At 42.0% G+C, this 140,782-nt stretch overlaps 13 protein-coding genes across 28 annotated transcripts in view; 7 read left to right on the top strand and 6 right to left on the bottom strand.

Annotated features, from left to right (window-relative positions):
* Positions 1–563, top strand: part of LOC125291647 (fish-egg lectin-like) — a 1,459-nt gene extending 896 nt beyond the window's left edge. Inside the window, exons 4-5 of the mRNA XM_048238468.1 lie at positions 1–128; positions 243–563. Coding sequence (XP_048094425.1) covers positions 1–128; positions 243–384 — 270 coding nt within the window. The 3' untranslated portion in view covers positions 385–563. The remainder of the gene's footprint in view (positions 129–242) is intronic.
* Positions 564–7,553: 6,990 nt separating this feature from the next.
* Positions 7,554–19,992, top strand: LOC125291646 (fish-egg lectin-like). Its single transcript, XM_048238467.1, has 9 exons — positions 7,554–7,584; positions 7,838–8,228; positions 15,049–15,119; positions 15,661–15,729; positions 16,038–16,268; positions 16,610–16,842; positions 17,005–17,132; positions 17,247–17,384; positions 19,923–19,992. The coding sequence occupies exons 1-9, from the start codon at positions 7,554–7,556 to the stop codon at positions 19,990–19,992; spliced, it is 1,362 nt and encodes a 453-aa protein (XP_048094424.1).
* Positions 19,993–24,608: 4,616 nt separating this feature from the next.
* Positions 24,609–31,222, top strand: lamp1b (lysosomal associated membrane protein 1b). Its single transcript, XM_048239299.1, has 7 exons — positions 24,609–24,769; positions 24,859–24,999; positions 26,809–27,011; positions 28,036–28,158; positions 28,453–28,519; positions 29,181–29,348; positions 29,577–31,222. Exons 2-7 carry the CDS (start codon positions 24,939–24,941, stop codon positions 29,714–29,716), a joined length of 762 nt encoding a protein of 253 aa, XP_048095256.1. The 5' UTR covers positions 24,609–24,769; positions 24,859–24,938; the 3' UTR covers positions 29,717–31,222.
* Positions 31,223–31,315: 93 nt separating this feature from the next.
* Positions 31,316–37,585, bottom strand: LOC125292127 (growth hormone-regulated TBC protein 1-A-like). 2 transcript variants are annotated; one of them, XM_048239297.1, is made up of 9 exons: positions 36,809–37,585; positions 36,636–36,711; positions 35,966–36,117; positions 35,648–35,806; positions 35,138–35,262; positions 33,343–33,439; positions 33,085–33,257; positions 32,131–32,316; positions 31,316–31,841 (listed from the first exon to the last, which is right to left on the bottom strand). In XM_048239297.1, exons 1-9 carry the CDS (start codon positions 36,885–36,887, stop codon positions 31,737–31,739), a joined length of 1,152 nt encoding a protein of 383 aa, XP_048095254.1. In that variant the 5' UTR covers positions 36,888–37,585; the 3' UTR covers positions 31,316–31,736. The 2 variants fall into 2 exon arrangements, with proteins under 2 accessions (XP_048095254.1, XP_048095255.1); XM_048239298.1 differs by lacking the exon at positions 36,636–36,711 and having other exon boundaries at positions 36,809–37,582.
* Positions 37,586–40,783: 3,198 nt separating this feature from the next.
* Positions 40,784–46,093, bottom strand: dcun1d2a (DCN1, defective in cullin neddylation 1, domain containing 2a). Of its 3 annotated transcripts, none has more exons than XM_048238744.1 (7): positions 45,885–46,093; positions 43,607–43,823; positions 43,192–43,360; positions 42,845–42,975; positions 42,657–42,739; positions 42,264–42,360; positions 40,784–41,828 (listed from the first exon to the last, which is right to left on the bottom strand). In XM_048238744.1, the coding sequence occupies exons 2-7, from the start codon at positions 43,779–43,781 to the stop codon at positions 41,749–41,751; spliced, it is 735 nt and encodes a 244-aa protein (XP_048094701.1). In that variant the 5' UTR covers positions 43,782–43,823; positions 45,885–46,093; the 3' UTR covers positions 40,784–41,748. The 3 variants fall into 3 exon arrangements, with proteins under 3 accessions (XP_048094701.1, XP_048094699.1, XP_048094698.1); XM_048238742.1 differs by having other exon boundaries at positions 45,890–46,093; XM_048238741.1 differs by lacking the exon at positions 45,885–46,093 and adding an exon at positions 45,035–45,177.
* Positions 44,909–56,451, top strand: tfdp1a (transcription factor Dp-1, a). 8 transcript variants are annotated; one of them, XM_048238737.1, is made up of 12 exons: positions 44,909–44,927; positions 49,984–50,062; positions 50,189–50,255; positions 50,443–50,546; positions 50,917–51,038; positions 51,510–51,675; positions 52,092–52,238; positions 52,466–52,534; positions 52,713–52,864; positions 53,628–53,794; positions 54,898–54,976; positions 55,121–56,451. In XM_048238737.1, the coding sequence occupies exons 2-12, from the start codon at positions 50,051–50,053 to the stop codon at positions 55,257–55,259; spliced, it is 1,224 nt and encodes a 407-aa protein (XP_048094694.1). In that variant the 5' UTR covers positions 44,909–44,927; positions 49,984–50,050; the 3' UTR covers positions 55,260–56,451. The 8 variants fall into 8 exon arrangements, with proteins under 8 accessions (XP_048094694.1, XP_048094692.1, XP_048094690.1 ...); XM_048238735.1 differs by lacking the exon at positions 44,909–44,927 and adding an exon at positions 45,501–45,611; XM_048238733.1 differs by lacking the exon at positions 44,909–44,927 and adding an exon at positions 47,289–47,480.
* Positions 56,452–57,344: 893 nt separating this feature from the next.
* Positions 57,345–62,588, bottom strand: mettl21cb (methyltransferase 21C, AARS1 lysine b). The gene is made up of 6 exons (XM_048238740.1): positions 62,115–62,588; positions 61,001–61,181; positions 59,801–59,946; positions 59,596–59,713; positions 58,966–59,237; positions 57,345–58,834 (listed from the first exon to the last, which is right to left on the bottom strand). The coding sequence occupies exons 2-6, from the start codon at positions 61,140–61,142 to the stop codon at positions 58,715–58,717; spliced, it is 798 nt and encodes a 265-aa protein (XP_048094697.1). The 5' UTR covers positions 61,143–61,181; positions 62,115–62,588; the 3' UTR covers positions 57,345–58,714.
* A 4,181-nt stretch (positions 62,589–66,769) lies between these two features.
* On the bottom strand, positions 66,770–69,937 carry si:ch211-160b11.4 (fibrous sheath CABYR-binding protein). The gene is made up of 6 exons (XM_048239304.1): positions 69,854–69,937; positions 68,216–69,559; positions 67,810–67,901; positions 67,531–67,668; positions 67,315–67,420; positions 66,770–67,123 (listed from the first exon to the last, which is right to left on the bottom strand). The coding sequence occupies exons 2-6, from the start codon at positions 69,522–69,524 to the stop codon at positions 67,056–67,058; spliced, it is 1,713 nt and encodes a 570-aa protein (XP_048095261.1). The 5' UTR covers positions 69,525–69,559; positions 69,854–69,937; the 3' UTR covers positions 66,770–67,055.
* A 2,149-nt stretch (positions 69,938–72,086) lies between these two features.
* jam2b (junctional adhesion molecule 2b) lies at positions 72,087–77,959 on the top strand. 2 transcript variants are annotated; one of them, XM_048239311.1, is made up of 10 exons: positions 72,087–72,389; positions 74,394–74,459; positions 74,560–74,670; positions 74,814–74,963; positions 75,315–75,502; positions 75,731–75,839; positions 76,064–76,186; positions 76,739–76,757; positions 77,289–77,322; positions 77,440–77,959. In XM_048239311.1, exons 1-10 carry the CDS (start codon positions 72,338–72,340, stop codon positions 77,476–77,478), a joined length of 891 nt encoding a protein of 296 aa, XP_048095268.1. In that variant the 5' UTR covers positions 72,087–72,337; the 3' UTR covers positions 77,479–77,959. The 2 variants fall into 2 exon arrangements, with proteins under 2 accessions (XP_048095268.1, XP_048095267.1); XM_048239310.1 differs by lacking the exons at positions 76,739–76,757; positions 77,289–77,322; positions 77,440–77,959 and having other exon boundaries at positions 76,064–76,451.
* Positions 77,960–80,071: 2,112 nt separating this feature from the next.
* Positions 80,072–87,248, top strand: gabpa (GA binding protein transcription factor subunit alpha). 5 transcript variants are annotated; one of them, XM_048239306.1, is made up of 10 exons: positions 80,072–80,167; positions 81,441–81,543; positions 81,815–81,959; positions 82,076–82,160; positions 82,289–82,516; positions 84,579–84,773; positions 85,037–85,093; positions 85,262–85,390; positions 85,564–85,756; positions 86,375–87,248. In XM_048239306.1, the coding sequence occupies exons 2-10, from the start codon at positions 81,467–81,469 to the stop codon at positions 86,583–86,585; spliced, it is 1,320 nt and encodes a 439-aa protein (XP_048095263.1). In that variant the 5' UTR covers positions 80,072–80,167; positions 81,441–81,466; the 3' UTR covers positions 86,586–87,248. The 5 variants fall into 5 exon arrangements, with proteins under 5 accessions (XP_048095263.1, XP_048095266.1, XP_048095262.1 ...); XM_048239309.1 differs by lacking the exon at positions 80,072–80,167 and adding an exon at positions 80,422–80,604; XM_048239305.1 differs by lacking the exon at positions 80,072–80,167 and adding an exon at positions 80,422–80,613.
* Positions 87,249–90,196: 2,948 nt separating this feature from the next.
* On the bottom strand, positions 90,197–115,640 carry appb (amyloid beta (A4) precursor protein b). The gene is given in 19 exon segments (XM_048238701.1): positions 90,197–90,458; positions 90,604–90,750; positions 90,983–91,074; positions 91,260–91,313; positions 91,831–92,037; positions 92,383–92,482; positions 92,789–92,917; positions 101,451–101,609; positions 102,158–102,232; positions 103,606–103,722; positions 103,724–103,740; positions 105,994–106,164; positions 107,328–107,632; positions 107,833–107,868; positions 107,870–108,027; positions 109,583–109,695; positions 110,104–110,233; positions 111,012–111,179; positions 115,405–115,640. Coding segments are annotated over 19 exon segments (2,340 nt in total). The 5' UTR covers positions 115,465–115,640; the 3' UTR covers positions 90,197–90,356.
* A 4,179-nt stretch (positions 115,641–119,819) lies between these two features.
* Positions 119,820–127,880, top strand: si:dkey-192g7.3 (cell surface glycoprotein CD200 receptor 1-B). Its single transcript, XM_048238703.1, has 5 exons — positions 119,820–120,078; positions 121,454–121,771; positions 122,521–122,778; positions 126,079–126,188; positions 127,140–127,880. Exons 1-5 carry the CDS (start codon positions 120,018–120,020, stop codon positions 127,275–127,277), a joined length of 885 nt encoding a protein of 294 aa, XP_048094660.1. The 5' UTR covers positions 119,820–120,017; the 3' UTR covers positions 127,278–127,880.
* Positions 127,881–131,572: 3,692 nt separating this feature from the next.
* Positions 131,573–133,564, bottom strand: rfc3 (replication factor C (activator 1) 3). Its single transcript, XM_048239464.1, has 2 exons — positions 133,345–133,564; positions 131,573–132,985 (listed from the first exon to the last, which is right to left on the bottom strand). Exons 1-2 carry the CDS (start codon positions 133,429–133,431, stop codon positions 132,002–132,004), a joined length of 1,071 nt encoding a protein of 356 aa, XP_048095421.1. The 5' UTR covers positions 133,432–133,564; the 3' UTR covers positions 131,573–132,001.
* Positions 133,565–140,782: the final 7,218 nt, after the last annotated feature.

The following is a 140,782-nucleotide window of genomic DNA, read 5'->3' as shown; positions in this document are numbered from 1 at the left end:
AGGGTGGATCCAAGAACCTGTAAGGGCAGTAATGTCCTGAGTAAGGTGGCTGGAACTTTGTCTATGGTGGAGGTGGCTACAGATGGCTCTGTATATGGGGTGAACAGCAAAGGTCAAATCCTTCGCAGGTAATATCACTCTTAGCTCTCGGTTAAATAAACAATGCTACCACTATTGTAATGGTTGAAAACCAAGCCAAGTACCAGAGCAGCAGACAGCTCAAGATCTTCTCTGTGTTGTAGAAATGGCATTTCCATCCAGAGGCCTAAGGGAACCAGCTGGATCAAGATTGATGTGTGCCTACCAGCTAGACATGTCAGCTACGACTTGGGCAGACTGTGGGTGGTCACCAAGACTGGGATTGCTCTGGAGTGTCTCATATAGTCACTCGATGTGTCCACAGCAGTTCACTATAAATGCAGTCTCTATCTTTTCCAAGAGTTTCAGTGCAGTCTGCAAATGTTTGAGATGATTTCTTTGAAATGACAGAAAACAGAAATGTACGTCTTCTTTGTGTAAAATCCTTAACTTCTTGTTACTTTTTTCTTTGCACAAAATTCTCAATAAAGACTGCTCATTATATTACTGTAGGTGTGTCTCTACCTGCCACATTTTTGTTCCATCCATTCACTTAATCAGCTGATTCTAATTAGCACAACTCTTAAGCCAGGTAGATCTCCTAATTAGTAAAATCACCTACAAGCCCACAAGTGGAATCAATACATGGCATGACTTTTACATCTCTGACAATGGTTATATATAATATAATCATGCAAATGGTTACAGTATGGAGTTCCTAAGTGTTAGTCAATTATTATGGAGTTCCTACGTATTAGTCAATTATTATGACCGCCGTGCAGCGAAGCGGCAGTCATATAGGTTTAGTCAGATTTGTTTTAAAAAAAAATGGAACCATCGTTTTTCGTTTTGATCTGTAGCCCCCCCGCTGGACTGCACCCCCCGAAAGGAGGGTAGGGCAGACACAGTTTTCTGTGAATATGTCGAGAGCTGTAAGGTTTAGGAGGACCATTTTTTTTTGTATGTTGATCTCAAGGGGCCATGTCAACCCATTCCATAACCACTCATTTCATGTATAGCGCCACCTAGTTAAACACAAAAAAGTAAAAATCGCTGGTATCTGTGACCTAACATAGTCAAAACTGCACGAAATTGGAAGTGTAGGATCATTATGACACCCTCTGAATGCACGCCAAGTTTCGTGGAATTCCATTCATGGGGGCCACACAATAAATTAATTTATGTTACTATACACCAACTGGCCTGTAGGTGGCCGGAGACAGTTTTCTGTGAATATCTCGAGAACCGTAGGGCCTAGGAGGTCCACCTTTTTTTTGTATGTTGGTCTTAAGGGGGCATGTCAACCCATCCCATTACCACTTATTTCATGTATGGCGCCACCTAGTTAAAAATTAAAAAGCAAAAAATTAGGTGTTTTCATCACAATATCTCTGACTGACATGGTCAAAACTGCACGAAATTGAAAGTGTAGGATCATTATGACACCCTCCGAATGCATGCCAAGTTTTGTGAACTTTCGTTCATGGGGGCCTTACAATAAAATAATTTATGTGTACATTTAGTGACCGTGACACCAACAAGGATTCCCCGACACTGAAAGACCGGGGTACACGAAACTTGGTGGGCATGTAACCCCACATGGATAGTATGGAACCATCGTTTTTCGTTTTGATCTGTAGCCCCCCCGCTGTACTGGACCCCCCGAAAGGAGGGTAGGGCAGACACAGTTTTCTGTGAATATCTTGAGAACCGTAGGGCCTAGGATGACCAATTTTTTCCAGTGATGTTTGCCTCCAGGGGTCATGTTAACCCATTCCATGTGCACACATGTGCATAAACAGATACACACGCACACACATACATTCACAGTAATCATACGTATGACACATACTCACACAGTAGACATATGTACGCATGCATGCACATGCACAAACACACATACGCAGGCAAACACACAAGCACGCACACACACACACACACACATAAACATAAACGTGTACACGCACACATGCACACAATTCAAGAATTTCTCAGAATTATGAACAGGCAAGATGGGGGTGGGGTTGTATAAAATGAATTTTACATGTGAAATCTATGAACTAATCATGTTTTGGTACTTGTTGTCTAGCAGATACCAGTGAGAATTGAGTATGGATAATGCAATTTAGGGCCTGTCCACACGGAGACGCTTTTTAGGTTAAACGCAGAGGTTTTGCTTCGTCTTGGCCGAGCGTCCAAACGAATCCTGTAAACGCACTGCCCAAAACCGCACTTTTCTGAAACCTGGTCCGAGAGTGGAGAAATCTGAAACCGTAGCCCGTCCCGTTTGAGTTCGTTTAGACAGCGAAACCGCACATCCTGCTTGCATTTCAATGATATAGGATGGCCCGCCAGGCTAGGACTATCCTACAACCAAAGAAAGTAAAGGTGATTAGTAGGCCTACCTGCCAAATAAAGGACGGGACTGCACCCTTCACAAACCGTAAAATAAAGTTTATTAGTTTTACAGTTGACTACAGTTGACAGTTCACCATCAGTCCACACAAACAATTCTGGTTTCCTTGCACTAGCCATTTCGCCGTAGCCTATTCTGTCTGTTTTTAAAGTGCAAGTTTTGGTGAATTTCTGTAAAGACACAGTGCCACCTATAGGCCTGGGGTATGAAGTAACGTGTTGGGTCATGTTGAGATGGATCCGTTTGGACGCAAATATTCTTGATACGGTTCCAGGGAAGACGGAGGAAAAAAAGATCGGTTTGGTACGTGTGGACTAGGCCTGATGTTCTGATGGCAGGCCAGACAGTTTGGCGCCAGGTGAGGTGTGAAACACCAACTATCATAGAATGGTTCTGGGGGTAAGCCATTGAAAACCATCCCAGCCAAAGGTGTGAGGTTAATTCAATTATCATATACATAGGACAAAAGGTTATCTGGGAAGCCAGATTAATTTGCATTGAGACCAGCATATAATGACTTGAGTTGGTAACTTTTAGTTAGGGGCCGTGCACACGACGCCGGTTTTTGTGAAACCGGTGAGGTTTTGTTAACGGTTACGCCTTGCATGTACACGACGCCGGCAGTTTAGGAGACTGAAACCGATAGCTTTTGAAACCGGCTTCCGAAGTGGGAACTTTTGAAACCGCCGGCTAACTTTTCGCCCGTGTAGGCGCCTGTAGGTCGCGAAGCCGGCAACTTTATGATGACATAGCCCCACCTCTCAACTCAGCCACGGCACTCGACCTGACATGTTCCTTGTCAAAACAAACCAAACCATTTATTTATCATATTAAAATGTTTTTCTTTCCCCTGTCATGATTTATGTGCACAATGTAGCCTATCAGCCTTTAGTGGCTAAGTTAGAAGCACACGTTAGCTTAACTTAGTTAAACATTAGCTTACTGCATGTTAGTGTTTTCTCCAGTGGTGCTCAGACCTAATGCAATGCGTAGGTAGGCTAAGCATTTGAAATTTCACATAGCAGTCACATACCTTGAAAATGAACTTTATTAGTTTAACAGTTAAATTGAAAACCGAATTGTCTGTAGTCTCCTTATTTCATGCGACTGCTTAACCAGAGCACTTATTAGACATTCTCTGGCTTAACAAACTGTTTTAACAATGTTTTCTTCTACGCGATTCACCCGAAATTATCGTGAAGCTTCTGCACAGCGGCGCCATCGACTGGTCTGGCATATGCACTACAGCACATTTAGCCGGTTACACCTCTGTGTGTACACGCGAGGTTTTTTCTTGCCGGAGTCGTTAAAGGTGTGAAAGCGGTAAGAGAAAATCCACCCGGCGGTGTCGTGTAAACGGCCTCTTAGTTCAGGCACACAGGACGAAGTAGTTGACCCAGACAGGACAAAGGAGAGAGAACTCCAGAGAATATGCCGAGGGCAGGCATAGGTTGAACCTTTGTGAACCTTGAAGAGAAAACCTTTCCTATTTTTTCTTACAACTTGAAAGGAAAGTTCAAAGTTCAAGTGAATGCAATTGGCACTGTCAATCATAGAAAGCTAGCTACCTAGGTATTATGCCCAGAAATGTAATTAAAAATATTTGGTATTGTTGATAAACCATAATATCGAACAAGGTCAGACGCTCTGACAACAAAGAGAGCAGACCAGACCAGTTAAAAGGCCCGTGTTCGGCAGTGATATAGGTAGCAGGAAGCTCCGTATAGGTGGGGCAGGGCTCTCAGGTGATGTGAAATTGAATAAACCAATCACATGAAACCAGCGTTAAATTCAGGGCAGCCGTGGCTTACTGGTTAGGGCTTCAGACTTGTAGCCGGAGGGTTGCCGGTTCAAACCCAAACCAGTAGGAACGGCTGAAGTGCCCTTGAGCAAGGCACCTAACCCCTTACTGCTCACCGAGCTGCCGCTGTAGCAGGCAGCTCACTGCGTCGGGATTAGTGTGCTTCACCTCACTGTGTGTTCACTGTGTCTATGTAGGCTAGAAAAGCCCCACATATATAACTATATATATTTTAAATAACTGATTAAATTGCTTGTCACTCCCCAGCCCATCCCACCACACATACACACACACACACAGTCACTCACTCACTCACCAACCATCCAGTAGGCTGTAACATATTTTACAACACACACGTTATGAGTCCATGTTTAGCAGTTGGGTTCTGTATCAATCTAGCCTAGAAATCTAGATGCGCCCCTAAATTACATTTGCTGCCAGGGCTAGTCTAGCAACTCCTCGTTGGCTTGTGAGCTCCAGAAATCGAAACTCAATCAGGCCAATGAAATCGTGTATAGAGTCGTTAGGTGGGCTTAACATAATGATTGATGGCAGAGTTGCAACGGTTTGGCTTGAATTCCCTGCTACTTGAAAACAAATAAGATGGATGTTGCTGTTGGCGAACAGTGTGACACGAGTTAAGCTTTTATTAAGTTGGCAAACGTTTGAACTAGCCAACTAGCTCCGCTGGTGGGAAATGCATGGGACTCATAGCGCTGCTGCTGTCCTATTGCGTGCAGAGGGAATCTGAAAGACAACTGATTATCCCGCCCCTCGGACTGAGCACTGCGAAGGGTGAGTGCCCAGACCCTACATTTTAATGTGGGTCTGGCTCGTCAGGCTAGTATCAATCAAGCGGTGGTATCAGTTTATTTTGCAACATGTTGGTCAAAATGCATTTTACTGTTTTTCTGTTGAATAGTCCCAACCCCAACCCACAAGATTTCTTGCCATTCATTGCTTAACTCGTTGTGGAAGCAGTTGTCACATGTAATCTGTCCAGCAGCATTCTGCCCTTCCCATTACTTTTTTTCAAAATAGACTGTTCCAGAAAAAACTTCAGTAGACGATGCACCTCACCGTGTTGATTTGCTGAAAATAAAACATACTGTATATTAAAACATATGTACAGATACGGAAAGTATTCACAGCACTTCATTTTTACCCAACACTCCACAAAAAAGCAGGTGTTTGGAGTGTTTTGTAAACGTATAAAAAATAAAAGACTGAAATATTCTATTTACATAAGTATTCAAACCCTTTGTTATGACACTTGCAATTGAGCTCTGGTGCATCCTACTTATATCAATGGTCCTTGAGATGCTTGATTGGAGTCCATCTGTACCTAAATTAATTCACTTGTCATTATTAGGAGAGGCTCATTTCTCTTTCTCTTTATATAGTTTATATATGTCAGAGTTAAAACCAAGCCACAAGTTCAAGATAATTGTCTGTACACCTGTGAGACAGGGTTGTGTGAAGACACAGATCTGGGCAAGGATACAGGCAGGGGCGGATCATGGCTTGTGCCAGGTGCACGTGCACAGGGGCCCTGAGCCAATGGGGGCCCTCGGATTTAAAAAAAAAAAAAAAAAAAAAAAAATGCCATGACTTGATGATGGCTAGATAATGCCCGGTGCTTCTCTCTGTTAATTTGCAGCACAACTGAATGGTGTTATGGAAATGCGGACCGTAAGAAAACTAAATGTTTTCTTGATCAATAAATAGGCTATTTCTTAATTCATAAAATATAGAGGCATAACATTAGGTGGAAGTGGTATAGGCTATGAGTGCTCATTCAATGTGTATGCGTGTTTGCGAAAGTGAAACTGACAAACTGAACCACTCGTGGGTAGGTGAATGAAGTGGATTCCTGTAGTGTTCATAAAAACAGCATAGCGTTTGGATAGCCTAATAAATCACAACATGTTGTAGGCCTAACAGTAGCTTATATCGTAGCAAATAGCCTATGGCGATGCCGATGACAGATTTGGCTTACATTTATTTCACTCATCTCGCTGGAGTGAGCGCATAATGTGGGCTGTTGCGCAAAGAAACTAATTAGGGAGATGATCTGCATCTCCATTTACCAAACGCTATAGTTTTGCTAACATCTCTACTGTTAAAGGGACACCAGGCAAGCCTGATGCTTTTTTCTCTGAAAACTCCCCTGGCTTTCGGTCTGAAGATCTTTTCTTTTCTTTGGTCTTCCGTCCAAGGGTTTTTGCTGCTTCTTCGCCGGGCTCTGCCATTATACACACGCGTTTGCAACAATCTCTAGCGTTTCGTTAGCCTGCCTCTGTGCTGTAAACTGATTCTGCTTCGGTTGGCGGGTAGGATACACCGAACTTGCAAGTGGGATATTCTTCCTACAGGCAGTAGGGGCGGGCGAGAGAGCCTTCATTCGCCCCGTAATGAGTCATTTAACCATATACGACTTACGAAGATGATTAATTAACACGAAAACGTTGCCTGGTGTCCCTTTAACGTGAAATATGTCTCCATGCAAGGTAGTGTCACGCAGCAGTGAAGTGAAAACCTTATCATATAGGTAGCCAATGTTCACGTCACCTGAGTCAGACAGAAAACGGGCCCTGCTTGCTCTGTTAAAGTTTATATGCCCCCTCCAAACTGCGCTAAAAGGGTGTATTTAACAGCCAGAATTTCGAAATTGTCCCGGGGGAGACACCCCCGAACCCCCCGTAATATGATCAGCACCACCTCTCACAAAATACGATCAACGTCCCTGCTACCGGTCCGTCAGAAATATGACTGTTGTCCGGTCCGTTTAATGAAAAAGGTTGGGAACCCCTGCTGTAGACTGTTTTTGTTTGGACAGCAAAGGGAGATTAAACCCAGGGCTCGAATTATCTTTTTGTCTTTAAGGGGGTCTCTCTATCTCATAAAAAGTTGGCACACCCCGCGCATAGCCTAACAAGGCGATACAATGAAATAGCCTAGGCGCAAGTGGCTTTTAGCGGTACAGTATCGCCGCGGTAGGCCTAGGCTTTACCTTGACACACGCACACAACAGACATAGATTTTTCATAGAAATTGATTACTTTGAATTAATTTCAACATATTATTGATTATAATAGTCAATGTCTGCATAGGTCAGCAAGGACTGGGAACATCTCACTTCACACAGTGGAGGAAGGCAAGCGTCCAGCAGAGGCGGGAGATGGTACAAGCGGAAGTTCGTCACCAGGAGGAAGAGACACGGAAGGCTAAGGCTGTGGAACTGGCAACCCAAGGAACATGGACCAGATGGGACCTCCCAAACAGGAGGGTCACATGGACTGAGCTCTGGAGGCTGGAACCTTTCCGTGTTAGCTTCCTCCTGAGGTCTGTGTATGACACTCCCATCACCAGCCGAACCCCTAGCCAGGTGGGGCTTGAGGGAGGACCCGCTCTGCAAGTTGTGTGGGAAAGAGGGGGACACTGGCCCACATTTTAGCAGGGTGCCAAATCGCTCTGGCTCAGGGGAGATATAGGTGGCGGCATGACCAAGTGCTCAGTGATGGCTGACATTTTTTGAGCAGGCCAGGAGAAGACCACAGCCGACCAAGCCACAAGTACCATCAATGCAATTAGGTCAGGGCAGGAGAAAAGCCATCCTCTGTTAAAGAGCCAGGACCAACATCCTCCAGGGGGCACGGGGTGGGAGATGTCAGTCGACCTGGGGAAGAAGCTCACTTTCCCACCCATCGTCCAGACCACCTTGAGGCCTGACGTTGTCATCTGGTCAGAGCAAGCTAAGAAAATCATCCTGGTGGAACTGACTGTGCCTTGGGAGGAAGGCTGTGAGGAGGCCCATGAGAGGAAGAGCCTAAAACACCAGGACCTCATCATGGACTGCAAAGACAAAGGCTGGCAAGCATGGCTGTTTCCAGTGGAGGTCGGGTGCAGAGGGTTCCCAGCACAGTCAATATGGTCTGTGCTCACTCACAGTCATTGTAGGCTGCATTATGGGCCATCATTTATGGCTTTGTCAATCAACATAGAATAGGTAAAGCGCAAGTTCAACAGCAAACAGGACTTTTCAGCACGTATCAAACCACGTAGGCTAGCCCAATGAACGCCTATGCAAATAGACAAAACACTCACATCAAAGCAGGATGACTTCTTCAGATTTGCGAGTGCTGTCAAATCGATACGGTTTGTTCATATAGTCTAGTGGTGTGGTGGTGAAGTGTCATGCTGCGTTCAAGAGCGTAGTGTAGGTCTACGTCCCGTAGTAGCCTATATTTTAATTTAACGTCTTTATGGTAAGAGATCGCACAGGGATGGATAATGAGCGGTTGTTTAAGATTAAATTACAATGCCAGACACCTTCAGATATGAGAGACCCCCTGAGGTTTTTGACTTTGTTGCTTTCATGGGAGCCAGTCCTCACTCTATGGGAGCTCGGCTCCCTCTGGCTCCCACGTAATTCGAGCCCTGATTAAAGCCTAACAGCTGCTGGAATTCATTTCTGTGTGGGCCTGAGTTATAATATGATAATAATGTACTACATTTTATATAATATAATATGATAATAATGTACTACATTTTCATTGTGTGAAATTGTGCACCAGCCTGCACAGCGACAGCAAAAGAGAGACAGCGCCGTCCACGTGCATCTTGTAGCGTCCTTGATCAGGGGAGGGGGCCTTTTGATATTGTGCACAGGGGGCAATATCTGTTTAATACGTCCCTGGATATAAGAACATTTCTGCAGCATTGAAAGTGTCCAAGATCACGGTAGCCTCCATCATTCTCAAATGGAAAATGGAATGGAGTTTGGAACAACCAACAGTCTTCCTACATCTGGCCTACATCTTCCTAATCTGGGACGAAGGACCTTGGTCAGACAGGAAACCAAGGACCCAATGGTCACTATGAATGAGATCCAGAGTTCCTTTGAGAAGATGAGAGAATTGTAAAACATCAGTGCAGCACTCCACCAATCAGGCCTTTATGGTAGAATGGACAGATGGAAGCCATTTCGTGCCCACCTGAAAAACTCTCTGAGAAGACCATGAGAAGTAAAATCATCTGGTCTGATGAAACAAAGACTGAACTACTTGGCCACAATTCACAATGGCATGTGTGGAAGAAACCAGGCGCTGAGCTGCACTGATGTTTGTCCTTTTTTACAATGAAGAAACAATCACAACATATTATTCTTAGTAATCTGGGGAACTTGGCGCACCAGGTCAAACCAAAAGTAACAAGCCTCGGTGTCATCTTAGATGCAGAGTTAAGTTTTAAGCCCCATATCAGTAAAGTTACTCAGACAGCCTATTTCCACTTGAGAAACATTGCCAAAGTGCGGCCCTTTTTAACTCAACAAGATGCAGAAAAACGAATTCACGCCTTTATCACTAGCAGGTTAGACTACTGCAGTCCCGGCGGCATGGGGGGGCTTTGGGGGGTCAGGCCCGTCCTGGAAGTCATCTGTGCCCGCCCTGAACGAGCTTGGCTGCTCCAACCAACCCCAATCCCATAGATTGATTTTGAACACTTATTAAATGTAGGCCTAGCCTATACGTTTGTCAATCTAGCAAGTAGCAAATAAAACTGGTAAAATCTGTATTATTCCGTAGCTAATCAATCAGGAACATTAGGTAAGCCCATCACCTAAATGCAGAGGTGGAAAGTAACGAAATACATTTACTCACGTTACTGTATTGAGTAGTTTTTCTGTGTATTTTGTATTTTTTAAGTAGTTTATAAAATCGGTATTATAATTTTACTTGATTACATTTTGAGTGAAGTATTGTACTTCGCTACATCAAAAATCCCATCCGTTACTTGAGTAAAAAAAAATTAAGACTAACGAAAATAGAAAGGGAGAGAAAAAAATCGTGCCCTAATTAAACCACTAGCCTGATTATGATCAGCATGTAGCCTACAAAAGGACATGAATCAAGCTGGCGCCATGCAGTCTTGTGATGGAGCTGGATGACGAGATGCATTATTACATGTGCCTAACCTATGAAAGTGTATTTTCCGCTATTTCAATGGGTTGTCTCAGTTCGTTTTAGCACTGGTGATTGCGGAGATATTCAAGCAAACACCATGGGATTTCGTGTTTTGACGTTTGTGCTCACCTTTCTTTGGAAAGAAGTTTATTAGCAGTTGTTTCCCCTCATTTGGATGTCTCTCTTTTTCCTGTTTTGGCCTTTGTGTTTGGTAACCTGACTTGGCTTTCTTGGAGAAAGACATTGCACCAGCAGCACAACAATTAGCGGTCCACTAGCGATGCTCAACTAAATAAACAAAAGATAGACTAACTTATGAATTGTGCAGGCGGACTAAGCCTTTTAGCTCTTTAGCAAGGGAGAGTGAGAGTGACCTTAGACCGTTTTCACTATGTTTTGTACAAAATCCAGTCAGTCAAACTTTAAATTCCGTCTGACATTCATTTTGACATTTAATTTGGAAGTTAAAATATTCAGGTAAAATATATGGTGGAAATAAGTATTGAATGCTTTTTTTTTTTCTCAGTAATTAGCCTAAACTTCCAGTGAGTCTATTCAAAATTTTCACCACACATTATATTAACACACATATAAAAAATCCAAACATAAGAGTTATGTGTAATAAAGTTGAATGACACAGGAAAAAGTATTAAACGTGCATACTGAAATTTCTTCAATACTTTGTGGAAAAGCCTTTGTTTGTAATGACACCTTCAAGACATTTCCTGTATGACAAAACTTATTAGTTGCACTATCAGGTGTGATTTTGGCCCATTGTTCTAAACAGATTCCAGGGGTCCCTCTTGTGAAAACTGATCGTTACTTCCAGACTATTGAATTTAATTGAATTGGCTGCATGCCTTCAAGTCTTTCTGGAGCTTTCTCCGAGTGGTCCTTGGCTCTTGGAATTGGCTATCCTTCTGACTCCCTGTCAGAAATATTGCGAGGAGATCCTGTGCATGGCCGGTTGATGATGCTGTGATGTTCCTTCCACTTGCAGATGGCTCCCATGCTGCTTACTGGAAGATTCTGAAGTTTTTAAATGCATCTGTAACCAGTTTCATTGATATGTTTTGCAACAATAAGGTTGCAAAGGACTTGGGAGAGCTTTTTGCTTTTATCCATCATTAAATGTTTCTTGTGTGACACCTTGGTAATGAAAAATCTTTTTATAGCCCATCAATATGTAGGCTACTAACCAAGCTTATTGGTTATTATTATATTAATTTGCACAGATAGAAAGGATAACTACTCTCTAACTACTAGATTCCAGCTCGTTCCTTCCCTTTCCTTGCCATAGTGCTTTTTTTTAGCGTGTTCAATACTTTTCCCCTGTGTTATTCCACTTCATTACAGATGACTCTACTTATGGAGTTGTTTGGATTTTTTATGTGTGGATTACCTTAGTTATTACTAATGCCTGGTGAAAATGTTGTGCCCCCCCTTTCCACTTTTCAAGGGTCCTCTCCTCCATTGGGGCCCTATACTTCCCACTTCCCCCCCCAGTTTGACGCCCTTTAATCTGCTGAACCTTCTGCTCGTTTCAAATATATAAAAACTTTCTGCAACTCAACATTGGCCTGCCTGCCTCAGCTGCCTGTGAGGGGCTTTTCAGTTGTGCATGATTACTGTTCACTGCAAAGCGACCAAGGATGAGTGCAACTAACTTTGAAAATCAACTACTGCTCAAACTTAAAGGAGAACTCCTGTGATTTTTCACATAGATCTCCATTTCTCATCGTCACCGAGTACTGTCGGTATGAACAAAACTGAAACAATCAGTTTTACCTAGCTCGAGTTGCTGCAGCTACAGCGCTACACACTGGGAGCATGAACATGGCTGCCTAGCTGCTAGCTGCTGCAACTCGAGCTAGGACCAAAGTCCTTTTAGACAAGTACCTCCACTCGGAGGCCATATTGCAATGCTTTTTGGGCACTTATAGGGCATCTATTTCGGCAGAAATGCGTGTGTGTAAGGCTTCACGACACCAATCTTGCTCCAGCGGCGAGATCACAACAGATGACTGGCACGATGTATTCACAACATACCACATGTTTGCCGCGGAAGGGTTGTGATATGTGTAGACAACTGCCATATTGGCGTTACAAACTACTGTAACCCCATGCATTACTATGGAGGATTTTTTGAGTGCTGTATATCCTCATTATAAAGTGTCTGGTAAAACTGGTTGTTCTGGTACCCCAAAAAAAAGTAACTAAGTAACTTTTACTTAAAAGTACATTTTAAATTAACTACTTTTTACTTTAACTTGAGTACATTTTCAGATCGGTATTTTAACATGTACTTGAGTAATATTTCATCAAAGTATTGGTACTTTTACTTGAGTACAATATTTTCGTACTTTTTCCACCTCTGCCTAAATGGAGAGGAGGTTACGTGGCGCAGTCTACTTCACTTCTGCACTAACCCCTGTCATCCGATGACAAATATAGCTTATCGGCTCGCAGGTAAGCTACATCTCATATCGTAGTTAGTAGAAGTATGCCTAGTAGTTTCTGGTTTTGTTTGATAGCGTTAACCTTTAGAGTTTTTTTCTTCTGACCTAGTCGGAGAACCGGGAGCTTACCACTCCAGGGCCGAAGTTATCCGTAACTTCGGGGCTAACTCCCTAACACTCTATCTGAAAGTGGTTAGCAAATGAACGAGGATTTTGGTTTTATCTGCGGATTTATTTTCGCTTTCTCTCTCTCCATCCCTGCGCACAGGGCTCTCTTAAAGGAGCTGCACCATTTTACAACAATTGCATCTACATTTTCATATTGGAATGTTTTGTCAAGTGTAAGCTTAAACTACCGTGATCAATTTAAGTTCCAGTGCCCCCCCTGGAAAGGTGTAATGCCCGTCCGTGAATTTGTGTCTGCCGCCGGGTCTGGACAACTGCAATGCACTTTTCACTGGTCTTCCCAAAAAACATCTAAAGAAATTGGCACTCATACAGAACTCTGCGGCTAGACTTTTAACTAAGACTAAGAAGAGAGAACACATCACCCCTGTGTTGGCTGAACTGCACTGGCTCCTTATTTCCTATAGAATTGATTTTAAGGTTATGTTTAATGTTTAATGTGTTAAATATTTTTTAAAAAGATCTGAAAACATACCTGTACAGGAAAGCTTTTAGTTAACTCATCTTATCCTGTAGACTACTTTTTCAGATTATTCTACATCTGCTACTATTGGAGGGCGCAGCCAGCCAGAAGCAGATGGGCTCCCCCTATTAAGTCAGGTTCTGCTCAAGGTTTCTTCCTGGAATATGGGAGTTTTTCCTTGCCACAGTTGCCATATGGCGTGCTTGTGGGGGGTAAGAGGGTTAAGGCTGCCAGTCTTATGACGTCATTTTCTATATTTTTGATATGTTGCTGAGTAGATCATAAACAGCCCCAGCAATGAAGAAAAGTGATTGATAATGACTGACTGACTATTATTGTGTTACATGCTTCAAATGTAAAGCACTTTGAGCTGCATTCTGTGTATGAAAGGTGCTATACAAATAAAGCTTATTATTATTATTATTATTATTATTATTATTATTTTTATTATTATTATAATCTAGATTTCTTTTACAATAGTATGTTCCACAAGATTCGTTACTGTTCATCAACTAGAATACAGACTGATTGCTGCATAACTGCAAGAAATTTTATATTTTTTTCTTAAAATGGAGAAACCTTTCTCTTTCTCCCCTCGCACCTGACAGGATATGATGCTGTAGAGCAGCGGTTCCCAAACTATTTCCCCGTGTACCACCACCTACATGACTCACCTGACTCAGCGCGCATACCCCCACCATCTGACACACAAAAAAGTAACACATTCTGTTGACGCATTCCAGGCATCACGTTTAATAAGCCCATGATAACAAATAACAAAATCAAAATGTGCAACTGGTCTATGAGCTCTCACACTAAAAGAGTGGAGAACAACATTATGAAACACAAAGAACAAAGAGAACAGGCTTCAGATTTAAAAAAAAATAATTTTTAGAACCTTTCCGACATTGCCTTTTATATCTTGCGTACCCCCTAGTGGAAGCTCGCGTACCACCAATGGTACATGTACCACAGTTTGGGAATCCCTGCTGTAGAGTATACGCTGAGCAGCTCACCTTGTGCCCATATCAGCAAACAAACTCCTGAGACATGAAGATTACACTCAGCCATGGGCGGATTATGAACTTTCGGGCCCCTGGGCCCAGATGTATTAAGGGCCCCCCACTAATTGTCGTATATGTGGGAGGGGGGGTTTGGGGGTCCTCCCCCAGAAAATGTTTAATTTGTTTGATGTGATTTCCTGTATTCTGGTGCATTTTGTGGATGGGCAATACTAAATTCAATCAGATTCATAGCCTACATCCTGATTTGTTGATATTGAGGCAATGATTCCATGCAAAGGCTTGGGCTTCAGGGCCCCCTGGCCCGGTAGCCCCGTACAGTTATCCATCCCTGCACTCAGCGCTTCTCAGCTTATATACTCTACAGCATGACACCCTGCAGGTGAGAGAGGAGAAAGAGGAAGGTTTCTTCATTTTAAGAAAAAGAATCTACACTTGCGGTTGATGCAGCAATCAGTTTGTATTTCAGTTGATGAACAGTAACGAATTGTGATTGTGAAAGAAATCGAGAATATTTCTCCATTGTAGAAAAAGCATGTTTCCTGTGGTTCATATAACAATCAGTCTTTATTCCAGTAAAGACCAGTAAGCCCTAACAAACACGTGGAACAGGTGTACATGGAACCTGTAGCCCCTGCGCTTATTTTATGTATACAGCTGTAGAAAAAATGAAGAGAACACTGCACATTGTTCTGATGCCATCCTACCGTTACTGAGTGACATTCAAAGTGAGTTGAATGTCATATTCAAATTTGCAGTGTTCTCTTAATTTTGAATATGACCATCACCTCATTCAAATGTCACTCAGCAACCGTAGGATGACATCAGAAAAATGTGCATTGGTCTCTTGATTTTTTTTCCAGAGCTGTATATATATACTTACTGTATATTATATATGTTTTAATAAATGCTTTATTTTCAGCAAATCAACACAGTGAAGTGCATCTTCAACTGAACTTTATGTGTCAGTCTAATTATAGGGGAAGTCATACTCACTGATTGCTACATTAACTCCAAGAAACATTCCTGTTTTCATTCAATGGGGAAACAGCCTCCTGTTCTTCTTACAATAGTGTGTTCCACATGAGTCGTTACTGTTCATCAAATGAAACACAGAGTGATTGCTGCATCACCCGCAATAAATGTATATTTTTTTTCTTAAAATGGAGAAACCTTCCTCTTTCTCCCCTCTGACCTGACAGGGTGCCATGCTGTAGAGTATATAAGCTGAGAAGCTCCACTTCTGCCCATGTCAATCAAACTCCTGAGACATGAAGATTAAACTCAGCTCTGCACTGTTGGCTCTGCTGTCCATCAGTCTGGCGGCTAGCCAGTCAGGTAAGGTGTTCTGCAAAAAATGTGTAAAATGTGTAAGAATATGAAATGTACTGAATAGAGACATTTCTACATTATTGTTATCTTATGAAGTACAATTTTAAGTGTACAAGGGTACAAGTGCAACTTGCTTCTAGCATAACAATGTAACTATTAATTTAACCTATTTTATGTATTTTAGTCTTTTTTAGCTCATCTGTGGGCACCTCAGATTTGTTCCAAACAATGTCTCATTGTATCTGTGTACAATGACAATAAAGTATCTATCTATCTATGAAGTGATTACTGGCTGATTGCTTTTTTGCTCCTAGTACACAACTGCAAGGAGGTCACTTTGAGGAATGTGCAGCAGATTGATGCAGGAGCAGGTCAGGTGATAGCTGTGGACCGCAACCGACGAGTCTTCCACCTGCACGGCTCCAACTGGATCACCCAAAATAGCTATATGCAGCATGCTAGCGTAGGACCAGCAGGGATTTGGGGAGTTGATCGCCAAGGCTTCATCAACAAGGTTGTGGCAGGAAAATGGACAAGGACAGGAGGTAAGAAGACAGTGCAGAGAACTAGGGCTTCGGACTTGAAACCGGAGGTTTCCCGGTTCGAACCCCGACCAGTAGGCGCGGCTGAAGTGCCCTTGAGCAAGGCACCTATCCCCTCACTGCTCCCCGAGCGCCGCTGTTGTTGCAGGCAGCTCACTGCGCCGGGATTAGTGTGTGTTCACTGTGTGCTGAGTGTGTTTCACTAATTCACGGATTGGGATAAATGCAGAGACCAAATTTCCCTCACGGGATCAAAAGAGTATTAATACCTATACTTATACTCATTACCAGCGACCAAGAATACGATTTCCTAACTTTCCCACAATTGTTTTTCCTGTCACTAGTACGCCGGATGCGGCAAGTGGACGCAGGAGGGGACCAGTTTGTGGCTGCGGCTGGAACACCGGTTCCTGGACTTGCAAGCGCCGTCTGTGTGAACCGTCCCTCTGCTGTGGCCTTCAAATCTCCAGGAACTGTTTTGCCCAAATTTCGGATTGGGGCAAACATGTCATACTACAGCTGTGGCCCCAGTCGTTGCTGGGTAATCAACAACAAAGATGAAGTCTTTGTCACTAATGTAAGAGAAGGCTTACAGAGTTGCATGCCAAGAAATACAAGTAATCTGTATTTTTAACTGTTAACTTAATTTACAATGCATAATGTAAAGTTTGAGTCTTTGAATACTTATGCATGGATATGTATGTGTGTGTGCTGTATGTATTTGTATGTATGTATGCAGCCCGTGGATCCAAGAACCTGTAAAGGCACTAATGTCCTGTATAAGGTGGGTGGGTCTTTGTCTATGGTGGAGGTGGCTTCAGATGGCTCTGTATATGGAGTGAACAGCCAAGGTCAAATCTTACGCAGGTAATATCACTCCCAACTCTTTGATAAATCCTTAGTGTTACCAGCATTGTAATGAAGGAAAACCAAGCCAAGTAGCAGAGCAGCAGACAGCTCAAGATCTTCTCTGTGTTGTAGACATGGCATTTCCATCCAGAGGCCTAAGGGAACCAGCTGGACCAGGATTGACGTGTGCCTACCAGCTAGACATGTCAGCTATGACCTGGGCAGACTGTGGGTGGTCACCAAGACTGGGGTTGCTCTGGAGTGTCTCATGTAGATACCCAACATGCCCCCCCCCCCATAAATAAATAAATAAAAACTAATAATAATTTACAGATCATTGCTGTATGTTTTTAATTTGTATTACTTTCTGAAGAAATGCTGTTTGACTTTTAAATGATGCATTGTCACTTTAAGAACTTTGAGTCTTTACATTCTCATAATGCCCTTTAGCCAGCTCTTGTTTACAAGCCTCATTTGTTTGAGCCACATTGATAGCACTATAGCAATATTAGCAATAATATGCACACTATTAAATTGTTATAAGCAGCCTTCATTGCTTTGGAAATGGAAGTAGGCTATGTATGGACATATTGCTTCACATTTCTGTTTGCAATTAAAAGTGAATTATGAGCCTGGTAGCCATCTAGCTATCTGAATGGAATGTGTTTCAGTCGGCTCGGCATATCATGAGCTTCATGTAAATGCTTGGAAAACTTGGTGAAGACTCACCATTCTACAAAGGCAAAGTAGTCGACTAGTCTTTATATTTTTCTCCATGTTCCAAATCACATTGATTGCAGCCTATGTTAAAGAGCCCTCTCACCAATCTGCGTTTAAAAATAGTCAGTATAGGAACCAGATAACCTTGCAAGTCGCAACCTCCTGTTGGCATCTGCCAGCTGGCATCTGCCACTCTCTTTGTACAAAAATTGCCCGATTGGCCACTCAAAAATCCAATATGGCCGCCAAAAATGTCCCCAACTAAATGGTATTTCTCATAGAAATGCATGTACTGGCTCACTTTCACCAATAGTAACAGACAGAGGAGGATCCAAGGATTTCAACAGTAGGCCTACCTAATTTCTCCGCAAAAATAAATCACGCTTGTTAATTTGTCTCCATCCCCTACTCTTGCAACTTTTGTGTATGTAAATGAGTGTGTGCATATGTGTGTTTGCTTTTGTGTATATGTGAGCTTCTCTGTGTGTGTTTTTGCTTGTGAGTGTGGGGGTAATGGTGTGTGTGTGTATATGTGCGTGCGTGTGTCTGTTTGCCTGCATGTGTGTGTGTTTTAAGTGTCTGTGTGTGTGTGTGTGTGTATGTTTATGTGTATGTGTGTGTGGATGGGCCTGTGTGCGTACGTGTGTGTGTCTTTATGTGTGTTTGCGTGTGGGGTGTGTTAATGTGAATGTGTGTGTGTGTTTGTGTGTGCATGTGGGTGTGTTTATGTGTGTCTGTATGTTTGTGTGTGTGTTTGTTTGTACCTATGTGTGTGTGTTTTTGTATGCGTGCGTGCATGCCTGTGAGTGTGTGCGTGCCTGTGTGTGTGTTTATATGTGTGTGTGTGCATGCATGCGTGTGCATGGATGTGTGTCTGTGTGTGTGTGTGTCTGTGCTTGTGTGTGTGTGTGCCAGTGTGTTTTTGTGTTTATGTGTGTATGTGTGTGCCCACACACACACATACACAAGCACGCTCTCGCGCACACACATACACACACAAACACGCACACACATAAATACCCCATTACCCCAATACACACACACTCACAATTGATCATACACACACACACACACTCACACACACACACACACACACACACACACAAGAAGCATCCATATACACAAAAGCAAACCCACAAATGCACACACTCATTTTACATCCATAAAAGTTGAAAGAGTAGGGGATGACAAATTGACAAGAGTAATTTATTTTTGTGGAGAGAATGTGCAGGACTGAGCAGCAGTCATATTTTCTTTTCATCTAGTTTCTTACACTATTGAAATTAAAAGGAAAACAATAATGGACTGGGAGACTTCCCATCACTTGAAATCAAAGCTCTAAGTTCAAGTAAGCACAGTGGGCACTACTGCCTATTAATGCAATTTTATTTTTTAGACACCCTCCATGGCTGTCTGCTGCTTGTCTAATGTTTCTTTGCCAAGCCTAAGAAAATGGTTTTGGGTGTAGTACCAAATTACAAAGGTGCCCCATGATAGGTTAATATCCACACACCTTTGTGTTGTCCTGACAATTACATGAACCAGGAAATATTTTTTTTTTACAGTGAAGAAACATCATCCTTTTCTTCAACAATAGCATAGCAAAAAAATAAACTTGGAAATAAATACATGAAATACTGGAACAGACACTAGAAAGTCCAGTTGAGGATGAAACTCACCTGCTTAGCTACAGATGTGCCCAAATGTGTCTCTGAATCCAATAAAGGGCACACCCAGCATAATCATAAATGTGCTATTTATTACACAGCTAATTAATACGGAAAATGTTGACAGGGAGACCATTGTTTATAATCAATGTTCAAAGGTAATATAAGGGCAGGGTGACATTGGGGTCCACATGAGTCGTTATTGTTCATCAAATGAAACACAGAGTGATTGCTACATCAACTACAAGAAATGTACTTCTTTCTTACAGTGGAGAAACATCCTCTTTCCCCCCTCTCACCTGACAGGGTGTGATGTAGTAAATCTATGTTAATGTTGCATTTTACAACGGCATCGAACGTGATTCGAACGTAAGGGCAGTAAGGGCAGTAATGTCTTGCGCAAGGTGGCCTGATCTTTGTCTATGGTGGAGGTGGCTACAGATGGCTCTGTATATGGAGTGAACAGCAAAGGTCAAATCTTCCGCAGGTAATATCACTCTTAGCTCTCTGTTAAATAAACAATGCTACCACTATTGTAACGGTTGAAAACCAAGCCAAGTACCATAGCAGCAGACAGCTCAAGATCTCCTCTGTGTTGTAGAAATGGCGTTTCCATCCAGAGGCCTAAGGGAATCAAGATTGACGTGCCTATAGACATGTCAGCTACGACTTGGGCAGACTGTGGGTGGTCACCAAGACTAGGATTGCTCTGGAGTGTCTCATGTAGTCACGTGACATGTGTCCACATCAGTTCATGAATGGAGTCTCTATCTTCCCAGGAGCTTCGGTGCAGTCAGCAAATGTTTATGAGAGGATTACTTTGGAATGACAAAAAACATAAATTAATGTCTTCTGTGTGTAAAATCGTTTCCTTGTTCCTTTTTTTCCCTTTGCGCTTTTCAGAATAGAAATGATCCCAATGAAAAAGTTACTTCTATGCAGATCTTATTGTTTTTCCTCAACTATGTGTTCCTTGATTTAATACACTCTTCCTCAACTTGCACTTACAAACAAATACAATAAGCATGCTGTTCATTCTGAAGCCTGACTACAAAAATGTGTACACACGTTCATCACATTCAAACGACTTCTCTCTGGTTAGCTCAAAAGCTCTTCAGTTAGGCTTATTGCACACAGTGCTTTACTTATATCTTCTAGAATTACTTATTTGCTTCATATTCCCAGTAGTGGTGTCAAAAAAATTGATGGAATGACCCAACAGTGCACTAAACCAAAGGTTACGGGTGTGTGGTCAACAACAGTCAAAGGCTAGGTAGCATTATCTTGTGAAGACATTCCACATATAACTGTAAACATTTGGCATCTTCTTGCCAATTGTGCCATGTCATCTAATTGCACTAGCGTTTAAGTGCCCCTCTGACATGTATAAGACGTACATTTGGCCTGTTTAATGGCCAGAACTAATATTAGACTAAAACATATATCCAAATTAAATTAATTAAATCCAGTCAAAAGTGCAGTATGATAGCATCAACTGTGAATAATGCAAGGCTATAGTCATTATGTCAACTTTCTTTTTTTTTGGGGGGGAGGTGTATTTCCCACCATCCACAAATAGTTTTAAAAATCATAAACAAGTCATTAGTTAAGTCAGTTAATTAAGGCATGCCAAACTTTTGATGGACATAGGCATGGACGGATTATAAACCCCCTCTTTAAAGTAATCCCTTAAATTATGACTTCTGGTGAGTTTTGAGGAAAGAGAAGAGTAGTGTGGGGAAGAAGCAACTTCACACAGGGGCTTCAGGACCCCCTGAGCCCTTGGGCCCAGTAGGCCCATTCGGTAATCCACCCCTGGACATATGCCTGTGGACACGCCCATCATGTCTACTACGGCCCTGAAATAATTAGATGGGTCAATATATGAAAAAAAAAACCACCTAACCTCAAAAAAATGGATACAAAAGGTTTTTCAATTGATTATGATACCTTTAGATGTACTTAATAACATAAAAATCTAGTAAAATCTGACCCCAGTAAAGGGGTCATTTTCAAGATGGCCACCAGAAGCTAATTTGGGATATCTGAAGCATTAATCAGCCTAGGAAAGTGTTATTCGTGTTTAATCAGATTTAGAGGTCACTGATTCATGTATGTCACAATAAAGTATCAGTTCATAATTTTCAAGATGGCGTCCAAGATGGTCACCAGAAGCTAATTTTGGCTATATCTGACGCATTTTTCAGCCTAGGAAAGTTTTTTTTGTGTTTAATCAGATTTAAAGGTCACTGATTCATATATGTCACAATAAAGTATCAGTTCATAATTTTCAAGATGGTGTCCAAGATGGCCACCAGAGGCTAATTTTGGCTATATCTGAAGCATTATTCAGCCTAGGAAAGTGTTTTTCATGTTTTATCAGATTAAGAGGTCACTGATGACTCTTCATCTCCACCTTTTTTAGTGTTCTTATAGTAGGACCTGAGGATGCATGATGTTTTCTCTCTCAGTGTCACCATGCCTTCAAAACCTTTCCCTTCTGTGAAACATATGTCATTCCCATACCGCTCCCTCAGTTTATCTTTCAGATACTGATTACTGAATGGAATGGAATCAACCTCAATCGAATACTCTTTCATGTTAGATCCAAGTACAGAGACAGTCAACTGTTCTTAATTGTGTGCATTTCTGCAAGACACTCCGCTGTTCGTGTAGAAGATATGGATTACCTTGCACTGCTGCCTGTGAAATGTGTCAAAATGACAATGTGACAATCCACACAAGTTCCTTTCAGAGGAGTCAGAGGATGATGAATGATGATATAATAATTATTTCTGATCTACTTATGCATATAGTTTAAGATTCAGTTTAATTAGCTCCCCCCTAATGATAGACGCCAACAATTATTGATCTACACAAATATACAATGCATGCCTAGACAGTACATGGGTCATGGTTCATTAAAGTCATAAAACAGCCACTTACTCGCAAACTCTACTCTACATATTGTAAAAGCATATACCCTGTACATGAAATATAACATTAATCAACAAAATAACATTTCCATCTTCCTCCACACCAAGCATAATACATACTCTATTCTGTATAGGCAAATATAGTGTAAAGCCGATACATTTTGGCATGTACAGTCCAGGAAAAACAAATTAAACACTCTAAAATATATATTTTCTGAAAGCATATAATCTGTAGATAAGATATAACACCATTTAAAACATGTCCCATCTTCCTCCATGAATGCACAATACATTGCCCTCTATTCTGTATAGGCGAATCTAGTGTAAAGGGGATATATGTTGGCATGTACAGTCCAGGAAAAACAAATGAAACACTCTAAAATATATATTTTCTGAAAGCATATAATCTGTAGATAAAATATAGCACAATTTAAAACATGTCCCATCTTCCTCCGTGAATGCACAATACAAAGCCCTCTATAATGTATAGGCGAATCTAGTGTAAAGGGGATATATGTTGGCATGTACAGTCCAGGAAAAAGAAATTAAACACACTAAAATATATATTTTCTGAAAGCATATAATCTGTAGATAAGATATCGCACCATTTAAAACATGTCCCATCTTCCTCCATGAATGCACAATACAATGCCCTCTATTCTGTATAGGCGAATCTAGTGTAAAGGGGATATATGTTGGCATGTTAAGTCCAGGGAAAACAAATTAAACACCCTAAAATATATATTTTCTGAAGGCATATAATCTGTAGATAAGATATAACACCATTTAAAACATGTCCCTAGCCTGGCGAGCCAGACCCACATTAAAATGTAGGGTCTGGGCACTCACCGTTCGCAGTGCTCAGTCCGAGGGGCGGGATAATCAGTTGTCTTTCAAATTCCCTCTGCACTAATAGGGCCTAAATAGGATATTTGTTTTCAAGTAGCAGGGAATTCAAGCCAAACCGTTGCAACTCTGCCATCAAACATTATGTTAAGCCCACCAAACGACTCTATACACAATTTCAATGCCTGATTAAGTTTCGATTTCTGGAGCTCACAAGCCAACGGAGAGTTGCTAGACTAGCCCTGGCAGCAAATGTAATTTGCTGCCGCTAGGGGCGCGTCTAGATTTCTAGGCTAACATGTCCCATCTTCCTCCATGAATGCACAATACATTGCCCTCATATAGGCGAATCTAGTGTAAAGCGGATACATGTTGGCCTCTTTTGTCCAGGGAAAACAGATTAAACATCCTAAACTATATATTTTCTGAAAGCATTTAACCTGAAGATGAGATATAACACCAGTTAAGACATGTCCCATCTTCCTCCATGCCATGAACAATACATTGCCCTCTATTCTGTATTGGTGAATCTAGTGTAAAGCAGATGCATTTTGGCATGTACAGTCCAGGGAAAACAAATCAAACACCCTAAACTACATATTTTCTGAAAGCATATAACCTGCAGATGAGATATAACACCAGTTAAGACATGTCCCGTCTTCCTCCATGCCATGAACAATGCATTGCCCTCTATTCTGTATAGGCGAATCTAGTGTAAAGGGGATACATTTGAGCCTATATTGTCCAGGCAAAACAGATTAAACACCCTAAACCATATATTTTCTAAAAGCATATAACCTCTAGATGAGATATAACACCAGTTAAGACATGTCTTATCTTCCTCCATGCCATGGAAATGGTTAATAATCCTGTATTGCATTTGTTCTGTATTAAAACGCATTGATTTTAATTAATGGCTGAAAAAGGTAGAGCATTGAAACATTTTTAATTTTAACATTTAAAATCCTATTCTTGTTTAATTTGACCATCATTTGATGTCGATTTCACCCCTGTAGGCTGAATAGTAATTGATATAGCCATTCTAACCTGTTGACAGCCATTTTGGCGGCCATTTTGAAAATGACCCCTTTCCCAAGGTCAGATTTTACTAGATTTTTAGTTATGTTATTTATCATGTCCAACCATACCAGAATCCATAAAAAAAAACGTTGAACCCTATATTGACCCGCCTAAATGTACAATTGCTGTGTTACACAAAACGTTTTATAGGCCTGGCTGTAGTAATTATGACAACCACTAGGGGCTGCATCTCTTGAGCACTCCTACTGTGTTTTCTCTTACTCATTCTCACGTGACAGGGTGGTCCTAAAGTGCCGCTCACATGACCATTTTATTTCTTCCGAGCGCAGCTGAGCTGAGGGGGCATCATCTCTGGAATGACAGGAAAGCAGCAATAAAAAGCGTCGTGACCTGATACGTGTTGAAGCATATTTTAGCACAAGAGGAGTGAAGGACGTAAATCAGGGTGAGCTTTGCTGCAGTTGTCTGAATTCGACGAGATGTTGTGCGCACTGTTTCTGACCGAGTGCGTTGTTTGTTTGTTTGTCTACCTAGCTCTCCTCCTGCTGCCGTCCTGTTGTTGGCGTTCTTCTGGCTGAGTGCGCTGAGATTCACTTTGGCAACTGACTGGAAACATGATACCTCACATTGGCAAACAACCTCTCCCCGCCGGCCTAACATTCATCGTTGTGTTAGGTAAGAGAGTCGGCTACGAAACACCGGGAGAGTTGGAAAGTTCGCTAACGTTAGCTAGCTAGTCATTTGTTGTATTTTTTGCAGTGTTTTTGTTGTGTGACTTCATCTAGCAGCTGCTAGCCTTCAGTGCCCCATAATCTTGTTATTTAACTGGCCCTCGCCGACTTTAGTTCATGACCCCTGTCGTATTTTCTGGGGTTGTTTTTCTGGTTTGGTAACATTGATATGGGCGCATGTCAGTGCTCTAGACCGTATTGTCTCTCTCACGTGATTCTCCCTATGTGGGGCTTTGAGGCAAACCGCTGGCCTGGCACAGGCAAGTGTCACCGCCTGTTTTCATTAGGTTACATCTTACTTAGCAAAATAACTTGGTGGCCGCCGTGTACGTGTAAGTCGTGGTGTGTAATTGGGTTTTAGGACCTCCGTTCCACACATGGGTGTAATAACTGTGGAAGTGGATGACTTAGGCTATTTATTGTTCCACTAGTTAGCCAATTAAACGGGGGCGGACCGTCAGGGCCTTCAAAGCCTTCTCTGAAGGCCTAACTATTTTCAAACGAATGAAAAATAAGTGTCTTTAATAACATTGTACTTTAGCATGTATTATTTGCTTCTGCTTCTCCTTCCTCGATCGTTCTTGACTACTGATATCCCACCGCTGTCCGATATGTGATTTGATTGGCAGATTGTGTGAACAAATAGTGAGGGGGTGCGATACATTTTTATCCAATCGCACGTCTTCTCTTGTTAAGTCCCGCATCAGGCCTTCACAAGGAATCACTGCGTTTTCGGTAACTAAGCAACCATTAGAAATCATATGTTTGGATTCGGCTTGATTTGATGGCTACATCTGACTGATTAGCCAATCAAATCGACCTGTTAATGGCGAGGTAGGCAGGTCTGACTGCAGTTGGGCCAAAGGTTGGGCCTGCAATCAGAGCTGAAATGTTCGAATAGAATACCCGGAACCGTTCATCACGAATTTTGACGCTGTCTGTTTTACGTGATGAACTTCGTGAGCAACTTCAGTCAGTCAGACAGACAGACATTCACTGGAAAAGTACATGTCCAACTGACATGACTATGGTTATAGTTATGAACAGTAAATTGACCGTTTATGTTTAAAAAAATATATATTGATACGCCTTCATTTAGCAAAATAATATAGGCTAATGTAACGTTACAGTGTCAGCTGGACTAGTTCTACATGTTAAGATGCACATAACGTCAGCTAGCTCTGCACGTAGCTGGTAACCTATGCAGGAATTGGTAAGTTTTGTTTCATGTTTATTTGATAACATAGACTTGTAGTACAGTAGTACTATAGATGCTTGTTATCTGGCCCTTTTCTATATATATATATATATATATATATATAAAAAAAAAAAACTGTTTTTGTGCTTCTTGCAGACTGCAGTGTCTGCTTGGTTACTCTACTGTATGCTAGCTTGAAGTTGTGTTGGAGTTGGTGGCTTTGGTGAAGATGTCTGGATCGGCATCTATGAGAAAACTGTAATTTGTCTTTGGTTCCCTGCCCTGCTAGATTAGTCTGACTTTTTTTATCTCTCTGAATTTTGTGAAAATTATTGGTGAAATCAGACCAGGCTATCAGACATTCTAAAATAGCCAACAAGCAGTAGCAGCATTAGGGCAATACACATAGATATATGGCAATACATCTGGTGAGTTATGTTTAATAGCATGGTGGTGTGCTGTGACATTTAAAAAAAAAAAAAAAAAAAAAATCTGTTGATACATTTTCTCATAGTGTAGGCTTACGGAGTAATACCAGCAATTATATTTCCACAGCGGCAACGTTGCATCAGAGCTTCACTCAAGAGGTAGCAGCCACCACTGCTGCCCCCCAGTCCAGCACTGCTCTGGCCACCCCTGCAGCTCCTGGCAACCCAGAGAGGGGCAACTACAATGTCACCAACTCCACTGGGACGGTTTGTCTTATGGCTCGCATGGGACTGCAGCTCAACGTCACTTTCCTCAACAACGAGAATAAGGTACGCACGCCCTTGAGCAGCAGCAGTCACGCTGACCTTCCCCTGTCTGCAGGCTGTTCAACCCATGCTTATACTCCCGTCTGTAAGAAAGGGCCAGTGTGCTGCTTTTCGACACACATGCCCTCTGGAGATGACATCTGATTATTTACAGCAAACAGTTAGATCCTCCATTTCCCTAGTTTGTCTAGTATTAGGAAAGTTGTGTAAATCTTAAGTCTCAAGATGAAAATGTTTTGATCCCTTGTGAAGGTTCTCCTTGTGTATGACTAGTCCTTTTTAGTTTTGTGCTCTTTCCTCTTGATCTCTCAGCCTCTTGAATAGGATGGGTAACATTGCTAATAGTTGGCATGTATTCCAGGACTAAATTATCATTGAAGTAGAATATTTTCTTTGAAACATCAAAGTCCAAAGCAAATCTCTCTCAATGGGAAAGAAAACCTGGCTGAAATCATAGCTACGTGCAAACTTGTCATCTTGGTAGTGCAGAAAAACAACATGTATGGATTTCTCAAGTATCTCCCACACTCACTGAAGAAATCAATAAACGAGAGCCTGCAGAGATGCCTATCAGGTTCAACACACATTGAGTATAGAGAAGAGAGATCCCATTAAGAAAATTGCTTTAGTACTTTAACCCAACAAATACACTGCAGTCACTCAACCTGTGAAAGGATTTCTTAATGGATTTCTTGGTATAGCAAAGCACAACTTGATCTACCATATCCCCCCTGTCTGTTTGTCCTCACAAATGCCCCATCCTTGTGTTGTGCTGATGTGTGGTTACCTCACACATTTAATTAGCACCTAAGCCCACTAACAGCAAGTATGCTTGTGTGCACACGGGCTGGTGTTCAGATTGTAGTTGCCCTATCGGTCAACAGACAGACCATAGTTCTGCAGCTCTTTGTTTGTCATTCCAAATTCTTGCTATTTTAGACTTTGGTTTAGTGATCTGATCTGTTTTGATGAATTTGATGTGTGAGTAGGCATGATCATTGCTGAACCTGTTCTTTAAACGGTCCAGACTGTCCAGGAGTTGATGAATCTGCATCCCAACCAGACCAAGCACACTGGCTCCTGTGAATCAGACACAGCCACCCTCATCCTCATGGAGGACGGGACCAACCTCACCTTCTCCTTTGCACTGGTGAGTTCAGGGGCATGAGAATGCCCTTGTGATGACCGAGTGAGGAGAAAATATTGAAGAAACAATGCCACCATTAGCATGGATAATGGAGCTCCATCTAAAATGTTGATTTTTAGTGCACTCTTAAATCCTTTGTTACAAAGCAGGCATTGAAAGGCCTTATGTAATTGTTGGTTGCATCTCCACATTCTGAGTAGAGGAAACTTGGACCACTAGGTGGTGCCATAGTCACTAATGCTGATTTTCCAATGTTCTGCGTATGACCTGTATTTTAACTGCTATTTGCGCTTCCAGAACACTACATCGAAGAAATATCACCTGAACAGCTTGGCCCTATCAGCAATCTGGCCCGATATGGCTGGTGAGATTTTTGCTTGTACAAAAACCTGTGTGTGTCTGTGTCCAAAGTAGAAACTATGAATTATAGAACGAAAGTAACTATGATGGATTGTCTTTCGAAGCTTCCATAGGAATTTTACAAAAGTAGTGTGTGATTTTTGGTTGTTACTCCTTAGGCTGAGGAACTAAATCTGTAACATTTGCTTGCAGAGTTGTGCTTAAACAGAGACTTCTTAGTTGTGTGGACTTTTTACATTACCAGATTGTGCTGGTAGCTTTTGTTGTATCCAAGCTGGGCTTATCAGATGTTTATCAAGAACAGAAATGACATGCCTTTGGTCTAAGGCATTACAAATAGGCTGTAGGTCACGAGTTTAGTGCTTAGCTTAGGCTGATGTTTTGCACAGAAACACCATGTTACATATGTGTATACTGTTATAATATAAAGTTACGTTCCTGATCCCTGTGTTGTATTTACATTATTTTCCTTAATTGTTTTGGATCATGTAGAAACGTTGTTGAACGTGAATATATCATTGATTTTGTAGTTATGATGATGTTTGTTGGTTAATTTATTACAAACTAACAAAAAACCTGGATGTTGCTGATTTTGAGAGGAAGGTTTTCAGACCTTTTGGCTAAACATTGTTGTAATTTTATTTTGTCCCATATCCCATCATTAGATTCATTCCATGCCTCCAACACCAGTCTGGACTATCTGAGAGGCACTCTGGGCCGGTCCTATATGTGTCGGGAGGAGCAGATCTTGAACGTGGATGAGAAATTCTCCCTCAACACCTACCAGCTGCAGGTACAACCTTTCGGTGTGAGAGCAGACCAGTTTGGTGAAGGTGAGTCTTGATAATAAAGGACAACACACATCTGTATTTGTTCACCAATATTCAGGAAAGGCAAAGCCTTGGATTTGTGATTTACAGTGTGTGATCCACAGCCATGATATTAATTTGATGACTATAAAATGGGTTCATTTTACCAACCTATCTGCATGTTCTGAGTCCAAGAGTTTCTGTGTTGAGACCAGATGTGTTAACTGTCCCCCACCTTCCTTCCCCCCCCAGCTGAAGAGTGTGAGCTGGACGAGGACGACATGCTGATCCCCATCATCGTGGGCGCCGCGCTCTCTGGCCTGGTGCTCATCGTGCTCATGGCCTACCTGATTGGCCGCAAGAGGAGTCATGCAGGCTACCAGACCATCTGAGCACCGCCCTCGTCTCCTCGTCTCAAAAAAAGCCAGGGAGCACAGCCAACCACCACCACCCGATCCTCGCCCCACAACCTCACCTACACCTCCATCCTCCACCCTCACCCGCTAGCCTTAGCTTCTTACTCCATGTATCCACAAAACCCCAGCTTCCTTTATGCCCATGGTACAGGCCCCCAGCTGCTTTTCTGAAACCCTGCCCCAAACCCATATTGCCCTGCCTTGAACCCGTGCCAAGGTTGGCCTTGCTCTTCCAGGACTTCCTGATCCCGATCTCTTGTATAAAAAAAAAAAAAACACAAACAAACAGGAATATAATATGACATGTAACATGCTATTAAGACATGCTCTGAGCAGACTCAAAAGCTCAGGCTGTGTGCGCGTGTGCGCGTGCGTGTGTGTGTGTGTGTGTGTGTGTGTGGCCAACTTAACTCATGCGCCTTTGTTCAGTTTGGGTCTTAGTCTGAAGAGTTTTATAGAAGAAATGCTTTAGGGATTGTTTTAACTTTTTTTGCTGCTGTTGCTTGTCGTCTTTTTTGGTGTCTTGTTTCCAGGGTTTTCCCTCATATATAGACAATAAGGATGTGTTCCAAGTACCATAGAAGAAAAAGGAAACCATTTTGACTGACATGACTTTCGTATCTCTGACGTCTGCTCCGTGCAGGTCCCTAGTGCACGTAGTCGCTCCCCCACCCCCTTCCTCTTGTACATACTCGCATAATCCTTACACTAAAACTAAACCGGCCTCCGAATGAGGCCCTTTACTGCTACAATTGGCTTTGCACTGGCACTCAAGACTTAGACACCCAGAAAGCAGTTAAATGGACATTTGTCCATCTCCTTGTCCACAGATCCAACGGTTACAGATTGGTATTCAAATGTCATTAAGCTAAAAAAAAAAAAAAAAAAAAAAATCAAGGCCTTGCCTTTCAGGGCAGGTCTGCCGTTTACTTTGACAGCATCTAGTTGTGGTTACTTAATTAATTAACATATTTTGACTGGAGGGAAATTCCACAGGAAGCCTTCAGTGCTCATTATGGGCACCATGTGCAGTGCTTGGAATCTGCAGAGGACGCAGGTGATGGAGAGATGGTGATACGGTATTTAAGTGGTGTTGTGCATTAGAATCACCAAAAGGGAGTTGACGTTACTTCACTGTGCAGGGTATTATCCAGTGTTTGTGAGACTGTTACATACTAGTTAGGTGGAAGGGTGGGCTGACCGGAGTTGTGCGAGTGTGAGATTGTTACCCTGTACAGGATGTTTCACTGCACTGCTAAGCCAGGACTCATCAGGTCAGTGTCGCTGGTTGGATTCTCACTTTTTCCATGCGCAAGCTCGTTAGCCTCAAGAGTGGGGTATAGGTACGGGAGATGCAGTTGATCTTTCACTGAGGGTATGGATGACTGCCAGCCATTACTAGTAATTTAATTGTTTTAATAGTGAATGTTTGGATCACTTTTGAAATGCTGTGATATTTCAATAAAAAGGGACAAACGAGAAGTAGTGTGACTTGTTTAATCTATGCTCCATTACTAGTGAATGCTATCTACTGTGCAAACCTGAAGAGGTGAAATGAAGGACAATACCACCGTATGGTCAAAAGTGTTTTTCATTTCTGGCAGTCATACTCACTACATTCGTATATACATACATACAGCAAGTCAAAACAGTACAAAAGCACTTAACCTTCATATAGAACATTGGTAGAAATGAGACATTACAGCATAAATGGTCTTCACAACACAATCATCTTTTTTCTGTAAGCTGTTTAACAGTTTGGAAATAAAACTGATTAAACAAATTGGGGACGCCTGAGTTAATTTCATTCTTTCACAAAAATTACTTTAATGCGGAATGACATCTTTTCTATTGCATTAGAATTTATATGCCATTTCCAGACCAGTACACAGACACCAGAAGGCAGTGCAGAGAATGGTCATTGGGAGGCCCTGTCTCTGGGTCATTACCAGGACACGTGAGGAATGTGTGTGCAGGCGTAGAGGAGGACCTGATCTCACGGCCGCAGGGCGGCCTCCTCAGCCACTATGCGATCTCGGCATGTCTGACGGAGTTTCCTTATAGTCGCCATGGACAAACTTCCCGGCTCCAAAAAGATTTTCTGAAAGATCATTGAGTATGTAGGTTATTCAGACTTAAAATAACAACTTTTTACTTGATCGTTCACACATTGGCATTTCAGATATTAAAATATTTTCCAGAGTTAATTCAAGGAAAAGCCTAAGGGAATGCAAAGTATGCATGCATGTTTTTCTAAGCAAACAAATTATGGGACGGAGTTCACGTTTGCATGTTTCTGTGCTTAGAAGAGAATGGAATCTGAGCTTTGCTTACCTAGTAAAATGTGTCTAGTAGTACACTTACATGCTAAGCATCAGCTAAACTCTCACCTGCGTGAAAGAGTGGCAGTCCTCTACGAACTCCCCATGGGTGATCTGTTTGAAGCGCTCACAGACATCTGGAAGGTTCTGTGCCTGCAGCAGGAGTGTCTGGTGGTGTCGGATCAGCGTGAGGGCCACGCGGAATAGGATCTTAGAACCCTCGTAGAACAAACAGTCCCAGATCCTCAACACTGTCTGCCGGGGAGGATGATCAAAGGCAGGAAGATCAATATAGAATCTGATTAAAATCCTTCACAAATACACTCTGTCCATGGGGAAGATCACACGTATGTTAACATCTAGGGTAAAAAATAAATGGTTTTGACATAAAAATTAAGAAAAAAAATGTATATCTAAAGGGGTTTTAGGAGACGTTATATATTATACAAAATATGCTGTTCTGTAACTCCATTACCATAAAATGCTGTTTTTCCCCCCTCCCCCAATGGCAAGCCCAAAAGTGAAAATAATTTCCAAAAGAAAGCGCCATGGTAAGACACTTGATTTAGTATATTTCGTTTGAAATTTTTCATGCAAGTACTGATATGGAAGTCACAGAATTCTTTCTCTATCTTCGGCTAAGATGTTCTGAACAGCCCCAAATTTGATGTGTATGGTCATGTTAAAAGCCTCTGGGGGCATGGCAAGTTTCGTGAAATTCTGTCCATGGGGGGCCATGAAATAAATGAATTTGTATGTGTACATGTAGTGACTGTACACCCATCAGCTTGTAGATGGTGGTGTTGAGTGAAGGGTTGCCAGTAGGTGATGGTGACTGTGTGACACACACACACACACACACAGCCATTTTGTGCTACTATTTAAGTACATGTAGGCACATACAAGCTATCATATTGTTCTTAAATTTTGGTTAATTAATTGCCGAGTGCCACCAAAAAAAGCTAGTGGGAGTGTAACTTCATTACCGCATGATCTTCCCCCCATAATGAACAGCCTTCCTACCTCCACTGGTAGGATGTCGATGAAGAGGCAGATAAACCAGCGGGACACCACCAGGGTCCACATGACGTTGTGCTGCTGCATCAGGTGCCACACAGCCGGCACCTTCACCTTCACCAGCTCACCCAGCACCTCCTGGTCCGTCTTCAGACCCAACATGGCCACCGTGTAGTAGTCTGTCAAACACAGGGGACAACGTTCATCCTTACTGGTCAGGTCCACACAGGGGAATGAGGTAAAAAGGAGGGGAAAGCCACAGACCTGGTAATATCCTGCCCAGTAAGGCGTCCATCAGCCAAAAGGACTTCTCCTCATCTTTTGTAATGATGATCAGATAGCCTGCAATAAAATTCATGCCCTGAAATCCAAAGGAATAGCATGGTTGTGAACACAACTCCAGAGGATAGGGGAGGGTAAGTCCTTTGCTCTAAAAACACTAACTTTGTTCTCAGGAAAAATCAGTGATTCAGCTCGTATCTGTAGAACAAATACCATTCCCCTATGTGTGCTCTGTATCATATGGACAGCACAGCCAGGAGATAAGATAAGTGTTTACAGGGTGGGTGTAGCCAGGCTCAGGGAAGACAGTGACATGAATTAGGTGACCAAGAGATCCTCTACTACTGGGGTACACACCAAAACCACCAGGTGGTGTTTTTTCCTACAATCAAATTCAGGACGACTAAGAAATTAAATTTCTCTGCAGTGTTCATTCCCATTTCCATTCCATTCGGTGGGATTTAAAATGTTCAATTTGATCACATTAAGCTATTCAGAAAGACACATATGTACAAGTTCAGGAGTTCATATTCAAAACATTCTGAGGTTTTCATATTCAAAACAGTTAACACAATGTCCTGACCAGCAGCTGACAAGCCACATCCAAATGTTTAATCAAATTATTAGCAAAATGCTCCAGCCAAATACTGAATATAGTCACTAAAGGCATTTCCTATATGAAACTTTACAACCTGATCAAAGAAATAAATCAATCAGTAAAGGGCAATGAAACTACAAGGTAGAGTTATTTCTTTGGTAAGTCTTAATCAAAACAAATCAATCAATAAAGGGCAATGAAACTACAAGGTAGAGTTATTTCATTTGTAAGTCTTTATCAGAATAAATAAATCAGTAAAGGGCAATGAAACTACAAGGTAGAGTTATTTCATTTGTAAGTCTTTATCATTCTGCTACAGTATACTTAACATTTAACAGTTTCTATTATGTGCTGGAACACAGCTGGAAACAAGTCAGAGTAATTCTACCATGTAAAATTACCATGGGCGGTGTTCATGTCTTGTGTTGTGGTTTTAGAGAGAAAGCAGCTTAACCCCCCCACTCCACCTATCTCACACACACATCTTGCCCCTTTAAAAGCCCTTAGACATTTCCTCGTTTTTCCTAGTCGTCTTCTCATGTAATGACCTCTTTAGAAACTAAGCAAAGACAAAATAGGACGTACACCTCTAGCCATAGTCTTGGCTTCCTTGTTGCAACAAAATAAATATTTTAACATATAATTCTGTAGTACTCAGTTTCAATAGCTAAACATACACATAACAAAAAACAACAACAATAAAAACAATAATGATAATAATAATAATAATAATAATAATAATAATAATAATATCTGCCTAAGCAACGTTATTTGGACTATACATGTTGACAGACCAAATACGTTTTCCGGTTTGAAAACAATCAAAATGGGGGAAAACGGTTACATGTTCTCAAATGTTCTTTTTTAGAAACATAAAATGATACATAATTTCCCCTCAAATATCAGAATTTTGGTGTGCCAGCGTGTGCGCACATACATACACACACAGAAGCACAAAGGTCACATGGATTCGAAACCGGGCAGACATCCATAAAAAGTGCCCTGTCTTTTGAAAGGCTTCTGCAGCCTGTTTAATGAGCCTATTACTGAAAAGGAGGAGGCCACAACTATGCATAGCTTCAGAAAACATGGAACAAACATTCCCTTGTCCTCTAGCAAAACACTACAAAGTACAGATAGCAGGCCCCAGTGAGGTTATAAGTATGATAGTAGTAGTACCTGGCAGTATCCCACGTCTTTGTTGTGGTGTCCATAAGCTAGGAGCACATTGTACAGGGACGTCTGTAGGCCAGAATCAGAGGAACTTCTGAAAAGGACATTGTCCGGGAAGGTCCTGTGCATATCTATTAAAGGGCATGACCACAGTTCAATACAAGCACATAAACAGACTGGCCTTTTATTTTTATGTTCCCCTTTCTCTTTGCCTTCCTTCCTCAACCCTCAAATTTGTTTCAACTAACACATACACGCACACGCACTTTCTTTCCAGCCCCATCTCACACAAACATTAGACTTAGTTCAACTTGACGATTTAAAACAATATAAGGGCCGGATTCCCATACATGGATTAATCTTAAATTCTGAATAAATGAGAACTTCAATGGTTCGCCATTGAGAGAAAAAACAACTTTCAGTCTAATTCATGTATGGGAAACTGGCCCTAAATAAGGTGCTAGTGGAGATTATGAGGCCTTGCTGCATGTCTAGCCCATCCCCTATGAAGCCCACCTAAGCGAATGGTCTCCTCCAGCTTAGCATCGTGCTTCTGCTCCAGGAGAGAGTGGTAGTACCCTGGGTGCTTCTCCAACTGCTCCTGAGCACCACTAGCTGCCATCCAGATCTGAGCGCGGTGCTCCTTAGGTACTCCTTTCCGCACATAGCGCTTCACTGTGTGTGACAGACACCAGATACACTCATGATGATGTGTGTGTGTGTGTGTGAATAAGAAATAGGACAAAGAGACAGAGAGAACAAAAAGGAGGTGGGGTACAGGGACTTTCAGAACTAATGTAAAAGGTACATTGTTTGGATGTCCATCTCTCTGACCTTTTAAATTCTTCTCCACTTTCACATTTCCCTGCAAAAGTTTGGACCACTTCACAGATCTTCTTTGAAGCACAGCCAGATACTCAGACATCATCTCTTCGTGGGACTCATAGTTGAAGCTCTCAGGCCTCTCAAACCCATAGGGATCAACCCTGTGTAGACATGTTGCATGGCACATCATGAAAATAACCTAATTCTGTTTATTTAAATGATCCCCTAAATCCATAATGCCACAAAGGCCTACACTTAGACACATTTGGGTTAATTCCTTTATATTGTAAAACATATCCTATACAGAATATAGCAAACACAAATAGGATGTGTTTCTGTAATTTACTGTAAATTATTAAACGTGATATGAACGTATAACTTCAACATAGGCCTACGCCTATACAAGGAAGTTTTAATGAACACAGATGGGCGATATAGCCTCGTCCAAACGTCTGTTGTCCTTAACCCTAAATAAAATGTCTTAGTCGCAGACCACTCACAACAAGCAACTTGTCCAAAGCTTGCGTGCATGTCACAGCACACTCGGATTGGTTTCATTTACATACATTAGTACATATGGGAAGGTAAGATCATTTAGTAAAAAAATTAGTTCTAAGTTGGACGATCAAACGAGCAAAAAACGGTTAATAATGTCGTGGTAATGTCACAAACAGATCACCTGACAAACAGGTGATTTCTCGGTGGGGATTTTGTAGGACGTCGAATGGTCTTCGCTGTTTGAAATACAGGCAGACCTGCAGATTTCATAGTCCGAGCGATTATGTAGTGTCAAAAGTAGCCAGCCTGTAACCGATAAACTAAGAAAACTTATGTGATCATCCATTAGCTTACCTTTGTGATGTGTCTTTGCTGCTGCTGCTGCTGCTGTTGGAGTTGCTGTTGAGAAAATCGTCCGAAACATGATATCCATTCAGACTGTCCATTTGGGACTAGTTAAAGAAAATGTCTATGTCCTCATTCAAAAAAACATCGGAATCGATCGACAGGTCAGTTTTTCCGCCCGTATAGTAGTCTTCAAATAAGTACGATCAGTGCCTGTGTCTCTGTAAATGCTTGAAAGTTCATTACGATCAGCTACAGGGTGTCAAATGTCCCGTATCCAATGTCTGTTCCGATGGACAACCCACATCACAGGTGCGTAATAATAGTCTTGCGAGGCCAATAATACCGGAGGGACGGCTAAGGTAAACCAAAGAAGCTTTTCCCAATCAGCCTATTATCTGCCTTGCCTTGATCAAACAGACGACACAAAATGCTCTTTAAAACTAAAAAAAAAAACACTTGAGTGTATATAAAAGTAAAGTAAAACAACAAGAAAGACGAGAAATCCGACTGATCCACTTGACTAGCAATCCGCCACGACTTTGTGCCCAACATGCATGCTTGATTAAACACTGGTTGGAAGGCTCAAGGAGTCACGTTGCCCTTTTAACGTGCACTCACCCTCCCTCCCTGAATGCTAATCCCCAAACAGAGCTAAGGGGAAATCATTAATTCCCGTTTGGAGCACGAATGGGTTGTCAGGTATTCATATTTATATTCAAATAGAGTGCAGTGCATGTTTTCTGTAGAATTACATTAAATTTAGGCCTATGCCCTGTTGGTGTCCAGTTTACAACACACCTGACTTCTAACAGTAGGCTGAATTAGGCCTTGTAGATAGATAGATAGATAGATAGACACTTTTTTGATCCCAAGGGGAAATGCAAGGTCACAGTAGCATACAGACATACACACACACATTCACTAACAGCAGAAAAAGTAATTAAAAGTATATATATATATATATATATAAAAAACAACTAAGCAATACGGACTGTAGAAGATAAAGAATATACTAAATATACTATACAAATTATACTAAATAAAACTTAATCTAAATCAATTCTAAAAAACAGTATCCACATAGTGGGTGATTAATCAATGAGGTGCGCTTGCAATGACTGAAGCAGGGACTGAGCCTGTGGTCCTCTGTGCATAAGGTAAGGTAAGGTGCTCTTTGTGAATGAGTGTCATGATGATGGTGCAAATGAGTAAGTCAAACAGTGCAACAGTGCAAGAATAAAGTCTATATATCTATGTATAAATAACTATATTAAGAAAGTATAAGTGTGGTCACATTTCGTCTGTGGCATGGAGGGAGGGGTTGTGCATATGTGCTAATAAAGCACGCAAACAGCGAGGCAGAAGACAATGGTAAAGTGGCTAGTGGATAGACAGTTCAAGACATGGAAGTGGTGAAGAGGCAGACAGACTATGCGGTCTAGTCTATTTCTCCTCTTCCCTTAAGTGATGAGAAGTCTATTTCTCCTCTTCCCTTAAGTGATGCCTAATGAAGACATGTTTTTAATTCAAGAAGTTGTGTTAAACTTTTCTTATCTTCACAAAGTATGGCATGTATTGTAGGCTATAGCCTACATAAAACAATGCAAAATGTATTTTTGAAATTATTTTGCAATAAAGTCACGTGATATACAAATTACCATTTTTTAAAATACATTTGGACAAATGTGGACTCAAAGTATTTTTCCTCAGTGGTTTGTTTTGTACATAATGTGCAGTGTGCCTTAATTCTCTCTCATGTTGTCAAAACAGTAGCCCACTGAACTAGGGCTTTGTCTGATCTTGCTGTTATTTGTTGACATAACAAACTCTGCATTGCCATTAGCTAATAACAGTTATCTGACGCCGATTCTGGCTTTTACCTAGGTGTGCCTTATTTGACATGCATTTGGACTCAAAAGGATTTAAGCCTCAGGAATTGATCTGCTTCTTCTTGTGTCAAGTTAAGGGAAGGAGGTTTAGACTAGGCTATTGTGTATCCAACTGCACATCACAAAAATATGCAAGCTGAAATGTAACCCAGGCAAGAAGAGCCCATTAATCTATTATTATTTTATTGCTTAATTATTCAGCTCTTGTTCCATAAAAAAAACATTACCTCCATAAATGTTTGACAGCAGTGTACAACAGATAGAATTATGTTAACTGTTATAAGAGAATTGTAAGACTTATGTTGTATAGCCGAGCAAGGGGTGGGGTGAAGCGGCCCTGTGTTGGTGATTACAAACCAGACATAATGCATACAAATATGAGTCTGTATGGACTGAGTTCAGACACATTCTGCGGTAGATCCTTTAGACTGATTCCAGAATTTAGATGGAGAACTAAACCCGTTTTTGACACAGTAGGCCTGTAGACTACACCCAACATGATCAATACTGCCACTAAAGCATGATGTAATGACGACACTGAAAACCCACAGGTAGCAGTCCATCCCCCTACAGGCAGAACACAAAACATTCAGTCACTCACCACACAAGGCAACAGTTGTCTGACGGTAGTGCCCCCTAGAGGAGTCATACAATAAATACCAGCACACAAAATTTGTCATTTGCAGTTGTAGATTGGTCTCAAATAGTCATGATTATCTGACCATACACCTTAACAATTAAATATTTTAATAGATTGTGTGTTATTTAATTGGCCATTCAAAATACATAGTGAATATTTACACACATTCGCTGCGGCACTTACATGAATTAGAAAGGAAATCATAAAATACAGAGAAAAAAACAATACGTATTAATATTTTGATTCAGAAAATCCGATCACTTTCCATTTACTACCCAAAATAGTTACAGACCAATGAGTGACTTATGACAGTCAATATTCTGACCTATGCTGACTTAAACAGAGTGCATGAGACAAATAATATTTAGACTACTGTCCTCAGGCATTATGTTATGCACACATTAAATAGACAAAAGTATAGGGATTCCTGCCACTACGCTCACAGGACCTTCAATGACATGCCATTCTAAATTCATAGGTATTAATGTGGAGTATTAATGTGCAGCTTAGCCTCTACTCATTTAGGAAGTGTCTTTTAGAGTGTCTGTGGATTGATTTTTTGCCCTTTCATTCAGAGTATTTGTGAGGTCAGGCACTAATATTGACCAAAAAGTCCTGACCCACAGTCTCTCTCCTAGTTCATCCCAAAGATGCTTGATGGCATAGAGAAACCTGTTTCCTGTGGGCCAGTTCTTCCACACCAAACTCACCCAACAATGTCTTTATGGACTGCTTTGAGTACTGGGGTACGCCCATGCTGGAACTGAAAAGGGCTTCCCCAAACTGTTCCCAAAAAGTTGGACGCAATTGTCGCAGATGTCTTGCTATACTGAAACATTAAAATTTACCTTCACTATAGCCCTAGGCCAACCCTTGAAAAACAACCATTATGACATTATCTCTTCACCAGCATGACTGGACACAGGGCACAAAGCAAGGTCCAGCAAGACATTTTCAAGTGATTTTGGTAACGTGTCTGGCTTGCAGAGAACAGGGCTCTTTACATCATTGAACTAAATGAACTAGAACAGACATTGTGAGCCAGGACTTCTTGTCCAACATCAGTACTTGACCTAACAAATTCTCTTCTGAATGAATAGGCAAAAATCATGTGGAAATCCTTCCCAAAAGAGTGGAAGCTGTCACCGCTGCAAAGGGGGATCTTATTAGAATAAGATGTCAATGGGAAGTTCCTGTGGGTTTAATAGCAGGCTTCCCAATACTTTTATTTATATAGTGTGTAAACAATGTTTATCTGGCACTTTGACATCACAGCAAACGTAATACATTTGGGCAACAATTATGGTATACGTCTGGGTGTACAATACCATGGTGAATGTGTTGTATGATTATGATCTACTGTGTCTAGGTACACCAACACAAAATTTGACACACCATGGGTATAGAGTTATTCTAAAATGAAATATTTGTCAGCTTGAGAAAGAAAGGCAGTTTTTACTTAAAGAGCTATAATTTATTTGTTTACATAAATCTGACAAAAAACAAAGTGAACAAAGTTGATGAGAAACACATAACTGCACATAGTCACACCAACTTCTACAACCCAAAAAAAGAAAACAAAAGAACAGATGATATGGTCACACGGTTGACCTGAAATAAAACGATATTGAGGCATCAGATAACGAGTTGACACACTGTACGCAAAACACCTTTTGTTTGCTCTCCCTAGCTTTGTTTTTATATAGTTTTAATATGATTTATTTATATAATTCTCTCTGTACATACTGCTACAGTAGATACAGTATATTACAACTGTAACAATAGTGTTTGTGCTGGTGAGTTGAGCCAAGCTGCATGCTGCTCAGAACCCAGGACTCTGGCTCAGAAAGTGGATCTGTTTAGTGCGACCATCCCAAGCCCTGCAGGAAATACTTGAATAAAAACCAAAATAAAAGTCTTTAGCCCACAACACAGCAGAGTGCTCTGAGATTTTGCTCACTCTCGCTTGCTTTCTCTCACCCACAACTCTTAAGGGTGGTCATGGTGAAGGAATAGAGGGCATCCTCTCCCAAGGTGTTACACAGCTAGCGGTCAAGGGAGGGCGCAGAGGGGTCCAGATTATATATAATGGTCCCCATGGCGTCTTCAAGAGCCTGAGGTTAGAATTAGCTTGCCTGTGCCAACAGCTGGCAATGTGCACATGGCGACTCCAAAAGCAAATCTTGTATTGTTTCCTTGGTGCCTCCCCCTTCTTTCCATGTCTTCATCAGCAGCACTTCCTTGACAGGTGGTCTTCGTACTGTGTGTTTCTTGCTTTTACTGGATTCTCTTGCTGACTTCAAGTGTTTCTCTGCTTTTCTTTTTTCTATGTTTTTATATGTTTGTACAAGTCTTTAAAAAAACTACAAAGTCAATGCAAAACAAGACCCCACTCCTCTGGAAGAGCAGGGTTATGATTATACAGTCTTGCGCTTGGTTCCTGTTACGATTGGCCGGGCAAATTCCACAAAGTCGTCTATCAGGACAGGCCAAGCCCCTGGGGAAAGCCAGAGAGAAAGTCTCTGATTACACACCTTTGATCACCAAAGTAGAGCAGGATTCACCTTTGCTCTAACCCAATTACAACTTTAACCAACCTTTTTAAACCAAAACAAAACATATTTTAGGGGCACTAAATCTCCACTCCACTAAATAAAATGTTTACTGATAGTACCAAAAGAGGAGGACTGCTATCGTTCTGAGCTTTTAAATCCCATTTCTATCTACCTTATTTCTATGTTCTGTGCCCTGATTGGCCTAGTCCTGTTTGCTCTTGTTTTCACTTATTTTACAATTTCTAAAGGCATTCATGTGTTGAATAATAATTACTATTGCATTACACATAACATAACATACTACTGGGCCTAAAGAAAGCATATAGTGTGCTTGTTTACTAGACGGAAGAGAGTCTAGTTTAATGATCGTTACGTACCCTCCTCATCATAGTTTGACATGTCATCAGCAATCATGTTGCCAAAATCCAGAAGCAGATTCCATGTATCTTTTGGGATGGATCGTTTGTGGTGCTCCTATTCAAGAAAAGGCACAGGGGTTGACAATTTACATAACAGCATTGATCAGCTTCGACATGATTATAATTACGATGCCATACATGAAACATAGAACTGAAGAACTAGCATTGCTTCATCATAAACTAAACACATCTCCAGAATGACAAGTTTAGTCCAGTTTATTATGGCTTCCCAGATCGGATTTGGTCTTTACATGCCATGAAGGACCAAGTCAGGGTATTTTACTCAAACTGAGCATGAAGAGCAAAGCCACTACCCTCAACATGTCAATCATATACTTCGAGGTCACTCACCAATAAAAACCTATTCCAGAGATCCAAAAACTTGAACCGGCCTGTCAGTACCAGATTCCAGTAGGCCACAGCCATCTCTAAATCTGAAAGTGGACAACAGGAATACATGCGAGATCCCAAAATGTTTCTTGACAACATATTTTCTAATGGTCCCCTTAATCTTTTAAGGGAATGCATATCTGACTAACCTAAACCCTTTTGTCCAGGGTTCTTGGCAAAATTGAAGGTAAATTGATAGAAGTCCTTGAATTTTCCGCTGTCTTTGAGCTCCTGCTCTAATCTGGGCAACAGAGACTTCAGCTTCTCTGGACTATCACACCTAGAAGACAGATCAGACAGAGGTAGAAAACAAACCAGTGGAACCAATGACCTTCCACTTATTCATCTCAGTGACTGAACAAGGACCGATTCCAACTATTCACTTTCAAGGTCAATATGCGGGTTCCCGTGTTGTTACAAAGCAATATCGAACATGGCCAAAGTTACAAAAATGGATGCTTCCTGACGCGTGTATCAGAATGATATCATAGCCCACCCTAGCTCCGTCATGCCATCAAGGAACTCCTTCTTCGAAAATTCGCACTGCGTGGCAGCGCGGAATTTCCATGCCACAACCAGGACGCTTATACTGGCTGGGTCTAAGTTGAGGTCATCGCAGAACTGCTGTATACCATCGATCCCAATCTTGTTTTCATCCTGGGGATCTAAGGGCAAAAAACAGGGCAACACAAGAATGACATTGAGCATACAGTCTGCACACTATAGCCATACAATTCTACACAACACACTTTCAAAATGATTTGTTCATTCTCACAGGCAAGTTAACAGGTATAGTTCTGATGTCCATAAATATATCTGTATCCTATACCTACTTCTAAAAGAAACACATCTCACACAACACACGCCGCCAACTCTGTCACAACTTGTTGTAAGTCACAACTCTGACTTACCTTTGTAGCGATTGTAGAGCTGTTCAAGCTTCTTCCTGTCCACTGAGGTTTTCATGGATTCTTTATAGTAGAGGTCTGGGTTCTGGAAGTAGTTGTCTGTTGCCACTTCTAGTTTCCAGTCATTCTGCGTCAGGCAGTACACAGCTGTCTTCTCCCCAGCCTGAGTAAAGGACATAAACTGGCGAACCTTGTCCTTCTGTGACGACTTCAGCTTGTGCTGTACGGACACAAAGGAGAACCCCTCAGACACAGGCTCAGACGGACAGCCCGAGACCGTCAGCAAAACATACAGACACACACAGACACAGACAAGCAAGCAGAGAGACAAAAATACACTCATCCAGAGACACACAGTGACAAACAGATACCGAGAGGTCTGCCCTATTTACTGCCCCTGCCAAAAACAAATAATAAAAAAACAAATGCCTACAGAAACACCAAGGTGATAAGTTGAGGCAAATATGTGAGAAATTAAACCAAATGTTGAAGTTTGCTTTGCTTATGGCAAAGGACACGTGCTGAACTATGGATGGCCACTTGCAAAAAAAGATCCTCTTGGAATGTAACTCAAGTAGGAGGACCTCTGAGCAATCTCAGGGCAGCCCATACAAACAAACTGAGCGTGTTGGCGAGTTATTTCCAACCGAGCCGAGTAAGCACATTTGTTCATATAACATCAGACCCACACGCTGGCCTTGGAGGAATCATGGAGTATACTGACTAGCTACACGTTAACTTCATCTATACATAACTTATTTTTTTTTAAAAAACCTACCTACCCATGACGATTAACTTATCTAACATTGTGGGTGTGCCATGACAGTTAAGTCTCTTATTACGTGTACATTTTCCTAAAACGAGCGCACGACAGTAACTCTGTCAACATTTCCCCTGTTCGTAGGAGAGACCATAATATTTTCAGCACCAAGCTAAAGCTCTAGAATACAATCGTTGCTTTCAGCGATCCACAATTTCGGCAGCATTTTCTTAAAGATTAGTCATTGGTCAGTATCCTAGCATACATAGGAAAATGTGCAGTGTGCAGAAAGACGGTCAAATGAACCACTTCCAGTGTTGTTCTTTTTATCCCCTGAGCTCCGCCACTGCAGTGAGTCGCGACCCAGTTCTCGCGTCAGCGCGGCTAGCTCTCGCCTCTGCCCAACCAAAGTTACAGTTCGCCAAAAAGGGAAAGGAACGCGCGGCGGAGTGACTGCGGACCGAGCTCTCAAAATATCAACAACTGACCTTCCCTCTCTTCGTTGATCAATTTCGGTACAGAAAATGAAGTGACAATGCGACACAGGCTAAGGACACCGCATAGGTACGAAGCGAGTGGACACCCCGCGCATAACGACATGAACTCCGATGTTGTGCATCTTTGTAGAGATTTAATCTACCGTTTGGGTTTATGATTTTCATAATACCTACCATTTTTATCACCCGCTGTTAGACCAATTTGATACTCAGTAGTTCCGTGTACGCCTGCGCGTCAGCATCAAGGGACTGCGCTAGAGAAGCATTGAGTTTGCGCATTGAAGTCACATGATGCAGGGAATTGTAGTTTAAAAACAGTTTTTGACACTGGACAGTTAGGCTACAATCTTTTGCAGCGGCGTTATGTTTTGGACAGTATGACCAACTATTAAATATTTATATATATATGACTTGCATTTAATTATTCAATACATGTTTCAGTGTGCTAATTTGTTTGTTGCTTTTACAAGCAAGTTACGTGACAAACAACCAACCGGCAAGTTACCTTTAAAAACTAACTTGCAAAATGTGAAAAAGAAGTATAACTTTGGGCAATACAGTGGATGAGAACACAGTCGACCCTTCAGCAAACCCTTCAGGGTTTGTTCTTCCAGTTGAACCAAACACTCCAAGAGCAGAGCTTGCCAAACTTTGCTACCCATACGTTTCCAAAGAATTCAGTCCAACTTGAAAAGCACAGCTTCGAAAAAGGAAAGCTGGTTGCCTTCACTTCGTGCTTCTAAGTTATATAGTAAGTGTTTTTAAACTATTTCAAACGAAGAGCAACGTCAACAAAGCTGTTATCAACGATGAATGTACACAATTTAAGCATTACTGACACCACTTATCTAGAGGAATAAAGTTAGCCGTTGAATTCTGCTAGCAGCTAACGTTACTTTGCTATTTTCAACCACTGATTGGATTACACGGTATTTGAAGCTTAATAATACACGGGTCTATGACAACCCTGAGAGTGTTATCAGTTCGTTATGACATGACATGCAACTGTGGATCAAACGCCTACCTGACCTTTTCTCGTGGGTTTTGTGGTTTGATTCACCTCACCAACAGGCTCCAAAAGTTGTTACGCTAGCGGCGGCTGTGCCACCGGACTAGGTTTCGACAGCTCAGCTGCCTCCAAGCAGGGAGGGGCAGCATCACATGAGCCTTGCCGTTTTGTGAAACAATTATAAAAAGAAAAACATGGCAGCTTTTGATCACAGAACTGTGCAGGTCGTATGTACGTGGGACAACAAACTACGAAGAATTGAAACACAAAACTGCACGCTCACTTATATTTTGCAATAATTAATTATCAAATATGTGACCTAACTGACCTTGACCGAAAGGCCAAGTAACGTCATAGTTATAACGTTAAAATAGGCCCGATTCAGATAGCCAAAAACAAGTAGACAGCCAGATAGTGACCCTTTTAAATCTATGGGTATGACGAAATGTAGCCTGACAACAAATCATAAACGTTTGATTTTAACTTTAGCTAATTGAGGTAGGCCTGCTATGTCAAAATGTTAGCGTTGTGCAATTACGTTGAAAGAGTAAGGTAAACGACACTTTCCTGAAGGCTGAAGCAAATTGGTAACTTTAAACCGCACCTCTTCAGACTAGCCAGAACAGAAGTCACAAATCTGCAGCAGCTGCCGTTGATACAGTGGGCCATAGTAGGACCAGCTGCCTGCTTCACTTCACGCGAGCTGTAGTCGCTCAAAATGTGTTATAGCTTTTCTGTATACGACCTAATGGCAGCAAATTATGATATTACCCCATCAGTTAGTAAAACAAGGGGGTAGCAAGCACTACCAACACACTGTATTCACTGATAATCTTTATCTATTTTTTTGATGGTATGACTCATGTCTCTTTGCAGTAGATAAAATAAGCCTAGTCCTTGCATAGTCTATGCTAATCCAATGCTAATATTCCTTCTCTACCAAGGCTTGTGAGACCTGACTCAAGTCTACTGCAGAATGTTGCTGTCATCTATTTATGAAGATATGCTGGATGGAAGGCTAATGACTGATAGCGCCATTATCAGTCAGCTATTCCTGTAGCATTTGTGTTGAAAATATGGGCTATTCTTAAAAGAAACTGTAAAGGCTTGAACATTGTTCTTCCACACACCTACCAACTTGAATCAATTAAGGCAAACTGAGGTCGTGCATAAGTGTGGAAGAATGGCTTTTGACAATTATACGTGTAATTTGTAGGCTTAGATAATAGTACCATTCTGTTTTTAATTTTGTAGTTTGCAATGATAAGACGGAAGAACATCCCGCATGGTTTTGGCCAGTGACGTTAGGGTTACCGCCAACCAACCAGATAATCGCGGAGGCGTGGTTTTGTTGGACTGCACAGCCAACGTCATGTTTTGTATGTCCAATCACAATCACTTGTTCGTAGACACCGCCAAGCTCAGTTTCAGAGAAGGACGAAGACGGAGTAAACGGTGATTGTGCGCTTGCAGCGAGCAAACGTAAATCTAAGGGGAGCAATTTGGACGTAAACGTTCAACATTTTGAGAAGATATTTGTTTTGCTCAACGACTTTGGGAGAATTCTCATAACTTGATCTGTCAGAGGCAACATGCGTCAGGTCTGATAAAGTGAGGTATCCTGACATTATTGTCCAATTCCTTACTTTGGCTATGCTTTGTTATCATAGCAGATGGTAACGTTAACTTATCTGCCTTGCTAGCAGGCATCATATGTATCGAGTAACTTCTCCAGGCAACGCTAATTCTTAAAAAATATATAGCATTGCTATCAACGTTATGGTAGCCTTACTAAATAGACAACATGTCTAGCTCTCCAGATAGCAAACATAACGTTAACGTTTCAAACAGATAGCTGACTTAACTGGTAGGACCTAGGCTTGCCAAATAGTACGTTAGCCAAAGCCAGGCCTAACGGACGCTTAACGTTACTTTACTTTTTATGGTTAATGTTTAATTGTTCAAACATATTCAGAATAGTATTATTAACGCTAACCTTAACGGTAACGAATCTGAGCTTTCCAGTGGCAACATCATCTGATGTTATGTAGGTCATGTTGCTAATCACACATTGGTGTTAATAATGTTTATGTGTTGTATTTATGATATAGTTTTGTCTTTCAGTAACGTGGTAGTCTATGTAGTGTTTCATGTATGCTTTCATGATATCTAGCTTTCTTTAGCTACATATATGTAAAAACATTCACTCACTAATACATTAGCCATCATGTTAGCACGCTAATGTCAGTATTGTTCGGGTTGACAGGCCGGGTTTTCGCGACATATGAATGGAAATTACAATTGACTTAGCTTCTAGCTGAGTTAGCCTTACATCGACTAGCCATACTAGCTTTGTAAAATGGCTGACTTGTCAGTTGCATTCAACCAAAAGATGTACTATCATTGTGCAGTATTGTGTCAATTGAAAGTATTTCTTTCCTTGAAGACAATACAGTCAACAAGCACTTGGGGAATATGTAGTTCTGATCAATTTTGTGAACCTCAGGCTACCAACTTGTGAGGCACGCGCACATTCCAAAAGCACAGAATTCGATTGTTGTCCCATTTGCACGACTGACTTCAGAGAGGCACATTAAGTTAGTTGAGAAGTATAATTTCCATGGCATATTTGAAAAATTGCCCAGACCAACTGTAGTCGGCAAACCAAAGAGCAATAATAGTTAAAGCAAACCATTTCAGCTCTACGACGTGTAACGTTGCACTACCGTTAATCTAGCTAGCTAGCTAGGTTTTTCCTAAAGCATCCATTTTGTCGAAGTGGTTCAGTTGGATGGGAATGAGTGAAATAATAACGGAAGAACACAAATAATTGTTTATTTTACAGCGAATATGACTGGTGCATTCACTTATCTTGGATGTATCGTAAACAAATTTATTCTTCTGTAGAGTTTTAGTTTCCTGTTTGGTGATGGGGCTTTAGACCTCCTCTTCCTCTCGTGTCCCTGATGCCAACAAAAACAGGGCTCGAAGGAGGCAGTATATTAGTGTTCAATCGTAAGTGCAATGGAAAATCTCCGTAATTTGTCGTTATTTTGCCTTTGTATGGCCGTGCGTGTATTATGCATTCAGAAAGATCAATGAAGTCGAATTAAGATAAATGAAATTCAGCACAGTGAAATTGCATACAAATGCGCGTTGTAGTGCAAAACGTGTTTCAAAGCAGCACCTTGCTAAGTTAGCTAGCGTGGTTTGCCATATGAATGTAAATAATATTACAAGTAGAGGCGTCAGATATATCTTACGAAGTAACTTTTTGGTCCTGAATGCGCTTCCCAGCCCATTCCTTGTTATTTGTTGAAAGTTTTAGTTTGTCGAGCAATTGCTAGGCAGTGTACACGAAGCGGCCCGGTTGATTTTGCGAAAAGTTGTTATAAGGGGGCAAAGTAGTTGGCTGTTTCTTAATTAAATGAATTTATATGTATTTATTCATTCGTACACACTCACAGTTAAATATGTGGGTTATATATATACTTCATCTTTGTTCTTCAAACATTCTGGAAACGTTCACGAAAGGCAAGTTAGCTCGCTAGCTAAACTAGTCATAGCTTGATTCAGCACTAGCTTTGTGCAGATAACGTTAGATGCTGTAAGCTAGCCGGTGAGGCCTGGGGTACTGAACAAAATTAGGCTTTGCGCAGCGTCGAGATATAAGCTTTTTGAAGTGAGAGATTTCTTTTCGATTCTGGTGAAACGTGGCCATATTATAGATTTCGGAAGTAACTACTTATTTGGGGGGAAATCGTGAAAGTCACAGATCAACCTGCGGCCTACCCATGAGCTGCCCCCACCACGCGCAAACTGTCACGGGGGTTCAGGTAGCCAGTCAGATTATAATGAAGAAGGTTATAGATTGAGTGGCGTGGCTTGCCGTGGCGGTGTACTTGCACTCCAGCGAGTACAGTTCTCCACTTTTATGCACTTGCAACAGTTAATAAGGGAGTATACAATAACTTGCCACCAGGTTTTGAAGAATATCCTTCAAGTAAATCAGAATTCGAAGTTATGTCCCCTATCTTATGTGAGTTGAACAGCACACATGCTTTACAGAACTTGAGAAATTGTCTTAAAAGTAAGTCATATTCTTCTCTCCTAGGTGATTCAGTGATCTGGCACAGATTCCCAACAAAACCAAGCCATACCTATTCCATCCCCTAAGGATCATGGCCAAAGATGTGAGTACAGTCTGTGGGGATATGCTGTGGCGTTTGGTCATCCAGTAGTCTGTGTAGATGTTCTTTCTTACACAATCAGCCTTTATTTAAGATTGCCACTGCTGACACCGGGTCTTCTCCTTACAGGCTGGTCTGATTGAAGCTAATGGGGAGTTGAAGGTTTTCATCGATCAGAATTTGAGTCCTGGTAAAGGTGAGTTGTAGAAGAGCAACATTGTGATTGTTGACTTGGATGTGGGCCAGACATTGGCATATATCTCTCATGCCCAATTAAGTGGACTGTGTGGTGAATCAAGAAGAGTGTTTGCTTTTGTCTTCTGAAATGACAAACTTTAAAAAAAAAAAAAAAAAAAACTCATGTGCTGTAACAATGTATTTAGGTGTCCTGTCCTTGGTGACAGTCCATCCACAGACACTTCCCATTGGGAAGCAACTTCTGCCAAAAACACTCGGTCCGTCTAATGTCAACATTGCTCCGCATTTGGTAAGTGTCATTGCCTTATTATTTGTGTAAAATGTATTTTTGTCACTGGAGATTCATAGTTCTTGGAATCTTTCATTCACGGGAATACTGTATAGTAAATAGTCATGTACCGTTATTGGCAAGTAATTAGATTGTGATCAAATGATGTACTCATTTCCCAGTACCCGGGTAAGGTTGGTGTTTTCAGTACATTTATTTGAGTCGATAAATGAACACGTGTCAAGATGCAGGGTAAATGTTCTTGGACATGAATAGAACATAAAGCTCTTATGTAAAACCATAATCAGCTCCTTCAAGTATTTGAACGCGTGCCTGAAAAGCACGATTTGTGAGTCTTCTAATGAGCATTATTGACTGTATTTTGCCATAGGTGATTGGCACACCTCAGAGACCCAGTGGCTCCAATGCCATACTGGTGAACAGCCCCCACACGCCCAGCTCACAGTTCCTAGCTCAGACCCAGCCGTCCGAAGCCTCGCCTTGGTCCTCAGGGTGAGTGTCTGCCATCACACGTGGACCAAACAATGTTGTCAAGTGTTTGAGTATGGGCAAGATCCAAATAAGGTCAAGTTTAAAGTGGTTTTATCGCAAGAAGCTGATGGGCTCTAAATGCCCTAGTTTGTTATTTTTGTGGAGTGTTTTAAACACTTGTTGCATAAACCCAGTACCCATATTTAACAACCAACTAGTATGGAGTTGCAGTACTGACCACCTGCTGTACTCCCCACATGGCCTTTTTGGTTTGTTTTTTAAGCTAGCTTTGCTAGAGATATGTCAACATGAGATATATATATATATATATATATATATATATATATATATATATATATATATATATATATATATATATATATATATATATATATATATCTGTGTTGCAATGTTCCTCATTCCTTCATGTCTGATATTCTACGTGTCAATAATGACCACTGATGTCCATGCATGCACCTGGTCTGTCCACAGGAAGCGCAGCAAGAAGGGAGAGAAGAATGGGAAGGGGCTGAGGCATTTCTCTATGAAAGTGTGTGAGAAGGTCCAGAAGAAGGGAGTCACCACCTACAATGAAGTGGCTGACGAGCTTGTGGCGGAATTCAGCTCTACAGACAACCACATTTCCCCCAACGACTCAGTGAGTCCACCTCTCTCATTCCACAACTGCTCTCATAACTCCTGTCAATATGAATTGCTTGGTCTGTTATTTTTATATATATATTATATTATTATATATATATATATATTATTTTATATATATATATATATATATATATATAAAAATAACAGACCAAGCAATTCATATTATAAATATTATATTATATATATAATAAATAAATAAATATAAAAAAAAACAGACAGTAGGCTGGTGTCAGACCAGTCGTGCAACAGTTAGAATGGAAATGTAAAACATTAAATTGCCATTTACCTTTTTTTGAGCACTGCACTGTAGACCAGAGAAACAACAGCCAAGTGTCCTGGCAGAAGTCCTCTTGATAGACATGTTGGCATCCAGCGGATGGCGTGTCTAAGAGTCTGCTCATTGTGTTCCAGCACGTGTACGACCAGAAGAACATCAGACGGCGTGTCTATGACGCCCTGAATGTGCTGATGGCCATGAACATCATCTCTAAAGAGAAGAAGGAGATCAAGTGGATCGGCCTGCCCACCAACTCTGCTCAGGAGTGCCAGAACCTTGAGGTGAGGGTACAGTCTAGAATGGGACAGATCCATGACCATATGCACAAACCTTTAGCCCCAACACTGAACTCTTCTGAAAATAGGGTTAGGAGATGATGCTCTGAGACCCAGTCTAAGCATTTTATGGATGCCAACTCTATGCTGACTTTATTTAACAAGGTGGTCCTGACAACAAGCTTTGGATACAGCCCTTTTAAATGTACCTCATCCTGACTGTTCCTCCTCAGGTGGAGAGACAAAGACGACTTGAAAGAATCAAGCAGAAACAGTCCCAGCTCCAAGAGTTGATTTTACAGGTACTACCGGAAGTGGTGTCACCTTAATTAAACCTTTACGGTATCGGCTATTCTATGGCTTAGTCTTCTGTGTCTTTTGTCAAATAGTGTGTTTTGTTTTTGCTTGTCTTTTAAATGTCTCATGACTGGCAGTGGCAATTGGTCACTGGCACTGACTGTACTGGTATTCCCTCTGCAGCAAATTGCCTTTAAGAACCTGGTACAGCGCAACCGTCAGACAGAACAGCAAACCAACCGGCAGCCACCGCCCAACTCGGTGATCCATCTGCCCTTCATCATTGTCAACACCAGCAAGAAGACAGTCATAGACTGCAGCATCTCCAATGACAAGTAAGTCCAGAACTTCAGAGAAAGCAAGTAGCTTGTTTAATATGGTGCAGGGAAGGTGCCAAAGTTTACAGGGTGCTCTGCAGCACATTAGCAGTTTGAGGTGTCAGCGTCGTGAGGGCAGTGGATGTCCAGTTGTAAACATTATTAGCTACTGGCCGGTCGAGTCGCTCCTATTTATACTCTTAAGTACATTTGTTTCTGCAAAGCTGTGGACTGACACAGGACTGGGCTCACTTGTGTGCAGCAGAAAAGACTGATTTCTATGTACCATTCTTTTGTTAAAGTGGTGTAATTATGATTTTATCCGAAAAGGTGTCTGGAAGCTTTTCCCATGGTTGTTCTTGGTTTTGCCTATTTCCCTTTGTAGTAATAAAATACAGACTGCATGCATTACATACACATCTTGCCATGTCTGTTCAGAACCTCTCTGGCACAACTGATCATGTTGTTCATTCACATTCCCAAATGTTCGCTGTGCATATAGCTTTTGTGTCCTTGTGAAGTCTTTGCTAGCATTCATAATCGGTTTGATGAGCTTGCTCTCTGACAAACATAAGTACATGAATTCTAGGCAAAGGGTTACTTTTGAAAATGAGCAACTTGTATATTGTTAATGCAAAAAACCTTCAAATTAAATAATTTGAATGTACCTCAATTTGATGTTTTAACTGCTCTGTGTCGATAGGTTCTTTTTGTTTCTCATGGTTTACCTTGTCTCTCCCACTCTCATTCACTCTCTTCTTGTGTCTTGGGTGTTCTGCAGGTTTGAGTACCTGTTTAACTTTGACAACATGTTTGAGATCCACGATGACATTGAGGTGCTGAAGCGCATGGGCATGGCCTACGGCCTGGAGGCGGGCACGTGCTCCCCTGAAGACCTGAAGGTGGCACGCGGCCTGGTGCCCAAGGCACTGGAGCCCTACGTCACGGGTGAGGGCAAGGCCACTGGCCACTTTGATTTCCTAATGAATGTTTGCTCTCTCACAGTTTTCAGCTGTACATCACTTCCAGAGCTCCTCTGTAGAAGCTTTACATGAAAGTGTAAAATTATAGTGTGTGTTCTATTCTTTGGACTACATGAATCACTCAATGATCATACCCAGATGTTAGAACTGTGGTCACGCAATATAATTCCACAATGAGAAAAAGATGACATGCATATGGATAAAAGGCTGGTCTTTCCAAAAAGAATCTGTGAACACCCAGTTCAAGACCTCACTGACTATTGTAACCTTTGGTTGTCACCTCTGTTGCTAAGCAGTGGTATATGTTACGTAAGGGATAATGTATAGAACACCGGTCATTATTGGGAAAATAAGTCCTGACAGGGCGAACCGGTCTTGTTTCGCCCTGAAGGGACTTATTTTCCCATAATGACCAGCGTTCTATACATTATCCCGCTTATTATACGGCTACTTGCCAAAACGAAATAATAAACTCCCCACGATATGACTTTAGCCTACATAGCCTAGCCTATTTGTTACCGTCCATCGTGGGATTTGCTGAAAAACAAATAGTTCAAACAACACACGCTGCTGAACTTGAATCAAACATTCTTTAGAACACAGCTGATCAACCGTCTGCTTTCACGTTTGAATGAAGTTCCAGTCCTTGCGTAGTGATATGAAAGACTTATCAGAAGCACAAAACCCGTTGCCATTGACAGCGGTAGTTATGTTTGCAGCGGTAATTACATGAATTTATTTTACCGTAGAATGTTGGGGAATCCCATTCAAGTCAATGGAGCGTTCTACTAGCATTGTGAAGAGCCGTATAATAAACATAAATAGAACTAGCGTAATGGTCAGTGTGATGTCCTGATCTAATGTGCCTGTTGGTGTACGCTCTGAAGTGTCAGCTTTTATCTGCAGAATGCCTGCATAGAGCTCTCCAGGGCTCCCTGTGCCTCTCCAGTGCTAGACTCTAGGGTTCTGTGTGTCCCTGTTGCAGTGCTGGCTCTGCAGATTATATTTTCCCTCCCTGTGACTTGGTTGTCTGCTTTAACTCAAACTGACTCTTGACTCTTAACTTAGAAATGGCCCAGGGTCCCATCAGCAGCGTGTATATGACGGGCGCATCGTCCTCCAATGGAGGACGTTATCACGTCGGCAGGTAAGCACCACACAGAGCTTGAACATGGCTTTTTCTGTCTGTTTTTTCCAATGTTCTCGATGACGCCATGGATGATTTTGATACACATTTCATTATTGGCCTGTTATCCACCCTTCTGATCGCTCCCTCCCTTTCTGTGTGCAGTGACAGTGGAGCAGACGGCACTCAAGCGTCCAGCTCCAACGACTCCCACTACAGTGGCTCCCGGGTGGAGACCCCCGTGTCCTACATGGGGGACGAGGACGAGGACGACGACTACGACGAGAACGATGATGACGACTAACCCTGCCCTGTCATCAGTCCTGAGAGCACACCTCTCCAAAAGGCCATATTGAAGGGATGTATCTTCATCACGCTCTCACTCTACTGTGCTCTGTCTCTGTCTCTTCCCCTTCCTTCTTCCCCTTGACCTCCTTACTCGACAAGGGCATTGAAGAGTGTCAACATGAAGGGCTAATGCCCAGTTCATCTTGTTCTCCTTGGATCCTACATGTGGGGTGGGTTCCAAAATCCAAATATTCCACATCAGGATCTTATACCCCACTGCCTGCTGGGAGTTGTAGTTCTTCAGCAGACGGACTCCGCTGTAGTTGTAAGGAATAATAACATCTCCTCCTTGAGCAGCACGCTATCAGGACGTTCGGCTACCCTGTTCTGCACCATGACTCTTCCCCCACCTGAGAAACCTCCAAGTTAAATGTCCCTTGCCGCAAGCTGCCAACTAGTGTTGGATAATGTGTAGAGTGACCTCTGTGTGAAATAGTTTATCTCCAGTTTAAGTTTATTCTATTCTGAACACGCGACGTGGTCTGAAAATTCAAGATGGCGGTCACCCTCTAGACTGAAGGATTGGAGAATCTGACGCTGGCTGCCATGTTGCCCCATCCGCTGGGCAGATCTATGGATGTGTGGACACTTTTTTTTTTTTTTTTTTTTTTTTTTTTTTTTTTTTTTTTGTATGCTGATTCTTAGCAAGATTTTTAAATGAAATTATTTTCCCCTCTTCCCTGTGTTTGGCTCACTGCCGACTTCTGGGCAGCTTTTTTTCCCCTGGCGTGGGGATGCTCTGTTGAGCAGATTTATTTTGTTTGTTTGTTTCAGAGCTTTAGAGGTGATCTTTCCCCTCAGACTGCCTGTTATTCCTTTTTGTGTTTACCAATGATGGGGGCGTCAGGGGAGTAAAATAAAACTCTATTACCCACGAGCGTTTATAGGAAAAACAAAAAAAAGCTTTTGTTTGTGAATGATGTGTTGGGTCTCCTGAAGATTGTAGTTTGTAGAGTCCTCTTCAGGTTGGTAATAAAATGGTAAGGAAATGGTAAGGTTGTATCCAAACTGTGGGTAATTATAGGTCTTTTTTGACTCCCTTTGAACATATTTTTTAAACCTGAACAACACATGTACTGACTCTTCCAAGTAACTTTTCTGTAATCTAATATAAGTTTGGAAATTAAATATAGAGAATGTTTTAACAAGTTGAATTCAATGTGTTTATTGCTGACACTAATGTATCAATAACACTGCACAAAATGAAATCAAATGGAAAAACAATAAAAATCTATTTTATATAGTCCATATGTGTGGGTTTGAGGTACACAGACACACACCCATTTAAATTCCCTAAACCCTTAACTAAACCACTGTGTTGTATCTCCCAGTCTGAAGAGGAGAGGGGAGACCCACACCCTCAGAGCTGTAAACAAGAGCAGACATTTCCTCCAGTGGGCACTCCCCTGAGAGCCGCAACACAGCGCTCTGTTCTAACACTGGAAGAATGTCACAGCCAGCATGCCATGGTGATAGGCTTGCAAGGACTTGGTGACTAAGGACAAGGGTAAATATGCCTCAGAAAAATATAATACTGAGGGAACACTATGTGTGATTTTCTAATATGAGGTAGTATATTTGTGTGTGCATCTATTCTTTTTCAGGCCTGTAAAATGTGTGCAAGAGTAGACATTCTTATACAATGCCTGGTATGGAAAAAAGAAATGCAGAATTGCATTTGCCTGGCTGACCCCTGACTGATTCTCAAACCTCAATTGTGATTGAGAATTGGTCTGGATGGGAATTTGTTCACTTTCAATTTGGGAGGGGTGTTTAGATGCAGTTATTTGCTCAAGAAAATGCACATCTGTTTAATTTTACACTGGTGCCGTCAGTGCTGCCATTGGTAGTGCCAGTTCCTACAAGGGCAGGGACATCCTTTTCCACTTTCAAAAAACTCCTGAAGACCCAGCTCTTTAGAGAACATCTACTCTCATAGCAACACTTACAACAAGTCTTACTGATCCTAGCACTCACCACAGCACTGCCAACCAAAATGTGTGCAAGAGTAGACATTCTAATACAATGCCCAGAATCTGTCCTCATATAAAGCCTGTGTAGTGTAAAAAATGAACACTACATTTTGGCGCTGCGAGGAGGGTCAAATGTAAAGTAAAAAATGACCGCCCCATGCCAGATAAGCAATTGTGATAGGTTCCTGGGTTTTGGTTGATTTGGACATCGGCTTAAATGGGAATGCCACAATGACAGGAAATTCAAATGCACTCACAGATTTGTTTGGTTCACCCAGGCTAGAATTGCATAAGGATGTTGGTAAATTCATGCATTCAGAACTGCACCTCTAAAAATGCACTGAAGAAATTATATTATCAGGTGAAATCAGCCAAGTTGTGTAAATACAGTGTATGCAGTAATTGGCACTCTTGAGAATTTTTTGCCAATTTTTGACACAAACTGTTGCTCAACCTCTAGACTCAAGAGGGCAGTATTGCTAGTATCCCTTTAGTCGTCTCAGTGCCCTGCATCAGACAATGAACCAAGAAAAAGTATAATTAACAAGGGCTGCACAATTTGGAGAAAATATCAACATTCTGATACACGTTTTTACAAAAAGTCAAGCTTTAGTTCAATATTCAAATTTTCACTTCAAGTTGGGACACTTCTGATTGGTGAGCATGCCTAGTGCATGTAAGGCTGTGGTCGTGTAGTGGTAAAGGAGCTGGGCTAGCATGCAGTAGCCTGAAATGTGTGGGTTTAATTCCCTGTTTCCACCATTGAGCCCTTGAGTTGCTCTGTGGACAGTGTAATCCCTTATAATATAGTTGATGTAAAGTCAGTTTGGACAACAGTGTCTGCTAAATGTGTAAATGTAACAAGCACAACACTCCTGTTAGATGAGCTTCACTGTCTGTCACACATTGAGGATGACATTTATATAGATCATATATATCATTAGATCATAGATGTAACAAGATTATCCATTGGGACAGAGTTGGAGTTGCAATAAGTTAATTGCATTAGTTCAAATTTGGTATAATTGTACTTATCTCATGTATGAGTTCCTATAGTTTCAGACAGCTATTCCATTTATTACCAAAGTAAGTTTGCAAGATTGTAGGTTTTATCAAAACAGTCGTTATATTACACATAGTATATATCACAAATCAAAATATCAGTATGCAATGTAAAAGAGCCCCATCTTACAAAATATTATTGAATGACTCCTCTGAACATTTGGAGCACTGTTCAGGAATGTTGTGTTAAACTTAGTAAGACCAGGTGTTTTTCAGAGCATACCAAGAATGTTGTCACCCCTATGCAACTTCACGGCACTCCATCTGTCTTTTTAGTCCTTAATCAACCTCTTAATCAACCCCTTAATCAATCCTTAATAGACCTCACTTTCCCTTCTTATCTAAAAGAGTTTTGCTCTCTTGTTCTCTTTGCTCTTCATTTCTTGAAAGTGGCCTTGTAGATCTTGATTTGCTCCTGTGGTATCTCAGCAAGCACGGTCGTGTCAAAAGCATTCTTGAAGCGCTCTGTGAATCGATGGTCAGTCTCAAACCGTACCTGGGTGGGGAAAAAGGCAATAGTGCCTCTAGTCAAGAGCTTTAAATTCAGTTATTACACTTGCACTCTACAAGATAGATCAAGACTTAAGGGAACCTGTTTTGTCATATTTTCAGAGCTGCCCAACAGACCTTGTTAGACCAAATAAGAGTGGTCCCAGGACGGCAGAAGTGCTCCATGGTCACCAGCAGTTCGTCCAGACAGTCGTGGTGGTAGACGACATCTGCAGCCAGGACATAGTCATAGTGGAAGATGGAGGAGGGGAAGGTGCGCTGGAGGTTGTGTCCCCACACCAGGGCAGCCACCTGGGGGGTGTAGCGGCAGCGGCCACGGGTGTTCCGTGAGAGGTTGTACCTCAAGTTATCCAGGATGCCAGGCAAGTCTGTTGCAGTGACCCAAGCCCCTGCAAATCAGATGAAGTACAGGTACAACTCAACACGTTTAATAGACTAAATAGAATATGAGTCTGAATAAAAAGTCTGAATTTGTATGACCAGTTGGCCTATGATGAAGAGGATGGGATATTTGTTTGTATATCTCACACTACATGCCAGTATAGATTGAGTGATTCTCCTGGATTCAAATTAAATTAGGTGCCATGCAAATGCACCAAAAGTGATCAACTCTGGTGTTTAATACAGAAGGTGTAATCTTTGTATTATAATCTTTGATATTTCCTGTAGTGTGGACTACCTCTCGCTGCAAAAATATCACCCACACCAACATTCAGTGAATTCCTAACAGATATTAGGCACTCTTACCTAGTAAGCAGGCCACTATGGACACCAGGCCGGTCCCTGCTCCTATCTCCAGCACTGCCTTGTCCCTTAGATCAATCTGCTCAGGGTTATTCTCCAAGTACTCACAAAGAGCCGGAGCCTATAGGAATACACACATGGAACAATGTACTCATTAGGCAAGGTCCATAACTCATCTGTCTTATTTGTGGTTTAAACTGATAGCTACCCCTGGCCAGGTGAGGGCGCCAAAGGAATCGACAGACTCCTTGATGCATATTTCTTGTCCAGCAAAACTGAAGGTTTCGTTGCTTGGCTCCCAAGCCTTTTTCTTTTTCTCTGGCGCCAAATGTTCAAACTTCTCCCACACCATCACTGTGCAAATGAAAATGCACATTAGCAATGCACAAGGCACAAAATTGGCATCATGTAATGCAATGTACCCCATCACCAGTTTGCATGTGATGGCACATGAACATAATACAAGAACTCATAGCAGTTGACTCTAGAGCAGGGGTGGTCAGTTTGGGGCCAGCGGGCCATATGTGCTCCATTATTTTGCCTGCCTCTTTAGTCCTAAATGTATGTCAGCCACTGGGAGTTTCTAACCATTCATAGTTTTTTGGTTTTGACAAAGTCTAAATTTAGGGAAACACATCGCCCCAGTTCTGGCCAATCTTCACTGGTTGCCAGTGAGTTTTAGGATTCATTTTAAAATCCTCCTAATAACCTATAAAGCGTTACATGGTTTGGCACCTGACTATTTAAAAAAGATTTATTAACCCCCTACTGTCTGGCTCGGCCCCTCAGATCCTCCAGCCTGGGACTGTAGCTTGTAGTTGTTCCAGAAAGTAAACTGTCAACTAGGGGTGACGGATAGTTTGCAGTTAGAGCTTTGGAACAGCCTCCCTTGTAACATAAAATCAGTGGCTGTAATTAATAATAATAATAATAATAATAATAATATCATATTTGTTTGTTTGTTTTGTTTTGGGTGTACTGTATTTTTTCTTTTGTTTCTTATATTGAGTTAAGTTTGTGTTTGGTAGTTTGTTCTTTTATTTATTACTATTATTATTATTATTATTATTATTGTTATTATTATTTGGTTTCTTGTTGGTTTGTAAAGCACTTTGTGCTCTGTGCTATATAAATACATTATTATTATTATTATTATTATTATTATTATTATTTTGTGTTCATTATCAAATGTTTGGAAAAAGACACCTGCTAAACCAGTCAACTTTAACTTTGAATATCAAGTCACCACAACATTTGCGTCTCATGTAGACTGTTGGCAAATCCCCTATATGCAGATGTCATCTTGAGGGCAAGTTGTTTTCATATTGGCAGCTATTTAATGGCTTTTTAGGATCATATGATGAGACCACACTCATAACTCACACAGACAGTAGACTTCTACACCTACCGCCCTCAGACTGATCTTCATTTTCCTCTTGCTCGTTAATATCCTCTTCCTCACACCTGGCGTCCTCCATTCTGGTCACTAAACATACGTTGCGGTACTCCATCCCTTCGGTTGTGGGCTTACCCAAGTAATTCAAGTCCATGGCAAAGCACCCCTTTGGTCTGAAGACCTCTGTTGTGAGCTGTGAAGTGCATGGTACAGGGGTTCAGTTTACCTAATTAAAGCTCGTAGTGTCTTTATTTATAACTCGTATCCACTTAGCCATGCAAGAAAGGAATACCTGCAATAGCTCAGACATGGCATCACTGGCTGTTACTGAAGACAACAACTTTGTTTACACTAATTAAGCATTCTGCCTTTTGTTCTCTGAAATTGCTCCCATGTCATTTGTTGCCTTGGGTGCTTATTTTGTGGACTCCATCAACAGTTCTCCTTTCCTACATAGCTCCCTTTTTAAATGCGGTGAATCTTCATGAACAGAATTTTCAAATGTGGTCTTTTTTCCCCAATGATCCATCTCTAGTGCAAATCCAGTGTGTTGAGTGGCATTAGCCTCTCAAAGCAAGTTCATGGTGAACTATTCTGTTAGTTTGATCTTCATCAGTTTAATCTTCTCAGGAATTAGCAGCACATGAAAAAATGACTTTTTTTTACAACAGTCTGCAGTTAAAGCTTGAGGTACTTTTATTATTTCATAGTTTTGCTGGAATATCCTGTATTGACCTGACCTTAGGAGTAATTTAAAAAAAATTAAAAATTAAGCTCAATTAGAAAAAATGGTTTAATTACAACATTTAGATATAGATCTTTCAGAACCTCAGATCACCAGTCATCATGAAGTTTACCTACCCATGCACTCCATATAAATATCATTAGATTGTCCTACTAAAACAGAGGGTATTAGCCGCTTTTCATGCATGCCCAGTAAAAATGTCTGAGGCCTGATTTATGTTTTGAAATGTGATATTTCATCTGATCTAATGTTCAGCAACTCCGAGACACTTAACTCTAAATCCTTAGCATTGACCATAAGACTCATAATCATGCATTTTACCAGATGGACCAGTGGCATTACATTAAAGCTTGACAGAACACAGAGATACATTTGACCAACCTGTGTGAGTAGTTGCTCTCTTTCCGTCTCTCCGAAGTTAAGCTAGTATTGGTCAGTCCTGCAGAAACACAGCTAGTTTTCGTCAGTCCTGCATTTATGCCAAAGCAGCATCTCTCCAGACACGCCCAGGGAGGCCGAGCTATATTTACAGCTGCACTCAAGCAGAGGGATGAGAAGTGGTGGCTGAGAGAGAGGGACAAGAGGGAAAGCTGACTAAAGCCCACCCTACTGCGACGACTGATCCTGCCCGATCCCCAATCCCCTGTAGCCAAATGCCTCAGTTTGAGCTGTGATTGTGTGGTGGGAGGGGGAGCTTGGCAGCTTTATGGTAGTGTATCTCCTTTCCTTGGAAGTTGTGCAAGTGTGTGTCAGAAACCAGAATTAGTTCATGTGGGTAGTTTAGTGCATGCTTATTTCTATCTTGTAACTTAACAGGTGTGTGTCAAGTTGAGATATAGTTTTTTTAATTGGCAAACACAGAACCAGTGCAATATCTCTGCAGCATGAGGGTTTTTTTTTTTCAGAAGTCAGGACGCGGATAAGTGAGCGGGTGTCCAGAAGAATGTGTTCCCATCTGCTCCTCTCATTTTGCTGCCACTGCTGGCTCCTGTGCTAGTAGTTACTCTGGCAGTGGACTCCACTCCAATATAGCTAAGTTACCTTCCTGCCTCTCTCTGAATCCTGGAAGGTGTCATTATCTGCCCCCCTGGATAGAAAGTCAAAGCACAGGGAATCCTCCTTCACACGGGGGAGTGTTTTCTTAGGGTTCAAGAGTGCAGCACGCACATCCAAGTAGTTGAGCACTGGGTGCTGGACAGGAAGGCACAAGCAAGTAGAAGAACGTTTAGTCCGCACACCAGAATCTGCTCCTTAGCGGTTTTTTTTTTTTTTATTTCTAGGCTATATCACCACATGTGACGTTTCGGGCCCCAGCCCTTCATCAGACATGATGTTTTCTTAGGCCATGGCACTGAGGAAACCTCTAACTCTAGCTCTCCGGCCTTAGAGATTCCGATTCCGATTCCAGTTATTTGTCAAGCATCGATAATGGCATAAAGCCACACAGCAGAGAGAAAACTTTGATGTGATCTGATTCACAGCACTGATAGGGGAGAACAGTCCCCAGGACATAAATAAGGCGGCCTGCCCTGGCGGTTGCATACAGCCCAGATGCCAGTGGCAAGGCATTCCAGGCGTCAGCACAAAGGGGAGCACTGACCTAATGGCCCCATATTAGGGGCTTCTAAGTTAACACTGGTTTCAAGTGTTTCAGAAGTTTGACTCCCCATCTTGTAATATATCAGTGGATGATGGGGAATGAGAACTACTCAACTCATCCTGACTATTTAACATGATAGCTGAAATATGATACTAGATTTGAGGCATTGCACATTCAATGCAAATGCATATTTCTATGAAAGTTATTTCGCTATTGCAATGCAATTAAACAATTTGCAAACAGTAAACAGTAGATTTTTAGATTTCCCATTTTCACATCACAGAACATTTAAAGAAGAGATGTTTTGTTTCTATCGTATTAATCACACTTTTGAATGTAATTCATCTAATAATGGCACATTCCTCTTTATGTCACGGTTGCTGCGGACTCATGGCTACTCTCAGAGGTAACCCTGCCGAAAAGCAGCGGTCATCCTGATCAGGTCCCAGCTGAATACAGCTGAGGTCAAAGAGCTGCTGGGGATCTTGAGCTCATCTTGATTTACTGTGCCCATCAAAGCCACTGTTGCATAAAGCACATGCATGGATACACTGTAAACTTTAGACAACAGCTTCACTAATATGCATCTTACTTTCTGATACATTGCTTTGAACATCGACATGGCATCCTGCTGTATCTTGATTAGGTCTCCCTCCAAAAACACATTTTAATCTGAAGAGACTTCCTGGTTATAAATGATGAAGAAATTATGCAAAAATGCCAGTTAAGACAGACAAATAGGTATACATGTAAAAATGTCCAGGGCCCACAGACAAAAACACTTGTTGTGGACACACATGGACACTACTTTTGACTGTTTACTCTTGTACAGCCCAGGGATACTTTTTCAGTATCCAGCTTCACATTGCGTTTCTGGTTGCAAATGTGTTCAGTGGCATGAAGCCCAATTGAGCGAGAGGGAGATAGAGCCTGCTCACTGATATAGGACATTACACAACCCTCATTAGAGCTCAGGCTGGAATCTCAAGTCTCCCCTGCTTTGGAATGACCCCCATGAAGCTCAGCTCAAGTCTCCCACTCATCTCAGTGACGGCTGACAGAGAGAGAGAGAGAGCCAGGGATCCCAGACACACTCCTCCTCAGGGGAGTTGGGCTAGGGGTAAAACCACTACTGATTACTAGGGCCCTTGAAAAGTATGGAGGGGGGGGGTTGGGTGATGAGTGACAAATGTCAGTGCCGCTCACTGCTGTCTCGTGGCAGAGCTCAGGGGCCCATTAAGCGGTCAGGGGGTCGTAACAGGTGGGCTGCACAGACTAGCTGGAGGCATGAGACCTGAGGCATACCCCAGCAGCTGTCCAACAGGGTGTTAAAGAGATCTGGGTTTTATTGGGGCTTTACCGAATGTGATGTCCGTTATGTGAACCTATTGCATTGGACTGACATTGGATGAACTCTCTCCAAACCAGTAAACAGTTATCAGTTGCATTTTAATGCAGTTCATTTTTCACTATTGTACACAGGTAGTGCGTAAAATGAAATCAAACACAAGCACACAAATAACCTCAGTGCAAATGACACACCTATTGGCACAGTGAAACCCTTGGCTATAACAAAGTCCTTTTAGGCAAGTCCCTCCACTCGGCGGCCATATACCAAACGTTTTATGGGCTGTGTCTGTGTGTGTGTGTTCTGATCAGCTTAATTCTGGGGTTAAGATATAATAAGCACGCTACTTGTGTGTGGCAGAAAGCATCTGTAAATGTAGATCCACAAATTACTAAAAAGCATTAGTTAATTAGCAGCTACAGTAAATATGAAATTGTGTTTTGATGCCTTATACTTACCAAGGTGAACCTTACCTTGTACCTTAGAATTCCTTGTACCTTACCAAAACATCCGGCCCTTGATTCATATACAGAAAAACACAATTGTTTCCTTGTGCAGAGTCCATTAATTGCTTAGTTTACATCACCTGTCTGGCACTGAGTGTTGTTTATCAAGAGGATGCACTATTGAACCTTCTTCATTCAGAGGAAAACGTGACAAGTCACGTGTGCAGCCTTTTAATCTGAATTATAGTCCCACTATATGCACTATATGCACAATGTCAGCACTTTCACAAATTTGTTTACAAATACCTCGAACAGAATGTTTGTTTCTCTGCAAGTTCATCCTTGGCTTGGTAGTAGGCAACAAGGAACATTGGACAACATTGAAATATCATTGTAGGCTACAGTTAGCTTCTTTTAACAGAAACAACTGGTAAAATAGTCCTTCAAAAAGGCTAGGATACTTTTTACTTTTATACTTTAAGTACATTTCAGAGTCTGTACTTACCTTTACTTAAGTAAAGAAGTTGAATTACTACTTTTACTAGAGTCCTTTTTACAGATATATCTGAACTTCTACTTGAGTATGGAAAGTATGTACTTTTACCATCTCTACCACTCAATCTCAAATTAACACATGTCTCTCTCTCTCTCTCTCACACACACACACACACACACACACACACACAGAGGGAGAGAGTCATGTGTTAATTTGAGATTGAGATATAAGGATTAGAGGCCAGACCCATTGTCATTTGGGGGCTGTAAATCCAAATCTCTGTGGCCAATCATCAGTTGTTAAGGTAAAATGGAAAATTGACTCATGCATGGCACTGATGTGTTTTTGTCAGCACGTGTGTGTGAGTGTGTGTGTGTTGGGGGTTATGCTGTATTAATGCTGATAGTTGTGGAGAATGTGGAGATTTACACAGGAGGGCACAGTGGCATTGACGGCATAGAAATGACTCCTAAAGCCCATCATCTCTGTGCTCAACATCTATAACACTCACACATGCACGCACACACACACACACATACACACACACAGAGATCAGAGATGTCATATCTGCCAAAAACTACACCATAGAAAATCAGAAAACCATAGACATCCAGTGTGTAAACAATGCAAATGTCAGGCCCAAACCAACTCAGATGTCATAGGGGACCATGGGCTACACAGTTAATGCTCTCAGCCTTTTGCTCGACCCCTGCAGACAGGCTGTCTTTGGCCTGATCCTGTGGATCATACTAAGGGACGGAGAATTATAGAAATTCCGCGAGGACAGACGACTTTAGCCCCCCGGTGTAATTGCAGCCCATTGCAGGGTTTGTCCCGCCAGGCTAGAACCAGTGTGATGTGCATGGATAAAGATCTATTCATATTTATGGTGCTGAATGATGCTATTTACTCTGACATGAGATGAGGTAGCCAGATATGTTACCATCAGGATCAGAGTGAGGGAGGAAGACATGAGAGATTGCGGGTCAAAGAGATCTGTATCAGAGTAATACTTGAGAGAGGACTTTTCAAGAATACATACATGGATGTGGCCATGTCTGTAGAGTGACTTTATGAAAAAGATTGTCTGAGCATTTTGTGCACTTCGGTCAATAATTGTTACAAATCAAGTCAAGATCAAGTGAACAGTTTTTGAAGAATTTTATTTATTAACAAAACATTTATATCAGAAGACAACAACCAATAACTAATGGCTTGATGTGTAAAAAAATACAACAATATAACAAAAGTGCGTAGGCCTGTACAGTGGAGCACCAATCTTGGTGTGGTGCATGCAGGAGCATTGAAGACTTGGCCAGGTTAATGACTTCTCTCATTCACTATAATTACCAATGGAATGCCATGGTAATGGAAATAATCAGGTCCGACTTGTGCTGAAGATGGAAGATCCCATCACAGAGGTCTTGCTGACTCACAGAGGATATGAGCAAATGTAAGCCCGTAGGTCCCAGCATGGCATGTCATTAAACTTCCCATTACCTGTAAACACAGAGGATTGTATTAAGTGATACGAGACAAGTCAATATGATATTTCTAAATGAATGCTTTGTGAGATTATTACTATTATTATTCATTATTATATAAATTATTATTTATTTGAAAAAAAACACAGAGATAAAACTATGTTAATCATGTGAAGTGAATGTAATGGCAACGTCTGTGCAACTCACTGAGTAATTCTATGCAGTCCTCTACTCCAATGGTGTCGTTGGGTTTCCCAGGGAGCCAGTCAGCATACCCCCAGTGTGCACCGTCCAGCCAGATGAAGCGGCCAGTCTGAAACAAAGGGGTGGTCCAGGTTCAGTGACCTTTGAGTTTCGGAGCTAAAGTTTCAATATATGCAGGTCAATGGACGTCCTCATAGAGCCCAGCACCCGGAGACTTACCTTCAGGTATTTGAGTCCTCCAACCCAGGTGCGTGTGTAGCCACCGTTCTGTGCCATGAGGTTCATCATCTGCTGGTGGATGTAAGGGTTGGTGACGGAGGCCAAGTGACCGTTGGGGAAGTTGTTCTGGCAGAAGAACTGGACAAAAAGGCAATTACCAGGTTAGAGGATGTCAATCTTTCTTCTTTTTTTCCGTTTCTCTTCCTCTGCCACACTCTCTCTCTCTTGCTTTCACCCATTATTAATGATTTGTCTGTAAGGTGCTGAATGCCACTTTACCTCAGCATCTGCTGCCTCCTTGGGTCCTCGGAAGAACTGGTGGCACCGACCATCAATGATCGCTCCACTGCATGAGCCCCTCTTGGTGTACACTAAAAGAACGTGCATACTCATAAATGCAAATACATTTGCCTGGAAGAAGACATATATCTGCTAAATCTGGTTAGATACTACTATACTCATTATTCTTCAAAATACTGTTTTAGAATGAATTTGTGTTTATTGTAAATACCACATTTAAATATCACATTTATATGTGTAGTGTTTTTCTATCATTGTTTGTTTCTTCTCTTTTATGTCATTCATCACAGAGTTATACTATATATTTTGGTCTGTCAAGACAGTCACTAATGTCAATGTAACAGTGTGATTAGATAGCAGCCTTCTTCCTCACACCCTATCTCACCTGCATTAGGGAACTCTCCATCCATAGGTCTTACATCTTCTGCATAAGGTCTTGCCTGTTCACCATCACTACTCTCCATTCCCACTAAAATCTCATTGTCCATGTCCATTTCTCTAGCCATTGCTGCAGCATCTTCATCTGTCCGCGCCCACATCTCAGGCTCTTCCTCCATGTTCTGCATGTGCCTTTCCCTCATCACACCTGGCCCCACCCACATATCAGGCTCTTCCTCCATCATTGCCTGTTTCACAGTCATACCATCCATCAAAGGCCCCTCTGCCAAACCAGACCGTGCCCAAGGAACTGGCTCCTCGTCTGGGTCTATATCCATGATGGGCTCCTGACCTGGTGACTCTTCCTCCTCAACCACCATTTCACCTGGCATGACTGGCCCCTCTTCCCCCATGAGTTCCTCCTCCTCTCCAGGCACAGTCTCTGATCCTGGCTCATCGGCGGAAGTGAGTTCCTCTCCAAACAGAGGCTCCAGCTCTATTGTCGGCTCTTCCACCAATCTAAGCCTTGGGTCCAATAAATCTGTCTCTGTCCCGGCGCCATCTTCTACTGGCTCCTCCTTCGGCAGGGGTTCCAGCACCATCTCAGGTACTTCAGCCATCTCATCTTCCTCTTCAGTTAACTTGCCATACATGCCCTCCTCCTCTTCGGCTATCAGCTCCATCCTTGGCTCCTCTACCAATCCAGGCCTCCTTGGCTCTGGGTGCACCTCCTGCACAACTGTCTCTTCCTCCACTGGAAATTCTGACCTCATCACTGGCTCATCGCTTACGATATACTTTTCTTCCATTACTGGGAGACGATTTGCACTCAGGCTTTCTTTCAGGTCAGAAACATTTTCATCCAAAACATCTTCCTTGGGCTGGACCTCCTTATGGACCTCTTCCTGCACCTGTTCTACCAAAGGTTCCTGCTCAGCAGGCTTGACCTGTTCTACCAAAGGTTCCTGCTCAGCAGGCTTGTCCTGTTCTAAAGTTTCCTGCTCTGCAGGCTTGTCCTGTTCTAAAGGTTCCTGCTCAGCAGGCTTGTCCTGTACAACAGGGACCATTTGAGCTCGTTTTTCCTCAACCACTGTCTCTTGTTTAGCTGGAGCTGGTTCCTGTTGAACTGTTTTTTCCTCAACCACTGCCTCTTGTTTAACTGGAGCTGGTTCCTCTTGAACTACAGGGCGCAGTTCAGCAGGGCTCTCCATCTTCTCCAGACCTGCATCTGGTTTGACATCTGCCTGGACCACATGGCCTTGCACTGGTAGAATAGCGGCCAGGCGTGGAACGGCCTCCTCTTGTGGTAGGTCCATTGGAACCAATTCTGGCACTGGTACTCCAAGGGCCACTAAAGAACAAAAATAATTATCATTAGTGTGTTAAAATCAATTATGTGTTCGAGAGAATAAATGTTGCATATTTCTTGAGACTATTATAATGTGTCTATAATGTAGGCTTTTTCTGGGGGAAATGACAACAGAATCCACTCTGTTCTACTTTTCTCTTTGACTATTTCTGCAGAAATGTTCCATTAGATAAGAAGGCAGGGATAAAGAGAAAGACTGTGCTGTAAAGGTCAACGGTTAATATTTCTTTAGAATTATGAATGATCTATTCAGTGACACACTCCAAGAGATCTTACCTGTGAGGGTTAGTGACAGAAGAAAAAAATCTTCATCTCTGTTAAATAAAAGTCAGAGGGACAAGGTCTGGTTATCAAGCTGAGAATCAGCTAGAGGATACAATCATTGTGTTGCTTAGAAGTCTGTCAGCACAATGCTCAAAGGTGGTGTGTCTCATAAGTATACATAGGGTCATAAATTGTCTGCACATTCATCTTATAAGTAACCAAAAGCAGTACATCTTTGCATTAGTTGCATACCATATACCATAAGACTTTGACTTTGACATATTATTGGTACCATCTACCCCCCACCCTTTACAAAAGGACATCCGTTGCAACCGTGTCTGTAGTTTAAATGATTAGCAACACCCAAAAAATGATATAAAAAGCAATATATTTTCCTGTTATTCTGTTAGTATGGTGGTGTCTGTTTAGTATTTGAGTTGCAATGTGGCTGTTTGGGGTGACTCACCTGTATTGTCCAGTTGATATCTTGTGTGACTTGCTGCGGTTCTTGTTTGTGCTCTTTGCTCCTGGTTTCTGGAAATGCGCTTGGAAATCTGGTTATTTATTTCTTATGTATAGCTCAGCTACTAACACTGTCCAATGAGTGCTTCAGAATTCTGACCTTGAAATACCCTTATCTAAATGATGGCTAAATTATGTTTTCCCAGCATAGTTCCTGGTTCATATTTACCCTGACTCACATGCTTATGAGACTGTTTATAGCCATTGTTTGCCATACAGTTATACTCCCTGTTTGCCTGTTTAAGACATGAATTCACTTACATTTTAAATACACAAAGCCTATCAACATTATAAGCCTGAGTACTAACTGTGTGGTCTCTATTTCATAGCACACAAGTCAAACACTTTATTTTAATGTGTGACAAAAAGAAACCAATATTAGAAGTGTTCTTTGCCACATCCCGAAAGGTAAACACCCATTTGAAATAGAGATTTGTAGTATCTTAGCCTACATCCCCAAACTGAGATCAGCATCTGTTCATGTGTATGATGTCATCTCACCACCAGAGGGCATAAATGATACTTACTCTCAAACTGAACTCTCAGTTAAGAGAAGATGTAAACTTCTTTGGGCCTTGTTGCTTGCCAGTGATGGGCTCTGGGAGTTAAAGGGCATTTCTTAAAATGAAGGTTGCAGTAACAACCCTATGTGTGGCCTTTCTTCAGGGGAATTTAGTTTAGGTGAGAAACCTGTCAAAGTGGTTCATTTCCTGGTGTTATTTTATAGACTGTGAACTTTACTCCTCAGACATCATTTATTGTCTGGTTTATGACCTTTTATTTGTGTCTGTTGAAATCTGTTCTGTTATATTCTGTTAACAACATGAGGATATTAATAGGCTTATGTTTGTTTACTGTAAATGTGATTAGTAGGAATTAGTTTTCCTTTCCATGTTTTAAAGAAAGAGAGATCCTCCAATCAAGTATAAGTATAAGTATACTCTTTTGATCCCGTGAGGGAAATTTGGTCTCTGCATTTATCCCAATCCGTGAATTAGTGTACACACTCAGCACACAGTGAACACACAGTGAGGTGAAGCACACACTAATCCCGGCGCAGTAAGCTGCCTGCAACAACAGCGGTGCTCGGGGAGCAGTGAGGGGTTAGGTGCCTTGCTCAAAGGCACTTCAACCGTGCCTACTGGTCGGGGTTCGAACCGGCATACAAGGCCGAAGCGCTAACCAGTAGGCCACGGCTGCCCCAATCATACAGTATGAGCGTCATTGCCCTATGAGTTTATTAATTGGATATATGGATATACCCATCAGAAAATAGGAAATACTTCACTCTTGTCCTAATTATCAGGGAGCTGTAGGCCTATCCAAAAAGTTGTACTGAGCCTGTGCTTTGCTTGTGCCTGTCTGTCTGTCTCTTGTGAAGTAAGGCCATCTATAGGCAGTCAGGAGAATTGACTTGGAAGCTAAACTCAGAGGTAGGCCACCACATGGTGAGAATGGGCTGTTTACATTTCATATGTTGGATGTTTGCGAATACTTTCTTTATTATAATACAGCATACTGAAGTAACTCACCCCTTAGTTGCCATGATCTATTGTGCAAAACCAACTCAATCCTAAAATGATTTTTTAAAATATGATAATTAGTTTGTGAATCTTGTTTTTTGATAAGTCGTCTAGTAGTAGTGATCAGGTAAGTCTCTGAAAACGTGTAGCCTATATGGAATATTCAACAGTAGTAGGCCTATCAATCTATACAAGCTAGTTATCTGGTCACCGCCTTCTTCAAACTTTTTCATCCCTAGTTCAAAGAGGGGCGCAGTAGGGAGGAGAGCAAGGGTGCAGTAATTATCCTTTGAGAGAACATCTTGCGCGCGCGCTTCTGTGACCTATCGAATTGCGCCAATCTTGCCAATTTACTTGAAGTTAGACTGAACAGGACTGTACATCATCATTTGAAGGAAGAGTGCAGCTCATTAGCTTTTACAATTACGGACCTGACCCTGGCCGAACGAAGATGGACAGCACGCGGCTTTTGGCATTTCCAATGCTCCTGGCTTTGTTGCATCGTAGGTGTTTAATGTAATTCTTTATTACTACAATGCTACATTCAAAATTGGTGCATTCAAATGACTTTTGGTTATAGCCTATATGTGACTATCCGAACTCTAATGTAATGCCGCATCTCAAACAGCATGTCATGCGCGCAAGAACCCCCAAAAGTCTCCAGATAATATTGGCATACTTAAAATGGCGTTGTGGATATACTTATATACGTTTTTGTTGTTCTCTTTGTTCATTGTAAGCTGGAGTCTTTCAGGTAACGTGTTAATTCAAACCTGTTGAGTTGGTGTGAAAGCATGAAGAAAGTTAAGAAAATGTTCACTGGCCTATTGATTTTTATGTGAGAATATTACCTTTTCTAGTGAACGCTTCTAATTATTTTGGTTAAGTATGTCTATTTGATCACTTGTATTGTAGCCAGGCTACTGCATGTGCACCTAGTACCCAAATACCATTAAAAGTCCACAACATGACAGGCTTTGTGTTTTGTAAAAAAACATTAATAGCCCACAACATTACAGGCTTTGTGTTTTGTAAAAAAAACATTAATAGTCCACAACATTACAGGCTTTGTGTTTCGTAAAGAATGCACATTTCTCTCAGATTGTGTTCAAACACTGGTCATATGAGGAGGGGACAGTTTGGGTGGGGGACCATGGGCCATGTGTTTACGTGATCTTCTGACATGCCCTTTGAACTTGAGATTGGGGGGCTGATAGAATGCCTCCTACCCAGGACCTGTGAAGCCCAATCATTCAGATCTGACAACAAGGCTGTTTAATGTCGCTGCTGTCCCCTGCTCGACCCAGCTGATAATGAGACAGTCATTGACACGGAGATGGTCAACTGACAACTTTTATGAGTCAGATTTCAATCAACTTTCTGTCAACTTTGCATGGGGCAGTTGAACACACCATTTAAACTTGTTATATGCTAAAATGTATGAATATACTGTAATAATCTGAATTTATCAATAGTTTTCACAAAATTATTTAAATGTAAATGTTGCTCATATTGAATTGTGTTAATACAGTGTGATGTCAGTATTTGAACAAGATAGGCCTACCAAAACACTAGTCCAGTTAGTTCTATATATTGAAAAATGATAAAAATAAATAAAAATAAAATCCAATATGGCCATCACCAGATCGCAGGGCAGTTCTGCTGCTGATAAGGAGGTCAGTGGTATTCCCTGTGCACTTTTAGTGACTGAATGATTCTTCATGGTGGGGGATTTTATAGGGGGCAGTGTGATTTTAACTCTCCCTCCAGAGTCAGCATTGTAGAGCTTAAATTACAGCGTTAAAAAGAACCTTTGTTCCTAATGCCCTCACCTCTGCAGACCACGCAAAGACAAATATATATAGAGGACAAACTTACACTCTAACAAATAGACATTCAGAGACACATGCTCACAAAAACATTTCACACATACCAGAGATTAAGAACAGGAACTTTAAGTGATAATGGAGAACTCCATCTTTCTCTCTCTCTCTCTCTCTCTCTCACACACACACACACACAGCAAGCTCAGATCTTACTCTTTCTTTACCATTCTTTACTCAGTGTCCTATTTTTGCTCCTTCTCTTCCCTGCCCTTTCTCTGTGTGTGTGTGTGTTATCATGTCACGTCTGGGTGCTCCCAGCCTCCTAACAGGCTGTCTCAGGCTCATCCATCACACACATTCCTATATGTACAAGCCCGCTCCTGGTACGAATGGGCTTGGATCAGTCTAAGAATGCTGGTCATGAATAGAGGGGAGTATGTGTCATGTGCACATATATATAATATAATATAATATAATATGTAACATCACACATTTATACAATGACAATTCTTATTAATCTCATAAAAAAGAGCAGATAAGCTGATTATGTAAGACAGTACATATAGAACATAGGCTACTTGCTCTAAAACTTACTAAAATATTGTTAATAATGCTTGGTTGAATTATGTTTGTGATTGTTTGTGCTTAGTACTCTCAATCATATTTTTACTTTTCTCTCAGCTTCACCCACAGCTTCAGTCACTGTGAGCACCAGCAAGGCAAAGGTGGTGGCCCATGAGAACTCCAGTAAGTAGGAGGATGGGGTTGAGCCACCGTAACATGATCCACTGTGTCAGAGAAGATTCTGTGATCGTTTGATCTCCCCTACCTTATCTTTCTGGCCCAGATGCTGTCCTGTCCTGCGAGTTCAAGACAGAGAAAGACCCCAACCCTCGTATCGAGTGGAAGAAGAATGGGAAGGGGATCACTTTTGTTTATTTTGAGGGCAATTTCAAAGGTAGATGAGGTCCTTTCTTACTTTCCCTGTGAGAAATGATCTTGCTTCCTAAACCTCTTTTCCTTTCGCATCATCTCTCCTGTCAAATCCTTTTTGTCCTTCCCTCTGATAAAACTGCATCCTGGCATTCTCTGCATTCTTAGAGCCCTATGCAGGTCGAGCTTCCATTGACGGTGCTACAGTGACTCTGCACAGTGTTACCCAGAAAGACACAGGGGTGTATCGCTGTGAGGTCACTGCCAAGATGGATCATGTCCCTTTGGGAGAGATCAACGTTACCCTCAATGTACTAGGTGTGTTTTCGGGGATCTAGTGGTCATGCTTTTCTGATTCTTCAAATCAGTATTTTTTCAAAGTTTTATTGGTGTGCCATTGGCTTTGTCCCTCCAAAACAAAACGCAGTTCGTTTCTGTGAGAGGGCTAGTGAACATGATAATCAAGTCTCAACCGCCTCTGTCAACAGCTGACAGATTCAAGCAGACACTTTAATTTGCTAATAAATCCACTTAGTTAAAAACAGAATTTTTTAATGTTATCAACTGAGACGGTTAGTGACCAGTTATTCAATTAGCTTTAAACAAAGAATTACTGACAAGTTCCGAGACACAGTTTCTTCTGCCACTCATGTGTGTGTGTGTGTGCAGTGCCTCCTCACACCCCGTCCTGTGAGGTCCCTGAGACTGTGCTGAGTGGCTCAGCTGTGGAGCTGCACTGCAAGGACAAACTGAGCGTTCCCGCTGCCACCTACAGCTGGTACAAAGACAACAAGGCCATGGCTGCAGGACACACACTGGACAGCCACTACAGCCTGGACACACACAGTGGAACACTGGTGAGAGAGACACACCACCACACACCCTAATGGGTCATGGCTAATGTCACTCAGCTTGTTGTAATGCTTCAATAATGCATTCCATAATCTGTCTCAAGTCCTTCTCCTTCCTTTCCTCTTTTTCTTTAGAAGGGAATATTCTATTCCAGTGTTATATGTGATTACTGGAATTTATCCTAACAACATTGTACAGAAAGTAGATATAATACAATCCTTTGTTTTAAGCAGAAGTTTAAAGCTGTTTCTAAAGCTGATGCTGGACATTATCGCTGTGAATCCTCCAATGAGGTGGGGCCCCCCAAAAGCTGTCCAGGACACAAAATGGAAGTCAAGGAGTGTAGGTACAGTGGTGTATGGCGCTGACAACAAATGGTTGTAATGATAATCTGACAAAGACAATCTGATGCTTTATTGAAGCTTTCCCTGCGCATGATGACCAGATGTGAAGAGGGAGTGTAACACAGCACTGAAGGGCCCTCTTGGTGCATGTGTGTACTGAAGGGCCCTCTTGGTGCATGTGTGTTAGCTAACTAGATAAACCTCTCTCTCCCTCTCTCTTAGTTGAGCTAAGTCTGCCGCTGCTCATTGCTGTTGGGGCGGGTGCGTTCCTCCTGCTTGTCCTGTGCTGTCTGGGGGCCTGCCTCTGCTACAGACGGGGCTGCTGCTGCCGCCGCCGCAAACCCAGTGAGTACTTCCACATCATGCCCCGCTTTCTCTCTGGCAGCTGCCCACACTGTACTCGCCGCATTAGCGCAGCATCTCTGACAGCCATCTTGCCCTCTGAAGGCCCGGCCAGTGCCATGCCAGCGTCTGCCGCATTAGCGCAGCATCTCTGACAGCCATCTTGCCCTCTGAAGGCCCGGCCAGTGCCATTCCAGCGTCTGCCGCATTAGCACCGGCGACCCAAAGCCATCAGAGCGCCGTGGCGCATTTGATCAGCTGTGTGGAAGGCGTCTTTGAAATGATGTTATGCAGAATAAACTGTTCCACTGGTACTCTCATCAAAGATAAATGTTGCTGTTTGAAGCACAACTCGAATATCTGACAAGGCACATAAAAATATCTGATCATCTGATCATATACTCTACATAGTGTACAGTAAGATGATACAACAGACCAGCACCAGATGAGACTGACACAATAACAGTCTCAGACATAGGGAAATGTGACTCAGACACTGTAACACTGAATGCCGCAGAAATAAATTTGAATTATCGTATCTGTTTTTTTCTACAGAAGAGAACAAACAAAGACGGTGAGTAGGCTAGACCACAGAATTGCTCTTGTGGAATAACACAAATGTATAAGGCAGTGTAGGGCTGCATGTAGTCATTATTGGTTAAGTAGATATTTAGCATTAGGGGTGTAACAGTACACAGTTCAGTGTGTACAGTGTGTCTGAAGTGACGATTCGGTTCATTTTCAGTACAGTAACCTAAAATCCACTGACAATATTTCTGATGCGCAACGGGCATATTTTGAAAAGGTGTCAAATGTTTTTTGACGTTGACTAAACTGACATATGGTCCGCCACTCTTAATATGTTTGCGTGGGAACTAAAATTGAAAACATGGTCCGCACGCAAAAAAGCCTACTGTTGATTACTGTTAAATACTGCATTTGGTACAGATCTGTATTGAACCTAACATTCTGTACCTAAACGGGTCGGTATGGATATGTGTACCTTTACACCCCTATTTAGCATATTGTATTAATGTGTAGTATAGTTAGACTTGTCTTTTTGAGGACAGAAATTGACTTTTTTTTTTAACTGTTGTTGCCTTAGAAACCAGCCCAACTACAGCCCTCCAATGCAAGATGTAAGTGACCCTTCAGAAACTTAATTTGTATGCATTTATCATACAGTACTCTACAGTAAGTCAGCAAAATAAGCCATCCATGAATTGTTCACAAATCATTTTAACTTCTCTTCACAGCCGAGATTCTACAAACACACCAAGTCCTTCATGATATAATCATGTGCCTTTTCCAAAATACTGGAATAGAGGTGGAGTCGACTCAATTCTTCTTTTGAATTATTCTGCACTATTATTGGGATGGTGGCCTCCAATGAACTCTATCCACTATATTCCTGTGTGCCACTGTCCATAATGCCCTTCTTTTTGATAGCTTCTTGAAATTGAGCTCTTTTCCTCCCTCTAGTGTTCAGACTATGATAATGCATGTCAGATCTCAAAATAAGTCATTTTCAGGTCCTCTAAAACCTCCATGTAAGTCTTGCCAAGAACCCCTGAAATGCACTAGTATTTCTTTTTACAGAAGTTTATCACAGGCCAGTTTTATATGTCAACTTTTCTATTAAATTACATTTGGATATGAAGACAAGGTTGGTTTCTGGTCATACATTACATTATTACTCACTTGGTCTGTATTTGACCATTTCCTTACCATATTTCCATTTTTTACCAAGAATAAACTCATAATCAAAGTGCTAAATATCTTGACATCAAATGTGACAAATGTAATTAACAAATGTGACTGAATATGTGGATTGATGATGATTTTGTCTATTGAAGAAATGCTGTTTTCATTCTTTTGTAGCAGACTAAAATCTGGATCAATGTGTGCAAGTATTATTGGAAAGCTTCCAATGCAATTGCAATGTTTGAGTGTTTTAACCTAGTGTATAGCAACCAAATGTTAAGTTCTATATTTGGTAGGTTTCATTTTCACGAACCTTGCACAATTAAAACCATGAGCCACCATTTTAATAACACATTCAATGTTTTATTACTTAATGGACAAGCAGAAGAAAGATTCACAGTTTAAAGTAAAGTCGTAAAGTAATAAAAAAAATAAACAATATTAGGCCTAGTAATAGACCAAATTGAATATCAACAAAGTAACGACAACTATAAACATACAAACGGCGCCTCTGTAAGGAAAATTAATTAATTAGTTAGACTACATGAAGATTAGGGGTCGACCGATATGCATTTTTTAAGGCCGATATCGATGATTTAGCATGGCGGATAACTGATATTTGGCCGATATTCTGGGCCGATATTCATTGATCTGTTGCAATAACAAAATTACATACTGAATTTGATTTGAATACTTCTATGAGAAAAAAGGGCAAAATACGGAGTTAAAGATCGTTTATTGAGTAAATGTTTATCCTTTTACACCTTAAATGTACTAAAAGTAGGCTACAAATACAAATAGGCTGGTATAGGTTAGGCTTCCAGGCTATAGGCTATTCTCCACACTGACAGGCTGAGAGAAGAGGGATGCACTGTCTGGATAACACGCACAACATGCAAACCTTGAATGCTGACAGCTGACTCGTTTTGTGAGAGAAGTGCAGGAAATGACATGAGAAACATCAGTGTAATGCTACTGCAAGTATTCAAATTAGGCTACAAAACAAACAAGTAATTTATAAAAATAATAGAAAATTAGTGACAGTAAATTTGAACCAGCTGTATGTTGGATTAAACACAAAAAGGCACATTTGGACAAATATCGGCAAAACCGATATGAGTTTGCCGATATCAATATGCACCGATAAGTTTAAAAATGGCAAACAATGGTTGATATATCGGCCAAACCGATATGCTACATCATTCCACCAACAAATAATCACAGATTCTCGACTGGGACCGTTTAGCGTTAATAAAGGCCGACATAGCAGATGTTCATCAGGAGTGGGCAAGAGGGGACAGAGAGATGGATCATGGAATTGAAATAGCAAGGTGCAGATCCAGTAAGTGTCCTGTTGGCCAGAATGAGGGATTTTAATTCATTCTGACTGCTATAGGCCAGAGGGCTGTTCAGTTCAGTTTGGTAGAGGCCAAAATGTATCAATGTAGGCTACACGTTTCACAAATATACAATACACGCCTAGGTATGGGTCATAGACCAGGACCAAAGCAATTAAACAGCCTTTTAACTTAAAATGTTTTAAACGCATGTACCCTCTAAATGTGATAACATTTGAAATATGCCATAGGTGCATAGTTTGGTATTGTTTTGCATATAAGTGAACCAATTGTACACACAGCTGATATGTGGACTTTCCCTGTTAAGGGAAAACAGTTAAAACGGCCTAAATTATATATTTTCTAAAAGCCTATAACCTCTAGATAAGATTTAACGTGCATTGATGTCCCACCTGACCTTCCTCCACAATACATGCACAATACATAGCCCTGTACTGTATTTCCAATGTATTGTAATGCATTGATTTTCAAGGTACACCTATTCACAGGGCGGCAATAGGTAGCGCATCCCAAAAGGTTCAATGTTAACATTCAAAAAACATTCGGCATTGCCAAACCTTTCAAAAAAGTTTGTTTCGCTGGGCCCGTGGCCTATCTATCTTCCGCTTTAAGACCAAATGCCAAGCATCGGAAATGCTTAGAGACTTTACCATAACATCGGAAATGTTAGTATGGGTGCAATTTTCCTCGAGTGTACAAACATACTAGCCTATATGTACTTTACAAGACATACGATTTTGATGTTGATTATTGAGCGCTGAAATCCTCGCAACAACTTTCCTCCATTCATCCCCGCCCCCTGTTGTTGACCAAAAACTAGCCAGCATGAGAAGTGTAACGTAGAGTAAGGCTAGCATCCAAGCTACAGGCTACACCCAGAACCTTTTTCGGCCTCAACTTCACTGGTCGATCGATTACAAAGGTATGTGCACCACTGTTATCAATTGTACACGAGTTAAATGCTCTACCAAAGAACCACCAAACATCGTTTAATAGTCTATGATGCGTATTTACACTTTCCACAAACTTCCCGCTTTTTTAACGTGGCCCAACTACACGCATGCTACCGTTGATGCACCATCTTAAATGATGGGGGATATGCTAACTTGCTACATATCTGATGCGGCTAAGCAGAATATATGTTGGTTAGCATAGCTAACTTTGGCAAGGGATCTGGAAGCTCTACCAGTCAATAGAAAAATGTCGAGCGTGCGGAGTTAGCTGGTCTACTTAGATAGATTGAAACTATTTCAGTAATCAAAACAGCGAGCGTGTCTAATTAACGTTAATAAGAAAGAATACGCCGAAGTTTTAATTACAGCAATCATCTTACTAGACTACAACAAAAAACATTTGTGCGTAAGTGGGGTAAGTTAGCTTGCTGCAGTTAGCCACTTGGGTAACGTTACCACGAAGTTTTCGACGCCGTGAGCCTGTAGTACGTTAGCTTACTGTTGCTAGCTGACACACAAAATAGTTTTTTATGGCTTAAATGTAATTATTTAACCAGAAATGGGATAGAACAAGAGTATTTACCCCCTATTCAAGCCACTATTCCATCCGTTTTCACGGAGCATTTTTTCGGAAGTCTTGACAGCACCGTGACTTTGGCCAGGATTTCCGGCTGCTTTTACATTGCCCTTCTGTTGTTTTGTTTCCGTTTCTTCCATTTCCGTTTTAAGTTTCCAGAATCAAAAGTCTTCTAAGAAGTTAACTCGATTAAAGTTATAGAGTAACGTCTGCGATTTCGTTTATCGCAAAACAATGACTAACAAAAAGGTTTCTTCCAATCATCATCTGCGATTGCGTCGCTTCGCGTCTCCCTCTTGTGAAATGTCTGCGAACAATTTGATAGCTAGGAAGGTATTTCTGCTCGTACGTAGCCATCAAACTTCTCAGATCAAGTAATAATGTTGCAATTGCAATCACTGATTATAAGCTGTATCTATATTAAATGCCTGAATGATTTTCTAGCAAATTATTATAGTTACGTCGTTAGGGCCTACACTCGGACAAGGCCTCGGTGTTGCGTGATGGCTACATGGGCCCACAGGTTACATAGGGTTGATTGTATACATTCCTGGGAACTTCGCTAGTTGATATTAAATGCTTTGATTTACTGAATACGTGCATGTTGTTCTAGCCCATTTAAAGTTGTATTATATATGTTTAACATGTATTTTATTCCATTTTAGATTATCAAAAATACATTTAAAGGGGGATGTCAAAAAGTGAAACAGAAGAGATGATAGAAATTGAAATTGATGGTCAAGATAAACAGGATTGTGTGGAGGAGGGGTGAGTCACATGAGTCCTCTTAGTTTTGTGCAAATACACTACAGGATTTGTGTCTCAAATAGTCATATAATGATTTGATTAGTGTAATATTTTGTCTGGTAAAGTTTGACGTCATTATAACAGTGGCCATTGTATTGCCCTATTCTGTCAGACTTGCAAGACCCACTAACGGGGGGCCCTTTGTGACATCGCAAGAACAGACAATTTTCAGTTGCTGCTGTCAGCTTGTCATGATCTAATCTGTGACTTTGTGTGTGGGGGGGGTGTCCAGAGTGGAGGAACAGACCATCACAGCATCTGAGCTCATCACTCAGGACATTGACATCAATGAGCCAGTTGGGAATCTCAAGAAGCTTCTGGAGCCCCGTCTCCAGATCCCGCTGGAAGGCTTTGAGATCTGTCTGCAAGACATTCATGTATGTAACTCTGTGGGTGATGTGAAAAGCATGTTCTTTCCTGTGGTAAATGGGAGTGGTTGTATGGGTGTATATCTCACATTCTCCTTCTCCCCCTCTTGTTTTGCCTCTTTCAGCTATCAGCAGAGCACAGCCTGTTTGATCAAGGTGTGAAGACAGATGGAACTGTACAGCTCAGTGTGCAGATCATCTCCAGACCAGGTAACTCTATACACACATACAAACAAGACATGCCCAAGCACAAACACAGGCATATTGTTCTTTTAGAAGGCAGTGCTAACTGTTGCACCCTTGTTGATTTTCTCCATATCCCTGCCACTGCCCTACAGATGAGCAGAAGCTCAACATTCTCGAGATCGTCAAGCCGGTGGAGACGGTGGAGGTGGTGATCGACCCAGACGCAGCGGCCGGCGAGGAGGCCCATCTGATGGAGGACGGTCAAATGATCGCTGTGGAGCGTTCGGCCATCGCAGACGACACGTCGGAGCAGGTTACGCGGTGGGCGGCTGCTCTGGAGGGCTACAGAAAAGAGCAGGTCCGCCTCAACATCCCTTACGGTGAGTGGACTTGCAGCCGCAGGAACATGTATGGAAGGTTTTACTCCAGTGTGTGCTAACCCACCACAATAGTCAAAACTATAGCAACATTTGTATTACCGAGTAACCCATGTCTTAGCAGCTACAGCGTTACACTCTGGGGGCATGTATGTGAGCCTCCATGTTCATGCTCCCAGAGTGTAGCGCTGTGGCTGCCTGGTTGCTTTTGCTTTTGGAACTAGCAACTTGAGCTAGATAAAACCCATTTTCCATACCAACAGTAGTCGGTGACCTCGAGAAACATACAGTACAGGCCAAAAGTTTGGACACACCTTCTCATTCAATGCGTTTCCTTTATTTTCATGACACTTTACATTGTAGATTCATCAAAACTATTAGTGAACACATGTGGAATTATGTACTTAACAAAAAAGTGTGAAATAACTGAAAACATGTCTAGTATTTAGTACCATATTCAGCAAGCCATAACTTGACAAATATTCATCTGTGGGTCAAATAACTTTGCATTCATTCATAGTTTTGATGCCTTCAGTGAGAATCTACAATGTAAAAAACGCATTGAAATGAGAAGGTGTGTCCAAACTTTTGGCCTGTACTGTAGATTAGGGATCGACCGATATGGTTTTTTCAGGGCCGATACCGATATCAATTATTACCAAAACAGGAGGCCGAAAACCGATATGTCAACTTTGTCAAAAAGGGGCGTAGATAGTAAAGGCAATATGCTGCAAAATTTTTATTCAAAAGCATTTAATTATGCAAACTTTTTTCTTCTTCTTTTGATACACAATTGTCTATCAACTTGCATCACAAGTGTAAATCCTGTGTATCATGTTAATCCAAGAGCTGAGTGATGGCAATTATTTTCATAGACTAGGCCTACACAATGGGCTATGTGCTTGTCGTGTGTGTGTGTGTGTGAGTGCACGAGAGTGGGAGAGGAGAGAGAGCACGAGAGAGGGAGAGGAAGAGGTGCATGCGTGATGGCAAGAATAGTTCAACAAAACCGTTTTAAAATAGTTCTTAGGCTATTTAAGCATGCAATTTGTGTCTATATGTAGGCTATAAGCTACACTTTTGAGAGCCTAAAAGGCACGTTAATAGCCAGCTCAGGACGCGATTTAGTTAAGGTCGGATTACATTACGGGTGCTCCTGGGTGCGTCTTTTTTGACAGTCCGTTTCAAAAAGGAGCAACTAGACTTTTTTGACGTTCGCTATCGCATAATTTAGGACTTGTTTACTATGTAGGCCTAGGGATAACGTCCGCCGTGGTGTCCCGTTATTCACAATTAACGGACGAAGCGGAGGCAAAGAGCTCCTGACGCGCAGCACCCGAGTTTGTAGGCTAACTAGTAAACAGCATCAGTAACGTGCATCAATCGGGAGTTCGCTAAATGAAGTAAGTGGGTGCTTTTTGTTGTTATTGTGATTCATTGCAACTTCAGCAATGTAAGGTAGGCTACCTTCCTTACCTTAGAAAAATAGCTCCGTACAGCTGAAGCCCAGTCTACAGTCTGCCTCAGTGAGAATCCTAAACTTTCTCTGTGTTCAGTCTTCGATCCTGATTGGCTGCATTCGTGCTAACTAACAAATCAGACGGTGTAGTGGGCGGAACAATGCTCGCGACCACAGAGTAGCATATGCAGGGAGTGAGAGACTTTACAGACAAAGTAGCGCGTTTCATTCTTTATCCATTTCAATATCGGCTTATCGGTGGAAAAAATGGCCGATAGCAATTATTATAAAAATGCTAAATATCGGCACTAATAATCGGCCCGGCCGATAATTGGTCGACCCCTACTGTAGATCTATGTGAAACATCGCTGTATTTCTCCTTTAAGCTGTGACAAGCTGTAAGCTGTGAGATATAGGAAGATGATGGATATAGTATGTCTATTTGTAAAATGGTATACATTTAACATATGATATCTATAGCATGCTTGAAAGATGGAATCACACTAGGATGAAATAACTCCCTGTATTTTATTTTCTCTTGTATTGACCACTGGCTTCAGTGGAAGTGTTTAAAGTGGACTTTTAAGCAGTGTTTTCATCTCTCAGACCCGGTGCAGTGGACAGCAGACCAGGTGATCCACTGGGCAGTGTGGGTGATGAAGGAGTTCAGCATCGAGGAGATGGAGGTGGGCAGCATCCACATCCCAGGTCGTGACCTCTGCTCCCTGAACCAGGACGAGTTCCTGCAGCGGGTTCCCAACGGAGAGATCTTGTGGAGCCACCTGGAACTGCTGCGCAAATGTGAGTGTTACGCATTCCTTGTGTGTGTGTATTTGTGAGTCCTTGTTCAGCAGGTGATAGACTTTTTAATTCCTGTGGTAAATAACTGTATACCCCGGTGTGAACCGTATTTCTATTTGTTCTAGTGGTGGTTGTGATGATTTCCATTTCATTTAGATCTGCATGTGGGGCAAGCTGTCTGATAAATATTCCATATATGTATAAGTTGTTACTGTTTTTTCTTATTTTCTGTTAAACTAATCAAATATGGATTCTACTTACAGATGTGTTGGCCAGTCAGGAACAGGCTGTTCAGGAGGCCACCGTGACTATTGACCAGCGTGAGTTTCACTTGCACACATGACCTAATAATCTTCAGTCCACTCACTTTAACCTCTCCTCAGTTCTATGCAGTGTTCTCAGTTCAGTTCAGAATTTTGTCATCTGTGACAGTAGCTTTTCTTCATTCCGTGTGTTGAGACTCCATTTCCCCCGACTTCCTCCTGCAGCGGTGCAGATAATCCCGGCCCCTGTGATGCAGACCACGCCTACAGCCATCAAGGTGCTGAAGCAGAACAAAGGCCCGCGCGCACCGCGCATCAGTGGAGAGGAACGCAGCTCACCGGGCAACCGCACAGGTACCTGAGGACCTCTGTGTGTGTGTGTGTGTGTGTGTGTGTGTGTGTGTGTGTGTGTGTGTGTGTGCGCAATTTAAAGTTAATGATAACAGATGCACACATTCTAAACAGAGGTCTGGAAGATGTACTGTATCTGCGTGTTTGTTTGACTGTGTTCTCTGCCCCTTTGCCAGGTAACAATGGCCAGATCCAGCTGTGGCAGTTCCTGCTGGAGCTGCTGACGGATAAAGACGCACGGGACTGCATCTCCTGGGTGGGCGAGGAGGGCGAGTTCAAGCTGAACCAGCCCGAGCTGGTGGCCCAGAAGTGGGGCCAGCGCAAGAACAAGCCCACCATGAACTACGAGAAGCTCAGCAGAGCCCTCAGGTCCGTACTGACCGCACACCACAGAAGCGCCATGTGCCATCAGGCTGCAGTCATTACTCACACAAACACACACACACACGGTGTGACAGACACACACACACTCAGACAGAAGAAATATACTTTCTCTATTTCTCTGCCGTTCTGTACAGTGCACCAAGATTAAAAACTGTTGGAATGCATACAGAGGGAGTAAAATATTCACATTCAGCACAGCTTAACATTTTTGCTTTGATTTCTATTTGTGTTGCTGTCTCACTCACTCACTCACTCACTCATACCCGCTCCCTTTCACTCACTCACTCACTCATTCCCTCTCTCTCTCTCTCTCTCTCTCTCTCTCTCAAATTAGTCTGTGCTGCTGTTGGCATTATGCAACAGCGCAAGGGCATGAATAATTGAGCTGCACCTCGAGTCACATTATGGAACATGTAATTAATAATTGAACTGCACATCAGCGCTCAGGGCCACAATACACACACACGGCAGCAGCATTTGGCAGCTCCATCCTTTAAAGCTGCACTGTGATGAATGCGTCCTGCCTCTTCGGCCTGTTTGTATGTTTAGTGCCCGCGTCCACCTCTCACCCTGACCGCTTCTCCTCTTCCTCCTCCCTGGCAGGTACTACTACGACGGTGACATGATCAGCAAGGTGCAGGGCAAGCGCTTCGTCTACAAGTTTGTGTGCGACCTGCGAACGCTGATTGGCTACAGTGCGGCCGAGCTCAACAGCCTGGTGACCGAATGCGAGCAGAAGAAGCTGGCGCGCGTGCAGCTGCACGGCATCAGCCAGCCCGTCACCACGGTGACCCTGGCCACCTCCGACAGCTGAGCTGTGGATGTGGAGCAGCAGGGCCTCTCTTTCTTTCAGCCAATCAGGAGACGGCTGGGGGTGGTCAAAGGATGGTGACTGAGGGGAATAGGGATGTTTGTGCAAAAGTTACAAGCAGCTTCTGGAAGGAATGAGTGTGTGGATGTGTTAAGGCGTGGTGGCGTGTATGTGTGTTTGTATGCATGTGTATGTGTGTTTGTATGCATGTGTATGTGTGTTTGTATGCATGTGTGTGTGTGTTCGTATGCATGCATGTGTGTGTGTGTGTGTGTTTGTATGCATGTGTGGCTGGGTGCTTGATTATGCCCTTCTTGGGGGTGTGAATGTGTACACTTGTGTGAGAGGCAGCATAAATGCTCTATACGTGCGCTCTATACGTGCGCTGAGTTTTGAATGCTCTTTCTCTGACAGCAGGTTAGCGTGCGCTTATGAGTTTGTATGCTCGTTCTGACTGCAGGCTAGCGTTAGCTGCATTTCCACTGTATATAATCTGTGTTTTGATAGCCATGAGGGCAGTGTATTTTGATATTTTCCATTTGTAAAGGATCAATTTCTTCTCCCTTTTTCCTTTTTTTTATTATGTTGAGTGTCCGATTTCCTTGAGGTGTGGGCCTTTTAGGCTTGGCCACTAGGGGGCAATAAAGCAACAAGTGTTTTTTTGAATCTTGTGTGTGGAGAATTGTGTAACACCTTCATTCTTGTTTTTCTCTCCCAGTCTTCTCTCTCTCTCTCTCTCTCTCACTCACACACACACACATTGACAGTTTCTTGGAAGTGACAACAACAGACTGGGAATCTGTATGTACATTCAAAACTTTATTCATGGGATACAGTGTAGAAAGCTTCCCCCTCTCTCTAAGCTGATGATTTATACAGACACAGAGGGGAAAAAAAGTCACAGAGAGAAGGAAAGATCAGAGAAAAAGAAAAAAGACAGAATGCCTTCACTTCCTCCTGTCCAGTTAAACCACTGCTTGGACTTGACTCTTTACAAAAGAACACAGACTGAGACCATTTAAGTGCTTTGTCGAGTGTGTGCTAGTGTTCTATATATAGTGTCGGTCCATATGGTGCATTATTAATTGCACTAATGTTTGAAATCACATTCATTATGATTGAAGGCCCTGCCCTTGACTTCATTTTTTTTTTTTTTAAATTCTGGAATGCACTATTATTCAAAACCTCAAACGCCAATCCCACTTCCTCTCAGAAGCTACAGTGATGACGTGTGTCATGGTTTCCAGTCACTTGCTAAACATATCTACCAACTACTGTGAATCCACGTTCTTCATTTCGGGTTTGACTAGATCTTGGTCATCCATTACCTACAGCAGAACGAGCATACAGTCCTCCGTTCCAACTGAATCAAGCATCTCACACACAAACACCAGAAGGTGTATGTGTAAGTTTAGTGCGTGCGTGTTTGCGTGTGCGCTGAGACACTGTAGAGCAGGGGTGGGCAAACTTTTTGGCTCAAGGGCCACATTGGGTTTTGAAAATTGGGCGGCGGGCCCAGTATTTCTTTTAAAATATTAATTGCTTAAACATACTGCTAATTTTATTCTGTTTAACAAATGTATAAACTGTGCACTGTCGCTTTAAGACAGTCGCTTTAATTCACGTTTATTTCTCAATGATCCTCTGCCTGCTCCGCTATGGCTAGTGCTGTACCTACGGCTGGGCCCTCTCACAGTTTTTAAATGGTCAGTAGTGGGAACTACTGTTGCCTTCATGATTTCCTTTTAAAAGTTTCTTATAAGAAGGAGATATCAATTATCAACATTGACAAGCCAGCTGGAACCTGGAACTCCCTCTCGTGAGTGCAGACGTGTTCCCAATTAAATGGATCGCATCATGTTCACGTTAGATCTGCTGCAAAGGAGATAACTAAGAGTTAACTCAGTTTAGCATGATCTCTATTTAACATGATGTTTTGACATTGTAAACGTTCTCTAAGGAGAGTGAAAAGCAGTTTGCAGTAACGCTAACCAACGTCGTCTCTATCGCAGGAAAAAAATAGCGAGCAGCCTGATAACCAAATGAAATGCGCGGGCCGGATGAAAGTGCTTGGTGGGCCGGATCCGGCGCAGTTTGCCCACCCCTGCTGTAGAGTGATGGCTGCATTTCTGATTCGCTCACTGACTCAATCCGTCAACCTTCCAGCTCACAGTCTACTTCCTTTTAACTCTCCGGTGAATCCATCAGCACACCGCAACTGCTAACTCAGCAGAACCAGGCCAGTGAAAGTGAAAGAACACAGAGAGTAGTAGGTAGAAGGGAAAAAGTCTGATTAAGGGGTGCTCAACTCACTATCCCATTCCGTGCTCGTGAATATCACAGACACTGGAAATTTATTTATTTATTTTTTTCTTATTAAGGAGAATGCTTTGAAATCTTGAGGGAAATGAAATATACAGAATCCAAAATGGAGCATTATTAAGTTTTTACCTCACTCTTGAAACACAATCCAATTTTTACTTCTGTAAAACCCATCCCAAACCACATCCCTCAAAAAATCTTAATGTGGAATGAAAACGAATCGGAGTAACTTGTGCGTTCCCTCTCAAGAAAACAGCGTGCGCAAGAATCATTTTTCTCTCAGACGAGAAAAAGAAGCCTAAAACTTAAGATAATATTAAGCTTTCCTTTTATATATATATTACATTACAGGATCTCCAGCCCCATGCTGCAAGGGGGTGTGTAGCACAGTCCTTAAGGAAAACAAACAACAACAAAACCAACAGAAAAGCGCAGACCTCATGTCAAAAGCCACGTCTCCGTGATGAGAAAAGCAGAATGGATTACAGGATTTTTTTTTCTCTGTTTCTCGTTTTTTTTTTCTTCTCTTCTTCGCTTTAAAATCACGTGATCACAAGAGGACACAAAAATGTACAATCCTGCTAAACTCTACACGGGAGGCGGCCGTGGAGTTGGGCCAACGGGTGTGTGAGCCCTGAGGCCGCCTCTCCGTCATAATCGTCATGCACTACATAGATAAACAGCTAAGGTTTCTGCCTTATTTCAATACATTAGTACACACCAAATAAAAAAGAAACATTCATTGCTTATCTCCATAAGTGTTGCTGTATATATTTTTTTCTTTTCATTTTTTTTTCTTGGAAAAAAAGGAAACCTGGAGCAATTCTCTTGAAATGTGCTGGAGGATGACCTCATGTGGAGCGTGCCTGAGTGAAGTGTGGGGGGGGTGGGGGGATAGAGTGGGGTGACGGGGCAGGCCGTGCCCAAACATAGCACAGCCGTCATCTGTGTGGAATGGGTGAGAGCCTTTGGGGTTGGAGAGGAAGGAAAGAGGAAGGGGGGGGGGGTTGAGGGAAAAAAAGAAAGCTGAAGCTGGCACCCCCCTTCCTTCCCCCACACCTCCCTTACCCAGAGTGCAACGGGAGTGACAGCACTGGGCGCCTCAGCACAGCGTGTGAGCGCACAGATAGACAGACAGACAGATGGGACTTCGGCTGGCTCTTTTCCCATTACAATCAGCACCTCCGACTCTTGTGTGTGCGACGGGAGAAAGGCATCTCAAGCCTGTCTGTGATTTGGGGGGGCGGCGAAGCAGTCAGGCGGGCTGTGCTGTTGGTGCCTGGTCAGACGGGCTGTGGGGGTGCCCCTGGGGAGGGTCTGAGGGTGGCGGGGGAGGTGGGGGCGCATGGGGGAGGTCTGAGGAGTGTGGAGCACTGGAGAGGGTACGGGGGCTGCTATGTGCGCGTGCGGTTTCATGTGTAAAGCTTGGGGAGCCGGCAGGCAGGCGGGGGCTTAATTCTGCAGCTGCTCAAAGTACTTGTAGGTGGGGTTCTCATAGCCGTTCTGCTGCATCTTGGTGAGGTGGCGCTCTTCTGGAGTGATGGCAGCATCCACCTAAGAGAGGGAGAAAGAAAGAAAGAAGAACACGTTACAGCATCCATGTAAATACTAATACACACTGTTAGCAATTTGTGTGTGTGTGTGTTTGTGTGTGTGTGTGCACATGTGTGTGTGTGTGTGTGTCTGGTGTGTGTCTCACCTCTATGACTCCATGGTGGATGGAGGTGTATTGCTTCTTCCTCAGCATAACCAAAGTGATGACGATGACAGTTGCTATGACAACACCACCAACCATCAGCCCAATGATGGCTCCCTTTTTGGAGCCCACATCCTCAGCGAAGAACACCTGAAAGGGCAGAGGGGCCTGTCAATCACCCTGATGACCAATCATGTTGCTGTATCAAACAGATCACACACTTCTCAAACCATGCAAATACAGATTACACTGCACAGCTTGCACAGAACTAGCAGGGACTGTGAAGCTACTAGTGACTACACCATAGTGTCTACACTACACATGCAGGCTGCTGGAGGAAATGTGTGCATGAGAGAGAGAGGGGCAAAGAAGGAGAGAGGACCAGTTTCTGGTGATGTACTTCATAGCCGACGCCATGTCTGTCCTCTGTGTCTATGCGGACCTCAGGCATCTCCTCCGGCTTCAGACCAGACACTGCAGAGGAGAACACAACACATCACATCACACACAAGCAGAGGAGAACACACACACACACACACACATAAACACACACACTCAAGGACAAAGACATCACTCTTACACACATTACTCCACTCTCATACACTCACAAAGAAAAATAACATCAAAAACAACATAGTCACACAGCCTCTTTTACATACCAGGTCGAGTGGGAAGTCCCCTATCGGGAATGGGGCGGGCATCAACAGGTTCAACTGTAAGAGAATCATGTCAGAATATTTACATACACATACTACCCACCAGCCTCTCTGAGAAAAGCTCTAGTTTTAGTGGACTGAGAGTGGTAGCTGCTATTTACTGTTAGTGGTTCTCTGTGTTTTCATTGATGTAGTTTACCGTGGTTCTCCACATTGGTATAGTGACAAGTTAGGTGTTTACCATGGTTCTTGGTGTTGGGGTAGCTGGTTAAGTGTTTACCATGATTCTCCACGTAGGTATAGTGACTGGTTAGGTGTTAACATTGGTTCTCCATGTAGGTATAGTGACTGGTTAGGTGTTAGCATTGGTTCTCCATGTAGGTATAGTGACTGGTTAGGTGTTAACATTGGTTCTCCATGTAGGTATAGTAACTGGTTAGGTGTTAACATTTGTTCTCCACGTAGGTATATAGACTGGTTAGGTGTTTACCGTGGTTCTACACATAGGTATATAGACTGGTTAGGTGTTTGCATTGGTTCTCCACGCAGGTATAGTGACTGGTTAGGTGTTTACCGTGGTTCTCGGTGTTGGCCTGGTTGAAGCTCTCGGGGTGGATGAAGCCCAGGCCGTCCTGCTCGGGGGGCAGCTCGTCCAGCGCGGTGGTACTGTCAATCTGGGCGTCAGGCATTAGGGCATCGTTGCCGTAGCTAACACGCTTCTCCGTCTGCAGGGATGACACCTGCTGGGTCACCTCCGACTGGTCCCTCTGCATCAGCAGCGCTGGGGGATGGGGGGTGGATAAATTCATATTTTTTCTTTAAATCAATACAAACATGTTAATGTTAAGTCAGTAACTAACATGTCGTAGCTTTGCCAACAATGACTATTCATTCATACCAATAAAGTATAATTTGATTTGATTTGAGAGAGAGAGAGAGAGAGAGAGAGAATATTGTATGTACAGAATTTGAGGTATAATAAATATAAATCATCAGCCTTGTGGCTAAACATTTCACAGCTGTTAATATTTGTGTAAGCATACCACACATGTGAGTATGAGTGTGAGTGTGAGTGTGAGTGTGAGTGTGTGTGTGTGTGTGTGTGTGTGTGTGTGCGCACACTCACCCACTTGGTCTTGGATCTCACTGGCCACCCTGGGCACCTTGTAGAGGAAGCCCAGAGACTGGTTCATGCGCTCCTCAATGACACGCAGATGGAACAGCACCTAGAACACCAGGGCAAATGGACAGGTCAAGAATGACCATCAAAACAGACTTTTCAAGACCTGCTTCTTATGTTTAACCCATGCCTTATTATCCATTACAAAAAAACACATATCGTACATGGTATCCATCTAATCTAAATTTCAATGTGTGAAAAAAATTTACTTTTGTACAAAGAAGCATTATGACCGTGTGTGTTTTTAATTATTCTCATTATCTTTAACTGCTAATTATCATTTTTTAAATACGTAATTTATTACATCTGACAGGACATTAGAGAGGGCTGGGCAGGGCTGGCCCGAGGGTACCTGAGGTCGGATCTGGGCAGCTTTCTTGGGGTCCACCATGCGCACATGCTCAAAGTGCTTCAGGGTGTGTTGTCTGTCCTTCTGCTCCGCGCGCACGTACTTCTTCAGCAGGGTGAACACCTGACGGGGCTGGAGAAGAGAGGAGGATGAGAGAGAGCTTTGGAGAAAAGAGTAACAGAACAAAAGAAACTAGAAAAGCATTTCCTGAAGGAAATACAGTGCATGAAAATCCAAAAATATGATGTAAAATATCATACAGAGTAAAAACAAACTATATTGGTTGCTAGGTAGATGAGGTTTAATATAGGGGCAGTTCCAGCGTTATGGATGTGAAAATTGGACTTATATTGGTAAACAAAATGCCTTAGAGTGGGGGCAAAATTAGTATCAGTGAATTCATTTGCATAACTTTTAATGCAACCTCTGTCCTCTGAATACTGAGAAATCCTCAAATGTCATATAATCAATTTCATCCTAAGAATACAAGGCATTTTATCAGCGTTATGGATGTGACATGAAATGGACACACTTTTGTGAGAGATTACAGGTTTTCTACAAACTCTGTGAATTTTGAAGGAAACTGCCGAAACTATGATATATGTACCATGAAGGAGACTTGAATGAACACAAAAAGTGTGTTTTTGAAACTACGCGTCATTTTTGTAATGCATTATGTAGGAAAAACTGGCATTATGGATGTGACGGTTTCACGTTATGGATGTGACGTGTCTGAACCAGTCCTCAAACAAACTACATAAAACACATAATTAAGTAGTGAATTTTGATATGAAACAATTGAAATAGTAATCATGAAAAACTAGCGATGAAATTATTGCTTCCTCAGTGCCCACTAAGATCCACAGGAAGAATCAGGACAACAAGTCATTTAGAATATAAAAAAGAAAGTAATATTTTTAATTTTACCGTCATCAATTTTGGTCAGTGATTCCCGGGAAACACCAGGGAACATGAAACTTGGTGGCCACTCCCCTAAATAACTAGCCCTACCTGAACCGTTGCACCCAAGATGACAAAATATTTATGGTATGTTAGTCTCAAGAGCCCGCATGAACCTAACCCATACCCACTCATTTGTGATTTGCACACATAAAGTACATGCACGCACGCGCACATGCACACACGCACATGCACACACACACGCACGCACGCACAGTCGCACACATACAGACAGGCAAGTACACACACACATAAACACATACAGACAGGCAAGCACACACACACATGCACAAACACCCACCCACATGAATGCAGACACATAAACACACACACACAGGCACGCATACACATGTGGGCATGCAAACACACACACACACACACACACACACACATAAACACACAAACACAGGCACGCATACGCACATGCACACACACAGAGTCACACACACACAGACACACACACACACTCTCTTATAAACAAAAGCAAACTCATATATGCACACACTCATTTACTTGCACATGAGTTGCAGGAATAGGAGATGGAGACAAATTGACAAGCGTGATTTATTTTTGCGAAGAGAATATGCAGGACTGAGAGGCGGTCATATTTTGTACCGCTATGCGGTACATCTAGTTTATTGCTGCCCTTACTCATGTTACTCTGTGGGTATTAGCTACAGAGGACCTGACACTTCAAATGCTGTCATATCGTGTCACATTTAAAATTAAACTGTGTTAAGCAGACGTGAACGGCAGGCTGAACAGATCTGCAACAGAAGGATGTTGCTATGTTAACTCCAGCTGCAAAGTCAGCCATCTTCACCAGCTAACACGATAATCCAGTTACTGTACAACATTAGTATGACAGTTACAGGAAGATAATCTCTCAGATTTTTAAGTATTAGGCCACTTGAAAATAGGCTATGGCTAGGCTAATCACTGGAGGTATTTTAATATTATGTTTGTTTTGCTAATGGTTAGGCAAGGCCTCCCTGTGGTTTTGATCCACCTAAAAATCTTTGAAATGTCAGTTGTAAACACTAAGTTGAAATACGTTGAAACTGACATGCCACCAGAACAGACGTTTTATCGGCTTTGAGGTATAATAAAGTCCCCAGTCTTGTAAATTCACATTATGTAACATCCATAACGTCCACATCCATAACGCATTATTAAAGGTTTTAAAAGTAAGAAAGGGGCACAATTTGGTCATCACACTTTACATTGATATAAATCAGCTTTGCACAGACACTATGGACATTGTCGCATCAACACTGTATGTGTAGCATAAACTTTTCCTATAAAACGTTATGGATGTGACATGGCCATGGAACTTACTGACTTAAAAACAAAAGCCTTACAAATGTAAGGAGTTGTGCTCTTAAAGGCAAGCTGAGCATAGACATTACTCTACCATTCCCTTGTCAATCTGGAATTTGTCAAATGACACAATTTGTTTGAACATTGGGTCCATTTATCCACTTTTGAAATATGTATAATATTACCATGTGAAATATGTTGTTTCTGTATGGTTGCACACCATATTTATGATGTAAAAAGAGTGTCATTCTTCATCAAATTCAATCAGATCAGTTACAAACAATAAAATATAGACCTAAATGAAGATTTTAACAACAGTTCTATTTGCGTATGCACAACTTTTTTTTCCATGGTAAGGATGACCTTTGCATGGAATTGCCCATAGTTGGAATGACTGAACAGTTAAATAGGTGGATAGTTTAAATGGTTAAATTATTTAGGTAGATAGTTGATGATAACTGACAGTTGGAATGGCTCTAATGTTTGCTAGCAGTTATGCTAACTATGTTAACAAAGATAATAATGCTAACCAAGTTACTTAACCCTCTATACCCCAATAGAATGTTACAACAATGCCTCTGATTCCTGGAAGTTCCAGGAAAAAAAGGCAATTTCAGTAATATTTTAAATAATGAAAAATAACTTAAAAAGTAAGGCAAAGTGTCAAATGCAAGTTACATTCATATTAAAGGTCAGAAACTGCTTTTTTAAATTATATATAATTCATTGCCAATTATGTATGCACAATTTCCATAGACTGCCATTGATCTGAATGAAATGATAGAAATTGTGATATGATGACAACTAAAAGACTAAAAGAGAAGCTTTTCAATCTTAAAATATCATCTAAAAATATATGATAGACCAACTTAAGTATTACATTGCAAAAATATGAAACTGTTGAGTAGTTCAGGGTTAATATTTTTTTATCTAGTCTGCAAAGAGCAGCAGATGGAATTTTGTCATTTTCATTTAGCGACTACCATTTCAGAACATTACAGCAGTTAGAATAGGCCAATATTATTAGTGATAAGAGACCATTACATTGATACAACACAATAAAATAATAGTAATATAAATACTACTACTACTACTGCAATTACTACTACTACTACTACTACTACTAAAATAATAATAATAATAATAATAATAATAATAAAGGTATTGTTATTATAATAAACCTCATTATCTATTTATATATATATTTTTATTATTATAACAGTATTATATTAATTAGACCGAAGCAACACAAACCTAACAGATTACATTTCATTAACTATTCAATAAACTATAACATACCATGAAATTCATGAAAACATGGTGGCATTTTGCACAATGGCGCAGAACAAGTTGAGCAGCCAAAAGAAGTTTCAATGCACCGCCCACTATTGGTGCGGCGCCCTGCTCTAATGCAGCTTACACATGCCTTTTTCCTGCCCTCAAAGCGCACAAGTGAGTGGCCTTCTTTTAAATTCCTACTCACTACAAAGTCGATACCCAGGGTATTGATGCCCTGGACACCCCGCTTCCTGCCAAAAAAATCATCACATAGGGCATGCACGATTTTAAGTTTGAAGGCTTTCAGGCCCCAGGTTTTCCTGCCCTTAGGAAGTGGCCTGAGCTGAAGCTGCCACACAATATATGCATTTATAATTGCTATGTCAAACAGTCCCCAGAACAGGTACTTCCACCATTTCTTTCCAGTTCGCCCAACATTGTAGTAGCTTCGAAACTGGTCTAGATGGTCAACCCCTCCCATTTTCCTGTTGTAATCAAGGACCGCTTCTGGGCAAGAGATTAGATTAGCATTAAACTTGGATCTTTGCTTCATTTGGTCTCTGCCTGCATGATTGCTTGAAACTATATACACATCCCTTTTGTCCATCCACCTCAATACCATCATCCCATCCCTTCCCACTCTTCTGCTCTCCCCTATCATTAATTTTGGTTCCGTGATTTGCGTTGGAAAGCCTTTGGAGGTCTTTCTGATGGTGCCACAATAGTAGGTGTTATGATCAAGCAAGTCTCTCACCAAGGGAATGGAAGAAAAAAAATTATCTGCATAGACATGATAGTGCTTGTCCAAATATCCTCTAAGCAGATGCATAACTACTCGGTAGGCCAAACCTTTTCCCTGTACGTCATCTTTTCCCGTGTAAACATTGAAGGCGAGACAATAACCTGTCAAAGAGTCACAAAGGCACCATAACTTTATGCCCCATTTCACTGGTTTTTTCGGCATATATTGTTTCCAACGCAGTCTCCCATCAAATTTAATCATTGCTTAGATCCCACAGACAGCAGACCAGGGCACAAGCAGTTTTGGGAAATTTTCTTGTAGCACTTGTATAAATGGCCTAACTTTTGCCAGCTTATCTGTATCCTCTCCTTGTGAACTGCACTGAAAAAATTGGCAAATTAATTCAAAACGGTTGCGAGATATCCGGTCAGCGATATATGGCACTCGGACACATGGATCAGAGCTCCAGAAGTCGGCGAGGCAGGGTAAACGATGGATACCCATGAGGATATTGAAACCAATGAAGGCCCTCATCTCCTCCTCTGTTGTATCGTACCACGTGGCGGGGGGATTGCTGGATGCAGCATACATATTTGTAAACTGCACTAGATTTGAGATGAATAACACCCCAACCATCTGCCACAAGATATCCAGCACGTTGGTCAAGATACATCTGGGGCCAGGATCAACCATACAAGGCTGGATGGAGGGAACTGGGATAGAGTCAGACCATGGTGGATCGTCGTGTGTTTGTACCCTTCCTCTCTGTCTCCTTCTCCCACTGTTTCTCCCTCTCACTCCCAAGCTTCCTCCTCTTCTTCCTCTCCCTCCTCCTCCTCCTCTTCCTCCTATCCCTCGACCTCTTCTATACTCTGCCCTGGCTCTCACTCTGGTCTCCACTTCTTCCTCCACTGCTTCACCTGCCTCCTCCGCCTCTTCTCTCTCCATCATTACCTCTTCCTCTTCTCGCATAGCCTCTCCTACTTCATTGTCCTCCTCACCTTGAGAGCTGTGATCTGACACATCCGACAGATTGATCTGACAATGAAAGTTGCACACCAAAAGTCTGTTCGGATTCAATATTAGCCCTATCTACAGTCTGTTATAATAATAATAATAATAATAAAAATAATAAAAATAATCTATCTATCTATCTATCTATCTATCTATCTATCTATCCATCCATCCATCCAGCTCTCGCAACAAAATCTAGGTCAAAGGTGAACACCCCTGACGTAACCAATTGACATCCATTCAGAAGTTTTGTTGTCACTCGATATGGATTAGCCTACTCTGATGACTGCCATAGTGAGCTAGCTAACAACGTATGGAAGTAATGCCAAATCTATGCCAATGTCTTGTATGGATCTAGCAGATTAGAAGACAGGAATGAAGAAATGTCATGTTTTCTGAATTTTTCGGCAAAAAGGTAAAAGACATCCCAGCGCCGCACTGCACTTGTTGAAGTGTTACAGTAACTAGTGTTAGTGTTCAACGTTAGAAAGTTAGCGCTAAACTTAGCAATCAACTTAGCGATCACTGACATATTTTGTTTACGGTCATATTCTTTTATTGCCGACATTACATTTACAACTTACATCAGTGCCATTGCCATCCAATATGGGAAGATCTTCTTCCAGCACCTGAGATGGATCAGTGCACATCAAAACCGTCTCGGCCAGACTAAACCTCGCGGCGTTTGGGTGCAGAAGACATTATCTCTTTGCCTGTTACTCTGTCTCGTGATTTGGAGGCTATAATGTTTAGAATTGTAGGTCCTGGCCGGCGGGAAAAGAAGTAAATTGTAACAAATCCTATGATTGATGTGACACAGTGACATGAGTGACGATTTGGCAGATAGCATAGGCCACTGTAACTTTGAGACTTGAGTCCTCATTCATATCGGCTGAACTGCTGCAGCCGCACGGAGCAGATAGGCACATCTCGTAGCATAAAAGATCAACATATATCAAAGCCTACAAGCAGATTTTTTTGTTTTGATGGCTGGGGAAAAGAGTAAAGTGTTACAAATCCTACGACTGCTGTGCCAAATTGATCATGGCAAGATGAGTGACGTTTGTTAGATATCTTGGACACATGCCATCATTCATATCAGCTGAACCACAGCGGCCACGGAGCAGAAACAGGCACATATCGTAAAAAAACGCAAATATCTAAAAATAAATCAATACAAACATATGTGTTTGATTATGACAATACATCGAAGGGGATCTAAAATATTGATCTGTAGTGTACATAAGCTGTAGAAATTAAGTGATCGCCTGTATTCATCCATGAAAAAACACCGGCCGCCGTTACGGGGAAGAACAGCACGGCCGTTACGGGGTACAGAGGGTTAACTTAGTTAATTTAGCTAATGTTTTATAGCAGTTTTTTTTAAATGTTAATAATGCTAATGCTGTTAACTGTTAACAATGTTAACTATGTGACTTAGCTAATTTAGCTAATAATTTATAGCAGTTATGCAAAAATATTAAGAATGCTAACATGCTAACCATGTGACTTAGCTAACTTAGCTATTCATTTTTAGCAGTTATGCTAACAATGTTAACTATGCATTTTTAGTAGTTATGCTAACTATGCTAACTACCATGTTAACAGTGTTAACTATGCTAACCATGTGACTTAGCTAACCTAGCTAATCATTTTTAGTAGTTATGCTAACTATGTTAACTAACATGCTAACATGCTAACTATGCTAACCATGTTACTTAGCTAACTTAGCTAATCATTTTTAGCAATTTTGCTTAAAATGCTAATAATGTTAGCAATGTTAACCTGCTAACTATGCTAACCATGCTAACTAGCTACAGTGGGTAGGAGTCATAGTTGATGACAAGTAACAGTTACAATGGCTGAACAGTTAAAAAGTTCAGTAGTTTAAAGGGTTAAATTGTTTAACAGTGAAATATTGTAGTGAGGACTTTTATTTTGAAACAGTTTTTGGCAGAGGAAGCAGTTGAACAGGGTGTGTAGTCTTAATAGAGCCAGTTTGTATGCTTAAAGCCTGAGACTGGCAGTTGAGCCCTGACCACCTGGCATAGGATTCTAACAGTTAAATAGGTGGATAGTTTAAAAGGTTAAATTATTTGCTAGTTAGATGAGGTTTAATATAGTTGGAATGACTGAACAGTTATATAGGTGGATAGTTTAAATGGTTAAATTATTTGCGAGGTAGATGAGGTTTAATATAGTTGGAATGACAAACAGTTGTGGGCAGAAGAAACAGTTGAACAGGATATATAGTCTTAACAGAGCCAGTTTGTATGCTTAAAGCCTGAGACAGAGTATATAGTTTAAAAGTTAAATGTAGATAGTGTAATGGATGTTGATAGACAGAAAGTTGAATGGATGTAGATAGGCAGATTGTTTGTATGTTTGTTGATGGATAGTTGGGGTGGATGAGTGGTTTGAAGAGGATGAATGGATAGAAAGTTGGATGGAATGTGCCTTATATCCTTGTAGAATGGAGAGACAGAGAGAGTTGGCCTAGTTCAACAGAAAGCAGTTGATACAGGTGCAATCAGTTTAACTGGCTGGTTGCAGCTGGAAGTTGATACAGGTGCAAATCAAGTTAATTAGTCCATTGTGATGTCATCAGCCTAATGTTAAGTCTATGGGGAAATTTTGAGTAGTTTTTAATTAATAGTTTAAAAAGTATAAAAGTTACAAAGTTGAAAAATACAAAGCCCAGATGTCCTAAGTAAGACCTACGCAACATAGTTTGAATGAAGTTTCTACGTTAAACGGTTGAATCTGCATTAACTGCGTTAGAAGACATGGAATAATAAGAAGAAGAAGCCTAGGAAGAACAGTACAGTGCATTTTCATGCACTGTAATAACAGTACAGTGCATTTTCATGCACTGTAATAAGAAGAAGAAGCCTAGGAAGAACAGTACAGTGCATTTTCATGCACTGTAAAAAAACACAACAGGACGTGCGAAACAATGGCACAGGGAAGTGGGTGAATTGGCATGAGCTGTGCCGTGTGTGTTTACACACCTGTGTGTGTGTGTGTGTGTGTATATATTTATTTATTTGAAGCCACAAACAAGGTGGTGTGTGTATTCTCTGGGCGAGGTCAGATTCCACAGCCTTTGTCCATGTGTTTGTGCAGTCACAAAAATCAGTACACCTCTATTGAGAGTGTATGTGCATTTTTATTGGTTACTGACCGCTGACAGAAGAAGTCGAGTTTGCTGAACACCGCCTTTGCACTACACTTTCGTTAAGCTTGGCACAGTGCTGTTGTTATGTGTCGCATGCCATTGGGAATGATGCACCTTTGTCCCATTGTATGCATAAGTCTACATTAGACTCTGTGGCATGTTAAGTGGCCTACCCTGGGGGAGTCAGCCTGCAGGGCGGTCAAGTAGCTTTCCAGGGCCAGGCGGCGGCGGTCATTGAGCAGCGCCTCCACGCGGGCCATGTGCGTCTCCACCAGCTGCTGGCGCTCGCTGGCTGCCTCCTGCTCCAGGGCCTCCACCTTCATCTGGAAACGCTGCAGAGAGAGGAGCATGGGTCACATCATACATACAGCCAGCAAACAAAGTCATAGAGAGAGAAAGAGAGGGTTGGAGAGAGAGAGAGAAAGAGAGAGAGAGAGAGAGAGAGACATGTAACATTCACACACACTCACACATGATTAAGTCCAATGTTATGCAATAGCTGCTCTGATATAATACATTATGTTAGCACTGCCCCAGACTAATGGAGAATGGGAATGATTGCTGAAAAAAAACCTCAAGTGACAATAGTGACTTGACCTTAATCTCCACAAAATGTATATCAGAGCCCGAGTACTGAGCAGTGGCTGGAGGCTGAGAAGCACATTTGCCTGTGCTCACTCACAAACACATACATACACACACAAAGACACACGCACACACAAACACAAACACACACTGAGCATTGGTCAGTCTTCTGGAGCTTTCTGCAGCAGCCCAGAGCTCTCTTCTGACTCAGTCCTGACTCAGGTCTGTCCCTGACAAGACCAAACACCACAGAGAGGGAGAGGGAGAGTTAGAACAGCAGAGAGAGGTATGTTACCTGGATGACGGCCTTTTTGCTTGCGCGAGTTAGGTTCTTGGCCTGCCTCTCAGCCTCCTCCCATTCCCTCATCACCTACAGAGAAGAGAAGGTCGAAGGGCTCAGCACATACACAACATGCCTACAACTCATTTGAAACTTGCATTGCAGTAGAATAGAATATATGAGTACAAAAAAGAATTGGTATAACCACATCTGACACTATAGTACCACACATTAGAGCTACTCAACATGAGAACAGTTGTATTGATGATCTCATCCGGATTATAGATCTGCACCGCTATAACACCTGGCTACATAAAAGCAGCCCCTCTGGTCAAACAAAAATCTGACTGCATCCTGTCCTACTTTCCCTACGGTGCCCATGAATCAGGTCAACTCCTAAATACAGCTTCCTCTCCTGCTGACAGATACCGCAGACATCATGCTGTCACACAGACATCCTGCATTAATCACTAACACATTCATGTTGACCACTGAGACACACACACAATACATTCATTATGTCAATGGACGTTGGACATCTATTGTAAGCATGCGTGACAGCCAATATTCTACTCTAGGTAGGACTTAAGTTATACACTGCACACAGTCACTTATCTCTCATTTTTGTGAAAAGCAAAATTGGGAGCTATGGATGCATTCATTTCACACGTATGACTAAATGTGTTTTGAAAGGGTCTGAGACCCTCTCCCAGAATGGAGTGAGCGACCTCCACAGAGGCCTCAGAGTGTTTACACCTGCCCTTTGGGACTATTCTAGTCACTTTATAACCTGTCTTCTGTAGTAAGAAATTTTGGCCTTAAAGGTGTTCACCATATACTGAATGTGTGTGCTATATTCAACCATTTACTCTTTTGGAATGGTCTGTGCACATGTTGAAGAAAGAGACGCTGCGGTAAGCAGAAAGTGAAGGAGAGATTTATGAGGTAACATCTGTGGAATGCCATGTTCAGGGTGTTTGTGCAGCCATGCTGTGTGTGTGCCATGCTGTGTGCGTGTGTGTGTGTGTGTCCTCGAAGGAGGCTGTGTAGGCCCTGTTTTGACGGGCTGGCGCCCAAGACCTTATTTACTGTCTTGGGGTCAATCTTGACTGGATTCCATAGATGTTGGTCGTTATGGGATACAACCTTATAGATATGGCTAACTCTTGGGTAACTAAGTAAGTAAACAAGTTTGCGTACCATTAATGGAGATGTCATGTCTTGTCTGACTTGTCAGGGGGGTATAAATTGTGTTTCCTTGTTTGTTGCCTCAGACTGCGTCTGTTAGCAACACGACGTAGCTCTCTGAGATTTCTGACTCTACTCCTGGCTGACTGAGACTTCATTTCTCAAACAATCTCTACACAAATTTCTGTTCCTACACTTCCCTCACACTCTCCCTGACAACACCACACTTTTATGGTTCACCTTTGCTACCTCACTGTCTGCCAACCCTGGCTCACCTGACTCATCCGCTCGCGGTGTTTGGCCTCCAGGCTCTCCTTAGCCTTCTGGAAGTGGGCGTGCTCGTTCACATCGCCAGGCGCCTCAAGGTAGCGGTCCACCGCGTTGGGGGGGGCTTGGGGCCATGGTGGGAACTGGAAGGGGGTGGAATGGTGGAATGGTGTGTGTGTTTTAAGAGAGGAGTTAATATGAAACCAGTCAGTGGTGAGTGTAAGGGGAAACAAGGAGATGGGATAATGGTGTGTGTGTGTGTGTGTGTGTGTGTGTGTGTGTGTGTGTGTGTGTGTGTGTGTGTGTGTACATGTGTGTGTGTGTGTGGTGGGGTGATAAAAAACAGTCAGGGGTGAGGGAGAGGGAGAACAGGGGGATTGGATGAGACAGGAAGAAAAAAACATGAGTCATCAACTGGCAGCGTGGCGGTTAGAATGAGAAGACGACCGGTCAGAGAAGAAAGCAGACAACAGGTTTGGCGCAGGAAGAGCTTGTGTCAACAGAGACAGGCCAGACTGCAGGCTTTATAATTAATTTTTGAAAGTGGGTGTGTAGGTGAGTGTGTCTGTGTGGGTCAGATAGATTCATTCCAAATGTGGGTATTTTGTGTCTAAATGTGTTGAGAGAGAATATGTGTATTTGTCTCTGTGGATATCTCTGAGTGTGTATGTGAGTGCATGTGTGTGTGTATGTGAGTGTGTGTGTGTGTGTGTGTGTGTGTGTGTGTGTGTCTGTCTGTCTGTCTCTAGCCTGTCTGGGCAGCAGCAGTAGCAGGCGTGCTGAGTGAGTGTATTGATGCGGGCTGACAGTGATCAGATAAGGGCACAGATCCCCGTCAGGATGGGGGCACAACAGCCACGCTCTCCCACAGAGAGGCCGCGCTTTGTGCTTAACTGAGCGGAAACTACCGCAGGCCCTCTGGAACACGCACAGAGCCACTGTCTACTGAGCCCACTGCTGACAGCCATACGAGCTGTATGTGTGTGTCTGTCGCTGTGTGTGTGTGTGTGTGTGTGTGTGTGTGTGTGTGTGTTTGAGGGGATGTATTGCATATGTGTGAGCGTGTTTGTGTGAGATAAAGTTAGAGAAAGGAAGAAAGGAGGCATAAAACCAGTGAGGAAACACACAAACTTAGCGGAGGTCAGCAGGTTAGTAGCTCCAGGTGAACCCGCTGACACTGGTGTACTCAGACACAAGGTCACACCCACATGAAACACACACACACTCACACACACACACACACACACACACACACACACACACACACACACTATCTCACTTCAACTGTTATGTAGCTGAGCCTCCCTCATCCTTACTGCAGCACAGTAAATATCACCTAAAGCTCAAAGGTCACACTGCCTGATTTAGCTGAGTAGTGATTTAGTGCATGCACACGTAAACACACACGCACACACACACACGCACACACACGCACACCGAATCACATGCAACAGAGACCCAAACACGGATCAATTAGCCCCTCAGGCCAGGCATGCTGATTATAGCAATTGGCCAAACAGAGCATTAGTGTGTGGGAGAGAGAACATCTAGCAGCAGTGATGGTGGATAGGAGAGGACTGCCATCTTTGGGCTCCAGAGAGATTGGAGTGATCACTGCTCCAGCTGCAGCAGACGAGACGGGCCAAGATGGCCGAGTGGACACAGAGAGACAAAAAGAGGATGCATTTGGAGCTCAGAGAGAGAGAGGGAAAGAAACAGACAATAGACCAAGGAGAGAGAGAGAGAGCAAGAAAGAGAGAGAGAGAGTTTCTGTTAAACATTTATGTATCTATGTGTACATGTAATTGAGCTTTGCCAATAATGTTGTTGAAAGTGAGAGAGAGAGAGAGAGAGAGAGAGAGAGAGAGAGAGAGAGAGAGAGAGAGAGAGAGAGAGAGAGAGATGTTTGAGCTTCAGCTTGCTATAACAGACGGGGAAAGCCTTGAAGAGTGGCAGGTTAGACACTAGAGCTACTTGAGAGAAGAGGCCCACTGCAGCAGAGGGACAGAGACAGGGAGCTGGTCCAGCTGCAGCAGACCAGACGGGTGAGATGGCCGAGTGGACACAGAGAGACGAGGAGGGGGCGCATTTGGAGCTCAGAGACAGAGAGAGAGAGAGAGAGAGGAGACAGAAAGAGATAGATAGACAGAGAGAGAGGAGACAGAAAGACAGAGGGACAAAAAAAAAGAGAGAGAGAGAGAGAAAGAGAGAGAGAGAAAGAGAGAGATAGACAGAGAGAGAGGAGACAGAAAGACAGAGGGACAAAAAGAGAGAGAGAGAGAGAGAGAGAGATAGACAGAGAGAGGAGACAGAAAGACAGAGGGACAAAAAGAGAGAGAGAGAGAAAGAGAGAAAAGAGAGAGAGAGAGAGAGCTCCTTATCTGTTGGGGACTTACGCAGGCTGCTGCTGCAGACGGACATGCAGTACTCCTCCGACTCAAAGTTGTTGCGGTTGCCGCCGCAGCCGCCGAAGATGAACTGCGCACAACGGCCCGTCTCCGCAATGAAGTACCAGCGCTTCAGCTTGTTCGAACACGCACCCCTGTCAGCCGGAGCCCAGCACACCTCTGGCACACGGAGACACTATTATGCTAACACACACCGACCCTTAAGACACACACACACACACACACACACACACACACACACACACACAAACCTCTGCCATGGAGAGACACAGTTATCCCTAACAACACAGAATAACCCTTCACAGACACACAAACTCCTGCATCCCTACTTGGCGTAACACAGTACCACTAATGGCAAACATGAGTTAAATGCTAAGATGCTAACTTCACTCTCACCAACATAGACCGACATACCAGTACAGCTTTACCACAGGCACCAAGGCAGGGCCCACATTAGCCTAGGCATCAGCTTACACACATCCATATGGGAACACACAGCACCTGACTTAAGAACTAAACCTGCTTCCAGACAACATCAATGCCATCTACCCATATAGACTGCATAGCTGGTTCCTTCCTATACTGCCCACTGTCCTTACACAATAATAACAACCTGTCCTCACACAATAATAACAACCTGTCCTTACACAATAATGACAACAACCTGGTATGTGTATTGAATTGTATTGTACCTAATTAATGTCTCAATCCATTTCCGAATAAACAGCCAATCGCAAGATGAACGTCTTTAAAGAATAAAGAGCAAATACAATTAAATATGAGAACATTGTTTCCTGGTACATAAGTACTATATATACCACATGCAGACAAAAATCCCATACATACAAAAAGCTTCATGGCTAACCAAATGGAATAAAAGGGAACAACTTGATTGTTCCTTTTGGAACAGGCTTGAATAGACAATCTCTCATCACTCATTATGTTAAATATTCTCTTAAAAAGAGAAACAACTCAAAACTGATGCTAGCCTAACCCAAAATTGATTCTGACATTTCAGATGTGCAGGATCAGCACAGGATATTTCATGGGAGTGAACTAGTAGGGAAACCATGGAACAGAAGAACCACCATGTTGGCTTTAGGATCAGCCATCTCCATCCTACCATGTCTTTTTGAATCTACCCATTCTACTAACAAGCCATATCTTTCCACCATACACCACCCTGTAGGTGTGATAGGTTGCCATGGCCACTGGGTGTGTTCAGGGCAACAAATTCATGGACACCAGGCAAGCAGACACAGGCACCCCCACACACAGATGCCAGCCTTTCAAAAGAGATCATGCCTCTCTGGCACACTCACCTCGCACAACTTCCTCCACAGATTCAGTGGTGGTGGTCGTGGTGGTGGTTGTCATGGCAATGGAGGTCTGCTCGCTGGTGTCGCGTTCATCTGTGGCATCGTCTTCGTCATCGTCGTCCTCATCCTCGTCCTCCACTCCGTCGCCGTCCTCATCGTTGTCCCAGGACTCCTCCTCGTCTTCCTCGTCCATGATGTCGTCATCTTCCTCCTCCTCCTCTTCCTCCTCCACCAAAGCTGGCTCACCCTCCTCTTCTTCCTCCTCCTCTTCCTGCTGCTGTTCTACAGGCGCCTGTTCACGGGGCATGCTTTATGGATAGGGACAGGGACACACACACACACACACACAGTTTCAGTGTTTGACCATGAATATAACTAATCTTTGTTCGCATGTGTTTGCATAATTCTGTGTGTGTGTGTGTGTGGGGGGGCTGTAGGTACACCAGTGTATCGTGTGTGTGTGTGTGTGTGTGTGTGTGTGTGTGTGTGTGTGTTTGTGTGTGAATACCTCTCATCAGTATTGTCTGTGTACTCCTCAGCTCCCCCACCACACCACAGAGTCGGCGTCATCGGGCTCCTCGCTGTCCGAGTTGCGCTGGGACTCCAGTGGGCAGCACACAAACTCCACGCCACGGAAACGGTCAATGCCGCATGGCAACAGCATCCCGTAGTCATGGAGATTCATGGAACGGTCGACACAGGACTGCAGGATGAGGGAGAGGAGGTAGGGGACGGAGAGGAACAGTGAGGTCACCACAGGAAAAGGGTCTCCTGCTCACTCCTGTGTGGAGCAGCCTGTGTGACACTAGCACACTCTTCATACAACATGCTGTACACACACTGCAGTATGTGTGACACTAGCAAACTCTTCATACAACATGCTGTACACACACTGCAGTATGTCATTAACTATTAGTATAAGTATATACTCTTTTGATCCCGTGAGGGAAATTTGGTCTCTGCATTTATCCCAATCCGTGAATTAGTGAAAGACACACAGCACACAGTGAACACACAGTGAGGTGAAGCACACACTAATCCTGGCGCAGTGACCTGCCTGCAACAACAGCGGCGCTCGGGGAGCAGTGAGGGGTTAGGTGCCTTGCTCAAGGGCACTTCAGCCATTCCCACTGGTCAGGGCTCGAACCAGCAACTCTCCGGTTAGAGGTCCAGAGTGCTAACAAGTGGGCCACGGCTGCCCACAATAGTATTTAATACATATTGCATGAAAAGATATCCACATTCATGGAGTGATGTAGTGTACATTGTACAACATGTAATCATGTCATGTTGTATAATATGTCATCTTATTTATGGTGCACCATGTTGATGCCTGCATGCGCTGTCAATTGAGTTATCTTTGTTGTTGGCAATGCCCCACAATACTTTATCACATTAGATTATTTTTGCCATGAATCAAATGCTTGGCATTGCTCTATGCGTGTGTGCTGTGGAGACAACCTGGAATGACATTGATGGAGATTTATCATATAAGTATAGTGGGTATTGTTTTTTTATTTATTGACCATATATCAATTTTGGCAAATGTGATGAACTGTCTTAAAGATCAGCAAACATTCTGATAAATACAATATCGCAATGAGAGAGGTCAGGAATTGAAAGCCGATCATGATATAAGACAAAACATCCAAATTCCCAACAGACACAGCATGACAAGATAAAAAAAGTAAAGCTTGGTCTATCTATCTAACAGTGGAAGCTGAATTGTTCTGAATCTACTGGTAAGTTACTGTGGTGGGACAGAGAGGGCAGAATATATGAGTGAACCCAATATTGGTATGTACAAGCAACTGTGACGTGTTCAGATTTCATGACTCCCCCAGAGCTTTTTAAAATACATCAAAGCATCGCTTACATGCAACCAGAGACATCATAATTATCTATAGATTTAATTTTTCAAGGTATGTAACTGTCATTCAGCACAAGGTGCACTATGAATAACACTAAGAGATAACTCAGAACAGAAATGTGATACCCTGAGTCCAAATTCGAACTGCAATGGACCATCATCGTTTAGAAAAATGATATGATTATTGGACTACAAGGCAAGAGCAGAGGGGAGACAGCCTCAGCCTCAGGATGTATGTGCAGTTGGAGACACAGCTGTTGGAGCTATCTGCTTTCATCTCGCTTGCATATCATGGATGCTGGAGGGAGTATGTAAATAAGTGTGTGTGCATAGTGTGTGCATAGTGTGTGTGTGTGTGTGTGTACTGCAGTGACACTCGTTCCCTCACCTCCTTGGCCACAGTGTGCCAGTGCAGATGGCTCTCACACATGTCCATACGCTCCTGGTGCAGGAACTTGCACATATCCGGGACCAGGAGTGCGTCGCTTACAAACTCTCCAGCTGAGAGGAATGCACACACACGCACACACAAATGTTAATTAAATGCGTTTATCAACAAACCGCAACCATATGCTGAAATGAATTAACTTAATCCAGCCCGTGTGTCAAACAAATCGACTCATATGGCTACAAAACAATACAAAATGTACACAAAAAAAATGACACACACACAAACTATCTCTCTCTCTCTCTCTCTCTCTCTCTCACACACACACACACACACACACACACACTAACACGGTATTGGTATTATCTTCAAACACAGATGGCAAACATAAAGCCTTAACTTAGCAACTATTACCAATAAATCAATAAACCAATAAACTCATTTATTCATTCGCCTCCATGGTGCATTAAAAACAGACACGTCACACACGTTACCACACAGACGTCCACCCACATACACACCTAGACAACGGTAGGGCACCACAATAACCACGTGGCCACGGCACTGCCTGCGGCCCTTGCGGCACCAGTTCTCAATGCTGGCCGGCTGGTTGGCCTCCACCACGTTGGTAATCTGCAGGTCGGGGTAGACCTGACGGAGGTGGAGATAGGGCATGAGAAAGAGCAGGCTCCTCATCATATCTCTCAACCATCACAGCAGACAGAGAAGGGCTCCAGCAAATGGAACAAATTTGCATGGTCACATCATAAACAAGTGAGTGTTCTGTCAAGGTAGGCCTACTGTGCAGAATCCAAAGTAGTCGAAAATCTTTAATGGTGGGGCAACCATAAAGGTGACAATGCAAAACCTCTTTACGGTGCAAAAACACTCCCTTGCGGTGGGTATAAAGCAGGGCCTAGCTGGGTAGCCCAGAGCTGCGTTCCCCCACAACTCCTGGGACTTCTGCTCTGGCTGCTCTAAAAGGGCTGATGCTAATCCAGGACGTCTCATTTCCTAACCTGGACGTCCCACCTCTGACCATGACTCGGCAGAAATTTTCCTCTCTACAGTTCTGCAGCTGCACCGCTCCGCCTCACCCCTTCTTATCCTCCCCTCTCCTCTCCCTCTCTACAGTTCTGCAGCTGCACCGCTCCGCCTCACCCCTTCTTATCCTCCCCTCTCCTCTCCCTCCTCCCTTTCTTCAACCCCTTCCTGCTTATCACTTCATCACATCACTGGGGACTCTAGCCTTCAGTGGGGCGGAGTTTGAGAACCCAATTATTATTTGCCTTATCCATCTTTTAGTCGCACTCTCTATGGCTCCCACCTCTGCCCGCTCGCCCTTCTTTATTCCAAATTTAATCCTCAATGCAACACTCTCTCTCTCTCTGTCTCGCTCTCTGTCTCTTTGTCTCTTTCACTCTCTCACCTCCTGGCAGTACTGCAGGATGCCCTCTTTGGTGCCGATGCAGCTCTTGGTTCCGCTGGGGTCGGGCTCCCACTTGCCAGTCTGCACGTTCATGTGCATGTTGAGCTTCCCACAGAACATGGCCACCTGGGGCTCCGCCAGCAAACCCACAGACTCATCTGATGGCACCTGCAGCAGAGAGAGAGAGAGAGAGTGAGAGAGAGAGATGGGTAGAGATAGAGAGAGAGAAATAAAGAGCAAGAGAAAGAGAGAGCAAAAGAGAGAAAGAGAGAGATGGAGAGAAGGAAAGAGACAGACAAGATTGACAAGTTGACCAAAAAAACAAGTAAAAAAGGGCAAGAGCATTTGCGCTTTTGGTGACTGACTGTATATTTGAAAATCATGATTCATGCTGACCAGCAGTTTATACTGGATCACATTGAGACAATGGAAATAGCTGCCACAGGACATTGCAATCCACACCAGGTGTAGTAAAGTGGACATATTCACTCAGTGCATCCACTACAGAAAAAAGTAATTTGCACATAGTTTTGGTAGAAACCCTTCAAAGACAAGCTTGGAGATCAGAAAATCTAACACTAGCACCATAATGCACAATTGAACAATAATTTACTCTGACAGCCGGCTCACAGCTCAACTCATTACTCTCTCAGGCTGCTGGCATCCAATACTGGGCGTGAGTGGCATACAGACGGGCTGAACACGAGGAAACATATCGTCTTCATGGAGACTCAAGCCAGCCTGCATTGATCATGGCGGCCTGACTCAGCTCAGCAACCCGTTGAGCTGTCGTACTGCAACAAATCACCTTCAACGCCAAACACGCAGCCGGAGAGAGGGCCGACTATCTCCCTCTCTCTCTCTCTGTGTGAATCTACGTATGTATGTGTGTGGTTTTCCATTTTATTCCACAAAATAATGGTGCCCAAAGTAAAGGACCTCATTTCATATTATCTAAAAGAGCACTACAGAAGGCAATTTCAGTTTCACAAATGAGAACCTTTGAGGAGGTACACTTGCAAACATGACATTTTTTTAAAATGTAGGCCTAGGCCTGCAATTGTTTTTCTGAACACAAAAGACATGACTCCCACACTGCTCATTCCCGCCAGGCGTGTGAAGAAAAAGCTTCCATTTACAGGAATAGACCTGAGTGTGATCCAGCAGAGGATACAAAAACCTCAAAAAACAAAACAAAAAAACAAACAAACAAAGTATTCCTACAGCCTACGTTTTCAGCAGTGTGCTAAATGTGGTACACAGACTACGCACAACCAGCCCCATCACATCAGTATATTGCCTTCAAAGGCAGATTGCGGCATCCAGGACCACTTGTAAACACATGCACTAATCTGCTGCTGAGGTCAGAACTAGTTATGTAAGGTATAATGTACAAGAGCACTGCTCTTTCCAGCTCTGATTGAAAAGCCTTAAACATAGCTTTAATCTGCTGTGGTGCAAAGAGAATAGATATTAGAAAGAGAGAGGGATGGAGAGAAAGAGGGAGAAGGGGCAAGATAGGGAGAGAGGGAGAACAGGGAAAGTGAGAAAGTGAAACAGAGGAAGAGACAGGGAAGGAGAGAGAGAGAGAGAGAGAGAGAGAGAGTGTGTGACCTCGACTTGACCTGAACAAGCACAAAGGAATCCCCTGTCTAAAGCGACCCCTGCTCCCCTGCAGCACAGGTCAGAGAGTGGTTGTGGAATTGTTGTTCGCCCTCCTCTTTTGTGTAACACAACACAAACAGGGGAAGCTGTGACGTCTGGCACACTTGGCTCTGACAAATAGGCAAGAAAAAATATCAAAGATGGACGCAAATAACAGCTCAAACAAACAGCACAACATGCCCTATTACAGTCCCTCTGAGAACCTTGCGGTGGTGCTGGTGATGGCTCATCTACAACCATGAGACATCACAGCTGACAGCAGAAACACCCTTCTACAAAATCACTAGGCCTATTATTGCCCTTAGTGTTACAAATCATAGAGGCATAAACACTCAGCTGCTGTCCCTGACCCAGTAGGAAACACACAGTCTACTGGTGTGGTCTGGATCCCACCCTACATATAATACAGATACCTGTGTGGGGGGGATAACCTTTAGATGAGCTTACATTTATAAACACTCTGGTGCTTATGTGTATTCCCTCAAAGTGACTTAAATAAATGTGATACTCCAGGGTGATCCACTCTGGTCTTAAGGCCGCAATGACAGTCGATGTCGGGAGTGGAGTCAACAAACAGTGTGTATATTTATTGCTATATGTAGATAACCAGTCTTGTTGCACAAGAGGTGCTTGTATTCTGAAGTCTTCCACCCTGACACCAACAAATGGCCTCCAGAAGAAAAGTTGAGTGTTTTGACAAGCCGGTTTGTCAAATGTACCCAAGAGCGAGCAAAATGTTGAACGCGCAGACATTAGCCTCTGAAGGAAAAGTGCCAATGAGTGTAAAGAACTGGCCTTCGTGCAGTGAAACGATTCTGTCTGTTCTAGCCTAGATAGACCCTGTGTGCACAGTGTGAAATTAAGGCTCTCATTAAAAAAGCTCATTTCTTCAAGGGGGAGGTGAGTTTAGGTGAGACGGCACATGATAAAACATAAATAAATTATAGGGCGAAGGAAGCGTTCCATCAAACTGTCAACTTCTCCAGGTCTGCTATGGCATGCTTGGTTTTCTGTAGCTCCGTGTAGTCTCCGGTGATTCGAAGCAACACGATGTAGTTCTTTTGCCTTACAATAACTGCTCCAAAACTCACCAGCAACACTATGAAGGATGTTATGATTATTTTGATGGAGACATTCCAACGTGAATGGTGACAGTTTTTGACAATAAGGGCGAACCGAAAGAGGACTGTGCCGCTCATATCTTGTTCCATATGTTCCTACTACATTTTTGTCTGGAAAATGAGGTAGACTGTTACATTTGATAGGCCCTATCCTCCTTTTGCAGATCTGTTTAAATAAAAACACATACCTCACTTTCACCTGACAGCGATCTTAATAGACACATCTGTGTACCGGCCTACTTTACACTGTGATTCTGCAAAAACCCTACATAGGTTAGGCCGCCAAAGAGCTTCTGGAGCCGTTGCATAACTGCAGAAAGTTAGAATTGGCTAATTATGTTACAATGTTTCTTTCAATCTAGTATCTGCCTCACGCCTGGGCGCAACTACCATCATGCATGAGATGAGAGGTTCATAGCACTGTCTCTTATTGCGTTACTGCAACTCCGCAGTTAACAGACGCCATCTTGCCTCTGTCAAGCAACATCTCCGTCTGTGCTCTTCAGCTTGCACCAGTTTGACTAGGGCGCTGCTCTATCGGTCTATTCAGCAGAGTCATTTTTTGTGTCAAATTTATTTAACTAACGGTATTTACCATCTAAACGTTACTGGCACTTGAAGAATGCACAAGCTACTGACCAACACTTCCTTTGCGAGAAATAACCTTGTAGGCCTAAAAAATTGCCTACATAGGCCTACCCACAGCACTGATTTGTAAAAAACTACACACCACGCTGATACATTATGGGGCAATGTTGTTCACAGGAAAAGACAAAACTATTCCCAAATGTCCTCGGCTGTCTATGAGTGATTGTTTATAGTCACTATGGGCATAGGCTGCTATCGGCATTGTTCGTCTTGTCAATTGACGATTGATCAATTAGTTATGAGTCAGCCTGATCTTATCAAAATCCCTTCAAATGAACTTTTGAAATCGGTGCGGTCTTCCAGAAAACACGTAGGCTACACAACACGCCCCGTGCAAAGAACCAAATCAGCATTTTCATCCATCGCCAGCTCACGCACTACAAATGCGGTTCAGCACCACCCTAAAAGCGCACGCTTTCCCGTGTTCAGGTGGGGAATATAGAGAGAAAATGACATAGGCTATAATAAAAAAGAATAGTTACAAAGAAGATATAGGTATAGGTAAAGAAGATATAGGATCCTTATCATTTAAATCTGTGTCTAGATGACTGCCTTATACGACAACATTTAATGGATGAGCTGCTGGTAATCATATAAAAAACAGCACTTAGTCAATTCTAATAGGTCACATTATATCACCAGTCTTCCATCTCCGGGGGGGGAAAAACCTCACTAGCCTCAGACAAGTTTTTTTTTCCAGAGCTCAGAGCTCTTTAGGCTATACAGGGGGAAATAGATCCAAGCACAAATTCCAATTAGTAAGCCAACTATAGTCAAGGCCATAAAACGCGCGCGTGTTCGATATTTCTGCATCGTCTAATGGTGTAACAATCGGTGTCATTACATCTTCTGTCGAACTGTGATTTCCCTCTCGGTTTCACCGTTACAGTAAGCTGCTAGTTCAAGGAGAGGGAAATGGCTGCTGCTTCTGTCGACCCGAGAAAAGCCGTTTTTCTTACCTCGATTGCAAACGTCAAGGTTGCTACCATCAACAGCAAAAGTGCCGTATGGTCGCCCATGTCTAGGCTATTCCCTGTGGCAACACGTCCACTGAGTGTGTTGGGGTTTATTCTGCGGTTTTGCTGGTTTGTCTTCCGCTCCTCTTAGACGCGAATGCCTTTTCAGTGTGTAATGTGTGATGGAGAACGACTGCGAGGCTGCACAGCTGCTCCAGCGCTGGTCACCTGACCTGCCGACGAGAGAATGGCAGAGGAGGAGGAGGAGGTGGAGGAGAAGGAGGTGGGGGCGATTATGTTGTGGATCAGCTGTATAGCCTTCTCTCTCTCTCTCTCTCTCTCTCATACACACACGCGCGCGCGGATGTACAGACATACATCAATATGCACGTTATAAAAGCAGCATAATTTACCCTTGAAAAAGAATTTCCACCTTGGAGATCAACAAAGTATCTATCTATCTATCTATCTATCTATCAAATACAAATTATTATTACAATTATTTCCAGCGCAACGGCATCATAACGTCCACTTTAGTTAGTCCATATGGACTAATCATAACGTCCATTAGTTGTCAATCTTTGCCATGATACAGAAAAAGTAGCCTACACTGTTCTATCACTCCAAAGATGCATTGCTTTTCTATTGCACTATACACACCAAACAGCTGATTCCTTGAAGTTTGGTGCCACCTAACGTTCGTTTACAGTTAATTGAACTGGTTCAGAATTTTCGGAATTTGACCAAATCTGAAACAGTGCTTAGCTAATATTTTAGGCTATAATAATAAAATAAATACATAAAAATACACATAATGCTATAGGATACGAAAAAAAAGTCTAGGGCTTCATGAATTAAGGAGATGATATGACAAGTAGGCTAGGCCTAGGCTGATGGACACATTCCAGTTCATCATTCATTCATAATGAATTAATTATTATAACTTTTGCACTAAATAACGACAAAACATGAATCACAATAGGAGATACTGAAGCCTACCCTACTTTTGTTTGGGGATGACCTATAACCAAATATTGGCAACAACTATAACAAGCCCTATTTGGGCTATAAAACACTAAACTCCAGTTTTACAGTTTCACATATAAAACACAATTTGCAGATCTCATAGACTTTTGCAAAATTCTAAACACATTTCCATGCATTAAGACATTGTGATGCACTTGTAATGCATAATGGTATCACAAGTGGTAAAAGGTAAACAGAAATAGAGCATGGATGTCATAAGTTAAACACAACTACTCAAAATTGATCACACTTGTTTCAAATAATGTGACACAACCAAGCTAGTTCAGAGTGTAAACAGGTAACAACAATGGACAGAACATTGTAGACTGCAATATACTTTTCATTTACAGTATGAAATGCCTGTCTTTCAGCAGTTTTTTCACAATTGCTAAAACACACATTATGAAAGCTTCCACCCTTTTCTCAAAACTGTAAACACAACTCACATTCTCAATACTTTATGTTTACTGGAGTTAGAGTAAATGTTGAATCCACTGTGTTATTAAATCTTTTTACTTTGTTTTGTTTTGTTTTTAAGATGCAAAGTGCATTTCCTGTAGCCTATTGTAAACAATGAACATTTCTCCTGGAGCTATATGAGGTATCCTGAACACTGTTTTCCATTTTTTGATGCAGTGTCTAATGACTGCAGTGCTCAGCAGTATTTTCATTTTGACAGCTTGAGATGATCTGAAGACAGTGTTTGGTTTTGAGCACAGGTAACTCGTTATGAGGCGATTGTTCAGTTTTGGTTGACAAAGGTTTTGGGAATGTAGTCTGAGATTTGGGATTTGTATGTGTAGTTTTGAAAAAAAGTGTGTTTTAGCAATTGTGAAAAACTGTAAGAATTTGGGGTATTTAAGAATATTGAGGGCTAACAGTCTTCATCATCAAAGATGACTTACGTAAACTTTATTGGGAAATGTATAGCCAGATGACCAAGTTATAGGAGAACATGTCATTATGTCATTTTGATCGCAAATACTTTGAGACTATCGCTACTTTGGGGCACAAGAAAGGAAAACATGCACACACAAAGATGACAGTTTTCTGCAGCTTCTACCCACATTTCCAAAGCTCTACATGTCTATTTTCAAAACGCTACACACAAATCCCACTACTGCTCATACAAAATGCAAAATGCCTCAAATCTCCAGCAAAATGAAACACAGCATTTATGGCATAAACACATCTCATTCGTCTCACATTGTACACACTTTTGTCATAACATGACATGTTGCATCACGGGCGTAGCTAGAAATTATAATTAAGGTATGTGAGATTTTACGTGGCCTCAACCCAGTAAAAGTGAGGGGCGCAGAGACATGACAGGTGGGGTACAAATGCCATGGAAATGTAAAACACTACTCTTAGGCTACTGTTGGTCTGTAGCCTATCAGTGTAGCCTAGAGTGACCTATAGTGCTCTCAAAATTAACGTGATCGTGTTTGTGTGTTCGCAGTTGGTTCAAATCATACCTCACAAACCGGACAGAATATCTCCCTGGGCCACTCCAAATCAAATCCACACACAGTCACCTGCGGTGTCCCCCAGGGGCCAGTCCTTGGCCCCCTCCTCTTCATCCTCTACCTCACCCCCCATGGGCAAATCATCAGCCGTCACAAAATTTCATTCCACTGCTATGCTGATGACACACAGCTCTATGTAAATGCCACAGCTGCAACCCCATCCTCACAGTCATCCCCATCAAAACTCACCAACTGTCTGGAGGAGATAAAGGTATGGATGGAGCACAACTTCCTCCAACTAAACAGCTCCAAAACTGAAGCCATACTAATTGGCACTCCTCACCAGACCAAATCATCATCCATACTCCAACGCTTCAACATCCCCCTCTCATCAACAGTCACAGATCTTGGTGTAAAAATGGACTCCCAACTCACTTTTGAAGCCCATATGAATCACCTCTGCCAGACCTCATTCTACCACCTCCATAACATTTCCAAACTCCGCCCCATTCTCTCCCTCTCAGATGCTGAAAAGTTGGTTCATGTCTTTGTCTCCTCCAGACTGGACTACTGTAACACACTTCTCATTGGGATCCCTGGTAAGAGTCTGCAGCCAAAACTCTGCAGCTAGGATCCTGATGAGAGTGCGGAAACATGAGCACATTACCCCCATTCTCCACTCACTCCACTGGCTTCCCGTCTCCACTAGGATTGAGTACAAGGTTTCCCTCCTCACCTTTTTTTCCTTTTTCCTTAAACTGCTCACCTTTTTGTGTGTGTGTGTTTTTAACCTGTAGCACTTTGAGATCTTCTGATGAAAAGTGCATTATAAATCAAATGTATTATTATTATTATTATTAATTTGTTGCGCAAACAGTCATTTCATCGTCTCCGATGGCGAGTCCATAATGCGCGCTGCTGCGATTGACGGGTATGTGAGGATACAATGCAAGACGACGGGGCTTGGATTTTTGGATGCAAACATGGAAACAATTTCATAATGGTTCTGTCAACTCTTTCAAAAGACAGTACGCCATTCAACTGCCGTGTTAGCATTGAGGACCTGATGGGTGTTTTCGCCCGTTAACAGTAGAAAACAAACGCTCAACCGTTGCAACATGTAAAGTGAGTTGTAAAAGTAAGGAGTAGGCCTAAGGAGTGCCTTAGGTAAGATATTCATGTTGGGGGTGATTAAAATCTTTAAATGTTTGGCTTGTTAGGATAAGCTATAGCCTAATGGTTAGATTGTGTTGACACCGCAGCGCAGCAGATTAAAATGATAAGAACAGACGAAGTAGCCGTGAAATTCGAAAATATTTTAGGTGTGCCCGACCGACGACATGCCACTGTTTTGCATCATGTAGCCTACACGCTGTTGCTCAAAACCTAAAGCTCTTCTGTCTTTCATGGGCTTCTATGTACAGTAGGCCTATATTACCATCAAGTGAAAGTCATCTACAGAGAGAAGTTGAAATATACACAGTAAACATGTAAGCAATATTGAAATGCTGTTGTGAATACAGTATTTTACAGCCAAAAATATAAAAAAAAAAAAAAAGTAAAATACAACGTCCACTTGTGAACACTTGAAAAAGTGTGTAATTTTGCCAAAGAAAGCAATTACTGTATATTTGTGTGTGTGTGTGTGTGTGTGTGTGTGTGTGTGTGCTTTGATAGGGGGGAGGGCAGCTGGGTGTATATGTATTATAGCCTATAATTTACATCCTATACACAATTACTGAATGGTGTTCAGTAAAGTAATGTTTGTAAAAAAAACTGTAAAAACACGTGCGCTTATTGGCTCTGCAAAGACATAGTTTTGTGAACTCTCACCACCGAGAGGCACGCCCCCAATTGGTGTACTGTAGGCGATGTTAAAAAGGCAAGCTAAGATTTCACTTCTCACACTAGCCTACAGTGCAAGTAGCGAAAGTATTGCATTAGGTTGCTCATGCTGTCACAGATGTGTCAAGTAAAAGAGCGCGGATGAGGACCGGCGGCTTAGACATTTGCTTTGGACAGAACCAGAATGTGTAGAGTATTCAGTTAATAGAATACAGTTTAGGCAAGACTACGAATGTAACGAAGTTAGACCAAATAATTTCTGTAGGCTACTCCGTAATGACGAGGTGCACTGTGATGTGGCTCAGGATTGTTACATTTCTCACTGGATTGCTCATCGGTAAGTAGGCTAAATATCATAGACTGTATAAAAATCTAAATATTAAAAATATTCTGGTTGTACCACCACACCAATGTGACAGGAATTTTGGAAAATAAGGCGGAGATCACACTGGAGATAACGCAGTGGCAGCGGCAGTTCCGTTTCACACATGCGTAGTCTACGCGTCACTTTGACGCACGGTCTTACATTTCGGTCGACTCAAAGACGCGACGCATGCTGTAAAAATTACGCAATTCTCGTCACGCGCTCACCAGTGCCGCGTGCGCGGGACGCAGACGCGGGACCGTACCATAGGCTGTAGTCGTAACGCAATGCTCAGTCCATTACAGTTCAATGCTCTGCGCCCTGCCTTCGTAGGGTACTTCCCCATGTAAAATTAAAGTTGCAGAAAAAAGTGTCAAAGCCTACCTAGGCTAGTCTCATAGGCGCAACTCATTGGCTCTGATTGAAGTATTCCCAGGGCCGGCGGAAGGCTGCCCTGGGCGAAATGCTCACTTTCCGTGCTTTTGCGGAAGCCCCTGGCTGCAGCGTGCAGGTCGGGCTGGTTTCAATGTGGGGGAGCAAACGTTGCTACAGCGCTACTGGACCGCATGGAAAATTAGAAACATTTTTTTTGTACAATTGCGACCAGGCCTCACGGAAATGGTAGCCTAAAATTAGGCTTTTCACGTAACATATACATATTATTATTATTATTACAGGCTATTATACAGAAATCGGACTACCTATTTAATATGATGCCGTCTGTTAGGTGCATTTAACACTAGGAACGCACATTAGTGTCGCTGGGATACATTAGGAACGCACTAAGTGTCGCTATCTCATATCACCCCGCATTAGCATCTTATTGCGGGGAAACGAGCTCATTGTTCCCCTGTTTCGGTGACATGGTGAGATTCAGATTTTAGGCTACCTTATTACATTGTTGTCCCTCTGCTACGTTCCACTAGCCTGATGAGCCAGACGTTCCACTGCTAGCAACCTGTCGATTCAGGCTGAAGATCAGCACCCATCCGCGGGAGAAAAGTTTTTCAACCTGTGCACTTTTCTGTATTCTGCAGCACTATGCTTTGAACGTCTCATTCATGACTGTTATTTAACCGATCTCACTGAAAATGAATTGTTTACTGCTCCCGCATTTAAACCGTCTCTGACTATGCCATTATTTGACAATCAATGTGTGTTCAGTATTGTAGCCTATAGCTCGCTGCGCTGTGGCGTCCCTGATAGTTTGGCCCCCAGGGCAATTGCCCAGAATGCCCATGCCTTCCGCCGGCCCTGAGCATTCCAAATGAATCAAACTAATTATGCTAATATTATGTCCTCTTATATGGTGACATTAAACTAACCGTTCCCACCCCTCTGTTTTAAGGATGCCTTGCCAACCAGTCCACTGTCCAGACATTTGTTGGAATGAATGTCCTTTTACCCTGTAGCTGTGGAGAGAACAGGGGGAGAATTGTTTGGGAGACAAAGAAAAAGACAGAGACACTTGTCTGCCATGAATACACCGCAGACAAAGATAGCGCAGGTGATCCTCAATTCACAAACAGGACTCACCTCTTCAGAAGCGAGACAGGAAATTGCTCCTTACAGTTGTTTGGAGTTACTGTTGCAGACGAAGGACAGTATACATGCAGTACTTTTAAGCCTTACCGGACGCATCAGACGATCAACCTTAAAGTTATGGGTGAGTAAATAAAAGTTGTTAAAGTATTTTTTGTTCTGCCCATCATAATAAGACAATATTGCAAATGTAGTGTTTACATCAGTTAATATTCCCTTGATATTCCCGTTTAGGCATGCTGCATATTCTGATTCATGATGATTCATATGATTCTTCTTTTTTGTTTTTGTCACACTTGTATTATATAAAAATAATCAATGCTCAATCATTCTTTTTATGTAATATGAGGCTTTTTATGCAGTGTTTTTACTGTTTTGCCTCTGTCCCTAAGGCAGACTTTGGATCTTAAACCTCCTTTAAATTAAATATGTCACTGTTAGTTTGGTTTATTTCCTATAAATGTAGGCCTACTATCTAAATAGCCTAGGCTACTGGGCAGTGAGAGGTGTCCCGAAAACAAATAAACCCACATTAACTAAATAAATAATTAATTAAATAATCCTCACTCGCTGTATTACTCTCTATTAGTCTACAATGCAGCAATTACCTCATTAGGCTATATATAAAAAATAATGATTATGCATTGATTATTTTTATAATACAAGTAAGTGCGACTAAAACAAAAAAAAGAAGAATCATATGAATCATCATGTTTTTTAGTTTTTCTTATTTCTTCCAAGGACAAGAAAAGTACCATAGTAGAAGAATTACCCATGTACCTCCGTCAGCACATTCATCATTGTTTCTATCTCACCTATGTTTTGCCTTCATTTTGCTCTGCTCTGATTTCTGTTAACCATGTCTCTCAACAGCAAATTATGCAGCTTCTTGTACTAATAAATCATCATCTGGAGAGCTGGTTTGTGAGGCAAGTGGTGGATACCCAAAGGGCAAGATCTATTGGCAGCGAGATAGTCAGCGTATCCCAAGTGTTCCATTCAGTAGCCACAGAGATGCTTCCTCCCTACTCTACAATTTGACAAGTAACCTGAAGGAGTCCAGGGGATATGCGGAGTGTGTTCTTGAGATACCTGGTCAGACCATCACAATAAACTGCTCTGAGATTACAAGTAAGTGTCACAACAGATATACAATTAGTTGGAAACAGATACTATTGATTCATAAGTTCAAAGCAGCTATCACTTACCAAATGAAAGGGTTATTTAAAGGGTGATTTCATCACAATAGTTAAAAGCTGGCCAGTAGGGGAGACCGGGGCTGGTTGTCTCACGGGTTGGTTGTCACATTGCTTATTCCAGGCACACTAGGTGATGCTGTGGTAAAATTTTGATATCAAACTGTTACCCGTTGATAGCTTACTCATTTGCACTAGACATTTTGCTGAGCAGACACACAGCATTGAGGTGAGGAGACAATTTTTAAATTTCATGGGTCAGAGTAAATTTTCATGTTGGTGTTGTTTTTGTATTGAGAGCTTGTAGGATAGTAGTTCAAAAACAAAACACTCATTAAAAAGCCAAAGGTAGTAGCTTTATTTTTAGTCATATTTTAGCTATCAAGTTAAAGTCATGTGGCAGCTAGGTTAACATCTTTGTCAAGAGGTCAGTTGGGGATGGTTGTCACATAGCTCGTGGGGTTGGTTGTCACATGTGTTTGTTGTCACTGTGACACAGTTGTCACTGTGTTTGCAACTTTGTTTGCTACTTACATGATAATAAAGAGGTTTTAGCACTGAAAATGATTTCATTTTATTTCTCAACACAGTAGACAATTCAAGTAACTGATCATCTCCTTTAATCCCATTGTTTAAACATAAGGGGCATTGATGACAACTATCATAGGGGTGGTATTCATATTAAAACTTATTTGCAGTTTCTAGCTTAAAAAACTAAAACGTTACACATCATTTTTTGAGATCCCATTTTATCACTGAAATCCTATTGAAACTCTATAGGGACAACCAACCCCATACCCTGTGACAACCAACCCCGTAATGGGGTTGATTGTCACATTGTGTCAGAGTGTCTTTGATGGTTAATTGCTCCCTGTTACAATACATTCTAAAAGTACAAATTATACACATTTCAAGCCAAGACCCCAAGCTTTCATTTCAATGAAAGCAATTTGAGCAATTCATGCATGAGTAAAAATTGTGACTGACAACCAACCCCGGTCTCCCCTACAGTGTGACTAGTATTTCCTCCTCAATCTCAGGATGCACTTAATACCATGTAGGAAAACTATTTTATGTATGATGAAGATGCAAATGAAAAACAAAATCGGGTTATTAAAACACTTGAGCCTGGACATCTGGCTACCTTTATTCTTGAGTGGTGACTCAATTAGGTTTGGGCAGTGGCCTTCATGCACAAACATGCAGGTTAAATCAACATGCAGTAGAAATACTTGCTGGCAGGCTAGATTGAAAGGGACTGAACAAGGCCCCAAGCTACACTAACACCCACACAGTTCTGGCTGGGTCATTGTGTCGATACTGTGTTGGTTTTGTTTACGTTTATGGCAGTGACAAGATTTGTTCAGTGGAAACTTTCTTCAGGAAGAATAAGGACTTTGACCCGATGAATGGCTTTCTGAAGTGAAATGGAATGTGACATGGCAATGGTGTAGCGTAGTTGTTCGAAAATAACAAAATAACATTTGCTAAATGAACCTTACATTTTTCAGTAGCCATAGTGTAGATTTGAACAAAATAGTTTGGTTCTTACCGGGGCTTTTACTGCCTGAAATATCCGATTTTGTTTACCACGCTCAGATTTTAGTGCTGGGCTGGTGGGTACTTATTCCCAACCTTTCTTACGGCACATCAACGGTTAGCCCAGTGTTTCTCAAACTTTTTTTCTGGGGACCCACTTTTTAAAAATGACAGACTATCGCGAGCCAACTCGTGACTGTGGTAGTTAACAAACTAGATCAGTGGTTCTCAAACTTTTTCTTTCATTCCCCACTTTGATCAAGGGGGCATTCTCGAGCCCCACCTGTCCCTCATCGCTCTAAGAAAGTGGTAGGTCAAGCTTAAAATTGTCAAATTTATTGAAATAATGACAAGTTCTAAATATATCCTCTTCAACAGAGTTAAAATCAGCTGGTGCTGCACATATAATAATAAATAAATACATAACACACATATTTCTGTTTTCCAGCAACATATTAGGAAGCATAGGGCATTTTACAGCACAGTATATTCAATGAAATGCCAACATGCTGCATTAAATGGATCCATAATCCAGTCATACTGAGCACTGCTGGTTGGGAAATATTTTTTAAATAAACTTTGCAGGGATGTGATGTAGACCTACTGTTTAATACCTGGGATCACAAGAGTGCCTCCCAATCAGACGTTTCAGCGATTTCGCTCAGAAATCTCAAAGGCTGTCGCGATCGAGGCGCCTGTCCCATACTCAAGTTTTTTTGGTGAATGTAGTAATCTTATTTGCTAGGTGAGGTAGGTGCTTGTCTTTGCCTTGTAACTGGACATTTAACTCAAATTAGTAGTAGGGTCCAGTAGTGGGTCACGACCCACAGTTTGAGAAACGCTGGGTTAGCCTGAGAATTCTCGTCGCAATTCAAAATTCCACTGGAGCCACAAGCGGATTTGTAGGCTACACGCAGCCTTACAACACTGTTTAAAGCTCTTCGAGTCACGGTAAAATGTAATTTTTGGTACATAGCTAATTTAGATAAACTTATGGTGTGGGTGCTTGCGTTTCTTTAGGAATCCGCCGTCTTGGTTTGTATAGAAATGAATATTAAGTGACACATACACGTAAGAGGTTCATACGTGACGGTTGGTAATATGTGACGTTCCGATAATCATATTGACACTGATTTACCCTAATGATACTCTACCCTAATGAAAAGGTAGGCCCACTGTAATTTGTTTTTTTAACCTAACAAAATACAGCTACAGGCATTGAGGAGATAAGACAGTTTACTCTGAATATTCCTTCGTCACCATGCATTTATATGACAGATGCAGAAATATGCATCTGTGTGTCTTTGGCTGGCTGAGTACTGAAGTAATCACTGTTTTAATCCAATTTCTAACTAAAATATAGACCCTTTTTTATCTGTTCCCAGCGGCTTTCCGGTTGAAACATGCAAAACCAACGCTGATACTTTAAAATGAAAATGAATCAGGCTGTAGCGTTAAGCTCTATAAAATCTCAACTTTAAAACTTTTTTAAAATTATTATTATTGTTTGTCCCATAGTTACCATTAGTTCAATGTTTTTATTTCTGTGCCACCGGAAATGCAGTCGGAACCTACATGTTTATTTAGGCAGTTGAAAGGGTCTGTATTAACAGTTAGTAATTACTATGGACATTATGCACAGTCTGATCCTGAATGTGTTCTAACATTTAACATAATGTCTTTAATATTTGTTCAGTCAGCCCAAGCACGGGAGAACACAATGTGACCATTGGGGTACCAATCGGGGTCATCTTCATCCTGATAGCGGCACTTGCTGTATGTGTGCTGCATGTGTACTGTCGGAAAGTAAGTCTTGCTTATTATGTCATTAAAGTGTAAGTTCGGTGTAAAATGACCCATAGCCCTGTTGTATAAGCTCACCACATGCAGCCCATCGGAAAAAGAATGAGACAATTTGGGACAACATAGGCCAAGTTATGGACAGGCAGCTTAAAGCAGACCCATGGGGCAGTGGGGAGTTACTTTCAGTTTCAGTTTTAATGCCCCATAGGTCTGCTTTAAGCTGCCTGTCCATAACTTGGCCCATGGGTCTGCTTTAAGCTGCCTGTCCATAACTTGGCCCATGGGTCTGCTTTAAGCTGCCTGTCCATAACTTGGCCCATGTTGTCCCAAATTGTCTCATTCTTTTTTCTATGGGCTGCATGTGATGAGCTGGAACAACAGGACTATGGGTCAATTTACACTGAACTTACACTTTAAGGCTTATGCACAATATTGGATTTCTGCCAATATTCGATATGCCGATATCTTCAGACTCATTTTGGCGGATACCAATAGTGTAGGCAAAAAATATGCAATTGACATTTGAAATTTTGACAATTGGCATATCACATTTTCACATAAAAATGTAGATCTCATCCTGCTTGAACAGATTTGTATTGTGCTTCCTCTGAAACCCAAACAGGGTTTGCCGAATAATATTGTGCATCCCTTATGGCTTCTACCTTTATGCATTATTACCCTATGAAATGACATGACGAGTCACAAGGATGTACAGATAACACCATTCCAAGGGCATTAATGCATGAGAAATGGGTAGGGGATTTAATTCATTTGGATGTTTTCCGTTCTTAGAAAGAATGGTGACTTTTTCAGGTGTTACCCCATCAGCAGTATATATAACAACAGTGGATGTCTTTATCCATCTAGTTTCCTGTCAGTACAGGTATTTGCTTTGCATTCCTGGTTTTCGTTATCCCACTCAGTACATTTGTGGTCTGCCTTTGTTGCAATTAGCGCAAGACAATGGAGGGTACTGGCGGTGCTGGGAGCGGAAACGGGAACGAGACGGATGGAACGGAAGAAAGTCCTCTCCAGGAAGTGGAGGGGAAGGATCCAGTGCAGACAGAGTTCACTAATGAGAGAGAGACATGACAACACCAAGCCGAAGAGAACTTAGACTCCTAGAACCTAGATCCTGGGTGGGGGGAAGAGACAGGAAGTGGTCTCCCCAGGACCTGGGTCCCCTGTTGGCACTAGCCCCACAGGACGTCGATGCTACCAGTGCACTACTGCTTCCCAACACTGGACTCTTTGATAGAGTTACCGTTTGTAAATATGCATCCTGATACATTTTGAGACATTATGAATTGCACTGGCATGAATTATTGGCTATTCTGTGTGAACTGACCATGACCAAGATACAGATAGTACCTCTAACCTAAGTAACTGAGTTGACTTTGCCTTTTGATTAAAGCTGTAATACACTTTTAAGTTACGATCTTAACTTTCAGTACTCCATTCTAACCATCTGTTGTGTGAAAAAGCCATCATAAGTTGTTGAGTGATTGTTGAGTGATCTGCTTGAAGTAGGCGTTTTTGTGTTTTCTTGTTTGTGTTTTGGCATAACCAAAGAAAGGTGCCGATGATGTGCAGCTGTTTTGCCAATACTGACACATTTTTAAGTGTCAGGATAACCTAAGAACTGTGAATAATTTTATATGAGATTCTTTAATAAAACATTTTGTATTTTATACATACAATGTCTCTTCATTATTATGTTTCTGCCATTATGGGATCATGCCTGGCATGTTCAATACAGTACGCATTCTGCTTGTATGTCCCCTTGTAAGATTGACATAATAGATAAAGTGACTCGACTTAATCCAGTAGAAAATGTGTGGGCTGAAATGAAAGTATCATGCAAGGAACCCCACAAACCTGATTCAGTTGTGCAAGTTCTGCAAGGCTGAACATCTCACACAGCACACACACATACACAGCATTTTTCTTAGCTGTTTTGTTTAGCAGTGTTGAACTGCTCAAAACATGAAGATAAATCTTTTTTTCACCGGCTGCCTACTTTTAGCGGAGTGACTGACATGTCTATCAACTTGTTTTCTTCTTGTTTAGCAAAACAAAGCCATAGATAGGGCACTTCTCCTTGAAGAGTTGTCACTTACTCACCAACCCAGGTTCATCACTAAACCACATCCTTAGAATAGGCCTACAACCTGGACTGTACATGATCATTTGAAGGAAGAGTGCAGCTCATCAGCTTTTACAATTACGGACCTGACCCTGGCCGGACGAAGATGGACAATACGCGGCTATTGGCATTTCCATTGCTCCTGGCTTTGTTGCATCATAGGTGTTTAATGTAATTATTTATTACTACAATGCTACATTCAAAATTGGTGCATTCAAATGACTTTTGGTTATAGCCTATATGTGACTATCCGATCTCTAATGTAATGCCGCATCTCAAACAGCATGTCATGCGTGCAAGAACCCCCAAAAGTCTCCAGATAATATTGGCATACTTAAAATGGCGTTGTGGATATACGTTTTTGTTATTTTCTTTGTTCATTGTAAGCTGGAGTCTTTCAGGTAACGTGTTAATTCAAACCTGTTGAGTTGGTGTTAAAGCATGAAGAAAGTTGTGAATGAAGAGCCTGAAGAAAATGTTCACCGGCCTATTGATTTTTATGTGAGAATATTACCTTTTCTAGTGAACGCTTCTAATTATTTTGGTTAAGTATGTCTATTTGATCACTTGTATTGTAGCCAGGCTACTGCATGTGCACCTAGTACCCAAAGACCATTAATAGTCCACAACATTACAGACTTTGTGTTTTGTAAAAAACATTAATAGCCCACAACATTACAGGCTTTGTGTTTTGTAAAAAACATTAATAGTCCACAACATTACAGGCTTTGTGTTTCGTAAAGAATGCACATTTCTCTCAGATTGTATTCAAACACTGGTCTGAGGGGGCAGTTTGGGTGGGGGACCATGGGCCATGTGTTTATGTGATCTTCTGACATGCCCTTTGAACTTGGGATTGGGGGACTGATGGAATGCCTCCTACCTAGGACCTGTGAAGCCCAATCATTCAGATCTGACAACAAGGCTGTTTAATGTCTCTGCAGTCCCCTGCTCGACCCAGCTGATAATGAGACTCAGAGAGATGGTCAACTGACAACTTTTATGAGTCAGATTTCAATCAACTTTCTGTCAACTTTGCATGGGGCAGTTGAACACACCATTTAAACTTGTTATATGCTAAAATGTATGAATATATTGTAATAATCTGAATTTATCAATAGTTTTCACAAAATTATTTAAATGTGAATGTTGCTCATATTGAATTGTGTAAATACAGTGTGATGTCAATATTTGAACAAGATAGGCCTACCAAAACACGAGTCCAGTTAGTTCTATATATTGAAAAATGATTAAAAAAAAAACAACAAAAAACGGGTAAACCTACAGAACTGCTCCAATATGGCCATCACCAGATCGCAGGGCAGTTCTGCTTCTGATAAGAAGGTCAGTGGTATTCCCTGTGCTCTTTTAGTGACTGAATGATTCTTCATGGTGGGGGATTTTATAGGGGGCAGTGTGATTTTAACCCTCCTTTCAGAGTCAGCATTGTAGAGCTTAAATTACAGCGTTAAAAATAACCTTTGTTCCTAATGCCCTCACCTCTGCAGACCATGCATAGACAAATATATATAGAGGACAAACTTACACTCTGACAAATAGACATTCAGAGACACATGCACACAAAAACATTTCACACATACCAGAGATTAAGAACAGGAACTTTAAGTGATAATGGAGAACTCCATCTTTTTCTCTCTCACACACACACACACACACACAGCAAGCTCAGATCTTACTCTTTCTTTACCATTCTTTACTCGTGTCCTATTTTTGCTCCTTCTCTTCCCTGCCCTTTCTCTGTGTGTGTGTGTGTGTTATCATGTCACGTCTGGGTGCTCCCAGCCTCCTAACAGGCTGTCTTAGGCTCATCCATCACACACATTCCTATATGTTTAAACTGTCAACCAAACCTGGTGCTTAGTTCCTAGTCCAGGGAGCGTCTCATCCAGGTAACATCAGTGTAATCATCAACAGTGTAAAGCTAAAGCCCTGATTTGATGACTGCACTGCAGGGGTTAATCCAGTTTAGCAATAGATTTTACCTTAAGAAGGTTAAAATGTGTGTAAGTACTGTATTTCACACCATCACACAACCTTTACAAAAAATCCTGTTCTGAAATTATGGGTCATCAAAAAGAAGTAGGTGGACTAAGTGACTAGTGGTAAAGTGAATTTGAATATATTTAACCAGGTTGTATGTAAACTTCTGACTCTGACGACTAAGATAACGTGACCAGTACTTGGTTCTGTCCGTTACAGTGAAGGAGTGTTGTTATTATGTACTACTAACAGTCATGCACGAGTTCCACATCAAGCATCATAAAGTTCCATAGTACCGAACTGACGAACTAAGCTGAACATCATACACACACAGCATTTTTCGTAGCTGCTGTCATGGACAGTTCTGACGTAGATTGTTGAACTGCTTAAAACATGAAGATGTATTTTTTTTTCACCAGCTAAGATATGGGCTGTCTGCTTCTAGCAGAGTGACTGACATGTCTATCAACTTGTTTTAACAGAATTATAAAATGAGATTTCTTGTTCTTGTTTAGCAAAACAAAGCCATAGATAGGGCACTTCTCCTTGAAGAGTTGTCACTTACTCACCAACCCAGGTTCATCACTAAACCACATCCTTAGAATAGGCCTACAACCTGGGTGGTGTAGCCTGATAAGACTCACAGGTGCATTCCTCTAGCTTAGTGGTTCTCAAACTTTTTCCGTCATTCACCACTTTAGAGGTGGGGAATTTTCAGGGCCCACCTGACATCATCACCCCAGCAAAATAATAATGTTAAAACATTATTTTCACATTTTTGGTTTCACATCACATTCTAGTCCCCAATAGTGGGGCCTGCCCCAAACTTTGAGAAATAGTGGATCTGGGCAGAAAGCCACTGCGCTCAGCAGTATTCAACATGATGTTAGTTACTGAGTAAGGGGTGAAGTGTAAGGTTTACTCTAATATACAGTTCAAGCAATATGAGAACGACACATTGGGCATGTGTCGTTCTGCAATTTAATTAATAGTCCCGTTTACACTGTGGACCAAACTTGGTGCAAGAACTTAGTTCCTGGTCCAGGGAGCGTCTCATCCATGTAACATCAGTGTAATCATCAACAGTGTAAAGCTGCTAAATGATTAAACCTCTGATTTGATGACTGCAGGGGTTAATCCAGATTAGTAATAGTTCTTACCTTATTTAAGAAGGTTAAAATGTTTGTAAGTATTTAACACCATCACAAAACCTTTCTAGAGAGCAGGGATGGAATGGCCATGCAGTGGGAAAAGGTCTCAGTTTATTGAATTTCACAGCCTAACATGAACACGAGAAATACATATTTGTATCACTTAATGCACACTATTAAAAGCCCTTTTTCATTCATTTGGTTGAATGCCTGATGAAAGACTGACCTTCAAAAAAAACATTTGGTTATGTTATGAATATATTTTTTCCTATTCACAATGGAAGAAAATGCTAGTTAATGGCATTTGTCACTACACAACAAAGACCGTTATGATGAACAAATTGTGGATAGGATATACTAACAATTAATAATTTGTGGATAGGATGATGGGGCTGCTTGTTGATGTGGGATGTGACATTAGCTCCATTCTTTCCCATTCGTATCGACAAGTGCTAACAGCAACCACTGCTTAACTCCAGTGACCTGAATGCAGTCTTTGAGTGCTGCGACACAATAACTCAGAACATGAAATTATCCAAGCCGTCCTCCATGAACTTCTTGTAGATAGCCATGAACTTGGCCACAAAGGCCTCCAGGTGGTAGATTGCCTTGTTGCCAAGCTGAAGCCGATGCTCATAATAGGCGGCCAGCTGAACCACCTCACCCTTGAGGTGCCCGTCGCAGTTGCTCAGCAGCTCCGTCAACAGCCCCTTCATTATCACCTCCGGTGGGATGCAGTGGGTCAGGAGCTCATACAGTCGGGCGCGCACCTCTAGCAGCCGCTGTGGGCTCTGCTGGCTGACGATGGCGTTGGCCGTCTCCCGCACATACACCTCCCAGTCGGTCTCGGGGATCTCCTGGTCGGCCGAGAAGGGGTACTGCTGCACGCGGCACGCCTCACACATCAGCAGGGCTTTGCGCAGGTTGCGGCCCGACCGCTCTGCGATTTGCTTGGCCAGCTCGGTTGGGAGCAGCAGCCCCTCCTTCTTGCAGACGCTGGTCAGGACGCTACACACCTCTTCCACACTGGGCAAGGAAACCCGCACAGCCAGACATCTGCTCCTGATGGGGGAGATGACCTTGGATGTGGAGTTGCAGCAGAGAATCAGGCGGCACGTGGACATGTACTTCTCCATGGTGCGGCGCAGCGCATGCTGGGCGTCTTTGGTGAGTCGGTCCACCTCAGTCAGCAGTACCACCTTGAAATCCCTCTGCGTGCTAGACTGAATCTGCTGAGACTGCGCCACAGTTTTTATCAGCTCCTGTATCACCACTCTGTCACTGTTGCCCGCGTCGCTAGGATTCACTTCCAAGTGATAGTTGCTTGCTATTGTGTTTATTTCTATTTTCTTCTTTGAAGGCGCTGTGATAGACTGATGCTCGATGCGGAGCTTCTCCACACCTGCGCCATACAATTCGCGCAGCAAACACATTATGCGAGTTTTCTTTCCGGCGCCAGACGGACCATAAACTAGGAGGTGAGGAAAGTCTCCACAGTGTACCTGAAATACGAGCAGGAATGCAACTTAGCATGAAAGCAAACAATATTCATGCAACTTATTCAAGATAAGCCACACTCTTCATCACAGCAGCTATTTATTCTACTGGTAAAGTTAACATTTACGTTAAGATGACCATCAGGTAGGGCCTAATCAAGTTAACGTTAAGCTAAATCCCCTTTCAAAACAAGCTGGTTAGCTAACCCACCAGAGAGTAGGAGCAAAATCAATGAGGAAATGCTCTAATACTGATTACATAGTTTAACATGACTTCATAGTCAATGCGTAGCCTATTCAATTCGCACTAGTGGCTATTTCGCTAGCAAGCCTGTCATAAACACTTTACGTTACGTTACGCTTACCAAGTTTTTCAGTTTATTCGCCTGGTCTTTGTGGTAGTCCAGTTTTGCTAGAGATGTAGGTCTGTACTTATCCACCCATAAACTCATGTTGATGTTGTATTAGCCTATATTCTGAGATTAATTGACATTAAGCTCACAATATGTTTATCTGCAAGTGCCTCAGAATTTGCCGTCTTCCCGCGAAGTCTTTCACAGTGAAAGGCGCATGCGACTACGGAATGTGCTGAGGGACAAATGTATCGCGTTTTCAAAATACAAACGGCAACATCCACTTAAAGGGTGGTTCAGGATTTGGACATAGGACCTCATTTCCAAGTAAACAAGTGTGATATTTATCAGTGGAGACCGTTTTCAACACGTTTCATCCAGTCCTTCTAATTGCAGTTCACAGCTGCTAGGCTAGCGCAAGTCAACGGTATGTGTTAGCCTGCCACTAAAAACAGTCTTACCCACTCCAAAGTAGGCTACACCCGAGGCAAATAAATTATAACGCCAGACTATCGATGTAAATGTCTGTGTTGATAGTTTTATTTCTAACATTATTCTATCCTTGCATTTCAACGGCCGCATTACATTTTGAAGGACTAGTTTCTTAGCAGCGGCGGAATTATACTTGCTCCGGTTAGTAGTACTGCGCCGAAAAGTAAACAGTAAAGTGTAGTAGCCTTGGTAATATCAGTCCGCCGCTGAGTTGCAAAATTACTATAGTCAGGTAGAACCCCAGGATAGGTGTGACGTAAGGCACTAATGCAATTTGTTTTGCATAAATTGATAGTTTAGTGGGTATAGACTCAGAATCTGACGGGTGCCGCACCCTTGAGCATTTTTTTAATGACATAATTTGCCACGCACCCTTTTTTTGACCATAAAAAAATAACTAGATGCACATTACTGTTTAAACCCATCATGTATGGTATCAAATGAAAGCTCTTCTCGAACAGAAATCAATGTTGTCAATAAAAACATGCTAAAAATGATTTCAAGTCCCTCCACAGAACTTAATAACTGTAAAGTCCGGTAAGGTCACACCGCTGAAATGGTAGGCTGAGCAACAAATTGTATCAACCATCAACAATTAATCAAATAGACAAAGTTATAAGGAACAAAGTAGAACTTTCTCACAGATTCTGAAAGCAACTATATACAGAACATGTTGCCAGGCTGGCCTTGTACACATCACAAACATCAAATGTCTCCTCCAAAAAACATTAATTCAATCAGACATTTCTCCCTCGCTGTCATCAGTATCCTTCCCTGAAAGTGTAGCCATCTTCAAATTTTTATTTGCACACTGTTCACCACCTTTGCAATGGCAGTAGGTGGTGCATGGTAGTCCATCTGACTGACAGCTGCAAGAGGCCCTGGAGCATGCTGGCACTACCTTGCATCCACAAGAAACAAGCTGTAGACCTGTTTTGGGTGCAATGTCAGTGTTGCCATGAACAGGCACAGGAATTCCATCCTCTATTTTCCAACCAAACAGGGATACATCATCAGTACACACTGGAGGTGTTTTTTTGTCAGCAGCTCTCCACAGAAGGACTTGCAGCCGTGCACGCTTGATGTGTTCCGCTGCATATTCTCTTGTTGAAGGAAGACTCTTTATTTTAGGAGGGTCTCTTTTCTTGGTGAATAGCATGCATCTCACGTTACTGAGGCTTTCAACAGTCTTTCCAGTAGAGGCAAGAAAGGAAATCCATTCCTGCCTTCATGCTCATCAGCTTCTACAGTACATATGTACAATTCTTCAAATCAAGATTCCTCTTGAGCATCAAATTGATTGCTGAGGTTTTCCCTTTGCCATATGGATATGACACACTGTCACAACCAAACAATGCATGAGCAGCCAACAAATTATAAGATTTGTCTCGTAGTTTTGCAGCCATAGCATTAATGTCAATTACTTTGGGCATCCATGGCCTACTGGTTAGGGAATCGGACTTGTGACTGAAGGGTGGCCAGTTCGATCCCCGACTGGTAGGAAAAATGTGGGTGGGGGGAGTGACTTAACAGCGCTCTCCCACATCCATATCCAAGGGTGTGTATATATACTCCTAGTGTGCTCACTGCTCTAGAGTGTGTGTGTGTTTGAATGGGTGTACACTGTTTGTGTGGGTGTGTTGTACACTACCCCCGAATGGGTAAAATGCAGAGCACAAATTCCTTGTATCATGGGGTCAGCCCCATGTTCCCACATTTCTAGGGTGATAGCAATTATTTTAGGGTTTAGTTAGCCATGTGGCCCCTCTTGGCATTAAACAAAAGACACCCTCCCCTCCCCCAATGAAATGCTAATGTATTGGTTCCAAGGGCTATCGGGTGAATCTCACAAATCCTGTCAAACTGACATCAAAATAATTATCTACCTCATTTGATTGATTTTTTAGTTTAAGTGACTGAATAGAATGTGAACTTTTATTTTTTGACAATTTAATATAACTTTATTTCAATGTTATGGTAGCAAGATCCAGAATAATTCTCATTACCGATATGGTAAATGTCAAACAGAGATGATTAGTAAGAAAACAATTTTTTGATTTTGTTTTTCATTTACACAAATAAGTACATTAAATGAACAGTACTGCACATCAAAATTTATATTTTATATTTTTTAATTTCCATTTTAAATGAATTAACTCTCATTACCGAAATACAATGTGTATTGTAGAGTTAAATTTTTCAAATAATCTCTGTTATAGATATATTTTGAACAAAACCCACTCGTGGGGCACAGTTAAGGAACATTATAACAAAATGAAGAAATTGTTGTCTCTGAGAAATAACATCTTTACAATATCGGTAACACTTTATTTTAATGTGTCGCTGTTACAGTGTACCTACCTAATTAGGTACAGTGGTACAACCTGTGTAACAACATGTACTATCAGATACTATCATTGTACTTGCATTATGTATTTGTGGGTACCTACATATAGTTGTTACATTGTAATACTGAGTGCTTTTACAAAACTTTGCCAATTTGCCTAAATTTTCATCAGAGGCAAAGAGCTGACCTGAGACCTGCTGGATGGGGTAAATCTGGTCATGATAGATTTGATAGACAAACCATTCTTAGCTCCAGTCAAGGCCTTATTGTCTTTGTATATCAAATCTATCATGACCAGATTTACCAGTAGGTACCCACAAATACATAATGCAAGTACAATGATAGTACCTGATAGTACATGTTGTTATACAGGTTGTACCACTGTACCTAATTAGGTAGGTACACTGTAACAACGACACATTAAAATAAAGTGTTACCGAGAATGGTTTCATTTTACCAAATGAATTTCAGATACACACAGGAGAGGTGTTAAATTGCTAGTGTCACAGAAAGGGGATTTACCAGAGTGGCCAGTCAACATCCAAGCACTTTTACCATCCAAAAAATCACCAACAAAGCAACCATTGTGGGCAAAAAAACATCACCAAAAGAGTAGCTTTCGAGAGCATTTCACTGGGCTTACAAGCAGATACCTTCCTTCGTCTGTGTTTTGTTGAATTACACTCTAAAAAATGTTGGGTTAAAATAACCCAAATATAACCCAGCCACTGGTAACTATTGGACCAACACCACATTGAGTTATCCTAACCCAATGGTCTGGGTACATTATTAAACCCAGCAGATTGGGTATGATTCTAACAAAACGCTGGGTTATATCAACACAACGTTAGTTAAATTGGCACATAGACTGGGTAAAGGTAACCAATGTGCTGGGTTATAACTATATAAATGTTGAGTAAAATTCACACAGTATATTGGGTATTCAACCCAAACCACTGGGTTATATCAACAGAACTGCTAGTTAAAATGACCAGTTGTCGGGTTTTCTAAACCCAGTATTTGGGTTGCATTGAGAGAAAACGGGCAACAAATAGCCATGCAATGAAATAAAACAGTTCGACATCATTATTTATTTCACAGTTTACTTTATTTTTGAACGGATAGCCTACTCTAAAAGCAGCATCAGCATGTGATAAGTCACTTCCATGAAGACAGCTAGATTCCACGGTCCATTTGGGGGCCAGCCCTGTCAATCAAAGAAAGAAAAAGAGTGAATTAATCACTGCTATTGACAGAACTTTATATCAAGACTTTCACGAACCATTATCAGTGAATGATGTTGACAAACATTACAAATCCGGAGACAAAATATTAGCGCAACACACTCGGAAACCATGACCACCTCATGGAGTTGTTTAACAGCAGACTGACAAACATACGTTCAGTAATATTAATGTTAGTGGCAGTGATAGTTCTACCGTTAGCTATCTCATGTTAACACATTCAGTTAGTTAAATTCAAGTTGTCTGTAACGTTAATGTTACCACCAAAAACCACCCAGTAACAAGGGCGTAGGTTTGGTCTCAGCTTTGGTGGGGACACATCCCCAACTCCTGTTGTCACAATACCAACATTAGTGTTTCAATACCAATACTAAGTGAAGAATCTCAATTTCCTTCCACACACACACACACACACACACACACACACAAACACAGACATACATAGAAAGTGATAGTTGTCATCAGTGTTGGGCAAGTTACTTCAAAATCGTATTATGTATTACTCATTACTGTCATTTCAAAGTAATTTGTTACATTATAATATGTATCTGAATTGTAAGGCATTACACTACTATTGTATTACTTTTGAGTTACTTTCACCAAAATATCTAGAAATATGAATTTGGAATTCTAAATGCAGTTTATTAGTCAAGTCAAGTCAAGTCAAGTTTATTTATATAGCACATTTCATACACAGAGGTCATTCAATGTGCTTTACATAAACAAAACCAAACAATAATAACAAATAAAAGCATAGAAGGGCAATATAGTCAAAGAATAGTTAAAAGGTAAAGATCATAATAAAAAGAAAACATAAAACACAAGGTAAAAATAATTTAAAAATAAAAAGAATAATTAGTAAGCAAAAACAAAGGCAAAAGTAGTAAAAAGTAATAAAAAGACAAAGTAGAATAATTATCCAGGCAGATTCAGAATTTGTAACTCGCACAGTTAGCAGAAAGCATCTGAGAACAGTTTGGTCTTAAGTCTAGATTTAAAACTGGCTACAGTTGGGGCCTTTTAATGTCATCCGAAAGTTGGTTCCACAGCTGAGCCAAGATAGCAGCTAAAAGCTGCTTCACCATGTTTAGTTCTAACTGTAGGTTTTACTAGCAGGTTTTTCACCTGGGACCTGAGAGGACGAGAAGGTGTGTACTGCTGAAGCATGTCTGACAAGTATTTAGGTCCTGCTCCATTTACTGATTTATAAACAAGCAAAAGTGCTTTAACGTCAATTCTGTGACTTACTGGAAGCCAGTGCAAGGACTTAAGAATTGGAGTAATGTGGTCAGTTCTTTTAGTTTTTGTTAGAGTACTAGCTGCTGCATTTTGTATCACCTGAAGCTGTTTAATAGTCTTTTTAGGAAGGCCTGTGAACAGTCCATTGCAGTAATCAACCCTGCTGGAGATAAATGCATGAATGAGTTTTTCTAAGTCATGTTTTGACATCAGCCCTCTGAGTTTGGCAATATTATGCTCAATGCAGCTCATTGCACTTCTAATGGAGGGCGATGTGGTATAACATAATGACTGAGCTAGGCTTAAGGCTAACAACAGTAGAATGCAATAGGCACAGTGATGGCTCATGATGCAATACAAGGAACAATCATAGCCAGAATTTTGTTAAAAGCAGACCAAAGGTCAAAGTCTGGTCAATTGTGATAGAAATGCTGTAACTTTAGGCTTAGGCCTACTCATTAAAATTAACAGAGAGCCCACTACCTGTATATTGCAACCCAAAACTTAGACATGTCAAGATTTCTGAAACATGTAATATGTATTTCAAATACAAAATAGTATTTTGTCATTTTTATTTTATTGGGTTGAAGGAAATGGCTCTGTATTTTGTATCAAAATACTTTATTGGTGTGTATTTTTGTATTTTAAAAATACTGCAAAATACTATATGTGAAAAACACTAAAAAAGGTAGATACTACACACAGGTGTAATGAATAATTGGTAATTAGGCAACAATGGTTAATGTTTATCGCAATCAGCTAATGTGAGAACAGCTGTGTTAAACGACATTCACAGCTTTTCAGTGACGGCCTTTGCTGAAGCATCAGCTCTGGTCTGAAGTATAAGTGTAAGTATAAATACTCTTTTGATCCCGTGAGGGAAATTTGGTCTCTGCATTTATTTCAGAGTGGTATTGTACAGAGAAACAGTAAGAATTAGAAGTTCACCTTGTTTAATTAAATAACAATTCTATTTCCTTATTAGCTGCATACTTGAGGTTGGAGATATTAAGGCAAGTCAAGTTTCTCACATACTGGAAGTTCAAGATATACAGCCTTATGATTTTCTTATTCAGTTCTACACTGGACTTGAATTACTGAAATTCGCACAGATACACAATTATGATTTTGGCCTATTGATTATAATGTGGTTAATTGTAAGTATAAGTATATTTTAATCTCTGCATTTAAGAAAATATAATCTCTACATTTATCCCAATCCGTGAATTAGTGAAACACTCAGCACACAGCAGCGCTTGGGTAGCAATGAGGGGTAGGGGTTCGAATCGGCCCCTCCGGTTACAAGTCCGAAGCGCTAACCAGTAGGCCACGGCTGCCGAATTGAAAGCTCTGTCAGTCGTTTTGGATATGGTGGCAGTGCGCCATTTCCGAACCTACCTCTACGGCAAACGGTTCCTGCTGAGAACGGACCACGCGCCGCTCACCTGGCTGCTGAACTTCAAAGAACCAGAGGGCCAGCTGGCTCGCTGGTTGGAGGCGCTCCAGGACTACGATGGAGATTCGACACCGGGTGGGTCGCCTTCACGGCAACGCGGACGCCCTGTCCAGGCGTCCGTGTGCAGCAGACCAGTGCCAACACTGCCACCGGAGGGAGGAGAGGAGCCTGGCCGCGGCTCAACCGGAGCCCGCTCGTCGGCTACAGGTTGAGAGAGAGAGAGAGAGTCGCTGTTTTCAACGCTAGCCAGCGTCGCGCCAACGAGAGGGTCAACGCTCGTCAGCAGCACGCCAGCGAGACTCAACGCCGCCAGCCAGCCCATCAAGAGAGCCACCGCCGCCAGTTTCACGCCAGCGAGAGAAGTCAACGCCGCCAACAGCACCCCGAGTCATATCATCGCCGCCTTCCGCTACCAGCTACAGTGATCGAGACCGAGACAACGCACCGCAGCCCAACGCCACAACGCAGCACTGCAGAGCGGCAGCTGGGGCCACGGACGCCGCAGTCGCCGTGGACGGATGTCGAGGGAGGAGATCCGAAGGCGCAATCGAAGACGCCACGCCGCCGAAAGTGTGGTCATGGATCGGCCGGTCAGCGACGCCATGGACTGGACGTATCAGCACTTTCGATCCAGAGACCAAAGCGATTTATTCAGTGGCCGGAATAGTAGCA

The sequence above is a fragment of the Alosa alosa genome, chromosome 3 (assembly GCF_017589495.1).
Source record: "Alosa alosa isolate M-15738 ecotype Scorff River chromosome 3, AALO_Geno_1.1, whole genome shotgun sequence".
Taxonomy (NCBI): Eukaryota; Metazoa; Chordata; class Actinopteri; order Clupeiformes; family Clupeidae; genus Alosa; species Alosa alosa.
The sequence above is the reverse complement of the archived record's forward strand: the minus strand, read 5'-3'. Positions and strand labels throughout refer to the sequence as shown.

Excerpts from the sequence above, each read along its gene's own strand:
- LOC125292127 (XM_048239297.1), bottom strand. The coding sequence starts at position 36,887 with ATGGATATCATGTTTCGGACGATTTTCTCAACAGCAACTCCAACAGCA. Across the intron at positions 36,712-36,808 it reads AGCAAAGACACATCACAAAG|GTCTGCCTGTATTTCAAACA; the intron begins GTAAGCTAATGG and ends TGAAATCTGCAG. Across the intron at positions 33,258-33,342 it reads ACTGGGCAGGATATTACCAG|ACTACTACACGGTGGCCATG; the intron begins GTCTGTGGCTTT and ends TGTGTTTGACAG.
- mettl21cb (XM_048238740.1), bottom strand. The coding sequence starts at position 61,142 with ATGGACTTGAATTACTTGGGTAAGCCCACAACCGAAGGGATGGAGTAC. Across the intron at positions 59,714-59,800 it reads GCGCCCTCACCTGGCCAGGG|GCTCCGGCTCTTTGTGAGTA; the intron begins GTAGCTATCAGT and ends GTATTCCTATAG. Across the intron at positions 58,835-58,965 it reads CTCTTATTTGGTCTAACAAG|GTACGGTTTGAGACTGACCA; the intron begins GTCTGTTGGGCA and ends TTCCCCACCCAG.
- si:dkey-192g7.3 (XM_048238703.1), top strand. The coding sequence starts at position 120,018 with ATGACGAGGTGCACTGTGATGTGGCTCAGGATTGTTACATTTCTCACT. Across the intron at positions 120,079-121,453 it reads TCTCACTGGATTGCTCATCG|GATGCCTTGCCAACCAGTCC; the intron begins GTAAGTAGGCTA and ends CTCTGTTTTAAG. Across the intron at positions 126,189-127,139 it reads TGCATGTGTACTGTCGGAAA|CGCAAGACAATGGAGGGTAC; the intron begins GTAAGTCTTGCT and ends TGTTGCAATTAG.
- gabpa (XM_048239306.1), top strand. The coding sequence starts at position 81,467 with ATGTCAAAAAGTGAAACAGAAGAGATGATAGAAATTGAAATTGATGGT. Across the intron at positions 81,544-81,814 it reads CAGGATTGTGTGGAGGAGGG|AGTGGAGGAACAGACCATCA; the intron begins GTGAGTCACATG and ends GGGGGTGTCCAG. Across the intron at positions 82,517-84,578 it reads CCGCCTCAACATCCCTTACG|ACCCGGTGCAGTGGACAGCA; the intron begins GTGAGTGGACTT and ends TTCATCTCTCAG.
- LOC125291646 (XM_048238467.1), top strand. The coding sequence starts at position 7,554 with ATGGACCAGATGGGACCTCCCAAACAGGAGG. Across the intron at positions 15,730-16,037 it reads TCTGGCGGCTAGCCAGTCAG|TACACAACTGCAAGGAGGTC; the intron begins GTAAGGTGTTCT and ends TTTTGCTCCTAG. Across the intron at positions 16,843-17,004 it reads ATGAAGTCTTTGTCACTAAT|CCCGTGGATCCAAGAACCTG; the intron begins GTAAGAGAAGGC and ends GTATGTATGCAG.
- rfc3 (XM_048239464.1), bottom strand. The coding sequence starts at position 133,431 with ATGAGTTTATGGGTGGATAAGTACAGACCTACATCTCTAGCAAAACTG. Across the intron at positions 132,986-133,344 it reads CGAATAAACTGAAAAACTTG|GTACACTGTGGAGACTTTCC; the intron begins GTAAGCGTAACG and ends CTCGTATTTCAG.
- dcun1d2a (XM_048238741.1), bottom strand. Across the intron at positions 43,361-43,606 it reads GCTCTACAATCGCTACAAAG|ATCCCCAGGATGAAAACAAG; the intron begins GTAAGTCAGAGT and ends TTTTGCCCTTAG. Across the intron at positions 41,829-42,263 it reads GTCAAACTATGATGAGGAGG|GGGCTTGGCCTGTCCTGATA; the intron begins GTACGTAACGAT and ends GGCTTTCCCCAG.
- tfdp1a (XM_048238737.1), top strand. Across the intron at positions 52,239-52,465 it reads AGGAGTGCCAGAACCTTGAG|GTGGAGAGACAAAGACGACT; the intron begins GTGAGGGTACAG and ends GTTCCTCCTCAG. Across the intron at positions 54,977-55,120 it reads GGACGTTATCACGTCGGCAG|TGACAGTGGAGCAGACGGCA; the intron begins GTAAGCACCACA and ends TTCTGTGTGCAG.
- si:ch211-160b11.4 (XM_048239304.1), bottom strand. The coding sequence starts at position 69,524 with ATGGACCTACCACAAGAGGAGGCCGTTCCACGCCTGGCCGCTATTCTA. Across the intron at positions 67,669-67,809 it reads AGGAGGCAGCAGATGCTGAG|TTCTTCTGCCAGAACAACTT; the intron begins GTAAAGTGGCAT and ends CTTTTTGTCCAG. Across the intron at positions 67,421-67,530 it reads GAGGACTCAAATACCTGAAG|ACTGGCCGCTTCATCTGGCT; the intron begins GTAAGTCTCCGG and ends CCTTTGTTTCAG.
- jam2b (XM_048239310.1), top strand. The coding sequence starts at position 72,338 with ATGGACAGCACGCGGCTTTTGGCATTTCCAATGCTCCTGGCTTTGTTG. Across the intron at positions 74,460-74,559 it reads GGTGGCCCATGAGAACTCCA|ATGCTGTCCTGTCCTGCGAG; the intron begins GTAAGTAGGAGG and ends TTTCTGGCCCAG. Across the intron at positions 75,503-75,730 it reads ACACACACAGTGGAACACTG|AAGTTTAAAGCTGTTTCTAA; the intron begins GTGAGAGAGACA and ends TGTTTTAAGCAG.
- lamp1b (XM_048239299.1), top strand. The coding sequence starts at position 24,939 with ATGATACCTCACATTGGCAAACAACCTCTCCCCGCCGGCCTAACATTC. Across the intron at positions 28,159-28,452 it reads TCACCTTCTCCTTTGCACTG|AACACTACATCGAAGAAATA; the intron begins GTGAGTTCAGGG and ends TTGCGCTTCCAG. Across the intron at positions 29,349-29,576 it reads AGCAGACCAGTTTGGTGAAG|CTGAAGAGTGTGAGCTGGAC; the intron begins GTGAGTCTTGAT and ends TTCCCCCCCCAG.